We start from the raw sequence: 107,248 nt of genomic DNA, 5'->3' as shown, positions 1-107,248 counted from the left end.
ACACCCAATAATAACTTGGAGCCGTCTCATCCTTCATGATTGCATGACCAATCAGAAAGTTCTGGTTCGTTGGAGTCATCCCCATGATCTCAACCAGTGGGAACTTGTACTTGTTTGTCTTGTACGTTGAGTCGATCAAAATCACAAATGGCCAAGACTTGATCATATCAGCACAATCAGGATGCACAAGGAAAAGATGAGTCACCTCCGCTGTATCTTCATCAGAATCAAACCAGAACAGGTAACCACGTGATTGTGCCTGGTGTAGCAGCTGCTGTATAGGGTTCCTTCCCTCTGACCGTTCAAACCTGAGTTGCTGTCTGACGTTGTAGATGTGTCTTCGGTTTGGATGGTCTTCTGGAAATTTCTCTAACACAGATGCTAATATTTTAGCAGGCTTGACTTGAGCATCACTCATTTCTTTCACAACTACTTTCGCAGCAGGACTTAAGCCGCTCAGCTGTCGATGACCCTCTTCATATACTATCATCTCATGGTTGTGATACCCCCATTTAGAGTAACCAATCACTTCCCAACCGTCACGACTCCGTAGTTGTCGAACCTTTACTCTGAACTCACACCCACAACCTTTCCGCTTTGTATCAAACCGAGTGGCTGTACGAAAATCTCTGTCTTCTCTTTTGCGATAACGGTCACATCTCAAAATGCGATCCATTCTACCATCCCGTTGAGATTTATGAGTTACTACTACCAAGCAAAATCCAGCTGCAATTGCAACCTGTTTTGCCCAATCAATCGCCTGTTGAGCTTCTTCGAATGGACCATCATGTCCAAATATCCCACTGTAATCATTTCCATCTCCACCATAATCCTGCATCAATTATATATTACAATAAATACATTTAACGGATAATACATTTAATTTCTATATTTACACAGAATTAACACAAAAAAAAAGCATAATTATGTATAATCAAACTTAATTTTTATAAAAACCCAATTCGAATTTTCAAACTAAATTTAAAAATATACCATTTCGAATTTTCAAACTTAATTTTTAAAAAACCTATTTCGAATTTTCAAAATTAATTTAAAAAAAACCCATTTCGAATTTTTTTAAAAAATCATTTTCGATTTTTTTTAAAAAAAAAAAAAATAAATAAAAAACAACAACAAAATCAAAAAAGAAAAAAAAAATTAATTTATAAGGGTGGCGTCTGCGAGGGCTGCCACAGCCACTGGACTGGCGCCTGGCGGGGCCGCCTCAGCCAGTAGAGTGGCGCCTGGTTAGGACGCCAGTCTGGTGGTCTGGGCGTCTGGGCTGGACGCCACTCTGGTGGTCTGGGCGTCTGGGCTGGACGCCACTCTGGTGGTTCTGGCGTCTGGCTTGGACGTCCAGGCTACGGTTTGGGCGTCCATCCTAGGCGCCAGAGCCACTCCGACGGTAAACCGTGAATTTTAACGGTGACTTACCTCGTTTTCCGTCGACGACGACGTACCTCCGGCGTCCCCCGCATCTCCGGCCTGCCCTTCGGTCTCCCCCGGCGAGCCAGTACGGCTCCACATTTTTTAAACCGAGATTATTTCAATTTTAGAAAATGGGCATAATGGTCACACCAAGTCATATTTGTGGGCTTTATATGGTAATTTGCGGGCGATGTTTAGAGATTCACCTTATTAAAGGGTTATTTATATAATTCCTCCATTTTTATTTTATTGCAACATTAGGACTTTTACACTATTCACTTATTCTTTTTTGACCATCATCATTTGTGATTTATCCATTAGGATAAACATAGTCATGTGAGATCTAATTAGATTCGTCTCGAAATCTACTTTTCAATTATCAAATTTTTATAATTTTTACAAAAGTATAATTGATGATATTTATAGCTAAAGTAATGCATTGATAAGCGTGAAATCTCTCATGGTGCAATAAAAAAAACGGAGGAAGTATAATACGTTTTTTTTTGGTTTAGTTAATCCTCTTGCTCTTATTAGAAACTTAAGAGAGAACGAAGGGGTAATTAACTACACCATATTGCTTAGAGCAGTCAAAAGTTGATCCGACCCGAAATATCGACTCAAACCCGATTATTAACCAACCCATCTGAATCCGAAACAATGGTGACCCAAACCCAACCTGAAACCAACCCTAGACCCGAGTTGACCCAAGTATGTGAGACTCGAACCCGAAGAGATGGCCCGACCCGAATGTAACCCACAAATTATTGACCTGAACCGAACACGACTTGAACCGAAATTGAACCAAACCCGTTTTAACCCGCCAAAACTCGAATTTAACCCGACTTGTTACTAAGCTGACCTGAATTCAACCCGACCCGTTCCTAACCCCACCCGAATTTAACCCAACATGTTACAAACCCGACCCGACTTGTTTTTGACCCAACTGGAATTTTTCCAGACCTATTACTAACCCGACCCAAAAATTCAACCTAATATGTTACTAACCCGGCTCGAAATCAACACGACTTGTTATTAACCCGACCTAAATTCAACCCAAATTGTTCCTGACTCGATTTCAAGTCACCTTAAATGCAATTTAGACCACCTTATTATTGTAGATCAAAACATTTTGTCTTGGGAGACCAAGTCAGTCAAGGCCAGCAAAAGAAAGGAGCATCATCCTCAAATTTAAGAGTTAAATATAGTATATATTTGTTGTATGGTCAAATGAGATAATTATCTTCCTAAATTATAGACTATAGTTCCCTAGTATATTGCCATATATATTATAGTCAAAGGAAATAATTAGCTTGATAAAAATGATAATTATCTATTAATAGTTAGTTGAACAGTTAAACCCGAATATGACCTGACTTGAAAATGACCCAACCTGATTGTAACCTGCAAATTATTGACTTGAACATAACTCGACTTGAATTCGAGAATGACCCGACTTGGAAATAACCCAACCTGATTATAACATGCAAATTATTGACTTGAACCGAACCCGACTTGAACCCGAGAATGAACCGACTTGAAAATGACCCGACTTGATTATAATTCGCAAATTATTGACTAGAACCGAACCCGACTCAGACCCGATAATGACCCGACCTGATTATAATCCACAAATTATTGACTTGAACCGAACCTGACTAGAACCCGAGAATTACCCTAACCCGTTTTAACCCGAATTAAACCCGACCAATTGTTCACCTGACCCGAATGTAAACCGACATGTTATGAACTCGACCTAAACCCAACCCAAACCCGATAAGAAGTATGACCCGATATGACCCGACTAAAGCATGACCCGACCCGCATAGGTTATGTAATTAATCCAAATCGACCGGACCCATGTTGACCCGACCCATTCTTACCGACTCAAACCCGACCCATTTACTCGAATTGACAAATCTACCCGAGACCTCCAAAATTTCTCAAAAAACGTGGATAAATGCCTTTAATTTTGGAATTTTTGACTTTTTTCACCCAAAAATAAAAATTGTCTAAATGTTTGCCATGGTCCCTAATACCCTCCGAGAGTCCAATTGGCTGGGTGGAACCATCTAATTTGCCTTTAAACGACCAATTTACCAGTTTACTTATTACACCGATTTTATTAACTCAAGCTTACCACGGACATTTATGACAACATATAATAATCATATATGGTTTCAAACGGCATTATATGACCCCGAAATTTATCCTCTAAAATCTAAAGCCTTTTCGACACCGGACCCCCGAAACCTACAAAATTTCTCAAAAAGTGTGGATATTTGTCTTTAATTTTAGAATTTTTTTTACTTTTCTCGCCCGTAAATAAAAATTTCTGAAATAATTACCATGGTCCTTAACATCCTTCGGGAGTCCAATTGGCAAGGATGAACCATCCAATTTGCCTTTAAACGACCAATTTACCAGTTTACAACTTGCACCGATTTCGTTCATTAACTCAATTCTACCATGAACATTTATGACAACAAATAAAGATCATATATGGGACCAAACGACAATATATGACCACGAGATGTATTCCCCTAAATTTCACGACTTTTAGACACCGGTTCCCGAAGACTCCAAAATTTCTCAAAAGACATGGATATTAGTCTTTTATTTTGGAATATTTTTGACTTTTTTTTTCGCCCGCAAATAAAAATTGCCGAAATGTTTACCATGGTTCCCGATAACCTCCCGGAGTCTAATTGGGTAGGTGTTACCAACCAATTTGCCTTTAAACGGCCAATTGCCGATTTACAACTTGCACAAATTTCATTAATTCAAGGCTACCACGAACATTTATGACAACACATATATAATGATTATATATGGTTCTAAAAGGAATTATATGTCCCCGAGATATATCCCCTGAAATCTCAAGACTTTTCGTCAACAGGCCTCGAAACCTTCAAAATTTTTCAAAAAGCGTGGATAATTAGATTTCAATTTTGAAATATTTAACTTTTATGCGCGTGGAAATTAAAATTACCGAAATGTTTAACATGGTCCCTAATACCCTCAGAGAGTCTTAATGGGTGGGTGGAAATATCCAATTTACTTTTAACGGCCAATTTACGGGTTTACAAATTGCACCTAATTCATTAAATGAAGCCTATCACGAACATTTTTGACAAAATATAATGATCATATATGGTTCCAAACGACATTATATGACCCTGAGATTTATTCTCTAGAATTTAAAGACTTTTTGACACCGAGCTCCGAAACCTTAAAACTTTCACAAAATAAGTGGATTAGTATTTAATTTTGGAAAATTTTGACTTTTTTTCACCTAGAAATAAAAATTGCCAAAATTTTTACCATAGACCATAATACCCTTCAGGAGTCCAATTGGGTGGGTAGAAATATCCAATTAGAACTTTAAACGACCAATTTACCGGTTTACAACTTCATCGATTTTATTAACTCAAGCCTACCACGAACTTTATGACAACATATAATGATTATATATGGTTCTAAGCAGAATTATATAACACCGAGATATATTCCCTAAAATATCAAGACTCTTCGACACCACGCCCCGAAACTTTCTTAATTTCTCAAAATCCATTGATATTAGCCTTCAATTTTGTAATTTTTTGACTTTTTTTCGCCCGTATATAATAATCGGCAAAATGTTTACCATCCCTAATACTCTGGGAGTCCAATCGGGTGGGTGGAACCATCCAACTTGTCATCAAACGATCGACCAATTTACCGGTTTACAACTTTCACCGATTTCATTAACTCAAGCCTACCACGAACATTTATGACAACATATAATGAGCATATATGGTTTAAAATGGCATTATATGACCCATAGATTTATCCCAAAAAATTTAAAGGATTTTTTAAACCGGGCCTCAAAACCTACAAATTTCTCAAAAGCTTGGATTTAGCCTTCAATTTTGGAATTTTTGACTTTTTTCGGCCATAAATAAAAATTGCTGTAATGTTTACCATGGTCCCTAATATCCTCCGAGAGTCCAATTGGGTGGGTGAAAACATCCAATTTGCCCATTAAACGGCCAATTTACCGGTTTACATCTTGCACTGATTTCATTAACTCAAATTTACCAAGAACATTTATGACAACATATACTGATCATATATGGTTCCAAACGGAATTATATGACCCCGAGATTTATCCCTTAAAATCTCAAGCCTTTTCGACTCCGGGCTCCGAAACCTACAAAATTTCTCAAAAAGTGTGGATATTAGCCTTCAATTTTTGAAAATTTTCGACTTTTTTAGCCTGTAAATAAAAATTGCCAAAATATTTACCATGGTCCCTAACACCCTCCAGGAGTCCAATTGGGTGGGTGGAACAATCCAATTTGCATTTAAATGGCCAATTTACATGTTTACAACTTGTACCGATTTCATTAACTCAAGCCTTCCACGAACACGTATGATAACATATAATGATCATATATGGTTTCAAACGACATTATATGACCCCAAGAAGCATCCCAAAAAATCTAAAAGATTTTCGACACCGGGCCCCGAAACCTCCAAAAGTTCTCAAAAATCGTGGATATTAGTCTTCAATTTTGGAATTTTTCGACTTTTTTTCGCTTGTAAATAGAAATTGACGAAATGTTTACCATGGTTCCTAATACCCTCCGGGATTCCAATTTGGTGGGTGGAAACATCCAATTTTCCTTTAAACGACTAATTTACTGGTTTACATCTTTGTTAACTCGAATGAACAATACAAGAGGGAGGGTGAATTGTATTGTAGAGGAACTAGGGTAATTTTTGCGGAATTAAAACTTAAACTTAAAGTGCAAAGAGAGATTTTACGTGGAAAACTTCTTGGCCCTAATCAAGAAGAAAAACCACGACCACAAGGGATTTTAAACTCAACTCTTAATAATAATAGGGCAAACAACCTATTACAAATTAAGACTCTAACTTAAGTTCTTCAACGAACTCAAGTTCCCCTTCAACTGATCCCTCAACCAATTGAACTCTCTCAACACTCTCTTTCTCCTTGATTCACTCAAAGCAATAAACTCTATAGAGTTTACCCAAACTCTAACTCAATACAACTCAAGATTAAAATCTAAATATTAAGTACAAAGACACTCAAGGAATTAAGTAGATTATGACTCTTTTTGAAAGCTAAAAGATTGTAATGCTCAAGTGTATTTTTCCCAACATAAAACCTAGTCTTTTTATAGAGGAAGAAGGAAGTTAAAAACTGTCGTTTGCCTTAATCTCCACTAAGCCACAACTTCCATAAAACTAGGAAGTGTAGATAATGATTATATATGGTTCTAAACAGAATTATATAACACCGAGATATATTCCCTAAAATATCAAGGCTTTTCGACACCACGCCCCGAAACTTTCTTAATTTCTCAAAATCCATTGATATTAGCCTTCAATTTTGGAATTTTTTGACTTTTTTTCGCCCGTATATAAAAATTGGCGAAATATATATCATGATCCTTAATACCCTCCGGAAATCCAATTGGGTGGGTGAAACCATCCAACTTGCCATTAAACGATCAATTTACCGGATTACAACTTGCACCGATTTCATTAACTCAAGCCTACCACAAACATTTATGTCAACATATAATGATCATATATAGTTTCAAATGGCATTATATGACCCCGAGATTTATCCCAAAAAATCTAAAGGGTTTTCGACACCAAGCCCCGAAACCTACAAAATTTCTCAAAAAGCGTGGATATTAGCCTTTAATTTTGGAATTTTAACCTTTTTCGCCCGTAAATAAAAATTGCCGAAATGTTTAACATGGTCGCTCATACCCTCCGGGATTCCAATTAGGTGGGTCGAACCATCCAATTTGCATGTAAACGACCAATTTACTAATTTACAACTTGCACTAATTTCATTAATTAACTCAACCCTACCACGAACATTTATGAAAACATATAATGATCATATATGGTTCTAAACGGCATTATATGACCCCAAGATGTATCCCCAAAAATCTTAAGGTTTTTCGACACCGGGCCCCAAAACCTCCAAAATTATTAAAAATGCGTTGATATTAGCCTTCAATTTTGGAATTTTTTGACTTATCACTAGTAGAATAAATGTGATGGGAAGCTATGATTTGCAAGCGGTTTGTGTTATCCGCTTCCCATTACTGATTAAAAAAAAAAAAAACTATGAATTGGCAAGCGGTTTTGGCGCGAACCGCTTGCCTTTTAACTAATGGCAAGCGGTTTAGGGTTGACTGCTTACCATTAGTTAAATTGGAAAGCGGTTCAACCTTAAACCGCTGGCCATTTAAAAAAAAAAAAAAGCGGGCTCACAAACCCTAAGCCCAATAAATCTCACATTCTCACGGCCTTTCTCTCCTCTCTCCCCTTTCGCCCCTATTAACAGGCTAACAACTCTCTCTCTCTCTCTCTCCTCTTTTCACTCCCTCACTTCTCTCTTCTCTCTCCTCTCACCCCTCCATTGTCACGCATCTTCTCTTTCTTCTCAACTCTCCTTTCTCCTTTCTCCATCTCCTTCTCTTATCTTTATATCTCATCTCTTTCTTTCCTTTCTCACGCCAAGACCCTCATTGGTTCTTGTGGGTTTTTGAGCGAATTCCGATGGGTTTTCGAGTGAATTCAGGTGGGTTTTCGAGCCAATTCGAGCCAATTTGTGTGGGTTTAAATGGTGGTAGTCCGGTGGTGGTGCGTGTGGGTTTTTATGGTCGAATTCGACAATAAAAACTTTAAATCTAGAGTTTTTATGGTCGAATTTGACCCATAAAACCCAAATTTAAAGCCAATTTCGATTTTTTGGTTGTATTCAAGGTATTTCCTTTTTTTTTAATCTTTTATTTTGTTTTTTCAGTTTTTATTTTATTTTATTGTGATGGGTGGTTGAATTGGTTTGTTTTAGGTCGATTTATTGTTGGTGGGGGTCGTGGTGGGTGGTGGTGTTGGCCAGTGTGTGTTGGTGGTGTGTTTTTTTTATTTGTTGTTTGGTGTTGGTGGGGGTCGTGTGTGGACGGGTGGCTGGTGTGTGGTCGTGGCTGGTGGGTGGTCGTGTATTGGTGGGGGGTCGATGCTGACGGGTGTTCAGGTATTGGTGGGGGTCGTGGTGGGTGGTCATGGCTGGTGGGTGTACTGGTATTGGTGGGTCGTGGTGGGCCGGTGGTGTTGGTGGTCGTGGCTGGTGGTACGGAGCAACATGAGCATTTTTTTTAATATATTATTTGTATTAATTTTGTTACTTGTATTAATTTTTTTTTGATGTAAATGTAATATTAGAACAAATAATTAATAAAAATATTAATTCTTTTACATATGTTTGATTTGTGTATCAATTTATGTGAAAAATCCAAAACAAAAAAAAAAAAAAATTTATACCCATATTGGGCAGCGGTTTGGCGCCAAAACCGCTGCCCTTTATCTAGTAATGGCAAGCGGTTCTGAACCGCTTTCCATTTAAATGGCAAATGGCAAGCCCCCTAAGCCCATGCGGTTCAAAACCGCTTGCCATTAGGGGGTTTGAACCGCTTGCCATTACATTTATTCTACTAGTGTATTTTTGCTCAGAAATAAAATTTTTTGAAATATTTACCATGGTCCCTAATATACCCCGGGAGTGCAATTAGGTGGGTAGAACCATCAAATTTGCCTTTAAACGACCAATTTACCGGTTTACAACTTGCATCGATTTCACTAACTCAAGCATATCACGAACATTTATAACAACAAATAATGATCTTATATGGTTCCAAATGGTATTATATGACACCGAGATGTATCCCCTAGAATTTCAAAACTTTTTGACACCGTGCCCCGAAACCTCAAAAATTTTGTCAAAAAGCGTGGATATTAGCCTTCTATTTTGAAATTTTTTGAGAAATTTCTCAAAAATTCTCAAATAGTCTTCAATTTTGGACTTTTTTTCTCCCGAAAATAAAATTTGTTGACATGTTTATTGTGGTCCCTAATACCCTCTAGGTGTCCAATTAGGTTGGTGGAACCATCCAATTTGCCTTTATACGGCCAATTACCGGTTTACAACTTGCACGGTTTCATTATTTCAAGCCTACTACGAACATTTATGAAAACATATAATGATTATATATGATTCCAAACGGCATTATATGACCCCAAGATGTATCCCCTAAAATATCAAGACTTTTCAACACCGTACCCCGAAACCTTCGAAATTTTTCAAAAAACGTGGATATTAGCCTTCTATTTTGAAATTTTTTTTATATTTTTTCGCCCGGAAATAAAAATTGCCGAAATGTTTACCATGGTCCCAAATACCTTCCGGGAGTCCTATTAGGTGGTTGGAACCATCCAATTTGCCTTTAAACGACCAATTTACCGGTTTACAACTTGCACCGATTTCATTAACTCAATCTTACCTCGAATATTTATGACAACAAATAATGGTTACATATGTTTCTAAACGACATTATATGACCCCGGGACTTATGCTATAGAATTTCAAGACTTTTAGACACCGGGCGCCGAAGACTCCAAAATTTCTAAAAAATGTGGATATTAGCCTTAAATTTTTGAATTTTTTTGACTTTTTTCGCCTGAAAATAAAAATTGCCGAAATGTTTATCCTGGACCCTAATACCCTCTCGGAGTCCAATATGGTGGATGGAAACATCCAATTTGCCTTTAAACAACCAAATTATCGGTTTACAACTTGCACCAATTTCATTAAATCAAGCCTACCATGAACATTCATGACAACATATAATGATTATAAATGGTTCAAAACGGCATTATATGACCCCGAGATAAATCCCTTAAATTTTCGAGGCTTTTCGACACCGGGCGTCGAAATCTCCAAAATTTCTCAAAAAGCGTGAATATTAGCCTTCAATTTTGGGATTTTTTGACTTTTTCGCTCAGAAATAAAGATTGCCGAAATGTTTACCATGGTCATTAATACCCTCCGAGATCCAATTGGGTGGGTGGAACCATCCAATTTGGCTTAAACCGGCCAATTTACCGATTTACAACTTGCACCGATTTCGTTAACTCAAGCCTACCACAAAAATTTAAGACAATATATAATGATCATATATGGTTCCAAACGTCATTATATGACCCCAAGATGTATTACCTAAAATCTCAAGGCTTTTCAACAGTGTGCCCCTAACCTCCAAAATTTCTCAAAAAGCGTGGATAAGCCTTCAATTTTGGAATTTTTTGTCTTTTTTTCTCCCGCAAATAAAAATTGCCGAAATTTTACCATGCCCTAATACTCTCTGGGCGTCCAATTGGGTGAGTTTAACTATCCAATTAGCCTTTAAACGATCAATTCACTGGCTTAAACCTTGCACCGATTTCCTTAAATCAAGCCTACCACAAACATTTATGACAACATATATATAATGATCATAAATGGTTCAAAATAGCGATATATGACCCCGAGATATATTCCCTAAAATTTTAAGACTTTTCGACACTGGGCCTCGAAACCTCCAAAATTTCATAAAAAGCGTGGATATTAGCCTTCAATTTTGGAATTTTCTAACTTTTTTCGCCTGAAAACAAAAATTGCCGAAATGTTTACCATGGTCCCTAATATCCACCGGAAGTCCAATTGGGTGGGTGGAACAATCCAATTTGCCTTTAAAAGATCAATTTACCAGTTTACAAGTTGCACTAATTTCATTAATTCAGCCTACCATGAACATCTATGACAACATATAATGATCATATATGTTTCCAAACGGCATTAAATTACCCCCAGATGTAATCCCTAAAATCTCAAAAGTTTGCGACATCGGGCTCTTAAACCTCCAAAATTTCTCAAAAAACATGGACATTAGCCTTCAATTTTGGAAATTTTCGACTGTTTTCGCCCATAAATATAAATTGCCGAAATGTTTACTATGGTCCTTAATACCCTCCGGTAGTCCAATTGGGTGGGTGGAACCATCCAATTTGCCTTTAAACGGCCTATTTACCGGTTTATAACTTGCACCGATTTCATATTCAAGCCTACCACGAACATTTATGAAAACAGATAGGGGTGGGACTTCAGTCTGGCAGTTCGGTTTGACCTCAGTTTGAAACGGTTTCGGTTTGAAATGGTTCGGGTTAAAACGGTTTCATTTAGACGGCGGGTCGGTTCAGTTCGGTTTTGATTAGTCACAGGTCGGTTCGGTTTCGGTTTATTTTTGTACGATTTAAATTCGGTACGGGTCATAAACGGTTCGGTTTATAAACAGTTCGGGTCATAATCAGATCGGTTAGAAATGGGTCGCTTCAGGGGCGGATTTACTCGGGTCAATGCCGGTTCGGTTTTTAAACGGTTCGGTTAATAATCGGGTCGGTTTGAAACAGGTCGGTTCAGGGGCGGGTTTACCCGGGTCAATGCCCGTTCGGTTTATAAACGGTTCGGGTCATGATCTGACCGGTTTGAAACGGATCGGTTCAGGGGCGGTTTTACCGGGTCAACGTCGGTCCGGGTTCATATCGGTTCGGGTCATGAACGGATTATTTTGAAATGGGTCGGTTCAGGGGCGGGTTTACCCGGGTTAATGCTAGTTCGATTCATATCGGTTCGGTTTATACTCGGTTTGGTGCTAAAATCGTTCGGGTTAGTTTGGTAATCGGTTAAATTGGATCGGGTTGAAATCGAGTTCTAAAAAGTGGTTTTGACCAGTTAGCGCGTTTTGTTTTATATCAAGTTGGGACTAGTATTTCCATTTCATTAGCGGGTCGGCATAGGTTGGTGAAAAAAATAATGGATCGAGTAGAAATTGGGTTTTAAGAGATTTTTGACCGGTTAGCTATTTTCGTTTTATATAAAGTTGGGACTTCGTCACTTTATTTTCAGACATCGGATTATATACAATTACACAAATCTTCATTTATTCAATTATTCTATATCATGTTAATATGTTATGTTTCAAGTTTGGTTATACTCTTGTTGTTGTTTATTCGATATTATCATATTAGTCTATTACAGATTTATAATGTATTAATGTATTATTGTTTCATTATTAAATATATATTATTAGGTTATCAGCTTCTTGTTGGATTGTTTTAGATATCGTGTCATGACCATGTTTTGATGAGTTGCTACTTTGAATACGATAAATCGATTCAGATATCAGATTATATAGAATTACAGAAATTCTCATTCATTCTATATCATGTTAATGTGTTATGTTTCAAATTTGGTTATAGTCTTGTTGTTGTTTATTAAATATTAGTCTATTACAAATTTATAAGGTATTAATGTATTATTGTTTCATTATCAAATATTATCAGGCTATCAGCTTCTTGTTTTAATTGTTTTAAAGATCGCGTCATAACCATGATTTGATGAATTGGTACTTTGAATACGATAAATCGATAATTGATATTGTAATAAACTAATAATTTAATGTTACGGAACTATATTTGGATGTTTAATTAAAATCACGATTATTCAATTTCCCATTAGTCTAATAAAGTAATAATTGACAATTGTTTGGAACTATTCCATAATTTTGGTGTTAAAGTTATATTGTTGAATTACTTTGTTGTCTTACTCTCTCTAATCACCTTTTAAGATTACGTGCCTACAAGGCTGCAACATATATATGTTGCAACTTGCAAGTTAAAGAAAACGGGTGGGGAAGTAGAAGTATTCAATTAGATCGATCATCAACTGTTTTAAGTTTTAATAATCAGATACATTTATCGATTATCTATACATAGCAATGATAGTATGATACCAATCGTACCATACATTATTATTTATTACATATACTGATATACATATAACTAATATACATTAAATATGTCATATTGAATCAATTCCAATTTCCAAACATTTGTGTTTCTTACAATTTATAAGTTACATAAAGTTAAGAGTACAGTAGTGTTTTTATTAGTACGTAGCTATGAATAAAAAAAAAACATACTATCCAAATCCATTATCCCATGATCCGTGTCACCGTCTTATATTAAATATCAGCCATTGATTTGCATGTCATCTAACGGCCTATCATCGCACACATTCCAATTCACGATCCGTGTGTTTTCTTTTCCACCAATCAGATCACTCTTACCATCGTCTCTTTAGTACTCTTTTTGATTTCTCTCTCGTTTTCTTAATCCTCTTCTGTAATATTATCAATTTTTTGAAGCCATGGCTGCTAATATGCTCACTGCTCTCTCGTTTTCTCTCTCATCTCCTCTTCCATCTTCCTTTCTTCTTCTTCCTTCTTCTCCCTTCTTTCGTCTATGTTCTCCTTTCTTCCATCTCGTTTCTCCGTCTCCGTCCACCGGCACCACGCACGACGGTTTTTATGGTCAAATTCGACCACGAAACTCTAGATCTAGTTGTTTCATGATCGAATTTGGCCTTTTAAAACCAAATTCGAGGCCAAATTCAGGATTAATATATAAGGTGTTTTCGTTCTTCCTTTTTTTATTTTCTGTTTTTCTTTTTAATTTTTTTTCAAGTTGTGGGCAACGGAGGGGGCCGAGTTAGGGTGGGTGCGGCGGCGGTTAGACTGGGTTCGGGTGGGTGGGGAGGGAGGATTTTTCGAGGGAGGGAGGGAGTTTTATGGTGGGTGAGCAATTAGAGTGAGTTGGGGGGTTTCGAGGATGTTGGGTTTCGTGGGGGTGGGTGGGGTGGGGTTACGGTGGGTTTGGTTTTTTTTTTCGATTTTTTTGTATGGGTTGGGGTGGGGTGTGTTACGGTGACGATGGTGGGTGTGGTTGGGGTTGGGTCTGGTTTTTTTTTTTTTTTTTTTTTACAGTGACGGTGGTGGGTGGGGTGGGGTGGGGTTTGTTAAGGGGGTGGGGTGGGGTACGTTACGGTGATGGTGGTAGGTGGGGTGGGGTATGGGTCTGGGTTTTTATTATTTACGGTGACGGTGGTGGATGGGGTGGGGTAAGGTTTGGGTCTGGGTTTTTTTATTTACGGTGGGTGGTGGGGTGGGGTGGGGTGGGTTACGGTAATTATGGTGGGTGCGGGGGTGGTGTTAGGGTGGGTCTGGGTTGACGTTGGTGGGGTGGGGATGGGTTACGGTAACGGTGGTGGGTGGGGGGAAGTGTTAGGGTGGGTCTGGGGTGACGGCGGGGGTGGTGTTAGGGTGGGTTACGGTGGTGGGTGGGTGGAGGGTTGGTGGATTGGGTGGATGGCCAAATTTTTTCATTTTTTTATTTAATTTATAACTCCTAATTTAGTTATACAAGAATATAATTTTAATTTTATAATAGCAAAAAAATTTACAAATTTAAATCAATAATTATATGTAAAAAAAATTGTACTGTTAAATTACATTAAACATCAAATATATTTCGTGGAATTCTAACAAATTGTTAAAGGCTGTAAATAGTTCAATTTGAATGGAACGAGTTGTAAATGGTTCGGTTTAAATAGTTTGTAATCGGATCGGTTTAAACGGGTTGCGGTTTGAAAATAGTTCGGTTTAAACGGTTTAATGGGTTATAACAGTTCGGTTTAAACGGTTAGCGGGTTGTAAATGGTTCAATTTAAACGGTTTTTTCCTACGGTTTAAACGGTTTCGGTTTATAAATGGTTCGGTTTAAACAGTTAGCGGGTTAACATTAATCGGGTCAAACGGTTTTGGTTTATAAACGGTTTGGTTTGTTATTGGTTTACGGTTCGTAACGGGTTAACATTAATTGGTTCGGTTCGGTTTCGGTTTGACATTATACGGTTCAGTTCGGTTTTCGGTTTAAAATTAGCGGGTTATAAACGGTTCGGTCTGTGATGGTTCGGTTCGGTAACGGACGGTTTCACGGTTCGGTTTGAAAAGTCCCACCCATAAAAACAGATAATGATCATAATGGTTCCAAACGACATTTTATGACCCTGATATATATATTCTAGAACCTCAAGGCTTTTCGATACCGGGCCCCAAAACCTCTAAAATTTCTCAAAAAGCGTAGATATTTTTGGAATTTTTTGGAATTTTTTCACCCGGAAAGAATAAATGCCGAAATGTTTACCATGGTCCCTAATTTCCTTCGGGAGTCTAATTGGGTGGGTGGAACCATCCAATTTGCCTTTAAACGGCCAATTTACTGGTTTATAACTTGCACCGATTTCATTAAATCATGCCTACCATGAACATTTATGACAACATATATATTATGATCATTTATGGTTCCAAACGTCATTATATGACCCCGAGATGTATTCCCTAAAATCTCAAGTCTTTTCGACATCGTGCCTCGAAATTAAACTGCCAAAATTTCTCAAAAAGCGTGGATATAAGCCTTCAATTTTGGAATTTTTTGACCTTTTTACGCCCGGAAATAAATTTTGCTAAAATTTATACCATGGTTCCTAATGCCTTCCGGGAGTCAAATTGGGTGGGTAAACCTATCCAATTTTCCTTTAAATAACCAATTTATCGGTTTACAACTTGCACCGATTTCATTATAACAAGCTTACCACGAACATAAATGACAACATATAATGGTCATAAATGGTTCCAAATGGCATTATATGACCACGATATGTATTCCTTATAATTTCAAGACTTTTCTACACCGGGTACCGAATTCCCAAAATTTCTCAAAAAGCGTGGATATTAGCCTTCGTTTTTGTAATTTTTGACTTTTTTTCGCCCGCAAATAAAATTGTCGAATTTTTTTACCATGATCCCTAATACCGTCCGGGAGTTCATTGGGTGGGTGTAATCATCCAATTAGCCTTTAAACGACCAATTTATCAGTTTACAACTTGCACCGATTTCACTAACTCAAGCCTACCACGAATATTTTTATGACAACAGATAATGATCATATATGGTTCTAAACGAAATTATATGATCCCGAGATGTATCCCTGAGAATTTCAACACTTTTTCGACACCGGGCCCCGAAACCTCTAAAATTTCTCAAAAAACGTGGATATTAGTCTTCGATTTTGGAACTTTTTGACTTTTTTACGCTCGGAATTAAAATTTGCCGAAATGTTTACCATGATCCCTAATACCCTCCGGGAGTCCATTTGGGTTGGTGGAACCATCAAATTTGCCTTTAAACGACCAATTTACCCGTTTACAACTTGCACGGATTTCATTAACTCAAGCATACTAAGAACAATTATGACAACATATTATGATCATATATGGTTCCAAACGACATTATATGACCCCGAGATGTATCCCCTAAATTATCAAGACTTTTCTACACTAGGCCCCGAAACCTCCAAAATTCTTCAAAAAACGTGGATAATTAGCCTTCTATTTTAGAATTTTTTTGACTTTTTTCGCCCGGAAATAAAAATTGTCGAAATGTTTACCATGGTCCCTAATACCCTCTAGGAGTCCAATTGGGTGCGTGGAACCATCCAATTTGCCTTCAATCGACCAATTTACCGGTTTACAACTTGCATCCATTTCATTAATCCAAGCCTACCACGAACATTTATGACAACAAATAATGATCATATATGGTTCCAAACAGCATTACATGACCCCGAGATGTGTCTCTTAGAATTTCATGACTTTTCGACACCGGGCCCCAAAACCTCCTAAATTTTAAAAAAAACGTGGATAGCCTTAAATTTTGGAATTTTTTGACTTTTTTTTGCCCGGAAATAAAAATTGCCGAAATTTTTATCATGCATGGTCCTTAGTACCCTACAGGAGTCCATTTGGGTGTGTGGAACCATCCAATTTTCTATTAAACGGCCAATTTACCGGCTTACAACTTGTACCGATTTACCGGTTTACAACGGCCAATTTAATTAACTTGCACCGAACCCGACTTGAACCGAAATTGACCCTAACCCGTTTTAACCCGTTAAAACCCGAATTTAACCTAACTTGTTACCAACCTGACCTGAATTCAACCCAATCCGTTTCTTAACCCGACCCGAATTTAACCCAACCTGTTATAAACTCGACCCGAAATCAACCCGACTTGTTATTGACCTGATCCAAATTCACTTGACTTGTTATTGACCAGACTCGAATTTTACCAGACATATTACTTACCCGACCCAAAAATTCAACCCGATCTGTTACTAACCCGACTCGAAATTAACACGACTTGTTATTGACTCGATTTAGACATTCTTATTATTGTTGATCAATAGTCGGTCAAGGCCAACAAAAGAAAGGAGCATCATCCTCAAATTTAAGAGTTAAATATAGTATATATTTGTTGTATGGTCAAAAGAGATAATTATCTTCCTAAATTATAGACTATAGTTCCCTAGTATATTGTCATATATATTATAGTCAAAGGAAATAATTAGTTTGATAAAAATGATAACTATCTATTTATAGTTAGTTGAACCCGAATGTGACCTGACTTGGAAATGATCCGACCTGATTGTAACCTGCAAACTATTGACTTGAACATAACCCGACTAGAATCCGAGAATGACCCGACTTGGAATTGACCTAACCTGATTATAACCCGCAAATTATTGACTTGAACCTAACCCGACTTGAATCCGAGAATGACCCAACTTGAAAATGACCCGATCTGATTATAATCCGCAAATTATTGACTTGAACCGAACCCGACTCAAACCCGAGAATGACCCAACCTGATTCTAACTCGCAAATTATAGACTTGAACCGAACCCGACTCGAACCCGAGAATTACCCTAACCCGTTTTAACCTGTGAAAACCCGAATTAAACCCGACCTATTGTTCACCCAACCTGAATATAACCCGACCACGATTACATGACCAATTGTCCAATTTTATTGCTACCCACTTAATTATGCGCTGGATTATTTGATATAAGAGTCCAATCTAAATGACCAACATCTTTTTTTTTTTTTTTGCAGATGTCTACTTTGGGTGTATGTAAACATGCTCTGTCCAACAATATGTAAAAGGCCTACTTTTTGGCATTGTTTTGTGCTGCTTCTTTTTGACACAAGTGAGCGGCCCAACCAATACTGTTATACGTAGTACTAAGTACTGTATTAAGATTGTGAATTAGGCTCTATTACTTCTCATCTTAATTTCAGTTATTTCATCCTGTAGTATAAGATAATACGTACAAGGTAAGATATCATAATAGTCGTATAAGATAAGTTTAGATAATGTAAGACACATACTCTAATTTAAATGATATTAAATATGTGATACATAGGTGAAGAAACACTGCCTTAGTGATTGCTTCAAAATTTTATTTGATTAATTTAGTTATTTTTTAGTCATTTGGTCGACTGAAAAGGAAATGAAACGGGATGGATGCGATTAGGAATAGGGTTTAGGGATGGAAATGTATCAACCATTTTACAAAATTACCAAGGAGAATGGTAAGAAGAAAAAAAACAAAATAATTAACCTCCTTGGCTCAACAACCTACACTAGTGTTAGGATAAAACGAGCGGATGAAGGAAAAGTGGGACAAAATTATAAATTGAAAAAAATATATGCGTTTGCCGGGAGTCGAACCCGGGTCTATTGCTTGGAAGGCAATTATCCTAACCGTTGGACTACAAACGCAATTGATGTTGTAAAACTGTGTATAAAGATTAATACTATATACAATAATATAATGATAGATTAACGTCAAATTATTTGGTTGACTGATATGCTCAAGTGTGGTACCTTAAACATTGACGTGGCTTATTATATGTACATGTATGAGTAGCACTGTCAAAACGGTTTGACAGTTCGGTTTTGGTTCGGTTTGAAATCGGTTCGGTTTGAAATCGGGTCGGTTTGAAATCGGTTCAAATGTCTTACGGGTCGGTTTCGGTTCGGTTTAAATAATTATCGGTTCGGTTCGGTTTCGGTTTATTCTTGAACGGTTTAAATTCGGTTCGGGTTCTAAACGGTTCGGTTAGTAAACGGTTCGGTGCAAACGGGTTGCGGTTTGTTAACGGTTCGGTGTAAACGGTTTTTAACCCGGTTTAAATTCGGTTCGGGTTGTAAACGGTCCGGGTTGTAAACGGTCCGGGTAGTAAACGGTTCGGTGCAGACGGGTTGCGGTTTGATAACGGTTCGGTGTAAACGGTTTTTATCCCGGTTTAAATTCGGTTCGGGTTGTAAACGGTCCGGGTTGTAAACAGTCCGGGTAGTAAACGGTTCGGTGCAGACAGGTTGCGGTTTGTTAACGGTTCGGTGTAAACGGTTTTTATCCCGGTTCAAACAGTTTCGGTTTAGAAACGATTCGGTTCTTTTTTGGTTCAGTTTCATTTTAGTTCGGTTTATAACTGGTTCGGTTCGTTAACGGGTTCGGTTCTTCTACGATTTAACATTACTTGGATAGGTTTTATTTCAGCTTTACTAAATTACAGTTCGAGTCTGGTTTTGATTCAAAAAACCGGTTTTTTATCGAGTCGTTTGGATTTGGGCAATCAAACAGTTTTGGTTTGAAATTTTATACTACTTTCTAACTTTTTGCTAGTTAACAAGTTTTATATCAAGTCGAGACTTCATCACTTCATATTGAGGCATCATATTATATGCAAATTCTCATTAATTTTATAAATACATATCATGTTATGTATTTAGTTTAGCCATACTGATCTTACTAGTTTATTAGGAAGTAGATTATAAAAGTTTAGTGCATTAATGTATTATTGTTTTACTATCAGATTATTATCTGCTTCTTATTTGATCATTTAGTTAATTAATAATGTCATAATCATGATTTGATGAGTAATTGTGACATCGAAATTTTCAATTTGGTATTCGATACTTAATTAGTCAACAAGACTGATAATTAAGACTTGTTTATCATTATATATTTGCATAAAGTTATATATTACAAAGTAGTTTGATTTGTATAATCAAAGAACACATTAATGAAGAAGAAGGTAATATTGACTCTTTCAACCGATTATACATATTAACATATAAATAACATATAACCATCTCATATTCTCATAGTTAAATATTATTAGTATAAAGGGATGAGAATCATAAGATTATTATATTTTTCTATATCCTTTATTGGTTTACCCCTAAGGCTTATGTCACTAATTACTAATTAGTAATTAGTAATTACTTAATTAGACTAACAAGTTAATAAGAAAGAGTAGCGTTTAACTTGAGTCTAATAGATCAAATACTGAAATGGTATTAGTATATTACCTAGTAGGATAGTCTAGTACACTGCTAATCTGTTATGCAACTATGCTAAATTGACAATTGCTGATATAGTCATATTAGTCAATCACTCATGTAGTCATAACTCATATCTAAATAAGTAATTTGTATTTATGTACTAATCTACTAGTCAATTATACAATTTATAAGTTTACACGATTACAAGTGTATTTGCTTATAGGTACAACTAAACTGATATAAAATAACCATATAACTAATCCGTAGTACTTCTTACTCTCTAAGATATATGACGTCATTATATTATTAAACAGTGTTCGATTTTTTATTAATCGCAACGCTAGACATTTACACGCTAACCGATTCACATTTTATAATTTAAAGAACTTAATATTTTAATGTGTGTGTTAAAAAAAATTATAAAAGCTGATATTATGAAGGCATATTTCGTTTTATCGGGATTCGAGAAATGTAATTAGTTTTTTTTTGAAGCCATGTAATTAATTAATTGTATAAAATTTCGTTTAATGTTATTAAAATAAAATTAAAAATTTTGATTTTTACAAAGTGGAAAATTGATTTCATTTTTTTGGTTGACAATTTCATCAAAATATGAAAGGTGGGAAATTTCCCTCCAAAACTAAAAGGAAAAACAAATTTTAAATTTAGAATTTAGATATTTTGGTTGTTAAATAATTAAATAATATATTGCAAAAGAGGAAAAAAAAAAAAAAAAAAAAAAAAACAGTGGTGAAACGTGAATTGAATTAGCCTGGTTAGGTCATCTCCTCTTCATTCATCATCTTCAATTCGCCGTTTTGCTCCACATCAAACACTGATTCTTCGGTTCTTCTTCTTCATCCTCAAGCGCTGAATCCTTACTCACTCTGAAGTTCTCCAGTTCTCCATCTTCAATTCTTCCTCTCCTTCAAGCCGTCACAGCTCAAGGTAATTTTCAGTTAATTTTTTTTTTTATTTCGGTTTTTTTTTCGATCTCGAGTTCTCCATTGTCGTTTTTTTTGTTCGATCTCCAGTTCTCCATCTTCAATTCTTCTTCTCCTTCAAGCCGTCACAGCTCCAGGTAATTTTCACTTAATTTTTTTTTGTTTTTATTTCGGTTTTTTGTTCGATCTCAATTTCTCCAAATGTAATTAGTTTTTTTTCGATTTCCAGTTCTCCATCTTCAATTCTTCTTCTCCTTCAAGCCGTCACAGCTCAAGGTAATTTTTCAGTTAATTTTTTTTTTTTTATTTCGGTTTATTTTCGATCTCGAGTTCTCTATTGTCGTTTTTTTTGTTCGATCTCCAGTTCTCCATCTTCAATTCTTCTTCTCCTTCAAGCCGTCACAGCTCCAGGTAATTTTCACTTAATTGTTTTGTTTTTGTTTTTTGTTGTTCATATAATTCCTGAACTATAGACCAGGATGGCATATACTAATCACCCTCTATTATGAATATCTAAGGGACAGTGGGAGACAAATCTTGTGGTTATAAAAGCATTAGAATTTTTGTATGGTAGGGAACCCAATAAATCATTACACTATTTCAGTTTAAAATATCATTCTAATGTTATGATCAGGTATAAACACTAAAGAATTTTTGTGTGCTAATTATAGTTTAATGCAAGTTGGTTTGTTTCCAATAGAAAGAGAATCTTGTCATTTTAATCCATTGTTTTGACTTATTGAAGTAAATTAGATAAAGCAACTACTACTAATTTTAGTAATTTATAAATCTGGTAGTGTATCACTACTAAATAGTATGATTGGTTGGAAATTTTAGTGTGAAATAGTCAACACTAATTTGGTTCAGATTAGCTGGTTTAGTTTTGGTTTGATTTATAAGCGATTCGGTTCATAAACATTTTGGTTTATAAGCGGTTCGGTTTATAAACGGTTCGGTTAATAATCAGTTCGGTTTATAAACGGTTCGGTTTATAAACAGTTCGGTTTATAATCAGTTCGGTTTATAAACGGTTCGGTTTATAAACGGTTCGGTTTATAACGGTTTTTATGGCAGTTCAAACGGTTTCGGGTTAGAAACGGTTCGGTTCATTTTCGGTTCGGTTTCCTTTCAGTTCGGTTTAGATTTTGGTTCGGTTCTTAAACGGTTTAACGTTACTCGAATCGGTTCGGTTTCGGGTTCACTAAAATGCGGTTCGGGTCGGTTTTCGGTTTAAAAAAAGCGGTTTCTAAACGGTTCGGTTCTCATTCGGATCGGTTTGAATCGGTTCGGTTTCCCCGGTTCGGTTCGGTTTTTGACAGTACTATGTATGAGTATTATGTTACTTTGCAACTTGCAAGTAATCTCAGGTTAATTTCTTATATTAGGGTTATTCTGATTTACTGAAATGAGTTGAACTAAACTAAATTGAATTGAACCGAACTAATTGGAGCTAAAATGAAGAACTGAAGTGAACATTTAATGAGAGAAGGAAATTAGGAATTGAAGTGAACTGAACTGAAATTAAGCTGAAGAGAATATACCCTTATTGATTTTAGAATGATAAGAGTGACAAATAAACTCACAATGAACTTTATTATAAGTATGGTTTTTGGTATTACTCCTCTTCCCTATATCTCCAACATTAATCACCAATGACATTGGATACTTTTCTTAATTATATTGTTACTATTATATTACTAATTGGCTTGGTTTTAGAATGATATGATGTTACAATAAACTTTATCATCAATTTATGTAATTCTCTCTCCGTCCCATAATACATAAGACATTGGACTTTTTTCGCTATTCATGCATTAGCTTTGACCATATAATTTTACCAACATAATAAAACCATATTTTATAAAATATGTTGTTAGATGGGTATTAATATAAAGTTTCATAATATAATTTTGAAAATAATTTTTATTAGGAAAAATGAAAATTAAAAATCCAACCTTTGCACTTTTTCCTCCTAAAAATCCAACCTTCGTTTTATTCCTCAAAAATCCAACCTTTATAACCTCCCTTCATCTAAAGGTCCATTACCTATTGATGACCGGTTTTTTTAAGTTAGATGCCACGTGTCAGCTATTAATGGGTCAATTATTTTTTTAATTATTAAAAAACAAAAATAATTAAAAAAATTTAAAAAACAAAAAATATCAGATTTTCCGACCACCGTCCTCACCACCATTCCTCACCACCTACATTAAACCTGGCCACCATTCCTCACCATCTACCTTTCCGACCATCCTCCCCTTACCCTCCCTTTCCGACCATCCTGCTTTTCCGGCCACAACCCAGCTTGCACCAACACCTAATTAACTCCGGTCCCACCCTCCATTTCAGCAACCCCGCTAACCGCAACCACCGACTCCAAACCGCCCAGCCACCAACTCCAAACCGCTATAATTCCTTGCTCAGCCCAAACAACCGCACACACAGTGACAACCCACAATACCATACAACCACCATCACCACCACCCTAAACCTTCAGCCACAACATCGACATGAAACACAATTCAACAACACAATTATAAAATACCCAATTGAAATTCCCAATCAGCCAATAATAACATAAAACAACCCAAATTGAACAAAACCCACAAATTTAACAAACAAATTGATAAAAAAAGACCTTTTTTTTTAGAGATTCAAGGGAGGGTTTTAAGGTATCAATGGTGAAAGGGAGAAAAGGGAGACGATGACGAGAAGTGGGTTCATGAATTTCATTGATAAGTGGGGGTGGTGCGGGTGGAGGGGCTGGTCGGTGGTGTGGAGGGGCTGATCGGTGGTGTTTATTAGGCGGTGCACTGGTGGTACGGGGTTGTGGTGGTGTTGGTGGCGTACCGGTGGTACTAGTGGGTAGTTGGGTTTCCGTTTTTAGGAGAGAGGAGAGAGAAAGAGGAGGAGTGAAAAGAAATTGAGGGAATTAAAATAAATAAATAAATAAAATAAAACTTTTTAACCTGTTTAACAGGTTAAAGGTAAAATGGATCTGTTAGAGAAGGAGGGGTATAAAAGTTGGATTTTTGAGGAATAAAATAAAGGTTGGATTTGTAGGAGGAAAAAGTGTAAAGGTTGGATTTTTCTTTTCCATTTTTCCTTTTTATTAATATTTAATTAAATAAAAATAAAGTCAAACTAGTGTATTGACATGTGTTCAATATTAACTGTGTCATGTATTATGGGACAGAGAGAGTACGTGTTTACATTATTACATTTAATTATGTCAAAAAACCAATTATCATATCACATAATTAATAGGGATTTGTACTATGATGTTATGAGTCAATGAATCAAGGACCAAATCATGATCATAATCTGTAGAGATTTTCACACCTTTTCAAATCAATTCTAGAAGGTAAAATCACCATCAATTGCAAGTATCAAGTGTGATTTTGTATTTTTACAGATTATAGTACTTAATTTATATACTAATATATAAATAGAGTAAATTAACTTGATTTTAGATCACAAATTGTGTATGTCCTTTGGCCACGTGGCACCTCCATCTTAAAATAATTTCTCTATAATTTCATACTACATATGTTTGATTTTCTCTATGTATATATACACAATTGTTTTCTCCTAGGTTGAACCTCTTATATTAGTATAAATACATAAAAATAACCATTATCAATTCCCAAGCAAAAAAAATATTCTTAAGCTAAGAAGAAAAAAAATGAGGTTTTTCAAAAGTGTTCAAATTGAACATAGAAGAAGTTCTTTTAGTAATTCAGATGAAAATAATCAAAGTGAGACTATTGATGAAATAAATTGGGCAGCCCTAGAAAGGCTACCTACATCAGTTAGAGCACATTATAGTTTTTTGCATGGAGTGACAGGTGAATTCAAAGAGGTTGATGTTAATAAACTTAATCTCTTTGAAAAAAGGGCTTTGTTGAATAGAATGGTTAGAAATATGACTCAAAATGAAATCTTCTTGCACAAAATCAAGTCTAGGTTTGAAAGGTAAATTTCTTGCATTGTCCTTATTTTTTCAAGTTTTTGATTTTTTTTTTTCTTTTATTAGTTTATCTTAATTTATTAGGATAAAGTCATATACATCTAAACCTTCTAATATAAAATTTCTATTGATTATGTTTTAATTAAAGGATGTAAATCATCTTATACCTTTCTATGTAAAACTGTGTACATCAGGTTAAGATTTTGTACATCTGATCCTTCTTATCTATAATCTCGTTTGTTTATATTTTAAGGATGTAAAATTGTAAATTACACTATACCTTGTTATGTAAAATTGTGTACATTTATTTGAACATGCATAGTTCATATATTAAATGTGTATTACTATTTTTTATAATGTAAAATTGTGATTACTATGTTAAATTACTAAATAATTTGGTGTGTTGATGAGATAGAGTTTCCATGGAAATGCCATCAATAGAAGTCCGATTTGAGAATCTCAATGTTGAGGCGTATGCTTATGTGGGTAGTAGAGCTTTACCTTCGATCCTCAATTCCTTGGTGAATATGGTTGAGGTATTTGGATAAATTTCTGATTTTTACCATTTTAAAAAATTAAATTTTTGCTGTCCTTTTTTTTGTTTGATGAGATAATGAACACATGCGATTTGATTCATTTTTAATTACCATTTTAGGGTGTGTTAGATTGCCTCCATATACTTCCAAGTCATAAGAGGAAATTGGAAATTCTTCAAGATTTTAATGGAATCATCAAGCCTGGAAGGTAAATCTCATAGTTTTTGTTTCCCTTTTAATGTTTAATTCCTTTGTTGATTTTTATGACAACTAGTTATATATGCACACGATGCGTGTCTCATATCTGATCACCAATTTTAACTTGAAATGCATGTGATGCATGTCTCACTTGTCAATAAACTTGTAAACATGTAAAGTGACTCATGAAGTCATGACATATTATTCACACTTAAAATAAAAGTCATTCATTAAGTAAAAGAGTAATTTAAAAATGAAGGATTTTTAAGTAGAAATCAAAGTACTTATAAATTTAGTGATGTAATTAGATACATAAATAGAATATTTCAAAAAACGTGTTTGTATTAAATTATTAACCCATCTTTTCTCTTCTAGGATGACTTTGCTTATTGGTCCACCAAGCTCAGGAAAGACCACTTTATTATTAGCTCTTTCCGGTCTTCTCGATTCGAAATTAAAGGTATTACCTCTGTCTCTATTTGTTGTATCTACCTAGTTATAAAATACTCTATACTATCACGTGTAACACAATTATTTATCACGCTCAATTTTTAATATTATTCACTTCAAAGTGTTATTATTGTAAAAAGTTACTTTATGGAGTATATTCTCATTAATACACAATTATGAATTTTGGATATTGATCAAGAAAGAACCAAAGCATCATGATTCCCCACAAAAATAATTGAGAGGAGACTGGAACCTAACCACCAAGAATTGATCCCCGAATATAGATTATATAATCATATACACCTAATTGAGAGGAGACTGGAACCCAACCACCTAGAAAAATTGCTCATATGTCCTCATATAATCATATACACCTAATCTGTAGATTATTAACCCATTTTATATCTTATGTTTTTAATTGATTTAATTCAAGTGCACAATAATCAAAACCTATGAATTGCACGCAATTAATGACCACTTCGTATTTATCAATAAATAATTAATGTTACATCTTACATATGCATGCATTGATTTTCTTAAATGATGAAATTAAAATGAATGGCTATGCATAAATGCTGCATCTTTTATTTCCTTTTATTTTTTTGTCATATTTAAATTATAATTATAATTATATAAAAAATATATATAAAAAAAATATGGTTGTAATTTTATCAGGTTTCTGGAAAGGTGACGTACAATGGACATGAGTTACATGAATTTGTTCCTCAAAGATGTTCAGCCTATGTTAGTCAAAATGATGTCCACATTACTGAATTGACTGTAAGAGAAACTTTAGGCTTCTCCGCCACTTGCCAAGGAGTTGGTCATGCTTATGGTACGTACGTCCATACCGAGTTTAGTTTAAATTACGCTATTAATATGACAATTAAGTCTTAACGGATATGGAAGGACTCGAATAAGTATAAGTTATTCATTGGACTGATACTTGTGCCCGTTGTTTCCATTATATAGAGTTGCTATTAGATTTGCTGAGAAAAGAAAAGGAGATAAAGACTAAACCAGACCCCTTACTTGACGCGCTATTAAAGGTTAGTCTAAATAAAAGAAAATACTAGCTTCGTTAAATGTTATGTGCAACTTTGGGGTATCATTTATGAGATATAAAATATTCCAAAGTTACAGGTAACATTTAACGGAGGTCGTATAATTTTTATATTATTCGGAGTTTTGGGATATACAAATTGGTTCATTTGTACTTTTGACTTTTATTATCTGTACACAATTGAAACTTTAACATTTATTTCGTACATGTGTGTACACAGGCGTCAGCTATGGATAAACATAGAAAAGCTTTGTTCACTGAATATATTCTTAAGGTAACAAAAACTACTTGATTTCATAAAGCATAAATAAATTATACTAGTCTCACCCTAGCTATAATTTCTAAATTTTAGTAGCATGCAATAAATTTTGTTCCCAAATTAAATTTGCTATACATACATGGTATATTTTCAATGATCCAATTAATTAAGCATTTTTTTTTTCAGGTTTTGGGGTTGGAACAATGTGCTGATACACTTATAGGTGACCAAATGAAAAGGGGCATTTCTGGAGGTCAAAAAAAGCGAGTTACTATAGGTAAAATATATATATATATATATATTTTATCGGATTCTCTCTAGTTACTAGACCATCGAATTATTGCGTTCAGATAGGGGAGGTTAAGATCCCCCTCTTATTTCCTTAGTTGCTAGACGGTCCAATTACTAGAGAGAATCCAAGTCCATAATTTTACGCGTACATAGTTGTATACTATATACGAGTATATAAATTCGAAAATGTTTTTATATACTCATTGCTCCATAATCTTTGTCACGATTTTAAAACAGGGGAAATGATGGTTGGTCCTGCAAATGTGTACTTCATGGACAGCATTTCAGTTGGTTTAGACAGTTCTACAACGTATCAAATAATTAACACAATCAGGCAATCTGTACATATAATGAACAAAACCGCGTTAATCTCTCTACTTCAGCCTCCTCCAGAAACATTTGAGCTGTTTGATGACATAATTTTCATTTCTAAGGGGCAGCTTGTGTACCAAGGCCCTAGGGTGTATGTTCTTGAATTTTTCGAGTCCATGGGTTTTCGATGCCCTGAACGAAAAGCCGTAGCTGATTACTTACAGGAGGTACTTAATACTTATACACTACTGCACCATCTAGATCATGCAAGTTTTAGGCCAAAGTAATTGCAAAACATCGAGGAACATTTTTCTCTAGGAATGTTTTGCTTAATTTGCTATAAATATTATGACAGGTTGTTTCGAAAAAAGATCAAGCACAATATTGGGCGCGACAAGATGAGGAATATGCTTATGTTTCTACTAACCAGTTTGTTGACAAATTTAAGGAATTTCATGTTGGAAGAACCATCCAAAATGAGCTAGCTGTGCCTTATGATAAGTCCAAGAGTTACCCTTTTGCCTTAACTAAGTCGAAATTTGGAGTTGGGAAGGTGGTATTACTCAAAGCTTGTTTATCTAGAGAACTTATTCTCATGAAACGTAACATGCTTATCTTTGTTTTCAAGGCAGTTCAAGTAAGTTACCTTAATTATATTTCAAATTTCATATTGTTCTGTAACATATATACATGTTACATTATGCTATCGCGATTAAATACTATGAAAAATTTGCATATTTGAGATTAATCACGTACACTTTCATAGCCGGGATCATTATTATTACTGTCTATGGTCCATTTCTAAGACTATCTCGGGGTGGACTCATTGCAGCTCACGGTTCTTGGATTTGTTGTTGCAAGTGCTTTTGCTGAGGATAAGAAACATCATAGTACAATCGAAGATGGGGTAGTTCATATGGGAGCACTCTTCATTGGACTAGTCACTATTATAATTTCAGGATTTGCTGTTCTACCTATGACTATTAGCAAACTTCCAGTCTACTATAAGCAGAGAAATTATAGATTTTTCCCTTCTTGGGCATATTCATTTCCAACATTGATCCCTGGGATGATTTTTTCGAGTTTTGAAGTTATCATTTGGACGATTACAACTTACTTCATCATAGGATTTGATCTTAACTTCTTCAGGCAAGTTCCTAATGATGTTTCTGCTTCATTTCTTCTAATTTCAGAACTTTTTTTGCTAACTTTTTTTTCCCAAAAAACCATAACTTGTGTCAGGTTGTTGAAACATGGTCTTATCTTGATACTATGTGGGCAGATGTCTTACAATCTCTTTAGATGCATTGGTGCCGTGACAAGAGATTTTTCCATTGCAATTGTAGTTGCAAATCTTGCAGTCATGTGGCTGATGATTTTCAGTGGCTTTGTGTTAGCAAGAGGTAACACTAGAAATCATTGGACATATTTGTTTTAAGTTAGAAACTCGACTTCCAATTGACTGTTTTTTTTTAACTTCTTTTATAGAGGCAATGAAGAAATGGTTACTCTGGGGTTATTGGACATCTCCCTTGCTATATGTTTACAATGCCATGGTCACAAACGAGTTCCTCGGACATTCATGGGAAAAACATGTAAGATCACCATTCTGCCTTTGTTCTTTTCACCTATGTTCCACTTATTTGAACTTATTAGCCCTTACAGTATGTATCTGAACTTATTTTAACTGTAAACTGAACTTGGAAGTAGCCCTTATCTGAACTTTTTATGACTAATTAACAATGCACCGCCTTTTAAATTCTTGTTCAGCATCTTCCAGGATCAAATATAGGACTGGGAGTGTCTGTCCTGCAATTTCGTGGAGCAGAAACTGATCCCCAATGGTATTGGATAGGTGTCTCTGCATTGATCGGCTTCATAATCTTATTTGCTTTGCTTGCCAACCTCGCGCTTGCCTATCTCAAACGTAAGCCTAGCTTAGCTTCTACTCTTCTCTCTATTCTACATTTTCCTTCTGCAACCTTGATTATAAACTAATCTTGTAACTGTTATAAAACTAATTGATTTCTACTTCCACAATAGCATACGGGCAGTCATCAGGCTTCATCTCCGAAGAAGCTGAAACATCTACTGAGGCAGAAAGTATAAACCAAAGCAGAACACCGGATAGTGGTAAAACCACTAGCCTACTTTTCACACCTCTCTGCATGACTTTTGAGAACATCGTGTATTCCGTTGACATGCCAAAGGTAAAATAGTAGCTACTAATTGTTAGAGGTGTTCATGATCTAACCATGTACTTGATGATAAAGTTGAACTGTTTTTAAATGTAATGTAGGAGAGGAAACAAAGGGGAGATCCACATGATCGATTGGTGCTACTTGATGGAGTAAGTGGATCTTTTAGGCCCGGTGTCCTGACCGCCTTAATGGGAGTAACGGGAGCAGGAAAAACCACACTATTAGATGTTTTAGCAGGAAGGAAAAACACAGGACATATAGATGGGAGCATCAAGATTTCAGGCTATCCAAAGAAGCAAGAAACGTTTGCTCGAGTTTCAGGATATTGTGAACAGAATGATATCCATGTTGACCTCATGACTGTCTATGAATCAATCATCTTCTCTGCATCTCTTCGATTATCCAAAGATATTAGCTTTGAGGCTAAACAGGTCTTCTCCTTTTCTTTGTCTAGTATGAGAAATTTGTCTTAAACCGCCCTTCCTTTATTGATGGTTAATAATCTGAACATTAGTTCATCTAAGTGACCATTCATTATAATGTCGAATAAGTTATGTTATTTGGAATTTTATTTTCACCTCAACTATCCGTGTTAGATCCTCAAGACTTGACACGAGTATGTAAGATCTACATTTCAAACTAAATGTTGAAAACTTTTGTAAGATAGTCGAGTCTGACACTTGGACATATGTGACTGATATGTGATCAGTCTGTGCCTAATGTGAGTCGGAATGACATTGACATTAGGTGATTGTTTGAAGGATGAAAAATAGCAAGATGCCTTAACAAATAGTTATGCAAAATTTTCAGAACAAATATCAAAAGTTGTTTGTCTATGGTACATTAACATTGCTAAAAGAGAATAGCACTTTGAGTCTCTAATGCTCTAATTTTTGTTTCTTGCCTTAGAATTTTGTTGATGAAATCATCGAATTGATCGAGCTTACAGCAATAAAAGATGCATTAGTAGGAACCCCAAATGTGAATGGCCTTTCAGTAGAGCAGAGAAAAAGGCTAACCATAGCAGTAGAGCTGGTAGCTAACCCTTCCATAATGTTCATGGATGAGCCTACTTCCGGCCTCGATGCAAGGGCAGCTGCAATCATCATGAGAGTTGTCCGAAACACAGTTAACACTGGGAGAACTGTCATCTGCACCATCCATCAACCAAGCATCGACATATTCGAGTCCTTTGATGAGGTACATGGATAAATTATCTTCTGTTATGACTTGAGTCTATTCTAATTTGTTGTTTTAGTATGCATGATTATGAGTTATGACTTGTTTTTGTTGTAAATTTCAGCTTTTCCTCTTGAAGCAAGGAGGCCAAGTGTTGTATGCCGGTCCTATTGGCTATCGATGTCACCAGCTTATTAGATACTTTGAGGTAGGCATTTGCTTAAATGATCTAAAACATACATCCTTAAACTTTACTTAAATTTTCTGAAAACTAAAAAATTCTCCCTAATATTTTTTTTTTGAAGGAAATCAATGGAGTACCTAAGATAAGAGAGGGGTACAATCCTGCAATCTGGGTGTTAGAAGTGACATCGCGAACACAAGAGGAGCAACTAAGACTGGACTTTGCTGCCATTTACATGAATTCTGAGCTATACAGGTAAGTTTGTAGGACTTTGTGATCAACTTTCAACAATGTATGTTTTTTTTTCGTTGTGTTAACAGCATTTCACTTGGTAACATAATTCTGTTTTCCCCTTCTTTTGCTTTTCCTAGGACAAACAAAGCATTGATTTCGGAGCTTAGTATACCTCCACCTAATTCTGAAGACCTCCATTTTCCAACATCATATCCTCAAACATATCTTACTCAATGGAAAATGTGTTTATGGAGGCAATACAAGTCATGCTGGCGTAACATAGCTCATAACGGTGTAAGGTTCTTGATCACATTAGCAGCTGCTTTCATGTTCGGGGTTGTCTTCTGGAAGATTGGTTCTAAAAGGTATACTTGATCAACCCATAATTTAGCTTACCTCAGATTTATAGTAACTCTTTCAAGACTTTATGTTGTTTTAAAGAATACTACAAGAAGGGGGGGTTGAATTGTAGTATGAGAAATTAGCCAAACTTTTTGCGGAATTAAAATTAAGTTAGCTAAAGGAACTGAAAGATTTACCAAAGGAACTAAAGAATGCAAGAGAGATTTTACATGGAAAACTCCTTGGCCCTAACAAGGAGAAAAACCATGACCACTTGAGATTTTGGGAAAAGAATCTTCACTATAATAGGGCAAATGAACCTATTACAAGCTAACGACTCAAACTCAAGTTCCTCTACACACTTGAGACCCTGAGGAACAAGTCACTCAACTTGTTACTCTTCTCTTCTCTTTCTCTCTTCTTACTTCTCTGTTCTCTCTTCTCTTTCTCCTCTCTTTCTCTTATCTTTCTCACTTCTCTTTCTTATACACAAACGTTCACTTGAACTTCCCCATTCCCCAAATTACAACTCGAAAAATAAACAAACTCTAGTATAAGAACATTAAGAACACTCTAATGAACTTGTGTGGAATTTGACTCTTAACTCGATTTAAAGCTTGAAAACTTATGTGAGCAAGGGTGAGTTTTTCCATCTGAAATCAACAACTATTTATAGACCAAAATTCGTTTAAGAAAAACTTCTTTGTGCAGCAAATCCATTACGCCACTACTCCAACCCACTAAGAAGATCATGTTCCTAAAATTAAGGGAACATGAACTCCTCAATGTGCAAGACCATGACTTGAAGAAAATCATGGAGGAGTAGGCCGCAAGTTTTTAGAAAACGTGGGAGATTTTATTTGCAGAAGATATTTTTAGAAAATCAGAAATAAAATCTTTTTGGTTAAGTAAAAGATAATCGTTAAAGACTTAACCACTTTCCTAAAAACTAGCATGCACAATTTTATCTTTTTAGACCAATTCCACACAGATTTTTCGAGTGCAAATTCATATCTTATACTTACATAAATCCTAAAATATAAAAATATATTTAGTCTTCATGTTCTCTGATGAAGCTTCTACTCCGAGGCTTCTGTTCCTTGGGAGGAACTTCTCTTCTCTGATGAGGCTTCTTCTCTGAAGCTTCTATTCCCTGAGGGAACCTTCTCTTCTCCGGTCTTCATTTATGAAGCACCAGTTCCTATGAGGGAACTCTTCTTTATGGCTAGCTCTGCTTCTGGCCTTTTTGTTCCTCATGGTATTTTTACAAGACACTTCATTCTCCTAGTCTTTGTAACTGAGTACACACTTAAACAATCAAGCACTTATTAGTTTGTAAGTAAGTGAGGTTGTGTCATCATCAAAATCATTAAGTCCAACACTTTAGCTTACTAATGATCATTGTTGTTATTTTGAAGGGATACTCAAATTGATGTTGTTGGTGGAATTGGTGCAATTTATATTTCCACGATGTTTATTGGAGCACAGACTAGTGGTGGTGTAATACCAGTAATGAACAGCAATAAACCGGCGTTTTATAGAGAGAAATCATCTGGCTTGTATGCTGCCATACCTTATGCTCTAGCACAGGTAGTTTCGATGGACTTACAAGTTTTTACAAGAAACTGATTTATGAAGTATAGCGGTGTTTGTAGGTTTTTCATTTTTGTTCTTACTTTATGTTACTTAATTTTCAGGTTGTGATTGAGATTCCATATGTTATAGCACAAGTGACCATTTACGAGGTCATAGCCTATGGAATGATAGGGTTCGAATGGACAACTTTGAAGTTCTTTCGAGAGTACCTCTTCATGTTACTCTCACTATTGTGTTTCACATACTTTGGCATGATGATCTCTTCCGTGACTCCTAACCAAGAAACATGTAACATATTAACTAGTCTTGTGAACTCGATGTGGAATCTCTTTGCCGGGTTTGCTATTCCTCGAAATGTAAGTAGAGTCACATTTTGTTACACATGACAAGGTTTTATGATATGATGGTTACAATTGCCAATGATTATGATGTTGTACTTGTTTGTGTTGGTTTCTATGTGTAGAGGGTTCCGCCGTGGTGGAGATGGTTCACGTTTGTGTGCCCGGTGTCTTGGAGCATGTATGGGATGGTAGCTTCTCAATATGGAGATATAGAGTCTGAGATTAGCACCGGGGAGACGGTGACCCAATTCATAAGGGACTTCTATGGGTACAAATATGACTTCTTAGGAAGTGTGGTTGTTATCATGGTTGGTTTCAACCTACTCTTCATTTTCCTACACTGCTTTGCCACCAAGATGTTCAACTTCCAGAAAAGATGAGAAATTTCAGGCTCTCATATTTAAACTAGGCATAAATCAATGTATTGATTAGTAGATTGTCCAGCAATTTACAAGTAGTTAATTATGCTGTCAAGATTAGGTTTTTATGTTAGCTCTTTCCTCACCTATTATGAACAGTGTTGTATTGTAGCAATAATCTAGTAAAGTAGAATATATGTACTTGTATTAGAGATAGACATTATATTATCATGAGTTCATGAAGCTATGTTTGGCCTTGGATATTTTGTCACTTAATTATGAAAATGCCGCCAAATGCACCTATTTCTAACTACACTAGTGTAAGTAAAAAATTGCAAATGCATAATGTACCAGTAAAAAAATTGACCTATAAATATACATTAAGGTGTCATCCTTTATCAACGGTGAACAGTTATAAATTTCGACATACAAAATAAGTTCGAATAAGATCGGATAAATTAAAATACGCCGAGTGAACTTATTAACAATGAGAGACCCAAACCACCTTATCCTCCAAATCCCAACCTCTGTTCTTATCAATTGCATGGCCTCTCTATCAATCAGCCCAATATTAAACCTCTTTAATCATAAACCCAGAAATTCCTCAATTTCTCTCAAATTAAACACAACCCAAATTCCAGAAAATCATACAAGTAAAAGGTCTTGTTTCACAGATTTCTCTTCTCTTTCCAGAAATGGGCGAATTACAGAAGCTGTACATCTTTTCTCTCAATTTCCCAACAATGACGTCCAAATTGGCCCTGAATTTTACGTTGAATTATTACAACAATGTACAAATTTGCCAGATTTTTTTCTGGGTCAGCAAATTCATGCGCTAATCATTAAAAAAGGTGATGTTTTTGCAAGAAATGAGTATATTCAGTCTAAATTAGTCATATTTTATGGAAAATGTGATGAATTAGAGCTTACTAATCGTTTGTTTAGCAGATTATTTGTTAAGAATTTATATTCATGGACTGCTATAATTGGGTTATATTCTAGGATGAAATTAAATGAGCAGGCTTTAATTTGTTACTGTGAATTTCTTGAAAATGGGTTTTTTCCTGATAATTTTGTGATTCCTAGTGCATTAAAAGCATGTGCTGCTGATCAATTTCTAGGGTTTGGGAAGGGAATTCATGGGTATTTAATTAAAGTGGGTTTTGATGATAGTGTGTATGTTGCAAGTAGTTTGGTTGATATGTATGGAAAATGTGGTGTTCTTGAAGATGCAAAGAAGGTGTTTGATGAAATGTCTGAGAGAAATGTTGTGGTTTGGAATTCAATGATTGTGGGTTATGTTCAAAATGGAATGAATGAGGAAGCAATTCAATTGTTTTATGAGATGAGAACTGAAGGGGTTGAACTGACTAGGGTCACTATGTCGAGTTTGCTCTCAGCATCGGCGAATTTAGGAGTTGTTGAAGAAGGTAGGCAAGGGCATGCTCTTGCCGTTATATATGGCTTGGAAATGGGTAATATTTTGGGAAGTTCATTGATTAACTTTTACTCTAAAATTGGTTGGGTAGAGGATGCTGAACTTGAATTCTCAAGGATGGTGGAGAAGGATGCAGTTACTTGGAATTTGCTGATTTCTTGCTATGTTCAGAATGGTTTGGCAGAAAATGCTGTTAATATGTGTCGGTATATGAGATTACACGGTTTAAGATTTGATTGTGTGACTATGGCTTCTTTGATCTCCGCTTGTGCTGATACTGGTGACATTAAATTTGGTAGGGAGGGGCATTGCTATTGTATTCGAAATAACCTTGATACTGATGTTGTTGCAGCTAGCATGGTCAATATGTATGCGAAAAGTAAGGAAATAGATAATGCTAGGAGAGTGTTTGAATATTCAGTGGAGAAAGATCTTGTATTATGGAATGCACTCTTAGCTGCTTATGCAGAACTAGGCTTAAGTGGCAGAGCTCTGGAGTTGTTTTACCAGATGCAGCTGCAGGGTTATCACCCAAACGTGATAACTTGGAACTCCATACTTCTTGCACTCTTGAGGAATCATTTGGTAGATGAGGCGAAAAATATGTTCTTACAAATGCGTTCCGCTGGTATTGAACCTAATGTCATAACTTGGACTACTCTTATTACGGGTTTAGCTCAAAATGGGCTTGCCTTGGAGGCAATATTATTCTTTCAGCAAATGCAAGAATCTGGAGTTCAACCTAATACCGTGAGTCTAACTGGCGTGCTTTTAGCTTGTATAGATATGACATCCTTGCTGCTCGGAAAATCAATTCATGGATATGTCATGAGACGATGCTATGAATCTTCTATAGAAATTTCAACTTCTTTGGTGGACATGTATGCTAAATGTGGATGCATATCTCATGCAAGGAAAGTATCTAATATGAGTTCAGACAGAAGATTTGCATTATACAATGCTACATGACCGAGCTTTAGATGCTCTGGCATTATACAAGCATTTGCAAAAGCAGGGCATAGAACCTAATTATGTAATCTTCACCATCATCCCTTCAGCTTGCAGTCATGGAGGACTGGTTGACAAGGGGTTGGAAATTTTTGTTGATATGGTAAAAATGTGTAATAGAAGGCCAAAAAAGGAGCATTATGGCTGTTTGGTTACTCTTCTCTCTCGATGTGATAGTCTGGATGAAGCTATTACGATCATTTGAATATGCCATTTGAGCCAGATGCAGAAATGATAGGATCACTACCCTGCATGCAAGGAACATGGTCTGATTGAACTTGGGGAATATGTTTCGACATACTTACTCCAACTTGAACCCGATAATACTGCAAATTGTGTAGTACTTTCGAGTGTATATGCATCTGCTGGAAGATGGACTAAAGCATTGGAATGGAGAGATTTGATGAATAGAAGGGATCTGGACAAGAGTCCTGGGTGCAGTTGAGTTCAAATAGGGACTGAAGCTCATGTATGTATTTGCTGCCAGTAATAGATCTCATCCGCAAAAGGATGAAATCGCCATGATCCTTGCATTAATAGAAGCAGAGATGAGACAGAAATATACGGATTTTAATCTGGGAATCCATTCCTCTTAACAGTGGTGTTTCAGTTATGATTTCTCTAAGGCGGCATAAACAGGAGCAATCATACGTTCATACTGAAGAACTTGAAAATTAAAGATGCTAGGCAGGAAAAGCTAAGGCGTTGCTCGTCAAAAATGGTTGTTTTAATAGTTGTTCTGCTTATTGATACTCTGTATAGATTAATTGTCAATATAGGCGCTCAACAAGCTGTTAATATTGTAGATTTTAGTAGAATTACAGTCTAATCTAATGAAATGATACTCCAGAAACTACTTCCAAATTCACTCTAAACTATTGAAATTGAAACTTCAACTTCAACAATTACTTGCATCATGACAGATGCGTCTTCATGGCACATTTTATTGGTTTGTTCAGTGAACCATTAATGAATACTCCAAAAACTATTGTCGAACATTCCCTAAATTAATAAAACCTAATTATTGGAAAAACAAACAATATTGTAACGAGTACATGCAACTTCACTACACGTGTCACTCTCGTCTTATTTTAGTCTATTGATAATAATTTATTTAAAAAGTGATTTTCTGTTATATGCATTGTTGATGACACATTTCATTGATTTGCTGTATTAATCATACATATAAATTAGGTGTGAGCAAGTGATAAAATGGACCATAGCTTCTTTTTACAGGAATAATCCTTATCAATATATAAGTCTTATAGCACATGGAAGGAACCCTCTTTTGTTAAAATCAAATTATATTCTTAATTTTCTTTGCAAGTAAGAATGATGAAAAAGGTTGGATAAAATTTTCTTTTGTTTTGTTTTGGCAAAAAGAGAACAATCTTATCTCATATTATTATTCAGTTTCCTAATGCTTCTATTCTCTGTCAATGTCATGCAGTTGGTACTACTTATTGTTGCTGCTGATTTTTGGTGTGTTGAAAAGCATTGCTAGCTTGGCTCCGTTACGAATTCCCCGTAACACCGTGGTTATTATGCAAAATGACACCTATCATGACTACAGTATTTACAAATCTTAGAGATTAACCTATCAAGCTATTAGTCTTGGAACGTTGAACAACCCTAGTTTGTCACTGAATCTTCAATTTCTAATCACGTAATAAATGTTTGGTTGAATAGTTAGCTAAATTAGCTTATTACATCATGTAGAATTGAAGATTGTATTGCCTAACACTCACGTCATAGTTTTTAATTTTCCCTCTAATAATCATAGCTATTATTGAACCATGCAACTTTAGGAAACACCAAAACTTGTCACTAAAAAAATAGACTTATAATAAGGTGACTTTGTTTAGAAGTTTTGCATATTTGCCACTTAATTAGGTGAACGGTTAGGAAATTAAATGATGATCATGATCATGATTACAGAAATAGTATTTGTCAAAAGGAAGTCATAATATTGGATGAGTTGTAGGTGAATTGAGTTGTTAGTGAGAAGTATAAGCCTTTAAGGCTGTAATATATGGTCGAGCATATGGAGGCATGCTGGCTTATTCAGAGTTAAACTTGGGCCGCACACAATATTTATAATTAGCGCATTAGTCTCTGACTCGACCAGATAGATTAATTCATCTCTAAATAATTTGTCACATTAAGGATCTGTACACATTTACTGAAATGAACTGAACTGAACTGAACTGAACTAAACTGATTGGAGTTGAACTGAACTAAATTGATTGGAGTTGAACTGAACTGAGCTGAAATGAATATTTTATGAGAGAGGGAAATTAGGAACTGAACTGAACTATACTGAACTGAGTGGAGCTGAACTAAACTGAACTGAACTGATTAGAGCTGAACTGAAATGAGCTGAAATAAAATTAATTAAATGCAAACATGCCCTAAATTAAAGTTTACTTTTATATAATGTTAAATAAATTATGAACTACGAGTATAATTTAAACACTTTTGTGTCGGGGCCTGCTAAAATGCAAGTATATAAAGCAAAAAATTTCCTCAAGTACGCTCCAATGAACTAACTGTCCAATTCAACCATATATATTTTTTGGTTTGCTAATTGCTATGTAACATTATTTAGCAATTTATTTAACTATATGATCAATGGTAACATTAAAGATGGACCATGGAATAATCATGAATACAAATGACGGTATCATATGTTAATATCCATTGAGAAAGACATATCCTGCAAACCTAATAAAAATCTATGATTGATGTTCATGGTTCAATTTCTTTATAGGGATATTCCCATTGATATACTCCAGGTTTTGACTTTTCTCAATGGTACCACATTTTTTTTTTGACTTCCTGCTGATACACCCAAGGTTTTGACTTTATAATTCACGTACCTAAGTCTGTTAATCAGGCGCTAATAACTTGATAAATTAACATCTTAGGCTTAGTAAAAGATGAAATGACTAATATACCCCTTTTTTAATCCATTCCCTCCAAAATTTTCCACTTAAATTGTCTGTTATTTCCCTCCAACTTCTCAAACCCTATTCCCTCCCTAAAAAAAAACCACTTTCCCCTCTTCTATTCTCCATTAAAGTTCTCTTCCATTGTTGCAAACTTATCTCATCTCCATTAAAGCTCCCTTGCTGCAAACTTATCTTCTCTTCTGACATTGCTGCAAACTTATCATTGATTGCTTATGTTTAATATTGAGATCAACTAAAATAGACAAAATAACTAAAATGTGGGACAAATTGAAATAGACAAAATGGCATCAGTTGCTAACATTCATTAATATATATAGGTTATTTGGGAACATTGCAATCCAACTTTCAATAGTAAAGTTGTCTACTAAATTACCAAATAACAAGAGCAAAAATCATCCCAAATGACCAAATAAAAAACAAAGTTAACTACAAGTTTTGACTTTCTAACAAATTATCAAAATGCATATGCCACTATACTGCAGAACAAAAGACTTAAGAGCTTGGAGAATTTGATTTTCATTGAGACATAGGCACTGGTTGGCTAGGCAACTGTGAAGCTGTCAGTACTATTGCTTGCTCAGCTGAGGGTCTGCCCTTCTGTCCCTTTGCTTGTTTAGCTGAAGCTGCTGACTGATATCCAACTTCTTCAGATTTCTTTGCTGCCTTAGCTGCCTTTGCTGCATTACTTTGGTCTCTGACCCTAGGATTTTTTATGACAACAGGCTCATTTGACTTCAGTTCTTTCCCAGTTAACCCTCCCATACAAGTTGTCTTATTATGGCCAAAGCAACCACATTTGCTACATTTGACTGTTTTGGACCTTTTTCCAGGTTGCTCTTCACCTTCCTCCCTCTTTCTATTCCTACTTGGTCTTCCAATTCCCCTCTTCATCTTAGGAGGCATGATGATTGTATCTGACTCATCTGCAGGCCATTGCTGTGTGTTAGGAATTGGGTTAATGCAAACACTATAAGCTTGCTTGTAAGTCTTCAGAGAATACCAGGAACTGCCAAAGTCATGTGGGTCAAGCTTTGCATCAATGCAGGCCCTAATGGCATGCCTACATGGCACACCTGTCAGTTGCCATGCCCCACAGGAACAAATCTTCTTGTTTAAGCTCAGAGGAAACTGTGATCTTCCTTCATGAATTTCATATTCTCCTGGACTGGACTTGAAAGCTCTACATTTTGAGGTAGCTTTACCTATTTCTTTCACTAGATTCACAATTTTAGGAGTAATGTCTTCATCTTTCCAAGACCTTGCATTCTCCATCCTTGTTGCAATTCTCACCATACAAACCCTTCTTATTCCTGCATTCAGTATCATAATTAGATGTCTTACTAAACCAGTTTGAAATAACAATGATATCATATCAATTGAACAATTAATACCTTCTAGCAAAGTCAAAATAGGCCTACACCTATTCACCCCAAGTGTAGAGTTGAAGCTCTCTACAAAATTAGAGGTATTGGAGTCATTCAAACATTTGGGTCAAATGCATGCTTACTCCATTTAGATTGCTCTCCCAAGTCTGCAAACCAACACGTGACATAATCACCTCCTACTTTCTGCAACTTCTCCATAGCTTTCCTAAATGTGAAAGCTGAAGATGCATTGCAAGCTCTCCAAAAGAGAACATACATCATAGGGCCTGGAAAAAGTTTCTTGAAGTTTCTACTAAGATGCCTACAACAAAACCTCCTATCAGCTTTAGGCCAGACTTGTTCTAATGCACGTTCAACTCCCTGATACAATGAGTACACAATAAGCATGTTTAGGGATAGACTCATATCATAGAAAAACAATGATAAAATTGAAACACAAAGAGGAAAGTACTTGCCTTTTGCCTATCAGAAATAATGGTCCAATGCTCCCTTTATGAGTCTTTCACAATGTTCAACAAATGCCAAAAGAAGTATGTCCATGATTGCTTGTCTTCTTGGCCAACTACAGTATATGCAATGGGGAAGATCTTATTATTTCCATCTATTCCCACAGCAGAGAGCAATACCCCCCATAGTTACCTTTGAGATGGGTCCCATCTACACCAATTAAAGGTCTAACACCTTTTAATAGACCTTTCCATTGTCCAGTGAAGGAGATAAAGATGCTTGTAAATTGCAGCTGTTTAGGGATAGACTCAGTTTCATTCCATGCACAAAAAGCTTTTGACTCTGGGTTTGTTTCTATGCACATCTTAGCATATTGTGGCAGCATTCCATATGACTCATCATGTCCTCCAAAGAACTGCTCAATCACATAGCTCTTTAACATGTACAAGGTTGACTGCCTCATGTTGATGCCATATCTCTGAAAAAGAAGTTCATTGAGTGCTTTCCCAGGAATGTCTGGGTTAGCCCTGATGTCTTCCATGACTTTTTGTGATGCCCATTTTACATTGCATATGGGGTTGTAAGTCTCTAAGCCCCTACAAGTGTGTACATTAGGCCATATTTTCTTGATTGCCCAAGTTCTGCCATCTGACAGTCTACTGGCACGCAATCTCCAATCACAGCATTCAGATTGGCAAACTGCACTGTACCTTTTGTTGTCAGCATACTCTACATTGATGGAAAATCTTTCTTGAACAGCAAAATCCTTCAAAGTGTCCTTAAAGTGAGCTTTGTCAGTAAAAATCATCCAAGGCCTAAGTGTTATTTTACCAAAATCAGCATCCTCATACATTTCTCCATTTTTGTACAATCTCTGAAAATAATCTTCATCATCTTCATCATCAAAGAAGTCAAACCATTTTGTTGGTTTCCAAGTGTCCTTCACTTTTGGAATCCTATTAAGCTGCTCTTGCTCATCTTCTAGAATATCACCTGTTGGTGCAACTTCTCCATCAGAGTCTTCTTCAGCTTCATTATAACCACCTGATCTCTCAGTCTTTATAGACTCAGAGCTTTGGACAACAAATTGCATCCTTCTTCTCACCCTAGAACCAGAAGAACTGCCTGCACCTGACTCAAATTCACCCCTGAAGAACTGCCCTGCACCTGACTCAAATTCACCCCTGAAGAACTGCCCTCAGTCACAGTCACATTCACCCTAGAAGCTGATCCATGAATCTGACTCACAGTGTCACCAACACCTAGCATCCTTCTCTCACTCACAATGTCACCAACACCTAGCATCCTTCTCTCACTCACAGTTGAACCTATCCTTAACCCCTTTCTTATAGTTGTGGACCTAGGAATCTTTCTTCTAAATACAGAGGTCTGAGTTAATGGTTCAGCATCAGAAGTTTAGGTGTCTTAGTGACTGCCAAAGGTGAGAATCTAGGACTCCTTCTTAGTGTTAAACCCTTGAAAACAGTAGTTGGTGACCTAGGAGATGGTGGTTGCATTGGGGTTGTTTTGGTGGTACTACTCTTTTTATTCTTTGTAGCCTTAACCTTCTTAGACTTTTGTATCCTGCCCATAGATTTCTCAAACTCTATTCTACCCTTGGTATACTCAGAAGCAGATTAAGGATTATTTGTTTCTTCTTGGGGTGAATCATAACCCTCATTATACCTAGGTGGAGAGGACTCATTATTTGGGATTATCTCATTAATAGAAGGCTGTTTATCAATTTGGGAAGGGTAAAATTGGAATGGTTCTGTTTGGGTTGTTTCATTTGAGTGGGTTGATCTGTTTGGAGTGTTTCATTCTGAGGGGGTGGATCAGTTGGTGGTACAGTTTGGGAAGGTTCATCATTATGGGGTGGTACAGTTTGGGAAGGTGCAGCAATTGGTTGTTCAGATTTGGATTTGTTCCTTAACCTGTTGATCATTCTATTCAAGGCACTTGGTTTCTTGGCAAACCCAACCCAAATGTGATACATCTCACAGTCACCTAGGGTATGAATCATCTTAAAAAAATCAGCATCATCTAGTAAAGGGTGATTCTTTTCATTGTGACCATAACCAAAGGTAGGGTTGATTAAGGGATACTCAGTGTCTAATGCAGCAGTGTCCTCAAAATCCATAATCAAGTCCATCAAATTACATCTATCTAAGTCAACATCAATATCAACATGTTTATCCCATTAATGAAACCTTATCACAACATCACCCATTCTGCAAAATAAGGTAAACAATGCACACACTTACAACATGCAAATTAATTCCAATTCAATTATCCAACAATCAATCAAACATGATCATGGCATTTCATTCAATTTAATTCCATATTCTAAACCAATAATTGAACAAACATAAGCCCCCACCTAATATACATGAAAGAATCCTAAAATCGCACAAATATACATCATTAAAATCATGAATTAAACCTAAAATCGCATATAAAAACAGAACATCAAACAAATGCACCAAATCATGGATAAATGAACAGTAGTAGTGCTAAAGTACCTGAATTATGCAAGATTTCCCTCTAATGGCTTTGTAGACCAACAAAATTAGCAAATTTTCCCTTGCAAACCCTTCGTGAATTTAACAGAGAGCAGAGGAGAGAGAGATGAAATTTGAAAGTGAATTTGGTTTATGTCAAATCGACATAAATGGAAGGGGAAAGGGTTTTGATCGTTGGAGGGAAGGGTTTAAAAGGGGGTAAATTAGTCTTTTTCTTTTTTTTTTTACAAAATTATATTTTAACCTAAATTTACTAACTTATTAATGTCTGATTAACAGACTTAATCACGTGAGTTAGTAAGTCATAAACTTGGGTGTATCATTAGGAAGTCAAAAAAAAAAATGTGGTACCGCTGGGAAAAGTCAAAACCTGAAGTGTATCAATAGGAATTTCCCTTCTTTATATCTAGAACTTTCTTTTCTTGTTTTATATTCTTTTATTATCATTAGTTTATTGCCATGAATTTAAGTTCATGGTTTATTAATGGAGGATATATCTTTAGTCTTGGTCTAAGAGATTTCTGTTATGTTGCTTTCTTCGTCTTTAAACTACTAAATTATACATAAAGTTAAAATAATTGGGTTCCAAATCTTCTTCACTTTTTATTATACACGACAATATGTTCCGTTATATAATGTAGGATTAAAAGCCCTACCATTATGTAAAGTACTTAAATTATTAAGCCTGTAATTATTTATATATTTACATTAGCTTATGATTTGGGGAGTTAGAGTTCTTATATTTAAATCATGGTTTATTTAATTAAATGATAAAAAAAAATTAACAATATTAAAATTTCAAATAAACGGCTAGTTGAAAGAAAATGTTTGCTCATTACTTCATGAGTACCACGGGATAACGAACCATTTCATGACGAGTTAATTTTTTTTTTTTTTTTTTTTTTTTTTTTTTTTTTTTTTTGGGAAACAACCGGTTATTTAAGGTGGGATCACTTTTTACGTCCCTTACGTGTTCCATTCATTTTGATCCTTCAATGTCGGCTTTTCCTATTATTGTGAAACAAAATTCACAAGTGTTGGATTGTTCACTCACCATTAGGGAACGTGAGTTGGGTTTAGACCATTGTGAGATAAGTTAGTTTTACCCTACTAATGACAGTATTGTTATGATAATTCAACCTAGTACGAGAGGAACCATTGATTCACACAATTGGTCATTGCACTTGGTTGAAAAGCCAGTGGCGCGAAACTACCATGTGCTGGCTTATGACTGAACGCCTCTAAGTCAGAATCCAGGCCAGAAGTGACGCATGTGTCCGGCGCCCAATTACCGTCCTACAGTAGGGAGTTCAACCCCCAAGGACAAGTGTCGTAGGATAAACTCGCGCGGTGGATGCGCCGTGAGAGCCGCCTTGAAGTACAATTCCTATCAAGCGGCAAGTTTAATCCTTTGCAGACGACTTAAATACACAATTGGGCATTGTAAATGGTAGAGTGGTCTTAATGCCACGATCCACTGAGATTCAGCCTCATATATGTCGCTTCAATTTGTCCCTCCCCCACCGTACCCTATTCCCTAAAAACACCATATTTTGGAAAATGAGGTTAGCGGTTCTTCTTATATGTTAAAAAATGCCAATTACTAGATTGAAACAAGTCACAAAGCCTAATTGTTGGGGTGTTGGATGGTGCAAGGGGGCATGTGGCATGTGGCATGTGCACAAGACATGTGCATCTAAGGACAAGACATACAAAGAGTTAGTCTTGTCATTTGAGGGTATGCCGTCTTTGCCTTAAGAAATGATATTTAAGGATGAATGAGATGGTTCCGAGAATAATCCATGACTCCCAAGGCCCTTTGGGAACCCATGGAACTACCTAGATACATAATCTTACCGAGTGAAAAAATGATGTATGGAAGCCAAATTTGAAGGCTATAATACACGAAATCGGAGCAATTTAGGAGGTGTCGGGACTCGGTGTCAGGATTTCACGGAATTGTTTATGATGCATCCCGGGTGATATAATATTGTTTGGACCCATATACCATCATTAGTCGACTACATAAAATCTTCCATGAAGCTTTTAGCCAACATAAGAGGCGTGTACAAAAACAGGTAAATTGGATGCTTAAAGGGAAATTGGATGGTTCCACCCACCCAATTGGACTCCCGGAGGGTATTAGGGTCTATAGGTAGCTTCTCATCAATTTTTGTTTCCGAGTAAAAAAAAAGTCAAAAAATTGGCAAAATTGAAGATAATACACGCTTTTTGGCCAATTTCAAAGGTTTCGGGACTCGGTGTCGAAAAGTCTCAAGTTATTAGGGGATACATCCTGGGGTCATATAATATCGTTTGGAACCATATATTATCATTATATGTTGTCATAAATGTCCGTGGTAGCCTCGAGTTTATGAAATCCGTGCAAATTGTAAGCGGAAAAATTGACAGTTTAAAGGCATATTGGATGATTTTACCCACCCAAATAGACTCTCCGGGTGTATTAGGGTCCATGAGAAGCATCTCGGCAATTTTTGTTCAAAAAAGTGAAAATTGTCCAAAATTGAAGGCTATATATAATACACAATTTCGGATCAATTTTTGACATTTTTTCAAAAAATGAACCAAATGCGTGGGGTGACTCATAAGGTGGTTTGAAATCATAGGACACCTATAAAGATGACTATAAAGTACCAAAAATGAGTTTTGTTTTGATTTTGAATTTCATGAAATTTTGAAATATAATGATGTCATATAATTATAATAATAATGTGATGTGACTTGATTATAATAATGTCATAAAAACATGAGAAATCTTACAAGCATAATGATTAACCTGCACTTATTCATGACCAAAAGGAATAATTTGATTTTAGTTAATTGATGATCAACAAAATTTCATCTCTTTTTACATGAGACCAAAAATATAATAAAAGCTATGGGAGAGACAAAATATCGTCAAGGATCGTATCAAGATTAGTCAAGTGTATAGATAGAGAGCTTCGAGACAACGGAGGAGGTATGAAAGTTATGCATAACATAATCTGTTAGGTTTTAGCTCGATTTTCTTATATTTTATACGGAGTTGACAAGTATTCCTTTTTTTCGGAATTTTTTTTTAGTTGACACGTTTCCTTTTAGGGTAATTTTTTACCTTGCATTTACAAGTTGTCTCACTTGCTTTTTCATTCCCTCTCACTCTCTCTCATCTCCTTAATATATGTGCCTAAATCAAACGTGTCAACTAAATATAAATGGAGGAAGTATTAAATAAGCCAAACTAACAGATAGAGAACAGGTGGTCAATTGAATTAAATTGATTTGAAAAGATTAAGGTCCTTTTCTCTTTAATTTAATTAACTATTAAGCTTATATTTATTCTTCACTATAAAAAAGATATACTTCCTCTGTTTCTATTCAGTTGACACGTTCAATTTAGGCACACATATTAAAGAGAGGAGAGAATGTGAGAGAGAATGATACATCAAGCAATGCATTTCTGGTGCGGCTGGCCGCACCATGCGGCAGGGAACCAAATCAGCAAATGACAAAGTAACCCCAAGACAAAAGTAATCCCTGACTGACTTAGTAACCCTTAACCAAGTAACCTCTGACTGACCTAGTAACCCCTAACTGACCTAGTAACCCCTACTAACCCCAAGTAACCCCCGACCTAGTAACCCCAAGTAACCCCCGACCTAGTAACCCCAAGTAACCCCTGACCTAGTAACCCCTAACTGACCTAGTAACCCCTACTAACCCCTAACTGACCTAGTAACCCCCGACCTAGTAACCCCTGACCGCCGACCTAGTAACCCCTGACCTAATAACCCAATTAACCCCTAACCGACCTAGTAACCCCAAGTAACCCCTGACCGCGGACCTTGTAACCCCTGATCGGACTAGTAACCCCTGAATGGACCACCTAGTAACCCGTGACCGGATCTAGTAACCCCTTACCCACCACCAACAAAAAAACTACCACCAACGAATCACTACCAACCTAAACCACCAATGAAACCATATCTAGAACCCAGAACCACGAAACCACCACTACCCACCCACGAAACCACCACTCGTTCTTCAATTAAAGAAAAAATTAAGTAATAATATTTAACAACTTACAAGTTATATAATCAAAATCTTCAGCAAATAAGCTTGAATTCAACATAAAATTCGTAGAACATAAATTTCCAAAAGTAAACCATTAATGAAGTTTGAAGAAATTTGGGCTAAGAAGATGACACCATTAATGAAGTTTAAAGAAAAAAAGAGGAGAAAGGAATAAAATTGGGAAAAAAAGGAAAATATTGTAGAAGATGGAAGAAGAGAAGAGGAGAGAGAAATAAAATTGGGGGAAAAAGAAAAATGTTGTAGAAGATGAAAGAAGAAAAGAGGAGAGAGAAAGAAGTGAGAGAAGAAGAATTAAAAAAATATATATATATGGGCAATATGGTTGGCCGCACTGTACGGCCAGCCGTATATGAAACTTTGTGTACATCAAGTGGGGTACACTTAAAAAGTAAGGTATAAAGCTTACCCAAAAAGAATACGTGTCAACTAAATTAAACTTCCTAAAAAGAAATACGTGTCAACTAATTAAAAACGGAGATAAGTATAATATAATGATGATTCTGAAATTAAATTTTACTAATTCAAAGGAGCATTTTGTACTGCGTTGCTTCTACTTTATGTCCGTATTATGTAACTGTGTTGCTTTTACTATACGTACTTTATGTTTATTTCTAAGGGATAAAAATTAAGAGAAAATGTAATAAAAATGAATAAGTGTAGTTCAATCTGTTTTCTCTCATATATTTAATCTCCTTTTTAAATGGTTTTTCTTCTTTGGCTCCTTCAATCCTTTTCTTCTTCCCTCTGATATCCCATTTGTTCCAAACAATCGATACAGTTTACGCAACACTCTTATCATATCATAAAACTAGTTGCATAAGTTATTTAGTTGCAATAATATGTCTATTTTATACCACCTTTGCCATAAATATAATCCATCAATCTCTATCTAACTATCAAATCGTCTTATTAGTTACTGTAGTACTTTTATTAAAAGTAAACAACTTATATTACTATTATACGTCTATACATGCCATTATCCGACCTAAGCTACCTAACTATATATTTGTGCTAGCTAAATGCTGGTATGAAAATAACAAAAACAAAATACAATTATCTCTTTGGGTCAACACCAAAAAAAAACATTACCTAGAGTCCTAGATAATAAACAAGATAGTTACAAGACTAAGAACCTGTTTTATTCAGTTTAATTCAGCTCCAATCAGTTCAGTTCAGTTCAACTACTAATTTTCTTCTCACATAAACAATTCATTTCAACTCAGTTCAGTTTAGTTAAGTTAAGTTAGGTTCAGTTCAGCTCCAATCAATTCAATTCACCTCAACTTAGCTTAGTAAATCAGAACAAAAGTTGCATACTTACAAAGTTACAAGTACAAAGTTACTTCTTCTTTTATTTTAGGAAGTTACCTTTTTTTTTTTTTTTTTTTTTTTTTGAAACAGTATTTTAGGAAGTTACTCCGTACTTAGCAAACAAGAAGATAAAATCAATTGATTTTAACGAAGGTCAAAAAAAAGAAGGTATGTTTGGTCAATTTATCATAAACTTTTTTGTAGTAAATTAAATCACTTTCGGTGCAACAAGTGGCATCTTATTATGCTCTCTCTCAGTCTAATCCCCTCTCATCTCCCATGCACGTGATTTCTCATCTCATTTTCTCTTGTACATTCTTCGCCCACGCTTCTTTGGTGGCGCGTGTGTTTAATAAATAACTGGAAAAAAGGGTAAAGTAATAAGGAACATTTTCAATTTTTAGGTATAAAAAAATAACTTAATATTTTTTGTATGTAGTCTTGTGGTGGTAGTTAAAACATCAAAATATTATTTATTTATTTATTTATTTTAACATAGAATATATTCCCTTCAAAAAAAATATACTCCGTAGAATATAGCTTATTTGTGCATGTAAATAAGTTGGTATGCAATAAGGTATGTAATACATCTTTTGGGCCGTGGAAAGAATACTTTGAATTAGTTGTATGAACTTTTTTCCTCCATGTATCACAACTTTGCTCGACTATAAGTGACAACTTACAAGTAATTAACCTATTTATTACGGAGTACTTCCCAAAAGAATAAACAAATGTGCCTTTTAAAAACATAGATTCAACTAATTATTCTTCAACATGCTACTCTAAAAAAAAAAAAAAAGCTTCTTAATTTAAAGTTGATCTTAGGATTAACTTTAGCAAAACCATCGATCTCTAAGGGTCTGTTCACATTTACTTAATTTCAGTTCAGCTCATAACTTCCCTCTCTCATAAAATATTCAGTTCAATTTAGTTCAGCTCCAATCAGTTCATTTCAGTTCAGTATATGTGAACAAACCCTATATTCAAATATAATTGATTATATATACTTCAAAGTATATAGGAATATAAGTACACTTATTGGACAATAAATGGGGACATTATTGGAATTAAATTTTGAATAAAATGTAATGTTTTAGTTTATAGTTATAACCAATAACACATATGTGGCTGGTCAATCAAGCTGTACAATAGTCATAGAAAAACTACTTGTACTTTTTTTTTTGACACAAAACTACTTGTACTTTTTTGCTATATTAGATATATACAATTAATTATATGTGTCGGAAAAAATGGTAAATTTAAAATAATTGTTATTCCAAAAGATTAACAATGATTGGAAGTTGAGCATGCTAGGGTGAAAAAGAAACTCAATTATCAAGCAGGAAGGTTCGAGATACAACCAATGGAGTCAAACTTGGGTGGATCCACGGTTGATAAATCACTCGTTCAAATCAAATTTTATAAACTAGAAAATTAATTTTAAAAAATTTTAAAAATATTTTTGTAGGAAAAAAAAGTCAATAAATAAAAAGAATGGGATTTCAATGGGGACTGTTTTGTCAGTAATGTGAATGGAGTAGAGTTAAGCAGGCCAGCCTGGTTCCCTCAACTCCCACATGCATACAAATTTCCCATAGTGCTTCTTTTTTTTTTTTCCTCCTTGTTTTTTGAATTGTTTTAATTAAAATTACTTAATTAAATAATTCATGTGATTTTAAACATTCAAAAATACAAAAATCTAAATAAATAAAGTTATCAAATTTCTCCAATTTATTTCTTATTTAACTTTAGTTCATTAGAAATCATTGATTTCTTTTTAATATCTTAATTAAGAAGAGCTTATGAGTGAGTTATGATCAATGGCTATCTTCCAAGCAATCACTGACAAAATGATTTATTTTTCATAAAATGGATTAGTTTAAATAGTTTAAAGACACTTTAAGTTGGATTAAACATGGTTGTAGGCCTTACCTACCAAAAGGACATGTTTCCTAATTGATTTTTAGCATTTCTCCATTTCTTAATACAGTTATGTGAGGCCTTACCAAAATTAAAGGATCATGTTTCCTAATTAATTTTTTTACTATTGCAATTTATGAGTGTAAAAAAAAAAGGTTTCCTAAGAGACAATTTCAATTTATGTCACGAATCAAAAAATATCTCACTACGGGTCTGTTCACTTCAGCTTAATTTTAGTTTAGTTTAGTTCAATTCAATTCAGCTTCTAATTTTTTTTTGCTCATAAAATATTCATTTCACTCTATTCAGTTCAGTTTAGTTCATTTCAGCTCAACTCAATTCAGTAAATGTGAACGGACCCGGAGTATTTTACATAGTTGTTATTTATAAAAGTCATCTTGTGTTTTGTACTCTATATCTACGACTCTACAAGTAATATATAAGTTCTCGTACATTATTAGTTCATATTAAATTTTTAATTTTTACTCGTATCTTTTATAATTTATGCTGTAGGAATATTATACCCAACACATGTCCACTCTGACTATTGACAAGATCAGGTATTTAAGTATCTTCAATTAACTGTGCTTGGGTTTTACTCCATATAAAGTTTGATAAAAAAAAAATGCGCAATTAAAATGCTGCTAGTCCTGTTACCAATTCATAGAAAGAGTGACTATATCAGAGAGTTGTTATATTTAATACAAATAACACCGTAAATTTAGTTATATACTTATATTTATATGGTGCAACCAAGAGTATTTTGAGTACGACAAACACCCTACATTACAACATGTAAAAAGGATGCTTGTTCTTGATGGGGTATGAAATAAATTGCGACGAAAATTAGATATAAAATTTATTCTCCACAAAAGAGTTCGTTGGACAATAGCAAAACAGGAAATTGTTAGAGTGATGATTGCAATCCTTGGGTCTTAAGTAGCAAAGGTGGAAGACAAGGAAAGCAAAAGTGATGCAGGCAAACACTTTAAAACAAACATAACTACACAAGCATAAAAGTTATGGAGCAAAAATACTTGATTACAAAGCATTAATATTAAATTAAGACCATTATTATATAACACTACTAAGTACTAACTGGCAGATCATAACACAGTACTGAAAAACTTTATAATATAAGATTGTAGCAGTTTATATAATTAATACAGCATGAACTGTAAAGAACATAGGTATATATAGATCAAAGACAAATATTCTGAGGATAATAGTGCTATTTAATTGAAAAAAGAATTAAATAAACAAAGTTGAAAAATTAACCAAAAAAAAAAAAGAGAAAATGATATCCCTCCCAATCAGAGTACATCCACCAACTTATAATAAAATGGTCAAAAGCCAAATTCCAATAAGTTTATGGAATCCCAAACCCCTTTTACCCTTTACATAAAAACAAACCATAAAATCCCACCATTTTCTTGTCTCTCTCAAAAACCATTTCACACATGTAATAGTGACCCCAATCTCTTAGGAGAATTAAAAAAAAAAAACCTCTCAAAAATATATTTAATAAAAAAAATTTAAAAAAAAAAAAAAAAAAAAAAAACCTAAATGGTCTGTTTCCCTCAATCTAGCCTCATCTCCACAATTTTCTGCGTGATTTATACACTTAATTACGCGTTGTGCGCAATTTTTGTTGGAATTTCTGTAAAATAATTGATCAATGAGATGAAATTTTGTGCCTTTTATTTGCTCAAGGAGTAACAGAAGAAGGGGGTGTCCGAGACTCCATAGGAGGGGTATGCCCATCAGATCCTTTAGAAGGGTCATCTGAGGACTGTCGGATACCATCATCAGTGTTACTTTCACTCCGGTTCATATCTTCAATCATCCGGAGAGCCTCGGGCATTGAGGGTCGTTGATCAGGCACGGTTGACACACATGCCATTGCTATTTGCAAGAGTTGTACCATTTCCTCTTCAATATTGTGATATCTCATAAGCTCAACATCAAAGACCTCGGCTGTCCATTCTTCACGGACAACTGACTGTACCCACCTAGGAAGATCAATCCCATCGTCTCCTAATGAAGCTTGGTTTGGGGATTTCCCTGTAAGAAGTTCCAAAAGGAGGACACCATAGCTGTACACATCGGATTTGTATGTTGGTTTTCGAGTTTCTACAACTTCTGGAGCTCGGTATCCAGCAATGCGATTATTGGTGGAGGAAGTATTGGTGGAGAAGATATTAGAGAGGCCATAATCCGATACAGCAGGGTCATTGTTGGGGTGCAATAGGACGTTGGATGATTTAATATTACCATGAACGAGGTTGTTTGTTACGTGAAGGTAAGCAAGACCTCGAGCAGTGCCAAGGGCTATCTTCATTCGGTTATCCCAGTCTAGTGATGTGCGGCCTGCACCTCTGCTACCTGCATTTTCACAAAACATCATATAAATAGTCGCTCAAGTTAAGCAAAAAAACACATGTACAGTTGTACACAAAACAGTTGCCAATTTGTATAATATATGCAAGCAGAACATGTCGTGGAAAACTCCTAGTTAACTCTGATGATTGGAATAAAAGGGCTAAGTTGCAAGATTTTATTTCAAAATTGCTTGGACAGAACCTTCTGTCTAATTCAAAATTCTACTTATGGCCGGTTATCTTAATCAGGCGACTAATGACTAGTAGTAGCAAACTGTTAAGCTAAAGTGGAAGTACATTATGAAACCTTTTTAATCCACCTTTTTCAAACCCTAATATTCTCCAAGTACAATCATGTCCAACTCTTCTAAATCTCATCCAACACCTCCAAGAAAAGGCAAAAAGGACCTTAGGTTGATGCGAGAGATGGGTTTAGTGGAGTGTAAACCTTTGTAAGTTGCGATATTCTCATTTCTAGCATATGTAAGTTGCACATTAGATTAGTGAGCCCTTTTGATAGATGACAAGCATGTTTGTGACAGGATGAAGTGGGAGATGAGCGCACAAAGATACTAGAAAAGAACATATAGAATGACATGAAAAGAACATATAGATGAGCCCACCCCTTTCTGCCCTAAACCAGCAATATCCATACCCTTTAAAGTTCGAGGTATAAATGCTCACATAATCGCATATTGACAAACCAATCTTTCGAATGTGTTATTATAGTTGGTGTGTTGAACACAGAATGTAGCAAATAGGCACTAGCTACTTTCCTTTCGATCTTGTAGAATTCCCAAAAAAGCAATGCTTCCCTTGGTCCCTCATCAAAATATTAGCTTGGACCAATTCTGCTCGAGAAACATTTGATGGATGTCCTTGCAACATATTACCTTTAAAACTAGTTTTCCCAGAAGAATGTTCGATATATATAAATAAATTTACAGTATGAAATAACCATAAGCAGAATCCAAATCTTCAGTCCTGCTTATGTTCTACATTGGTGTTGATCATATCTATCGATTCATTCTACTATTCAGGTCTCATCACTCATTCCAATCAAAACAAGCGGCATACAAGTGATACATGAAACGTAGGACACGAAGATTTGTTCGGCCATGGCACCAACTAGACTAGGGATTCCTTGCATTCAATTGTAGTGCCACTCCCTCCCTAGGTACTTTAATCTCCATTCTCCAACCAAAAGTGAGACTACCAATAAAACTTTGAGGATTATTAAAATGACAAAACTAATCTTTCGGTTCTCATTAACCAAAAGAAGTACAGCAGCCCCACGTTTCATATCATCAAAAGTGTCACATTATTTACCAAAAAACAGTTGGCTAAAGTTGGAAATTTTGCCTTGGGAAACTCCCTAATTTTCTCACCTATTTATACCAAAATCTCACTAATCAGCTTTCTCAACAGAAAAAGAGAGCACCCTAGGTTTTTTTTCAGGCTTTATGGTCCAAAAAAAAAAATCAGTGAAAAGTCCATATTGCCCTCATACAATGGGATTCACAGAATGTCAGAATCATACAATGGGCAATCATGCTGAACACCTTCACAAAGTGTTTTTTGGGTTTTGATGAAATTTTGTAACATGCAACTTTTTTTTTTTTTTTTTCTTTTTCCTTTTTCTTTTTAATCTTTTTAGGTGAAAAATGTGAGACATTGTTAAAACAGAGTGGCTTAACTCAAATCATTAGAAGTAAAAAAAGAAACCTAAGTCACAAGGACCTTTGTCGGTGCCTAAAATCATGAAAGGGTATGTTACAATCTTGGTCCCAACTTCATATAATGAAATAAAGATTAAATTTTTATCTATATAAATTTTTAATTATTTGTTCTTAAAAAAAAATTCCTCCTCCCATTGTTGTCCAGCTCAATTCTCTCAAGTACAAGTGTGCTAGAAGCAACCAAAATAAGCAACAAATCTATCACCTTTCATCTATATAATTCAATATCCACCCACCACCAATAATATTCAATTTATCAAATAATCCAAAAAATAAAAAGAATTTCATTCTATATTATGATGGCCAAGCAAGTAACTGTACCTAATCATTAAAGAAATGGGTAATTTTATCAACTTTTAGTGATTAATTTTCCCTCAAATAATTAATTTAACAATACTTTACTAATTTTCAAACTAGAAATGGGAGCCCCAGTTTATATAAACAAAATTCGTTATCAAGTGGCAGAATCGTAAATAAAAAAGTAAAAATGTAGTTAACTTCTAAGTGCATTACCCGCAAGTTATATATTAATAATCTACTCACAGAGACGAATCAAACTAGATCCCACGTGACTATATTTGCTCTTATAGATTAAGAGAAATTTAGAAGATTCTCTCTTCCTTAAAAAAAAGTCAAAGATTGAAAACAGGAACATCATTATGGAACGGAGAGAGTATTTTCTAGTGTATAGTAGTTCTTAAATTCAATTATCCAAAAATAAGAAATTTAACCAAATTAGCAATGTAATTATAATTTGTAATGCAATGTAATAATCTTAATTAAGGTAGACTTAATAATAAAAGAATTAGAATTCATACCGTGCAACAGAGCAGACAAGCTACCGGCGGCCATGTAATCATACACTAGCAACTTCTCATCTTTAGAGAAGTAGAATGCTCTTAGTGGCACCACATTTTCATGCTTACACTTTCCTAATGCCTCCATTTGTGTCTCGAATTCCTTCTTTCCGGCCACCACATCCTTCAGCCTCTTTACGACAACCGTCGTCCCTTCTTCCAGCACCGCCTTGTAGCTCGTCCCGACACTGCCTTTTCCGAGAACCTCGGCAGACGCCCGCAGCAGATCCTCGAGATCGAAGCTGTAGGCGCCGCCGTTGACGAACACTAGCCTGTTTCTCTCCCCGCCCTCGGGGCCGGTGCCGCTGGTGAGGTCGTCCTTGGAGGACGACGTCCCAGCCTCCCCGGCCCCGCCTCCTCCTCCTCCAATCCCCACCGCCCTGGCCCCCGCGACTCCCGCGGCGGGCCCTTTTAGTGCAGCAGCCTTGGAGGACCCACTCTTCCTCCTCCTCAAACAACAGAAAACAAGACACAACAATAGTAACAGAAAAGCTACTGCAGCTGCCACTGCAATACCAATTATTGCTCCCTTTGATAACTTCTTCTTACCACCAACTTCCGCAGGAGTTGACGGCACCACCGCTTCCGGCGACGGTGACGGCGACGGGAAGAACGACGAGTTACACGGCTGAAGTGGGCCACCACAAAGCTGTAAATTCCCGGAAAACGAAGCTTCTGGAAACTTCGAGAGACTCTTTGGAATAGACCCATTTAAATTATTGTTCGAAACATTGAAATCGATCAATTTAGCATTAATACTCGGAATTTGACCAGAAAAATTGTTATTCTCCAAAAACAACCCATTTAAGGAAGTAAGATTGTTGATAGAAAACGGGATTGAACCGGAGAAATTATTGCTAGACAAGTCAAGACGAGTCAACCGATTCAACTGAGTCAAACTCGCCGGAAACTCGCCGGAAAATTGATTTCTTCCGACATAAAGCGCGCGAAGAAAAGTAAGGTTAGAGAAATCGGAGGGAAGATTTCCGGTAAGACGATTGTTGTGAATGCTGAGAACACGAAGCTCAGACAACCGTCCGATGGTGTTCTCGGGAATTGGACCCACTAATCCGGCGGCCGGAAGACGGAGCGAGTGAACATGGGTTTTAGCCGGATTACACTGAACACCAACCCAGTTACAGACCGAGTCAGATGAGTTCCAATCAACCCGCGAAGCGTGAGGTACCTTAGAGAAGAATGCTTGGAGAGCTTGCTTGTCCTGGGTTGGCTCGGAATCGGATCGTTCAATCGAGAAGATTAACAGTAATACTGGTAGTATCAGCATTGGTGACAAGCTCAGCCTCATTTTGGTGGGATTTGAGGAGAGGAGAGAGAGAAATGGTTGTTAATGGTTGGTTTCAGGTGATTGGTTGTTTGGGTTTGCTCCGATGAAGAACAAAACACAAACCCATGTGAGAGAAAATGAGTGAAAAGTGAGGTGAGAGAAAGTAAAAGAAGAGTGTATCACGAGAAGAATAAAGGATTAAGGTCCATCTTTCTGCTTTGCTGGTTATCAACTGAGGTTATAGTGGTGTTCTCAAATGTGTTTTTGGTTTATTAAATTAGGTTTCTAAATTTTCAAAATAAGAAACTTCACACAATTATTGGATACTAGTATTACCTACTTGTATAGTTGTATGTATATTTTATTGTACTTTTTCATCTTGCCTAGTGGTGGCGCGTTTAGTTTAGACTTTGGAGAGGGTGGAGTTTTACACTTTCGATACATGACGCCATATTTACTTAATTTCAGTTCAGTTCACTTCAGCTCCAATCAGTTCAGTTCAGCTCCATTAAGTTTAATTCGGCTCAATTCAGTTTAGCTCTTAATTTCCCTCTCTCATAAAATATTTATTTCAATTCAGTTCAGTTCAGTAAATGTGAACAGACCCTAAGTCAAATAATATTCTCCCTTCGTCTTTTTTTATAGTTTTGTTTTAACTAGTTGTTTACCTATGCATACCTTAAACAAAGGCATAATTATCAAGTTACTCGTATATTATATGGACTAACATAATCCATTGTTGCAATTAAAAGAGAACGGGATAAGGTGCAATCCCCATTATCTTGATCAAAATTTGAACCACATATACTAGCTTAATACTCCCTCTGTCTCTAATTGTTTGTCCCAAACCATAAATTTACTTTATTAAGGCTTTGGGTTAAAAATGATGCACATGGGTTGACACAAATATCAATGAGGAGAGAGAGAGAGAGAGCAAGTGGGAAAAAAATGTCAAATGTAGTATGGAGCAATCTTTTAAGGACACCTTAAAAAGAAAAGTGGAGCAAACAATTAGAAACAAAGGGAGTAGTATACTAAAACAAAGTGAATTTCTTAGTCAAAAATTTGAATAAGTTGTACTACTATAATATTAAAAAGAGTATGTTTGGTGGAAAATAATTGTGGCGCGTGGAAAGAGAAGGCTGACAGAAGTGAGAGCTTTAGAGAGACGCAAAAGTACTGGCAAGACAGTAGGCAGTGGTCGGGTTAACGGGTTAACGGGTCAAAGGTTTTGTAATTTGTAAGGAACCCATTAATATAATCCGTATTGTTGTTACTAATCATCATTATAATATGCGTGTTTTGTGTGTATTCTCAAAGGAAGGTTAGAAAATTAGCAATTTGGTGAGAATTTTCATGTTATGTTCTTTGTTAAAATTAAGTATTTACTTTTCTTTCACTTCACATGACTATTTGGTGATGAGAATTATGAATTTCGTCTCTATTATTGGCTGACTAATCTATTTTGTCCAATCATTAATTATTTTTACTACATGATTTATTTACATATATATAATTGGTTAGTTGATACATATTTATACTTTCGGTATAATATTCTTTTCACTTGCATAGTTGCATTATAAAGAGTAATAATCTTATAGCATACGCTTTAAGCATACAATTAAAATAGGTAAATGAGCTAATTTATCAAAAGAAATGTTACACAACTACTTACATTATGGCCATGTTTGTTAATTGGCTTTTTAATGTCTTTTTGATTAGCTTTTGGCTTTTGGCTTTTTTAGGTGGTAAAACAGCCAAAAAATGTGTTTGGTAATTGGTTTTTTAGTCAGCGAAAAAGCTGGCTTTTAAGCCAAAATAAAAAAGCTGCTTTGAGTAGTTTTTTTGTTGGCTTGTTGGCTCACAAATTATCTAATAAACAGCCAACAACTAACAATTAATTTACCAAACACTTTTATAAAAGCCAGCTTAAATAGCCAAACATTCCAGCTAGTCAAACAAGCCAAGTGAACCAGCCAACAGTCATTGCCAAACAAGGCGGTGTAAGCTCAATCTTCTCTATCCACTTCCGATCCTCAAATTACATGTCATGGGGCGGCTGTGTAAGCTCAATCTTTTTATCTGTGTGATGCATGAATTTTACAGCTCATCATAGTTGTTTTGATTTGGTGTAATCAACTATACATGTAAGAAATATTAAAACACCAAGATTGGAGCATAACATAATTATTTTATAGAGTGATATAAACTAGATTTAATATCAAGTAATAGTTATAGCATTCTAGGTTTATTACTAATGGATACCACTTTATTTGTTTACTACATAAAATTTGTTAATTTTGTGTTTTTTTCCATGGCTACATTGTAATAATATCAATGATACGTTGGGCATCAAGACTAGAATAGACCCGGTCTACAATAATTTATTGTAGACCCAACCTTCTTGTATACCATACGAATATGATTATATCATACGAGATGTGATTATATTATTACAAAAGTGATTATATCATTTTGAAACTGTCATGTAAATGTATAACTCAAAAAGTGAATTTATAAGTATAAAAAGTATCAAATAGTATATTACATCATTCAAAACATCATTTTAAAATTTTATCATTCTAAAGATAATTATATAATCTCATTAAATGGTTTAATATGAGATCAAATAATTCAAAATATGACTCACAAAAAGATAATTATATCATCTAAAAAAGTGATTATATTATCCAGAATGTGATTATATTATTTGAAAGTGTCCAATTTTAGGTCTACAATAATTTATTGTAGACCGGGTCCATACACAACCAATAGATATTTCAATTATATTTACAATAATTTGGCCATAGTAACTTTTTTTTTTTTTGACAGAAACAGGGGAGGGCTAATGTTATTTTGAGGTAGTAACATATTTTTTTTTTTTTTTTTTTTTGGGGTGGGGGGGGGGGAGCTAATTATTTGGAAAGTATCCCAAAATATGAGAAGAAAAAAAAAAGTTTATAGTTGTATACGTATATTTCAAAGTATCTCAAATATATACTTTATATTTTGTATATCTTAAATAATGTAGATATGATATACAAGTATATTTAAATTTGGAAATTATCATACTGAGTATTTGGGATAACTTCTACGGAGTAGTAATAATTGTGATCGATATCGATCTATATATGTATTCAAAAATGTACTTGTAATTATGATCTATAAAAAATGAACCATAAGTTTTGTATAAGACGGAATAACGTTAATTTTATTGTAAGACGGTTAATATGAGGGTAATTTTTATAATTTTTATGGTAACTTTAATCTTCTTACCTTAAGGGAAACTTTTGATTTGTAATGAGTTTGATTGTATTTTAATATGTAAATTTCTAATGAATACATGTTATATGAAGGCGCGCTAATATGATTAATCTAAAAACATATTTTAAGGGTAAAATTTATGTATGTTAGAAAAATGATAACTATAATAGTATGTAATTAGGATAACTTTAAATAATTTCAAGTAACTTTTACCTCATCTTGCAATAAGTTAATAAAAGTCCGTCTTAAAAATCAAGAATTTGTGGTAAACAAAAGTTATATAATGTATTATTTCTATCTACTCTACTGAAGTTGTTCATTAAAGTCTCCAACAAGTATATAATTGAACATGCATTACTTGATAGTTGATACTTTACAGTCTCACAAATTACAGTATAATTAAATTAATGGATTATAGTTATGTTGAATTAAAATAATATCAGTGTTGATCAACCCCATGTGTTTGTTATATTTTTCCCGCCTTTTCTCCCTTATTATCTATCTGTTTCTCTTCTTTGAAGATCCATGTGCTGCTTTTGTCAAATGACTCACTTATTTAAGATCCCTTAGGGTCTGTTCTCATACGTTTATTTTCAGTTCACTCCAGTTCAGCTCAGTTCAGTTCAGCTCCTAATTTCCTTCTCTTATAGAATATTCATTTTAGTTCAGTTCAATTCAATTCAGCTGAGTTCAGTGAATGAGAACTAGCCCTTAGTAATGAATTTTCTATATAATAATGTTTTAATTATCTATCATTGATTGAGCAATATGGTCAATGTATTACTCCCTTGATATAACAAGTTTTTTTAATTGACTTGTCCCTTTTCATTTTCATTAAAATTGGCATTTATTAAAAAAAAAAAAAAAAAAAAAAACACCTTGGTGAGTAGGTATAATAATATTGAAATTAATAAGAGACGTATCTCGCATTTTCTCTATTAAAACACCCCCTTCAATTCCCCCTTATTTTTGAAAGTGAAGTTGTATTTTCTTCCTCTAACGTCTACCTTTCAATTATAATTCTCCATATAAAACTAGAAAGTGATTGACATCAACATCATTTAACTTAAACCTTACGGTTATTGATACATAGATATTTATTTTGTCATCTATATTTTTAATAAGTAGAAATATATTTTTATCAACTCAAAATCATAGTCCTACATACATATATCATTTGAATTTGTTAGTTGTGTACTGTGAATTGAACTTGTATTTGAATGGTTCAACTTTGAGGTGATGTGTAATGTGGATGGATTGTGACATAACCGCTTTTACATTTTGGGTTAATATTCAAACAACTTCCTCAAAACCGTGTTTAATTTTGGATTTGTTTTCTTCACCTAAAAGTACAAATACTGTCGTATTTGCTCTAATATTATTAAGGTTTGATCAGATATGGGTCTAAATCTTTTTAATTTGATTGGTGTTCGTTATTATTTTTGTAAAACAATCATTGTCCAAATATTAAAACTATCTTAGTGTGCTTATGGTATGTCATAGGAGTAAAGATGAATGATACATGTCCAAAAAGTGACACATAATTATTCAATAAACCTAATTATTTATCTTATGTGATTAGATGGTTAGGTGGGTTGAAATGATAGAAATATGTCCATTTGGTGTCACATATCATCCATAATTATAATTCGAGTTTATGTTGTGGTTAATTAATCATGTCATAACTGAGGTTAGAGCCATCGAACTGAGGGCTCGGTATATGTGATACCGGGGCTTTTGGACCAAGTATTCAAGACCCGAAGAGGAAACCCAGATTGGCCCGAAGAATTGGAACCCAATCGTAGTCCAAACAGTGGCCCAAGAGAGCCGCTCGGCCAAAGAAGCTGGCACCCGAAGGCACGCCCGGCCGGGCGAGGGAAGCAAAGGCTGGCGCCCGAAGACGCGCCCGGCCGGGCGCGAGAAACGTACCTGATAGAGAAAAGGCGCGCCCGATCGGGCGATGCCTTGCCTGATCAGGCGCGTGTTATTATTAGATGTTAATTATTCGACGTTTAAGTTTGCTTTAATTTACGATTTTTACGGAGTATAAATACTTCTCCGTAAAACGAGTTTAGTACTTTTCTTTACCCTTTTCTTTACCTTCTTTTTACTCTCTTAATTATTTCTTAGATTTTCTCTCTCTACTTAGCTTTTAAATTAGTTTCTCTCTCTTATACTTTGTTCTTAATTTGATTCTTAATTCCATATTTATTTTGGTAACAATTTCTCTTCTCTTAATCTTAGCTGTTTATTTTATTCCTTTGATCATGTCTTATTTTATTGTTTTGATTAGTTTAGTTTTTACTATGTGTGAGTAGTTCTATTTCTAGGATTTATGGAGATCCATAAATAATATGAAGGGGTAATTTATTGTTGTTGATTGTCAATGCTAGATTAATTTCCTATTGATTGGTTTAATGCTCTGTGACTAAATTTGCGCAGATCTTTTATGCATGAGTTTAACAATATTGATTCGAGATTCAACAGATGAAAATTAATGTTTAGGTCTAGTTTCAATAGGCAGGTTAATTTATAAATGGTTAAGTCGAGATTCGAAAGATGAGATTTAATACCGATAAATTAATTGTGTGATTGTAATACGTAGCGAAGGCCCTTTATGATCTGATTAATGTAAGCATTGATGACTGATTATTATGTTCTATCCTGGAATATTATTTATTGGTGAGCATATGCCCTAGATCCTTTTATATATTATTTTCTTCTTATTCTTAATCTTCGTAGTTTAGTTTCATATTCAAATTCACATATTGGTTACTTTATAATTTAGAATACTTTAATTGATTAGGAATAGAAAGACTCGTTTCTCTGTGGATTCGACCCTACTTCCCTATCTACATTAGTTAGAGGATTTAGGAATTACTTTTGATTAGGGGATACGACTTTACCCTGTCATAGTGCTCCAATTAATTTAATTTGTGTTCGAGTTTACATAAAATATGTTCGAATTTGAGTCAATTTCGTGTGTGTTTAAATCAATTATAAGCACAAGACAAATAAAAACTCAAGGGCTCAAGGTACGTTCATCATTTAGTATGGTGCTCTTGTCGACAAGTGCAAGACACACGAGGTAAATGTAAATTTATAAGAAAGCATGAATTGGACTTTTTTTTTTTATTATTTATTTTTATTTTTTATATTGGAGGTGATTTAAATGGGCATATTTGGGTAAGCCGAGATGGCTAATCTCCTATTTAATTTCCTATATAATCCACCCCTTCATATTACGGAAAGAAATTAGACTAATTCAAAACATGTACAGTACTTGTATGCTTGGTACAACTTAATGTAGCACACACAAGGTTTATATAATTTGGCCAATCAAATCAATTGACATCTAACGTTAGAATAACATTATAGATTTTGGGGAATAAAATTGCAAAGAGAAAATGTCAATTGGACAAGAAGAATAACTTAGCATACATGAATTCTGTAGCCTAAACCTACCAAATAGACCTAGCTAGTACTGATCTACAAAAGACCCTCCCCATGCTTCATGTTTCTCCCCTAAAATTCAGTTGCTAGATTATTGCTTGTGTTATCTTTAAATAGTAAATTAATTGGTGTATGATTAGTAAATACATCTATGGATTGGATAGCTCTTTTCTTTTAGCAAAAGTGATCAAGAACTCGTTTAAGGGCATGTTTTGTTCATCTTATTTTCACTTATTTTAGGTCTAATAAGTTGAGATAACTTCAGTTTAGAAAAAATAAGTTCAGATAGGTTCAGCTCGGGAAAAATAAGTTTTAATAAGAATTACTCAAATTCAAATTACAACTAAAATAAGTTTAATAAGTGTAATAACTTATTAGTTATTATTAAATTCTTATATTTCATTGTAATTTCACCGATATAGGAAGGAAACAAGGAATGAAGGATATGTGTAATACGAAATAACTTATTAGTTATTATTGAATAAGTATTTAGTTAATTAAAAAAGAACATGTAAGCAGTAAAGTCTTTCAAATTGATATTAAGTTGAGATTTTATAATAGAATGAATGACATGTTCAAATTTTTTTTAGCATTTCTTTTTTTAGTCTTTTGTTTATACATTGATATTAAGTTGAGATATTATAAGAGGATGAATGACGTGCTCATTTTTTTTGTTAGCATTTCTTTTTTAATCTTTTGTTTATACATAGCTTTAGCATTTTTTTTGGTGGGGGGGGGGGGGGTTTGGGGGGGGGGAAGCTTTAGCATAAAATGACTTGGTTTACATATATGTTACGAAGTAATACATTTATATGAGTATTGCGTTTACATATACATTTTTTTTTTAATTAGAAAAACCGATTATAAAACTCAAAGCAAGTTTATCCATCACATATACGTGTTAATGTCCTATCAAACTTTGAAAAATCAAGTACGGAATAGTAATCTAAATTATTGACTAAAAGAAAATGACCTTATTTAATTTTGAGTTTTGACTATGAAGATTGAAGAAGACATCACACGATCAATTTAAGACACTTTCTTAGTCCGGGAGTTGGGAAATCAATCAATCTAGATGTAGGTTGACTACTAAAAATAGCTAGCTTACCTCACTTCCAAGCAATTAAGCAAGCTTACCTCACCCAAATGCTGTTTACTTTCCTACAAGAAATTGACTATATCCTTGCCTTAATTTTTTTTGTTTTTTGTCTACTTCGGGTTTTCTGATTAAACTAGATATTTTTCATAGCGGTAGCTGTTGACAATTTATTAAGGCATTGATACTACAAAGTATATATCCAAAAATATAACACCCCGTAAATTTAATTGTTTTTCATTCACTAAAGACGATAAATGTATTTAATGTTTAATGCATACGGAGTATATGAGTACAGAGTATATCATAACCGTTATCAATAAGTAGCCGTGATATTAGATTGGGTGTACCATTTAGACAGTATTTATGGGCTTTTGCTTAATAAAGTACCTATCAAATTCCTCAATTAGGAGACCAAAATTCTTAACTAACGTTGAAAAGAGGGAAACATGAAACAAAGTGAACGGGACTTCACTTTTATCCAGCTTGCTTTTCCATGCAACAAAGACTATCAAGTAAAAACTTGTCAAGGAAAGACGAAAAGAAAAAGGAAAAAGAAGAGGTAGAGAGAAAAAGAATAATTTTACCTATAGCAAATTATTGTTTCTTTTTCCCTTTATGACTTTGTTCACTATTAACATATCTCACTCTAATCTTATTATTATCCTAATGTATAAAACAAAATATCCTTTAATGATTTTATTTAAAAAATAATTATGGTATAGAAGTTTACAAATACTTCGTGTAATCAAAATATTCATGATTAAAATTGTGTTAGCCAACCTAAGAAGTCTTAAGGCTTGTTCTCTTCAACTTAATTTTAGTTCAGTTTAATTCAGCTCCAATCAGTTCACTTCCTAATTTCCTTATCTCATAAACAGTTCAGTTCAGTTCAACTCAGTAAATCAGAACAAACCCTTAGTCAAAAGATTAAATATAAAGGGGAAGTAAGAGTCATAAAATAGATATAAATCATATACTACAGTCTAAAAATCTTGGTTTAATGTAACTTATGTCGATTGAACTTTAGTACAGAATATTCAAAGCAAGAAAAGATAACTCAGTGGACTCTGCAAAACTAAAGAACTACGTAGTATGAAAAAATATTGTTGCTGTTACAAACTTACAATCTCACAGTAATTTTGTTCAATATTGCCTTGGTTAATAATTTTGTCCTAATTACTTGCTCTGGTCCTCATTTTACTAGTTAAAATATTCACCCCTATCCATTTTGTGGAAACATTCTCCGTCTACTTTTCCCTATAATATCGCCCCATGCGGCTCTTGAATCACCTCAAGGCTCCATCAGACCAACCTTCTCCATATGCGAAACAAACATCAACAGTGCGGCTCTTGAATCTCCTCAAGGCTCTATCAGACCAACCTTCTCCATATGCGAATCAAACATCAATAATAGAGGGAACATCACGCAACGTCACTACCTTGCACCAAAGACACATGCATCAGAAAAACACATGGGCATAGGAAAGTTCAAAATGCTTCATATGGGACTGGTTGTGTCAGGGCAATAGGGCAACTACCAACTCGTGACAAACTGCTCCCACCTAAGCCACAAACGCCCTCATTTTGGCACTGCTAGGTTAGTTCCACAGCGCTTCCCTGCGCACAACATATCACCCAAGCCACTCTCGTATAAAATAAGTGAGATGCTCTACTCTCTCCTTAGCCTCTAACGGGTCTTCGAGTGAAAGTGAGAAAATAAAACCGGCAGTAATATCGGAAAGTAATCTCTCAGGTAAAGAAAATGAAAAACCCTTATACATAGAAGTTAATTAAATTTTGTCAAATGGGTTTCAGGTTCCAACATCCCTAATATCCTAGCTAATGAAAGAACACAAAATTGCCAGTTTCTCTTAAAACTCTACTTGCTAGGGCATACTACGAGTCCTCTCAACAGCGGAAAACTACAACTAATTGTAATTGATAGGATCAGCAAATGCTTCCTTACATCAAATCAGCATCATCACAGTTTTATATATAAAATTATCGAGGTGCAGTGTACACCTGCTGGGATGCATCATACTGTGGATAACCAGGCTGAGGCTGGGGTGACAGGGTTTTTCCATAGGCAACAGGAGCGCCAGCAGGAGCAGTAGCATAACCACCAGATTGAGGGGCCACTGCCGACTGGTCATAACCAGTTTGAGTTGGAGCTGGTTGAGCATAGCCTTGAGCCACTGCAGGTGTGGCACTGTAGGCTTGTTGTCCCGCCGTTGCAGCATAGGCTGATGGGTCTACTTGGCCCTGATACCCATAGGTTGCGGCACTAGCAGCTGCAGCTGCAGCTTGATCACTGTAGCTCGCTTGTGCAGTTTGTGGATATTGACCATAACCGGAGGTTGATCCAGCAGTTTGAGCATAACCAGTGGCTTGCTGCCCATAAGCAGGAACAGGCTGGGCCGCTTGCTGAGGGTAGCCTGCTGCAGCAGGTTGGGGTTGACTATAGCCATCGTTTGCTACAGGAGCAGAACCATAAGGTGCTTGTGGATATTGCTGCTGTGGAGGCATGTTTTGAGCATAAGGCTGAGCTGCAGAAACAGGAACTTGGTAAGGTGTATCTACTCCAGGCTGACTTGCTGCTTGAGGGGCATAACCCTGAGGGGGGGCACCCTGCGATGGCATGCCGTAGGGTGGTGGCCTATTGTATTGCTGTTGAGGTGCATAGCTTTGTGGTGCATACCCTTGTCCAGCATAAGGCTGCTGCTGCTGCATTGGTGCCTGTGCATCATACTTCGGCTCCCCATACCCATGACCATAACTTTGAGCAGGTGGTGCAGTTTGAGAGTAAGGAGTAGGGTGAGCATATTCTGCGCCTCGAGGCTGGGGGTAATTGTAATTTGCTTGAGAATGAGGTGGTGCCATCGATGGTGGGCCGGATGCATGATGACCTGGCATGTGTGTAGAGTGTGGAGCAGATGCCGGAGCATTTGCTCCATGTCCTCCTTGTCCGTAATAATCATATCCACCGCTATGAGAAGGTGGTCCTTGAGCTGGTGGTCTTTGCTCCCAAGAACCAAAGCCGCTTCTTGGAGGGCCCTGTGGAGGATAATTTCCATAAGGCTGAGGTGGGTATTGCTGATTTTGAGAAGGATAAGGACCTCGCAGGTGATAATCGTATGGCATGGACTGACCACCATGAGGGCCACGGCCACCCCATTGAGGACCACCGCCAGGTACACGAGGACGATAACCCTGCTGGTTATAGCTATTGCTAGAGAATTGTGATGGCCTCCCAGGCATCTAGGAAAATTGAGAAGAAAGAATTAATAGTTTATATATATTCATAAAACCAAGGTCTTAATACATAGACATTGAAAATTGCTTATAAACCATAATAATAGCAAATTACCAAGTGATATATCAGAACTGAAAATAAATAAGCACAATAAAATAGGCCACATCCCAGAATCAGAAACTAAAGAGCATGAAGCAACAGCAATGGCAGAATTCAAGAAACTAAACAGGAATGAAAATCACCTGGACAGGAAAAGGTAAAACCTACAACAATTATTTATATTTTATAGCATGAAAAGTAAACACAAGATACAAAAAAAAAAAAAGCGTGCAATGGCATGCCTTCATAACTGAATTTCTCAAAAGAACCCTCCATGTACAAGAATACGCAAATAATTGATACATAAACAACTCAGTTGTAGCATAATGACAAGCTCTGACATCCGTGAGACAAAACCATGAAAATATCAACACAACAAGAGTTGAAACAAGTAGACGTATTCTCCGCTGCTTTTCACCTTGAGTAACTTACTATGATGAAGGCATGAACACTACTAGCAGAAAATCAAAGATTCATTCAGAGCAGTGATAGCAGCAAGCTGGGCCCAAACATAGAGGAAATAATTAAAAAGAAAATACATTTCTATACACTAAAATCTGCATGCCTTGCATTCTTCAAGTATTTGTCTGATACATATGATAAATTACATGCATCCACAATCTGAGAAAAGGAAAAGTGAAAAGATAACAGGTGAAACATTCAGATCTTTCATATAAAATGGAACTTGTATTTCAAAACTCTCATCCATACAAACAGGAAGATCATCAGTCAGAATTGCTTTCTATTAATACATGTTTTAGCACATGTGGCACCATAGAACACTGAGGTCTACATAACATTCTCTTGGTAAAAATCATTGTTTCCAGTTTCCAAGTCTCAAAGCAATCTTACCAACTAGTAAAATCCAGCAATGGGGAGACTTAACGCCTGATACCTCTCTTCGGTGGATGACACTGAAATTTGGTTGCCTACTGATACACCAAGAAACGAATGCTGACCGCATTTGGAAGGCAATAGCCATATCTGCATTTTTAAAGCCAACCAGTTCGCAGTCGGAACTTTTTAACATATGAATGGAATACAAGATTTTTCCAGTTGCATCAAGTGATCTTGGCATGGATTATGTATCATTTTTGCAGAACTCTCATAAATCTCACTCATATAGATCTCTCTCTGTAGTCAGTATAAACTACTGCATAGTGAACCACCCCCTCCTCCCAATGAAGGATCAACAAGTCAGCTATCCAAGTGCCAACTAAGATATGTATGCTACCCATCACAAACCAATGCAACCTCTTCATAGCAAAGTTAACATTCTCCCACATAACAAAAAATAAAAACGAAGAAGCTTCAAAAGCAACAACTCATGAAATCTCATAGTCTCATACAAGAATTAGAAGCTTCTAAGAAAGCAACATACTGGATTAAGAGTACTACAGCACTACAGCAACCATAATAAAATTCATAAGAGAAGGTTTTTTTTTTACTTGTATGGTAGTTTTCAAACTGAGTATAATACTAGATGTAGCAATTAGGCTCTTGCAGAGACAAATCTTCTTGATTAATTCAAATTTAAACCCCAAAAAAGAATTTTTGGAAACTATACGTGAATGTAGATGAGAGACTACAGATAGATCATTAGGTCAAACACAATGGATTATACATACAGTGAACAAATACGATGCCAAAAGGATTGTTTATACCATTAAGATGTACCTTCAGATATTTTATATTTTGATTGATAAGAACAGGTATATCTCTTGATGAAAACTGGATCGACCAGCAAGATGTATTATAATAGTTGGCAAAAGGTAAAAAGTCAGCATGTCAAGCAAGCTTACATCAGAGGCAAATTGATGTCAAGTTGTCAGCTTATATAGGCTACATAGTATGACATCCTTTAGGTGTAAAAAGCAAAAAGAAAATTAAAGCCCAGCTTCTCTCAAATGAACAAACACGAGCCTAAGGGTGCATCAGTACCAAAGCATATGTTCCAATAACTACTAAAACAGATATTTCAACTGAACGTTAAAATTAGACTCCAAAATCAATAAAACTTTGTGACATTGACAACATTAAAGGAAGCTGCCACAACAATTCATTGTGTAAATAGAAAACTATTGTTTTGGGCCAACAAGAATAACAGGTTCAAGAGTGACATGCTATCCTAAATTAATATGAAACACTAGTATCAGAAGCGCCAGCCATACATAATCTTAGCTCATAAAATCATAATGATGTAGATATGTGACAGAACAGAAACCACACTTGAACCTAGGTTATTGAACCAAAAACACCCAAAACAAAGATAGAAGCTCCTAAATAATTATGTAAACAATATATTTAGATCATGGCCATAAATACCTGATTCATAACTTCCTTTATGAGTTCCCGGGCCACTTCCAACTGTTTCTTGTCACCAGTAACTTTCACCTTTTTCTCTTTAGATTGATCCCCAGGAAGATTTTGTGGTATCAACTACAAGCAACAATTAGAGGTACAGTTAAGAAAACTGCTATTTTATTGGAGATACAAATTATCAGAATAAGATATGCTTAGTCAGTACATTCATCCATTATGTATATGTGAGGTACCTGGATGCGTGCACCAGATCTTGTCTGCAGATTCCTAATAGTCTCTCCGCCCCTGCCTATTATTAAACCAACCTGCATGACAAAAATGAAGATTCAATTAGAAAGCAAGAATCCCAGGCTCCCAGCAAATTTGAGACAGTTTGATACGAGAAAATTCAAAGATTTTTTAAGAGTTCAATTACAATATGCTAGCTTTTAAGTTTAATTTCAGGTAGGCTTATTAAACTAGAGTTATCACATTTTAGCTTTTTAGATTTCACAGGCTATTATTTCCCAATCTTAGCTTTCGACAACTCAAAATTGAAATCTTTTATATAGATTATTCATCTTAAAGTAGTTACAAAGTGAGAAAAAAAAAAAAAAAAAAAAAAAAAAAAGTGTAAAGCTTTATTTACTTTGTCAGCGGGAACAGGTATCTCAATTTCTAATGATCCAGAAGTAATAGCAGCAGTAAAACCTCTAGCCACAAGGGATGGTGAGCCCCCAGCATCAGCCTGCAAACAAAAATACATAAAGAATTAAAGAGTTCAAATAATAATTTAAAAAAAAAACCACAAATATGAGAGGGAGCGCATAAAGAAGACCCATAGCAACTAGACACATGGACAAACTACAATTAGTCTTAAACTTTCATTTATTGTCAATTTCCAACAGGTGAGACCAACCATTCTCTGGCTTAAGACGGACTGAATTTAAACAGCCTTGCGAAATTGTCTCAGCTACTAATCTACTGGACAGCATTCAGTGGTCATCACATATCATATTAAAGCCAACACAACATCCTTATCCAGCCTAAAGATGGGGCTTCTTTGAATATAGTAATGCCAGAGTAGGTGCATTATCACGACTAAATGCAACTTTCTACAGTTCCAATTTTGAGCTAAATTGATCAATACAACCTCTAAAAACAAATATAAGGCCTTGTTATTTTCATCATCAAATACCAAGAAAAAATTGCATCAGTTCAGGTAACTTCAATGAAGTACAAGGGCTTCCAAGTTCAACTATGCTATTCCTTAACCGCAAAGCAAGGAAATTCTAAGTGATCACATGTCATCCCTCTCTAAAGATGACAAGGCTCTGCATCCTTGATGATGTAACTTCAGCAATCACTTCCTATAATAAAAATGAGACTACAAAAACTTGAACCCACAACTTTTTTTATTTGTCATGTAAAGAACTTAAACGCTAATCTATACTCAATTTTAATGCTATGTGGTATCTATCTAATCGAACACGCCTATAATATAAATATATTGTATCTAAATTCTACAAGATACAAATAAATAAATAATCCATTAATTACATTCACAACTGATCATCAATAATAATTTTATTTATAATCAAATAATTCACCTTGTACATATTCAACAATATTTCTGAGTTCAGAAAAATTAATAATACATTGCATACTATCACCGAGGGCAGCACTTGATTAGAGGACATGGAGGGAGAAGATCTTAGTTGGCAACACAACTAGAAAAAACATGGTAGAAATAAAAATAAAATAAAAAAAAACTCAAACAAAGGAAAACATAATAATCTTTGCAACAACCATACCTCTGCTATAACATCTTTTATCAGACTTTCGGCCTTGTTTAAACTTTGAAGTGTCCCTTCAAGTTCAACCGGCCTAGTTGCAGATCGCGGATCAGCTTCTGCATCTCTTGTGATCTGAATTTTGGCCCCTGAATTCAGCTGTAGATACTTTATCGTATCTCCAGACTTTCCAATAAGAACTCCAACCTGAAACATTGCAGAATCATAATTGAAATTCATCACCAAATTAACTGCTCTCAATCACTCCTACCAAAGTTGAATACTCTTTTAGGTAAAATTAAGAAATAATGACCAATTTCATTCCAGTAATACTAAAACATGATCACTCATTCCAGTCAAATAATACGGAGAAAGCAATAAACGGTACGCTACAAAGAAAAGCTACTCAAAGTCACCTTATTATTCGGAATCTCAATCCTCCGAGTCATGCTCTTACTGCCAGAATCAGTATATTTTTGCTCAGCCGCAACATCACCCTGTTCTCCACCTTCAGTGGCAGTCGTTTCCACACCTTCATTCGGAACATTCTCAGAGGAAGGTATTTCAGCATCCTTCTCTTCCGAATCACCATCTTTGGCATCAACTTGTTCCTCACCCTCAGCAACCGCGGTTTCCGTTTCAGGAACCACCTCTTTAGTGCCTTCCTCGCCACCTTCCCGATCATCATTAGCCGCTTCGGTACTCTCACCAGCTACCTCGGTTTCGGCGTCCACCACAGCATTCCCATTCTCCTCCTCCGGCTTGTGTCCGTTCTCACTTGCTGTATTTCCCAAACAACGTATAAGACACCAATGTCAAAAACATCAATTCCAAAATAAATGAGCATATTAAATACTATAAATTCTAATAACATCATCAAATTCAGAACAAAATAACATTGATTAAATTAATTTCCTATGAAAACAGCAATCAAAAGAAAAATCCAGCAAATTTTCAGACAAAACCCTTTGCAAAAATCAAACCTAAACAATCTGCTATTGATCATCATCAATGTAAAAATTACATATCAAAAAAAATTCCTCAACACGAAAAAAAAGCAATGAAGAGAAAAAAAAAAAAAAAAAAAAAAAAAAAAAAAAAAAAAAAAACAAACCTAAAGAATCAGGTTGTTCATCCAAACGAAGACGTTTAGAAGGTTCTTCGCCGCCATTTTCAGCGTCAACAGTCTCCTTGTGTTCGCCGTCAAGCTCGGCAGTAGAATCAGGCGCCGCTTCGTCAAGAGAAGGTTCCTCCATATCTTCGAGCTTACGTTTGTGGTGGTGATCGATAGGAGCTTCAGAGAGCACAGCAACAACCTCTTCTTCCGCCATTGACGGATCTTGAAGAACAAAAATGGAGGAAGATTTTAGGGAGGAGAGAGAATTAGGGTTTACAGAGGTTAGGAAGAAGATAGAGAGAGAAGAAGAGGATTGCGTCAGTAGGTAGAGTGGAGTTATTTATGCTTTTATATTTATGAAAAACTTAAAAATAAAAATATAAAATGAGATATTTTCAGTGACATGTAAGAGAAATGGGCTATTGTTGGTCTTGGGTATTACGAAGTCCGAAGTATATATTTATATGGGCTCATTGTGGTGGTGTTGTGATTTTGAAATTTGAGGTGCCTAAATTGTGAGCACATTTTGACCCGACATGTTAATTAATTGGCTAGATCTTGTGTGTGGCTATATTTCATTCGTAAGAATAAGTGTGTGAAGTAAGGGTCTGTTCTCTTCAGCTTATTTTCAGTTTAGTTCAGGTCAGTTTAGTTCAGTTTAGTTCAGCTTCAATTAGTTCAGTTCTTATCTTAATTTCCTTCTCTCATTAAGAACCTGTTCACATTTACTTAATTTCAGTTCAGTTCAGCTATAATCAGTTCAGTTCAGTTCAGCTCTTAATTTCCCTCTCTCATAAAATATTAATTTCAGTTCAGTTCAGTAAATATGAACAGGAATTCAGTTCAGTCAATCAGGCCCTTAAGATTAAATCGGTTGAAGCTTAAGATAGGAGTACTGAATTTTTATTGATCACCTTTTTTAACTCGAGTAAAATCACGTCCAAATACATGGAATTTTTATTGGTGTGGAATGATTAACACAAATTGACCTAGGCACAACTCATCGAGTTGCCCTTTCCTACAAACAATCACACAATATGTCTTTTTGTAGTGTATTCTTCTCGTGAATCACAAAACTCTATAATAATCAACAACATTTACAAATTGATGTGTTAAATTTCGAAACAATATGAAATGAGCTTGGGCAACCCGAACAAGGAGGAGAAGAGTTTGGTCCACAAACTAGGTGTAAGAGCTTCTATACTAAAACAATTTATCAATAATAGGATTTACGCCTCTACCTTATAAAGTGAAAACACCTCTCCTCTTCACTCACAAGTGGACTATGGGTTTCAACATGATGTTTATGATGTTGAAAGTTATGTTACATTGACAAATGTGATAAATATAAAGAGAGACCACACATGTCAGGTAACGTCAAGGGCTTGTTCCGATATACCGAAAACAACTAAACTAAACTGAATAAAGCTTACATAAATAGTTTATGAGAGAAGGAAATTAGGAACTGAAGTGAACAAATTAAAGCTGAACTAAAGTGAAATTAAGCTGCAAACAATATGCCCCAATTTTGTGCCATTAGCCGAAAAGTTCAAGTACAAGAATTTGCCTCTTTTGTTGCTAGACCTTAGGTAGATCTATCAAAGATAGTGATTTTAGCAAATCAAGGACCAGTTTCACAAGTTTCATTAAAATCATAACTCTCCGATTTTGATAGTCCAAGTTGTAATCTTCAGATGACTCTTAGCCTCCTTATTTGTGGTTCTCCAGTGTCCTCGTTATCTCAAAATCTCCCATTTTAACGCTTTGCAACACTCTTTACTCCTGTTTACCCCACCAATAATTTCCCAACTTGGCAAAAATAGCATGATACCCTAAACCTCCCTCTAAAACCCATCATCTTGCTTGTTTTTATTTGGGTTTTTTCTTATCTCTGAGAAAATTTGAATTATTTCAATGGCGTCTATGTCAAGATGCGTGTTAAAAGACTGTAAATTTCAGCTTAATGATGCTGTTTATTACAGACCCAATTCTTATTTTTCTTCAAGAAATGTCCAATCTCATTTGGGTATGTTTGATTTCTGGAAAATGTCTTGCTTCATTTTATTAATTTTGGGTTGTTCTTATTTGCTTTGGAATTTGCAAGTTATGATTTATTATGTTGTAGTATAATGTAATTTGAGTTGTTTTGATCAACAGATTTTAGACATGGATTATCTTCACCTGAAACTCAAATGACTTGTCTTGCTACTTCCCAAAAGAAGTCATTGAATCCTATTGTTGTTCACCCTTCAAGGTATTCTTCTATGCTGTGAAAATTATGTAAGCTTTGATGAAAAGAAAATACAAGGGTCCTATAATTTGAGGATTGTAAATTATTGAGTATTTGAGGATTGTAAATTGTAGTATATTGATTATTTGTTGTGCAACCAACTAACCTTATGCTAATGTAAGATGTGGTCCTGTTTTTGGAGGTTGTTGTTTGGAACCTTAGTTTTTTGAGCTTGCAATGTACTTTGTTTTTGGAATGTGAATCTTATTGGGATGACATGATGTCATTTGAGGGTGAAGATATGGAGAAAATGGTGTTTGTATATGAGATTGATCATGGATTGCATATTACTACCCTATTGGAGACCGGATTTTGCTTGAGATTATATATTGAAGGAGTAAAATGTTGTTGTTGTGGGCATTGATTTGCTTCATGTTCCAATATTAGAAATTTAATGCACGTTTTATTTTATTTTTTTTAAAAAAAATCAATCAACATCTACTTTTTTTTTTTTTTTTTTTTTTTTTTTGCTTTTTTATCTGTCTTGAAATTATGCATTGACTTTATCAGGCAAATAACTTGCATCTGTAAAAGTTTTTCTTTTTTGGACGGTGATCGTCTCACAAAAAGATTCAAAACAGTAAGAGCTTTTACAAACAGAGGGGAAGTATCTCATTTTCGTAGCATTATCTATCTTTGTCTTGGTTGAATTTTGTTATCCATAGTGTTTACATCAATGCTTTAGTTAAATATCATTAGCGTTTTTTTTTTTTTTGAATAGCAAGTATCATTAGCTTGATAAAGGTTGAAATTTGTAAAATAGCAGGCTGCCATTTGATTTACATTAAGGACTGGTCTTGAATTTGAGTGTTCTGTTCTTGCACCTGTTACCGTTATGACACTTGATTGGCTGCAGGTGTAGGAGTTCCTTATTTCTGTGCAAGGCAGCAACAGACTACTCTGGAGATGTTCCCAGCAGTGTCGTAAAGGAAATGAGTCAGTATGAGAAGATTATTGAGGGTTTGACAACTTTGTTTCCTGTCTGGGTATGTCTTATTGGGTGTATATATAGCTATATGTTTGTGACATTTATTTAATTTCTTTCAAAAAAATGATGTTAAATTGATCGAACACTTGACTGTGGTTGTGCAATCTATTACACAGGTCATACTGGGAACACTTATTGGCATCTATAAACCTGCTGCGGTAAACTTGCTAAATTCACTGTCTTGTGCTACTTTAGTACTGTTAAGGCATAAATGTAATTATTAATGTAGTACAAGTATAATTTTGTATAGTGACTGTTATGGGGTTTCTCTATATTTTTAATAGTGACCTTTATTGGGGTTTCTCCTGCAGGTAACTTGGTTAGAAACAGATCTTTTTACTCTTGGTTTGGGTTTCCTCATGCTTTCAATGGGATTGACTTTAACATTTGATGATTTTAAACGGTGTTTGCGGAATCCATGGACTGTAAGAATAATTTTCATTTCATTCAAGCATCTATAATTACTTTTAGGATGTAAATGGTGGTAACCAATCTAATCCCCCCCCCCTTCTCTCAATTTGCAGGTCGGAGTTGGTTTCTTAGCACAATATATGATCAAGCCTATGCTGGGGTTCTTAATTGCATTGGTACGTCTAGATCCACATTCCAAGTATCTGATGCCCTTCTATAGGTTTTATAAAACTCACTTTCTAAGGATGGTGTATTATGATGATAAATGAATCTGCTTTTAGATGAAACAAAATTGAAATATGATAGCAATTTTACTAGGTGTATACATGTTATTGATTGTTGAATGAGTTCTGTAATATGTATTTGCAAACCGCTTCTTGCAATGAGTTATTTCACATGGCAGGTGTGCCTTATTGCGTTGTTTATATTAAGCTACTGTGGTATCTATCAATTATGTCGATTTTTAGATACCTTATACTCGATGTTTGTGAGACCTTATTTATGAAGTGATTTTGGTTTATATAAATTTTTGTAACCTCAGGGTTTTATAATACTGTTGTCTATTCTTCCTAATAGTGAGTCTGTGCTATTAGATTGAGGGAGTGTATTCCCATAAGATATTGGTTTAATAAACACAATATAAGCTACTTTCACTGATTGTCATTGATCTCTTGTACAGACTTTGAAATTGTCCGCACCTCTTGCGACTGGTCTGATTCTTGTTTCATGCTGCCCTGGAGGCCAGGCATCAAATGTTGCAACCTATATATCAAAAGGAAATGTTGCACTCTCAGTTCTTATGACAACGTAAGTTCAGTTTGTTTATGTACCTGGGGAGCGTTTTGAGCTTGAGAAAGATCTGTGGGATAAACCTGTATTATGAATAAGCTTTAGGACATAAGTTGAGTCTGCATTTGGTTAAGTATTACTTAATAATACTTGTAAATTATGTTGACACCCAATGACATTTTTGGTTTACGATATCACACTTACACACCATGAACTTGCAGCGAGATTCTTATTTATATATATACATTAAACGTTATCCTTTTAATTTCTCATTCTGTATTTAATCATTTTAATATTTTGTGATATCATTTGGGACTATTGGATATATGCAGCTGTAACATTTTTGTGATATATGCAGGTGTTCAACCATTGGAGCTATTATTATGACTCCACTTCTCACTAAGCTTCTAGCTGGCCAACTGGTCCCTGTTGATGCAGCTGTGAGTCCACTCATGCTTAAATCATAAAATGGTTGTTTGTCTATCACAATTATTCGATTTAAAAAAAAAAAAAAAAAACAAAACAAAATAAAAAAAAATTGGTATTGTTATGGGTGTGAGGATGCTGTACTAAATGGAAGGGCCTAAGTTAACCTTGAAAGAGTAAGAAAACGAAGACAAAAATGATATATGAGGCCATAAGTCAATTAAATATTATAACTCTGTGTCTATAAAGAGAAAATTACAGGGAATAGACAAACAGGAGTCATAGGACAGAAAGAAAGTAAGGATATACAAATTACTGCCTTCGTTTTTATAGCTCTACCATTCCCTTTTATTTATATTGATAATGTAGTTATTATCACTGAGAGAAAATTAATCAATTGTTAATGTTGTTGTATTACTGAAAGAGAGAGGAGATCTAGCAATTCTTTTTTTTTTTTTTTTTTTGAATAAAGATCTAGTAATTCTTTTTTTTTTTTGAATAAAGATCTAGCAATTCTTGAGCACTGGTAACTCTCATATATGAGGAGCCTAGGTTTATGAATGTTGTAAGTATGTGTGCATGCTAAGTGTCGGTGTTGGTCATCACTGAGAAATTTTTTCAATTGTTTTCCTCTTTCCAGGGTCTGGCTCTGAGCACTTTCCAGGTTGTCTTGGTACCGACAATTATTGGAGGTAATTTGAAGATGGTGTTTGACCTTCTTTATCTTTTATGATAGATTTTTATTTGCAATTCATAGTATGATAGCCAATGGGCTGAAGTTCTATTGCCGAGTATGGCTAATTGGGTATCCATGATGACATTAGCAGGGGTTTAGTGGTTCAGAAACAGCCTCTTTGCTAGTTTTGGCAGGTCAAGGCTAAGTTTGCGTGCATATTTGGCCACCCTAGATCACACCTATGGCAGTAGTCATACTGCATTGTGTTGTACTTTTTATATACTAAGTCCCATCAGCATACTCATCTCAGGCATGACCTTCCCAGCCCTGCATAAAACGCTGCTATATGGTTGAGGGCCATCCCCTAAACTAATTCCCAAGTGAAAAGACCTTCAGAATGACGATTGGTGTAATAACTTTCATATTAAGTAGATTAATCATTGATTTATCAAGGACCTAGAAATGAAGATTATATGGTGGCTGTTGTGACTTGTTTTGGTCCCTTTATGTATGAAAAATACACAAATCAGTTAATTGCTTTCCACTTTAATGCAGTCCTGGCGAATGAATTTTTCCCCAAGTTTACTGCAAAGATCATCACAATAACACCTCTGATTGGAGTGATCCTCACTACCTTGCTTTGTGCTAGTCCTGTAAGTTTTTCCAACATGTAATTTTATTTTTTCTTTATCTGTACCTTGATGACATCATATAAGCCAACTCTCGTTCTATCCCTATGTGTTAGATTGGACAAGTTGCAGGTGTCCTGAAAGCACAAGGACCGCAGCTGATTCTGCCAGTTGCACTCTTGCATGCTGCTGCCTTTGCAATTGGTTACTTTGTCTCCAAATTATCATTCGGTGAATCCACTTCTCGTACTATATCTATAGAATGTGGGATGCAGGCAAGTTGCTTCTCCCTTTTTTCCTTGAAACTCTTGAAACTCAATCGTGGACAGTGATATTCTTTTGCCATCATGTTTTATGCTTAATATTTCAATTTGAATGCAACATACTTTATTCTTGATCTGCTGATTGACATATGGTACATAACATAAAAATTGAATTTTGCTCTGAACTTGCTTAATACCTGAAACATACTTTATATACATCATATAAATTGACTAGGGGTAGAGGTAAGGCTTCATTCTACTCACCTGAACTCCTATATGAACTTACCCGAAATTGATTAGCCCAATACCTTGGCTATTTTTGGCCTTTATTTGAACTGTTGACCCTTGTCTGAACTCATCTGTACCCAGTATAATACAACTAGGGCTCTTTTGTTTGGAAGAGATACTTAGGTATTTGTGAAAACTCAAATCTATTCGTAAGGTGAAAAGAACTATTCTAATTAAGTTGATCTTTCTACATGCATGTTTCAGAGTTCTGCACTCGGGTTTCTGCTGGCTCAAAAACATTTCACAAACCCACTTGTTGCTGTCCCTTCTGCTGTGAGCGTGGTTTTCATGGCGGTATGAGTTTCTGTGCCAAGTCTCTATATTTTAAGTCATTGTCTATTTGTATATAGCAAACTGAGCCATTGTTCCCCTCTTTTGGCCTTTACAGGTCGGTGGTAGTGCTCTCGCTGTTTACTGGAGAAACATGCCCATTCCTGCTGATGACAAGGATGATTTCAAGGAATAGAGAAATCTATCTCATTATAAATCAGAGGAGTCTTTTTCTTTGTCGAAAATGGCCAAATCTAGGAGCCATTTTTTTCCACATTCCATTAATTATTCCGTCGAGAATAATGAATTTTGTTTAGGTAAAATTATTTAATTAATATTAGGTACTCGAAATCGAAATGGTGATGTTGTTCCTTTGCTTCTTCCTCCCATTCCCCTCATTGCGTTTTGAGATTTCAAAGTAGGGGGTGAAGAACAAGTTCACAACTTTCACCTCGAGATTGAAATTAAATGATATTGGAGTACTTCTCTTGTATTTTTGACCCATTGCTTACAAAGTTTTGTCAAATTCTAATTACGATTTTTTTAACATGTTGGTATTTTTTTTTTCAAGTAAATACCTCCAATAAAAAAAAAAAAAAACAAAACCTACATATACAATAACAAAGCTTTAGTCCCAATGACTTGGGGTCGGTTAACATGAATCTTCACAAGGAATCATATGGTATAAAGAAAGGACATAGCAAAATAATCACTTGAAAGAGCTTGAAAAAGGTGAGTAAAGTTATATTAGCAAATGAAAGTATATGGAAAAGAGTTCAAGAAAAATCAAGGGAGTTTTAAAAGGAACCTAGAATAAAGTTCAAGAAAGTTTTAAAGGTGATTTAAACGTTGGAGTAAAAAAACATAAAGGGTTGTGAAAATTTTAGGAAAGAAAAGCAATGCAATTCATAAAATATTAGTGGACTAAAATAGTAAAATAAAAAAACAAAAATAAATATAGAAAGTATATAAAAAACAACACATCATTGACATAAATTTTCTCCCTTCATACCGCCCTATCCAACACCATAGTTTTCCCAATACCGAAAGTACTCATGTCACTCTCAATCACCTTATTCCAAGTTTTCTTAAGTCTTTCGGTACCTCTACTTTGTAATTCTTTAAGTCTCCTCACTAGAGTGGTACTTGGTCTCCTTTTTACATGGTTAAACCATCTTAAGCGATTCCCCCTCATCTTGTACTCAATCGATCTAACCCCTATGTACTTTCTTCCTTATTATCTTATTCATCAACCAATCCTTTATTCTATGGTTACACATCCATCGCAACATACGCACCTCTGCCACATTCATCTTATGCACGTGACAATGCTTTAAGGGCCCAACATTTTGTACCATATAAAAAAGCAGGCCTTATTGTCATTTGGTAGAATTTTCCCTTTAATCTATAGGATATATCGGGATCAAATAAAAAACTCATTGCACTCTTCCAATTCACCTAACCTGCTTCAATCCTATGAGTTACATCTTAATTCTCCATCCTTTAGAAAAATAGATTGCACGCAGACAATATTCCCATCCAAGGAGATCACCCTTGCCTCATCGTTTCCCGCACCGCTAAACTTACATTCCAAATACTCTATCTTACTTCTACTCACCTTCTAGCCGCATGACTCCAATGTCTGTCTCCACAAGCTAAGTCTAACTTACTTTCCGCACCTTCTTTCGTCTCATCAATCAATACGATATCGTTAGCAAACATCATGCACCATGGTATATCATCTTGAATCAAATTCGTCAATTTTGTCCATGACTTTAGCAAAAAGAAAAGGACTAAGTGTAGAACCTTAATGAACTCCAATTGTAATTGAGAACTCTTTAGTCTCCCCAATGGTGGTCCGCACACTTGTGCTAGCTCCCTCATAAAAGTCCATTTTTCTAAAAATATCATCATTTTTTTATACGGTAAGATACGAGGGTGCCCCTCCTATCATCACAGGAGGGGTGGGGGTGAGGATCAAACTCTAGTCACATCGGGGGAATTGGAGGCACTAACCATCCCTCCACTCCTTGATCCTAAAAAAAGGGTCATCATATATTTTAACTAATGTTGGATATCATGGTGCCACATGTTTACCCACTTTAGTATTGTCATAAATTCATAGCGATATTTTAAAATAGAATATCCATATACACGTATTTATCCACTCGTATTATTGTTATAATATTTACGCGTTTCTATCCGATCCTATTATTATAATTTCCTTAAAATTAATATTTTAAAATAGGAAATTTTAGATATCATACTATCTTGATGTTAAAAGGTGCTGTATTGGATCAGGACGTCATTAACTCAAGTTAGGGCTGATTCTCTTCAGCTTATTTTCAGTTTAGTTCAGTTCAGTTCAGCTCTAATCAGTTTAGTTCAATTCAATTTAGTTCAGTTCAATTCTTAATTTTCTTCTCTTATAAAATATTCAGTTCAGCTCAGTTCAAATGAATTCTGTAAATCAGAACAAGCCCTTAGTGGGCAATAATCCCCTAGGCTTTGGGGGGGGGGCTAGTGAAGATTAATACTACTTGGTCCTTACTATTACAATTAGACCAATCACAATCCTTATCACTAAATCAAGTACTGTTTGATCCAATCGGATGTTAGTTGACTACTTTAATATTTCTTACCTTTATGCATTGCATAGGATTGAAAAAAGATTTAAATCGTACATAAAAACCCAAAAATCTTCATGACATTATTTAATTAGTCGATTACCAAGCAAAACCGCAAATCCCAAAGGTTAAGGTTTGATACAATTTGATAGCGGATTAAAAAAACCCGTGAGCATTGAGACCTAATTAGGGTTAGGCTAACCGATTATTAAGTAAAATTACATAAATAACCTTCTAAAACAAGATCATAGTGACGATCAAAGTATTATAAGAACCAAATTCAGAGCAAGTCAACTCGATTTCAGTCCAAGAAAAAAGGGGAGAAAATACGAAAAGAAATAAGATTGTTAATCCCTATAAATAAGGTGTAATCAAATAGGAAGAACTTTCCGTGTTAAGAAGCAGAACAATACTGCCTTTGCTATAAAACCTTTTTCTAGTATTCAACTAAACAACAATACTACTCTTTAATTTCATTGCAAAAAACAAAAAAGAAAAAAAAAATTGAAGCTTGGTGATTCTCAGCTTTTCAACTATGTCTCAGTCATCGCAGACTAACTGGGAAGCCGATAAAATGTAAGTTTTTTATGCTGAAATTCAATTTTCTTTCTCATCAATTTATTGGGTTCTTGCTTCCAACCAGTATTAATTGGTAAAGATTGAATCTTTTATTGGGTATTTTTTGTCAATTAAGCTCATGATTTTTCATTAATTTTGAGTTGGGGTTAATGGGTATGGTCAAAATTAAGTTTTTTGATTGAATTTCTTGTTAGGTTTTGTGTTTTTTTGCTGATATTCAATCTGAATTTGTTGTGAATTTTTTAATGGTTGTTTATTTGTGATTGTAAAGTAAATTTAGGGCTTGTATTTTGTGGGGATTATTTTAAGGGCTGGTATAATATGGAGTATTATTTCAGAATTTGACAACCCAATTAAATGAAACCAAATTTGGATTGTACTATTGATTTTAAAATAAAATTTAGGGCTTCTAAGAATTTGTTGCTTATTTTTTACAGATTTTTGATTTGTTTTTTGTTTCCATTGTTGGTTGTATGATGAGTCTTATTACTTGGTAGTTGCTTGGGTGACAGGTTGGATGTATATATACATGATTACTTTGTAAAGAGGAAGTTACATGCTTCTGCTAAAGCTTTTCAGCAAGAGGGAAAAGTATCTACAGACCCTGTTGGTAAGTGTAGCTTCAAGAAAGTTATATATGCTGAATATTGAAATACGCCTCTTTTAATTGTTGTTCTTGGCTTGGTGTTCCCTTCTTTTGATTTTGTAGCAATTGATGCTCCTGGCGGGTTTCTCTTCGAGTGGTGGTCGGTATTTTGGGATATATTCATTGCAAGGACTAATGAAAAACACTCAGATGCTGCTGCTTCTTATATTGAGGTGTGATTTTTAGCTCGTCTAGTGTTGAAGGGTTTTTTTTATCCTCTTTTACAAACTGTATGGGGGTAATATAGAAATATTAGATTTCATGGATTTAGGTTAGAAAGGGGTTAGGTAGTTTATCGTTATCTTTGTTTCTAGTGAAAATTCATTTGTCGGAACTTCAATCTGGGATTCAGGGGCTATGTTGTGTACAGTATAATAATTGATCTGAAAGTTTAAATTTGTATTTCACTGATTTGAATTCTGCTTTTGTAAAAGTGTACTCAGTGTTTCAGTAAGTGATTTTTTTTTTTTTGGATTTTGACCAAATGGAAAACCTAAACGTCCAAAAGTACTGCAGTTCAACGGTTGTCACTGATATTAACAGATTAGCTCCTTAGAAGAAAGTTTTGCGGTGAACTTAGAGTCTCTTAAGTTCTGTTCCAGGGCCCTCGATAACTAGAAGAAGAGTCAGAAAAACTCTTGCTAGAGGGAGGGGTTATAACTAGCCCCCTAGTGACTCCTTTTCAATTTTGTTGAAGATGGATGAAATATGCTTAGAGTCTCACTCATTCTAACTATAAGATTGAAGCTAACTGTGGCAGGTGCCCCTGTTTTACTATAATGCTCCCTTCTACCATTCATTGTCAATAAAGAATCAATATCTTTGAATTATATGGAAATTGCCTGGCCCTAGAATAGAATCATAGATCTCTTGCTGGTCTTTTGTTGGGGCGGGTTCAATAAGGTTTCAATTTTATAAGCACTGAAAGACAATACCCCCCAATGATGTTATTTTCCTCCCTGGAAGAGATTAAGACGCAGTCTAGGCCTAGGCTTGTTTCTCTTAGAGTGGTGGTGGGAGGGTAAATGTACTTGAAAGGACAACTTTGCACACACTGCTCTACTAATTTTGGGCCACATAAGAAGCTGAGAACTGAAACATTGATCTCATGGACTATGGCTAGAATGTGTTTGCATGTTCTTGTAAGCTTGAAGGTTCTTATATAAATCTATGGTTTCTTCATTTTCCTTGTAGATTTTTACAACAACTACAGTACCAAAGCATTTTATTTTGTAGTACAAATATTGGGTGTTAGATAATCACCAATAATGTATCACAATAAACAAGTTTCTACTAGGAGATTTTCCCTGTCCATAGAGGCAACTAAGCGGCAAAGGCTGGATTACAGGATTCTCACACCTCGTAGTAATGGATAATGTATGCTTTTTTTCATCCATTTTGAAGGTTGATTAATGTTTTATCTTTGCTTCTAAATGACAGACTCAAATGTCCAAAGCAAGGGAACAGCAACAACTGCAAAAATCACAACAGCAGATGCATGTGCAGATGATGTTACAAAGGCAGGCACAACAACAGCAGCAGCAGCAACAACAACAACAACAGCAACAACAGCATCATCAACAGCAGCAGCAACAGCATCAGCAGCAGCAACCGCGGAGAGATGGAGGCCAACTTATGAATGGCAATGCCAATGGAATTACAAATTCTGATCCTCATATGAGACAACCTGGAAGTGCTAGTGCTATGGCTGCAAAGATGTATGAGGATAAATTAAAGCTGCCAATTCAAAGAGAAGCATCAGATGACATGAAGGTAATTGTATAGTGAACTTTGTGATATCCTTTGCTGTCTCTGAAATTCTTGAAGGTCTCTCTTTTTCCCAACTTCAGTCAGTAAGTGAGACCCTTATTTTTTTCAGCAAAGGTTTGGGGATAATGTAGGCCAGCTCCTGGATCCAAATCATGCGTCAATGCTGAAATCAGTTTCAATTGGTGGCCAGCATCAAGGGTAAATTATGTTCAATTTTGTTGTTGCTCATCTCATTGGTTTCTTGGTACTCCTATATTAGCTATTGAATCGAGTGTCTACTTCTTAAGGCAAATGCATGGGACTCCTGGAAGTATGTCAGGGAATCTTCCTCAGTATCATAGTCGGAGCCCACAACTTCCCCATTCTATACAAGTATGTATGGGTTCTCATAATCATCAAGGCTTCTTGAGTTCTGACGTTCCTTTTTATATATATATTTTTTTATTTTGCGGAGACTGAGTGGCCTTGCCAAACTGTCTTCTCGATTTAATAGTGCTCATACACATCTCTTTTTGGTACAGGACATAAAACCTGAGATGAATCCCATGATTAGTGCTAGAGCGGGTGGTCCTCCTGGTCCAGAAGGGTCGTTGATGGGTGTTCCTGGTAAGTTATTTAGTTTTTTTACAGGACACTATGCAACCTGGTATGTTTTTTAAATTTAGAAAGCTTGAAGCATAAGAGTCTAGAGGTTGGTGTCTCAGTATGTTCTTAATATTCATGTTACTTTTTTATGGGAAATTTGAATGAAGATATTCCAATTAATTACATGAATATGTGAGTTGATATGCACCTGCTGTTTCAAGGACTTTATCCCTCTACTAACGTACTATGTGACATGTGTAGTACATGTATGATGATTTAGACTAATTTAATCCTTCTGTATTGAACATTTTCAGCCTGAGATTACTAAATGTCATGTGCTTGGTTGTTGTCTTGTTGATGACAAGAAAAATTAAAGCTTCATATCTGTGATTCGATTCGTAATTGTTTTCTTAGGAGATAGAAATTTTTATTTGTGATCTTTGAGCGTTTTGGTATATCTAAGTGGAAGTTTATGTTTGGTTGGAGGGACTTGGGGAATATTATTTTTTCTTATTTCTCTAGCTTTGATTTTGGTGATTTATTTTTGTTACTTGTGTGGTTTATCATGATAATTAGATGCATATGTTGCAGGATCAAATCAAGGTGGTAACAATTTGACATTAAAAGGGTGGCCACTACCAATGGGTGTAAGTCATCTTAATGTTCTTCACTCTTTTTAAAATAATCAATCGATCTGTTACATGTTCTCGTTTGTATTCTTAAAGTTAGAAATGTGATTCTGTATAATCTTTAAATTCAAATAATACATGTGTCATTGGCTCTTCTCGTGTTTCATTTCAAGCTGACTGTATGCTCACATCCACTGGAAGCCACTGTGCTTGTTTTACATAGCCTTTCATGATTATTGAAAGGATATCACTCCAAACAGAGGGGGGGGGGGGGGGAAGCAGTCATTGATAGCTGAACTTAGCTAGGACGATTTGATGTGCACTTTCTTGTTTCATAAACAGTGGCACTCTTTTCTGCTACTTTTCCTCTCTTCCATGTCTCCACAGGATTTTAACTTGGTGCTCCAAGAATGAAACTGTTTATGCACTGGTCAATGTGGTCATTATTAATATGCTATATTTCATATTATTTTGTAAAAGGTCCCTCTCATGATTTATAGGTTTCAGTCTTACCGTAAATAGTTGAAATATTATGCTTCATGTTGTAGGCTGCTGTTGTTGACTTGTTTATGCCATGTGGTTATGATTTTTAGAATTTTGATCCGCTGCGACCTGGGGTTCTTCCTCAGCAAAAATCTGTGAATCAGTCACCTCAGCCTATGCAGCATATTCAGCTGCAGCAACACCTTCTCATGCAAGCACAACAGAACCTGGCTTCCCCATCATCCATGGATCTCGAGACGAGAAGGAGAATGATTCTTAATAACAACAGAAATGTGAGTCTTGGGAAAGATGGACAGCTAAATAGCGTTGGCGAAGTTGTCCCAAACGTTGGTTCACCAGCACAAGCTGGTTGTCCAGTTTTGCCTCGAGGGGACTCTGATATGCTAATGAAGGTTTATACTTGAAGTTATGCATTATTGCATTGGGTTCCTGGTGTGTTATATTAACATATGAATTTTTTGCAGCAACAGCAATCAAACAACCAACCTAAACAACAAAATCCTCAAAATGCACTCTCTAGTCAGTCACCTCAGATTTCTAACCAGCCTGATAAAATGGGCTCTGCCAGCATGACAATGGATGCCAGTATGCCTAATTCATTTCGGGGAAACGATCAGGTTTGTTATTTTGTGGTTCAAAGTTGGGATTTCTACACAATATTTCATTGCTGTGTATGAATGATGCTCAGAGGCTATGCAGAATCTATATTATAAAAATTCTTCATGAAGTTGTCTTGTTGACGTTGTTGTTGAACATTAGATGACTGTGCTGCATCACATATTAGGGTGCATTCTCTTCATTTATCTGAGCAATCACTTAAATTCTACCTTAACTTATTTAGACCTTATATGAACTTATCTTAACTTGTTAGAAAAGTTGGTAATTATTAGTTGAACAGTTGAAATTGGATAGCCCTTGTTGGTTTTGAGCTCAGATAAACATGTTTTCCAAGCATGATCTTGAGTTTTTTTAATGGCAACTACAATTTTATTTAATTTTATTCTATTCTCAGACCTACCTTATTGATGCTTTCAAAGGGCATTGTTACCTCCACTCTCTTCCATTATCTAATTGTTTTTTTAGCAGGCACCAAAAGGTCAAATAGGGAGGAAGAGAAAGCAGCAGCCAAATTCTTCAGGTCCTGCTAATAGCTCAGGTACTGCAAATACTGCAGGCCCTTCCCCCGGTTCAGCACCTTCTACACCATCAGCGCACACACCAGGGGATGTCATGTCCATGCCAAATTTACCTCACAATGGTTGTTCCTCGAAGCCCTCTCTTGTGTTTGGCTCTGATAGTGTGGGTACACTCACATCAGCCCCAAATCAAATGGTAAGCAGCTTCTATTTCTTGTCAAAATTACAAGAATTAGATTGGAGGAAGGAGCTGTTGAGGTCATTGGTAGGCAATTGAAAATGGTTTAGATATGGCAACTTGACCTTGTTAGTTGAATCTTGAAAGTTTTGCTTGGTCAACAAGTTTAACTAGGATTTTATTAGATATTTAAATTGAACTTTTGATGGAAGTAGTGGAGGACTGGAGGTTTGCGTTTTCTTTGGTGAGAATATAGAGCTTATGCTGTGGATGTCTTTTGGATGTGATATATGAAATGTTGTGGTGGAATTGCAGGCTGAAATGAACCGCTTTGGTGATGAAGCAACTTTGGATGATAATGTCGAGTCATTCTTGTCCCATGAAGAGGTAGATCCAAGGGATATGGGTCGTGGTATGGAAGTCAGCAAAGGTACTTGTTTTTCACAAGCATTGTTCCATGCATTTAAGGTGCATCCAGTGAGTGGAAGTAACATGTTTTCCACTATTCTAGGTTATGTATTCAAGGAACTGGCCCTTATTCAAGCCAGTACGAGCAAAGTCAATTGTTGTCACTTCTCCCCAGATGGAAAGCTGCTTGCTACTGGTGGCCATGATAAAAAGGTTATTGCTTGAGAATCTCTCCCCCCCCCCCCCCTCTTTTTCTTATTATTATTTTTTGTTTTTTTTTAAATGTTAGGTCCATTAGAGACTTAGAGTGTTGAACATTGTAAATTGAAATCTTTTGACAGGCTGTGTTGTGGTTTGCTGATACTCAAAAACCAAAGTCCACTCTTGAGGAACATACTCATATGATAACAGATGTTCGATTTAGTCCAACAAAGTCACGGCTGGCAACATCATCTTTTGACAGAACTGTCAGGGTCTGGGATATTGATAATGTTAGTATACACATGCTCTACTTCTTATGGCCTCTCTTGATGCTTAGTAGTTGTAATATTTTCAACTACATCTAGGACAGTAAATCTCCTGTCATCATCTTTATTTTTGCAGTTTGCATTGATGCATTTTAATTTAAAGTTCTTGTTTCTGCAAAAATGCAAATTATGCATGGATTTAATGCAGATAGGTGGAATATGCGCGTGCAAGCTTAATTCTGCTTCTGTACTAGGACACTAAATAAATTCTGTTTGGCTAATTTCCCACCCACTTTACCAATAGTTACAAGGAAGTTTGGCAGCAAGCCTTAAAGATCTCTATTTTCTTCTCTTCTAAAATTTAATATTTTAATATTGATTAAATTAGAGGGCAAATGTTCTCCTTATTTCTTGTCATTTTATCTCTATCACATTTTAGGAAAGTGTTGCTACTATTTGAATCATATAAAGGAAATTTTTTATAGTGGGTTTGTTAGATTGCTGGCACTATTAAAGTTTGATTTTTTAAGTTTCTCATGTGATTTTTAAACATCTCTTCTTTCAGACTGGCTACTCGCTACGGAATTTCACAGGTCACTCTACCTCTGTTATGTCGTTAGACTTCCATCCTACCAAAGAAGATCTAATGATCTCTAATGATTCAAATGGGGAGATACGAGTTTGGAGTATCAACAATGGTAGTTGTCCTAAGGTTATAGAGGTATGAAGTGTGACATAACTCCATATTCTATACTTTTGTGTCACATGAAATGGCTTATTGAATTATGAAATTGCTTTCAATTTTTCAGGGTGGAACAGTTCAGGTCAGATATCAGCCTCGTACTGGCAAGTTGCTTGCTGCTGTGTCAGAGCTGGTTGTCAACATAATTGATATGGACTCATACAGAGTCGTAGAGCAACTACAGGTGATGATTCTTCTCACTATTATTTGGTTGTATTGGTTCGACTTGTATTCTGAGCATAATTTGCTGATGCTACTGTGGCTCATTTGACCTTACTACAATATTACTTCGTAGTATGTAAGATTTTAATGTAACAATTTTAATATGGAACTTAAGATTATACAAGCAACAATATGCGTAATCTGATTGCCTGAATTTATTCGGTATTCGGTATCAGGGTCACTCTCAAAAATTTCATTCAGCCTGCTGGGATCCTTCTGGTGAACTTCTTGCATGTGTAAGTGAGGACATGATTAGAGTTTGGAGTGTTGGTTCTGGCAGCAGCAAATGGCGATGTGTGCACGAGCTTACCGGCACTGGCAACAAATTCAACACTTGTGTTTTTCACCCTGTTTATTCTTCTCTTTTGATAATAGGGTGTTACCAGGCAAGTTTCTATCTCTTCTCTACTTTTAACATTTCTATACTTTCCATGGAGTAATTATTTATTAGAAGTGTCAACATTTCAGCCTTTGTTATGGTAACATAAAACAATCACCTCGTAATATTACCACTTTATTCTATGCCATAGCGTTGCACGGGCATTAAGAACCACAAATTTAGGCATTTTATACAGCAAGATTTGACAGTAGAATTTTGCAATTATATCAGCTGGAGGGAGAAAAGGAAGAGAAAAAGGGGGGGGGGGGGGGGGTGGAGTCTATATTGGCCTTGTGGCATCTTAGCATAAAATTCCAGCTAAAACTTTCATTCTGCGCTTGGCAAGTACCCTTTGTAATCTTTAGTAACAATCTTTCCTTAGAATATCAGATATACCTTCAATGTAGTTAAGAGGCTTCAACTTTTTATCTGTATTAAAATTCACAAATTGTATTTTTGCCAGAACTTGGAACTTTGGAATATGGCGGAGAACAAGACGATGACATTGGTAGCACACGAAGGACAGGTTACTTCATTGGCTACATCCGTCTCAGGGTTGGTTGCTTCTGCTAGTCATGACAAGTGTGTAAAGCTCTGGAAGTGATTGGGCTCACATGTTTTTTTGGAAGACCCGATATTTTATAGAGACTAGACCGACTTTGTTTCTAGAAACTTGTTCCTGGAACGTGTTTGAAATTAACGATAGAAATCATGTTTATATTCCTATACTTAGAATCGAATTGTCTTTTGCTTAGTGAATAGGATTGGATAGAACATGCTTGTATTTGTTTTTTCTTCTAGTGCTAACTCAGCAGTTGTATGATGATACTAAACAAGCTGTCCCTTTTCATTTCTATAAAACGCATAACTTGTTATACTGAGTTGCAGGATATGATCTAATTTTCCTAAATTGTAAATTGCTGCAGATTTGTTTAAAAGAATTGCTTCCTCTTTTGTGGTTTATACGTTAACAAAAAAAATAGTCACGTGAGATTTTGTTATATTTATCTTGATGCACTCTTTTATATTTTCAACTTGCATAATATTTACTCGTATAATTAAAGAAATACAATGTCAAAAATGTGCATTAGGACACGTAAATCCCCCTATGGTACAATAGTTGGGGAATAGTGAAGCTGTGAAGTATGAGTAACATGAGCCAGCGCTGTGGGATCAGAATTGGTAACCTGTCTACAGCCACTAATCTTTCTGTCATCCCTAATTTGATGCCGAATTGATTGATTCAATAAGCTTATTCAGTGACGAATTTGATAGGTACTGATAATGGAGAAAATTAGGTTGAAGTTTAAATTTATGCTTGATGAAATCACTTTTCTTGCTTGTACAATTCCACTCCATTGCACCCTTCCCCCCAACTCTCGAAGTGTCTAGTCTGCAAACTCGGTCGAATTGACTTGTTAAAGGTTTCAGTCTAATAGAGCAGTTCATCTTACCAACTAAATACGATTTACACGTACAATATTTACCAAGCTAGTCTACGGCAAGGGGTTGAACTTGTGGTTTAATACCATTCATATTACAAGTTCAAGTGCAATATTCTTGCCTTTCGGATTTTCCCATTCTCGAAGCATAGGATTTCTGGAAGAGTTGAAAGCATGTATGGAAGGGTATTGGCAATGTTCATCAACTATTTAAGAAAAATTTTATTATTACTGATATTGGAGGGGTCTGAAATGCATATTCATTTCCTTCCAACATTGCAAAACAAATTGTAATATATCCCAAAGTATAAAATCAATGGCCTATATGTATGTAGATTTGCTATACAGATAACTCATTACATGTCTCTTTTAAGAGCTGATTGTAGAGTGTTCTATCACCTTTTCTGAAAGTTGAATGATTTTATAGCGTAAGCGAAAATGACAGCAAATAACAAGCAGAAACTGGCTACCAAGATACCGGCAATGCCCACAAAATCATTCCTGAACCCTAAACCATCTTTCAGCAGTTGGCTTATAGGTACTGAGCGAACCCCGTCTGATAACTTCACCAGCGTGTTATCATCACCATACTGTGAGGTAAGAAGACCATAAAGACTCCAGGCCACCGGGTTGATCCAATAATACCACCTCCACCATACAGGAATTCTCTGATGTTGTAAGGAATTTAAGTTAGTCACCCTTGAAAATAAATATATACAAATAATAGTATCCTAAAAAAAACTATGAAACATTGGTGCGTGGTGCGTAGTTTTAGTATTGTAGCAAAGCTCCAACACTACGAAATAAGGGTAATGCTACACATCTTATCGCACCAAGAAAAGAGTCTTATTTACTAAACAATACATAGAAATTTTCACCCCATGCAGAGTTAATGTAAAATATAAATAGGGGCACGAGTCAACCTTGAATTGAGTGTAAAAGGCCTTTTTAATTTTATTCTAATACCATAATAAATAACTTTAGCCTTTTTTTTAAACTAAAATATTGTTTATGCCTTAGACCTTTAGAAGACAGAATTTTCATTTCCATAAGCTGATTTTAGTACTGCATTACCTTGTAAGGGATCATGAGGCCACTGAAGAGGTTCCATAGCATATAGAAAGGAGCAGCTATGATGGCGGCGACATTGTGATTGGGTGTTATAGCAGTAGTCATCATTCCGAAAAAGGTGAAGTATAGTACTGTGAAGAACGCGAAGAACATATACCAAATAAACTTCAAAGCTGTCCATTCAAATGCAGCCATGGCGTAGAAAACTGCTGCATAAATGATTGTCTGCACAAAAACATAAGGAAACTCTATTGCTACCTGCACAATCGACATAGGAGGCAACAATTCAGAATTAGTAAATATTTCCATGAAAAAAAAAGATACAATCAGAGATAGTATGAAGAAATACCTGTGCAAATGCAAACGGTAAAGCTGAATACAGCCCTGCAGCTCTTTCTCTGTAGGAAACAAATCTTTCAATGGAAACAACAGGCTGAACTGCTGTTCCATTTGTAATTCCGAGGAAGAGTACTGCTGCATATAGCGATCCCATTGCATTAATAATGTCCTGCTGAGTTTCCCTTCAAAATTTCAACAAGTAGTGTTAGCAGAATTACTTAAATATCTTTTGCCTTAAAGCATTTAGATATGGCTGATAAACAAAGGCAAAAGTCCAACTAGTTTACTTTTTAGAGCCAAATTTCCAACATATCGATCCAAGCATCAGGGAGATGATAATGGTGTAGAAGAAACGAACTGCTGTGTACTGAGGATTCCGCCAATAAGATAGATTTTGCTTCCAGAGACACGTCAGGAACTGATCAAAGAATGATCGAGAATATTTGGTTGGAAAAGATATATCTTTAGAGTTACTAGGTGGTTTACTGAGACGATCAACCAACTCTTTGTTATACCTGAACCAAAAGAAGGGGCAAGTTAGGCTATAGTATCATGAACAATGTTGCATAATCAGGTAAAATTAAATACTAAGTATAAAATTGCACATACTGAAATAGCCGAGAGCTTTTGTAGATTTCTGCAAAATCTACATCAAGGCGTGCTTCTTCTGCCATTGAAGTAACATCAAGCATCCATGCTGCGGGGTTATAACCAGGCTTGATCTTCTGCACCCCTTCCACTGACTATAAATTTATCGAAACAATAAGGATTAGATAACATTTTAACAAAAGTAACTGATTTATAACTATATTTGAAACTTCACTAACCTCAAAATAATCAACAAGTTTGCAAGATCTTGGTCCGAGTGGGCCAGCATAAATGACTTGCCCCCCACGCTTCATAAATAAAAGCTGCCATGGATACAAATATAGGTGTAAACACACATCACCATCATATATGCTTCAGAAACGAGGGCAGTTATAAGAGAGAAAAGGTACCTCATCAAATGATTCAAAAATGTCTATGCTTGGCTGATGGATTGTGCAGACAATTGTTCGACCAGTGTTTACGATGTTCCTCACAGTTCTCATCACAATGGCTGCAGACCTTGCATCCAATCCGGTTGTTGGCTCATCCATGAAAATAATTGACGGGTTAGCAACCAATTCAACAGCAATTGTTAACCTCTTTCTTTGTTCTGTTGACAAACCATCAACTGCAGGTAGACCAATCAACGCTCCACTCAGCGATGTGAGTTCCACAAGTTCCATTACTTCATTTACAAAAGCCTGGAAAAGAATGCCAGAAATATTTATCAATAACAACAAGAAAAAATGGCCAATACAGATCTTTCTAAGGAATTTAATTCATTAAGACCGACAAGAACAAGTTTTATACAATGGAAGCAAGACAGCAGCCTAGCTCACTAATTAGTAATCTGGAAAATTCAAATGGGAGAAAACTCAGGTGACACACATACCCTTTGAGTCTGCAAGTCAACTTCTGATGATAAGCGTAGCCAAGCAGAAAACAGAAGTGATTCCAAAACAGTTAAGCACGGGGAATGAATATCATTCTGTTCACAGTAACCAGATACTCTTGCAAATGTTTCTTGCTTTTTGGGATGACCCGATATGAATATACTTCCTTCTATGTATCCGCCAGTTTTCCTACCAGCTAAAACATCCATGAGAGTTGTTTTACCAGCACCACTCACACCCACCAATGCTGTGAGAACACCAGGCCTGAAAGATCCGGTGACATCAACCAGCAACTGTAATCTATCCTCTGATACGCCTTGTTGTTTCATCTCCTGTTTTACAAGATAGGATTACAGAAAATTATTGCTGAACCAAGTACATTCTAAAACCTTATTGATAATTGAAGAGAAAATTGGACCTTATGTACTTACCAAAGGAACATCCACGTAATAATTGACATTACTGAATGACATTGACAGTGGTTGAAATGGTAGAACCATCCCCCTTTGTGTACATGGTTTTCCTTTTTTGAGTAAGGTCACAAACAGAATAGAACATAAGTTTCTTATACACATAATATTAAGAAAGAATGGAACATATATATAAAGTTACAAACCATTCAATGAGCCTGAATGCTGCAAGAATTCTCTCAACTGGATGACCACAGTTTCACCCCTCTTCTTCCTTTCCCTCTCTATGAATTCGGTATTAGAAATTACAGCTTGTCTCTTTCCAAGGGCTGATTGATTAATAAAACATAATGTGATTAGTATAATTTGCCTTAATGCATGGCCCATCATTTACAGCTTTAAAATTTGAACTGAAGACTGAAGACAAGGCAATACTCTAACTAGGATAGACTTCTACAAAAAATACAGCAGATATGTTGCTTACGATGAAGGTAATTAAGGTTGAATGTGAACATGACATTGAACAAGACTGTATATGCAACCATTACGCCTACTCCAATCCAGTACCAGTAGCTTTCTGTGAACAAGCTCCTTGATCTCAGTACTGCTTCACCGAGTCTTGAATTCCCAACAGGCTTGAACAAACAAACAAAAAAAAAAAAACAGTTAGAACGTTTGAAATATATCTTGAACTACAACGAATAATAAAAGAGATAATTACCTTATCCCAGGAATGACCACTGAACTCATTCACAGAAACTGCATTTTGACAATACATGAGGGGAGAAACCCAGAAACCCCAGACCCACCAACGAGGGATGCTATCTGTACAAATCAACAAACTACGTCAAGGTTGGATCTTGGATGTCTATACATAAAGGTACCTGCAAAGTACTTATTTTACCTCTTGAAATGATGTATCCACCTAGACCCATCACAACCAACATGGCAAAGGATCCGAATGTGTTGGCCACAATCATACTTCGACCTAAGGATCCCATCACACGGAAAAGTCCCAAAGACATTTGATGCAAGAGAAAGTAAATCAAGAACTGCTTAAAGAATCTGTACAGAAAAATAATAGTTAGCCAATAAGAGTTCATGCAGGAGACTCTACAAATCCAGACAGAATAGAAGAATCTGCTTTTAAGCAAAGATTACCTTATAATGTTGGGATCATAGCCAATCACAAAATATGTGACGATCACCCAAACACCGGATTCAATTAGTGAAGTTGGAATGCTCAAGAGCCAAGAAGGGATAGAATAAACCCAACAAGGGTAGAAGTGCAAGTCCCTATGCTTGTAGATAACTGGAAGTTTCATCACTAACATGGAGACCTCGGTAAATCCATTGAAAAGAATTATAACCATGGAGAAGTAGAGTGCACCAAGGTAGAGGCCTCCATCATCAACTGTATTATGGTGCATCTTTGTTCGGAAAAATACCGTCATTGTAATGGTAGCAACAAAAAGCAGCTGCAAAAGTGCATTGACAAAAAAATCAGGATTGAGTAATCCACTATGATGTTAGAGACAATAAATGACAGAAACATTGTTGGCCTCTGCAAGAGTATAATGGAGTCTTGTTCTCAACAAAGATTCAAGATATTATGTTGTTCTAAACCCACAATTTTGACCTCTTTATACCAGGAAATTCATAGCTATCTTACCTGTATAAACTTAAAGACATAGATAAAAGAGTTTCTATTCATTAGGAGCTTCTGCCATGAATATCCGATCTTAAGAAGCTCCCATTTCTTGACACCATATGCAGAAGCTGATAAAGCTGCAGGATGACTATTCCACTTATTAAAAGGTATAAATAGATCCCGACACAGATTACTCCCCACAGAGAAAAAACGGAATGCTTGTGAAAATTTTTCTACAGGAACATATTGATATGCGCGAGAAAGATCAGACCAATACTGCTGTTGGTCCTTCTTTGATGTGACCTGTGAACAAAGTTTGTAATGAGTAACACATTCAGGTAGGAGCCTAGATTAATTTAAGCCAAGGAACTCTACCTCTTGCAAGAAATCTGCAACATTTTTCCTCTCAGGACAAATAAACCCCATGGATGCAAAGAAATCAAGAACAGAATCGCGTGGTCCTTGATAAACAATCTGACCTTCACTTAACAGTATAACATCATCAAACAGCTCAAAGGTTTCTGGAGCAGGCTGAAGGAGAGAGACCACTGTGGTCCCATCAAGTGCACTGGTTGAATGTTTGAGATACTTAATAATCTGGTAAGTAGTTGAGCTATCAAGTCCATTTGATATTTCGTCCATAAACAACACTCGAGATTGTCCTGCTAATAATTCACCTATTAAAACAAAAAGAACTCTACATCAGCAAAAAGGATACAATATCCAGCAGGCAATTGTCATCAATGAGAAGATACAATATCATAGTTAAAACCTGTTGTGAGCCGCTTCTTTTGGCCACCAGAAATCCCTTTGATCATCTCATCACCAACAAGAGTGTCCGCACATATATCTAAACCTAAAATCTTTGTATAAATAGTTTTAGTGCTTTATCAAAAGAAGAAAGAAATATCTTGTTGGTGTTACAAGGAAAGCATCAAAGTTAAGCTTAAGGCCACTTTTAGAAAACAAGGGAAACATTTTGGAAAACAGATTGGTTATCAATGTAATCAATTTGATTATCTGCCAAAGACATAAAATATCTGTATTGTCTTTAATACTGATGCAATGTATAACGCAAAATTAGTACAATACCTTTAGTATATAATCCACAAGAAGGCTTGTATCTTTTCCATCCAAAGACATAGCCTGCACCAGTTATACTACATTATTGAAGGTAATGACTTCACAAAACCAAACTATTAAGCAAGGACTACAATACATATTAAAAGACTGCTTTAACCTTGATAAATATGTCAAGGTCTTCTTCAGGTTTTAGTCTAGATTGCTTCTCTCTTCTCGCAAGCTCAAGAAGCATATCTGTCATAATGGTATACAATGTAATACATCATCAGGAAGCAATATCCAAGTATCGTGTCAAAATAATAAGAAAGCAAGATAGAACTAGCTTACCGTACTTGCTTCCAACACCTTGACAACGTGCAGCAAATGCTAGAGTTTCCCTAACAGTCATCTCTGCTATATGGCAATCCTGTTGACTTACATATGCTGATGTCCTCTGAGGAACGAACTCTCGGAGATCATGCCCATTATATGTGATTCTCCCTGACATCTTTCAATTACTAAAGAGATATTAGGAGGTCATACTACCACAACTATTTTGCATGCATATCATCCAAATTGCACAGTAAATAAAATAGTGTCCCCTCTTCCAATTTATTTTTGATGTTTCTACTTCATTTCATATTCTTACAAAAAAAGAGATCTTGCTTATCATGGATGTCTTGTTTATCATTTTTCTTTTGGAAGGGTGTCTCTGAGTTACTACTCCTCCATACAAAAACAAGTACAACTCAGCTGAATATCAGCAAAAACTTAACAGTAAAACCAATTTGATAACTAACACCTTTATATATCACAAATTCATAATAATATTAAAAGTTACTTGTCAATATAGAAAGAGTTTAATACAAACATGATTACCAACAAAAAGCCTTGAGATGATTAGCTTAAAAAAAGACTAGACTAGCAATAATTACTTGGTGAAAGGAAGAGAAAGCGAGATACTATCAATAATTAGACCCTTTTTAAACACCATTTGGTCACTTTAGGATATTGACAGCCCTAATTAGCTTGGTCATGATCTTGATTACAAGAATAACAGTCAAGATGTTGACTTTGCGGTTTAACAAATTACATAAATCCAAAAGTAGACACTACGTTTGACAAAGGAAGTAAATAATACTCCGTAAAAGTTAACCAATTTGACACAGAGGAAGTAATCCGTAGTTAGAAAGCTTAAACAATAATGAGTGGTCAAAGTTAAAGTCCTTAACTATCAAAAAACAATATTGGACCTTTAATTCGTGATTAAGACACAGCTTATATTATATAATGATATCAAAATCATCCTTAGACTAAACGAATTAGAATCTTTGGTACCTGCAATCCAGGTGGAAGGCGTCCTGCAAGAGCTAACAGCAAAGAGGTCTTCCCAGAACTAGGAGGGCCTAATAGCAAGGTCAACCTACAATGTTTATATGTTATAATCAGTCAACTATATGTAAATACATTAAACAAAAAATAAAAAAACAAAAATAAAAACTTAAGAAACATTGATGTTATAGTTTAAGCACCTGGAAGGTCTGATTATACCACTGATATCATCCAATATGGTAATTTTTTTCCTCTTGCCAGGAAACAAATGCAACTTCCTCAAGAGAGCCTTCGACAATGTGACAAATAATTCCGTGATTAAGACATTGGTTGATAGATAATTAGAAACATAATTAATATAAGGAATGTTAATCATAGTTTGGTTTCACCTCAGACATGTTGAAAATGAAATTTGGAATTGTTGGCAACGCCCTGCTTCCTAGATGAACATATGACTCTACTGTCAAGTTCAGAAAGCGAACTTCTACCTTTGGAAATTCCAACTCTACCCTGTAACACGAATAAAAGAAAAGATTTAAACACTTAAAATCACTTGCTATTAAAGCTTTTCATTATTATGGCATCAAGTAATAAAACTTTACTATACATTCATGTTATAACAAATCGTTATTTTCAAATTAAATCGTTATGTATAATCATTAGACATATAGCATTACTAGTACTACTACTTTCATTTTAACACAAATCGCGAATCCTCCATTAACAATAATTGATATATATTGATCAATAATTTTTTTTGTAAAGTTATTTACTTATCAACTAATTACGCGGTGAGTTAATTATTGTTATTGTTAGTATTTACCCAAAAAAAAAAAAAAAAAACCTTCCAATTTCTCCTCTTTCTCTATTTTCTATTATTATTTGTTTGTCCAAAAAATTTCTAACCACTAGCTAGATTGCAGTATTCATTTCAGCAGTAAATACAAAAAGCTAACCACCTTCCTAGCTAAAGTAGCTTACAACCTCTTTCCTCAAGCAATTCGTGCTCCAAAATATAAAACAAACAAAAATCACGCTTACATTTCTCTTCAATTATTCAATTTCATTTTCTACAATTTTTCACAAACTCATACTGTAAAATAAAAAAAAATAAAAAAAATAAAAAAAAAAATCAGAAATTAACAAGATCACATGCAATGGTACTAAATATATATCTCCAAAATCAAAACCAATCTAATACATTAATTTGTACAAAGTATTAAAAACATTTTCACATAATATCGTGTTAGATTTGTTTTAATAGGTAATTAAAAATACTCCCCTGTTTATTTATTTTATTGTCACATTTTCACTACTACATATGAATTGACACAACATTATCACGGGACATCGTATTAGATTAATTTCAATATCTATATTCAAAACATCAACATTTTATAATTTTTATCGCTCTAATACGAGTACCTAATTAAAAACAATCATAGTGACAAGTACAACATTTAAAAAAGACCGTGAAAAATCAAATGAAGCAACTTACGCTTGAAAACGGCGGCGCATTCGATCAAAGAACAACTTAGGATCATTCTCAACAGAGCTAAAAAGACGATCCAAAACAACCTTACGTTCATCAGCTTCAAGCTTACCAACATGGATCTCCTTAGTATCACCAAGAACATTCCGGAATATTCCACGACGTACTCTTGTGTACGTCGGAAGTCTCTGAAGTGCCGCCCATCTTAACGCCTCTTCATCCTCTCCTTCTTCTCTAAACGACTCCGATCTCGCAAACACATTCTCGGCCCCCGAATTCCACATTACTATCAAATAATCACGTCTTCTCTCAAGACTGTACCCTGTCGTATGTTATTACAAAAATAAAAAGAGAGAGAAAATGTGAATATGAATGTGAATGTGGGTTAGTTTGAGGTGAAAGGAGGATGAATAAATGGAAGGAGTTGAGCAGCTGCCATTGTAATGAGGAGTATTTATTTCAGTGTTTTTTTTTTTTTTAAAAAAAAATTAAAGATTTTTGCGTGTTAGTAGTATTTGTGTAAGAGTAGTAGTGGTGTAGTGTAGTAGTACTGTCTTGGTAGTTGGATTTTTTGGGCATGCAATAAATTTCATCCTTCCAACTTTGTTTGTTTTTCCATCTCTTTCAATATTTTTCTCTCTCTTGTTATTATTATGACTTTACTATTGTGTGTGATTTAATTTGTGTCAATTTGTACACCCGTTGTTTATACCATGCCCATGTTATCCTTCTGGCTGGTGTAATAATTGATACAGTTTGTGATATTGTAGATAATATTGAAGCTCGGAAATAAATAAATAAATAAAGGCTATGTTGATATACTACATCCGTTAATTGTTATCTGTAATTTTGAAATATATTCTACTCCGTATCTTACAAATGATAATTTGAAATTGCTGATAACAATTAACGGATGTTGTATGTAATTTTAAAGGTTAAATATGAGTGTTGTAATGGTGTGATGATAATTGTAAAATTACATTGATTAGTGTTAAATTGTTTGCTCATTTGATTATAGAAATAAGTTACTGCTCTTCTAGTAAAATAACAATTGGAATAATTTTCCATCTTAAGAGGGGAATTTTAGTCTAAAATCCTTCCTAGGATGAGTTTGATGATGTTCGATACAACTCTTGCGCCTTAAAGTCAAAGAACTAGCCAACTGCTCTAGCCTTCTTACTGATAGAGTATATAACATATTCCTGGGCCTCAACCATCAGGTTAAGCTTTTGGTTGAGATGATCCTTCAACATGTGGTATCAGAGCCAACATGACATAGAGCTCACGGGTTCGAATCTCATCTACCCCTCCTTTAAAGTGGAATTAATTCGCGCCGGATATGAGAGGGTCTGTGCTGCATCCACATTTCAAGCCCAATCCACATTTCAAGCCCAAAGGGCCTTTCATGTGAGGGGGAGTGATAGAGTATATAACATATTCCTGGACCTCAACCATCAGCTTAAGCTTTTGGTTGAGATGGTCCTTCAACACTTATGGTATGATATATTGTTAGAAATGAATAGTTAGGAAACTAATTTAATCATTGTTTAATTTTACCAAGCGCTTTTTACGTGTTTGATTAGATGCAAGGATCATCACCCTATAAACAGTTTGAATGTGATCCAGATGTTACTTAACGTCCTTAATTAATAAATACTCGTCTTCTCATAGTTGCTTTGTTAGTTCTGTTTCGATAATTTGGTGATATTTCCCCTCAGTCTTCCCTACACATTCTCCACGAAGTCTAGTGGTAAAGAAATTAAAGGGGAGCACAATAAATACCTATTGTGACTTGTGAGTTCACAAATAGTTAAGGATGGTGAAGGTAGGTCCATTATTTTGCTCTAATTTTACAAATTTTCCACTAGATCATGTTCGTAAAAAATCAAGTAGACAAATCTTTCAGTAACAAAGAGAGTACATATGTACCAATATTCCTCTTTAGGCGCGTGAATAATAATAGATGCTATGTGACGTGTGCGCTCATTACGGGACCAAAGCTAAAACAGTTAAACGCAACCAAAGGAACGTACAAAAAAGGAGTAAGATAAAAGACTTAAATGCAATGGTTGAAGTATGAGTCATGAGTCGTGACGGTTGGGAAGATGGTGAAAATGAGAAATGAAAATCATGATGATTCTGCAACCGTTATTTGCTGGTTTTTAGGTTAAAAAGAGTAAAGGAGTATAACAGCAAACAGCCTTGCTGAGGTCAGATGATATAGCTATTTGTCAGTTTCCTTCTTTGGCTTTGTTAATAAACATGGAATAATGGTGCTTTCAACTAAAATCTCACGGTGTTTTTCAACCGAAATCTCATTTTGTACTCTTGTTCTTCAAAGATTTTATTTGTATTTTGCACGGACTTTAGCAAATAATTTTGACTATTAATATCTTAAATTTAGTATTATTTGAATTCCTAATATGAAAAAACAAATTACAACAAGTCTAACACTATTGCACTTGATAATACTGGTATATTTTTACTTATGCTAGTACAGTACATAAATCACAATATAAGGTCAATATTTTTAAAATTGATTATATAAATAGTAAACGAAAAGATTTAAAAATAAAAATTTTATAGAGCATCTCTCTATATTGATTAATATAATTGCCGCTATTGTATTAATTCTACTGAATTTAATCTCAAAATTGAATTCTGAACTTGAATGCAATCTGATTAAAAGAAGTTCCTATATAATCTTAATCTATATCTATATCTATACTTAGTATTTAAAAACTATAACCAAGAAACTAAGAAAGACACATGTCCCCATCCATTCTATTACACTTCTCTAACCATAGTGTCACATGTCATCTTACAATATTAATTTTTTTATTACACTTATAATTAAGCTATCATACACACTTCATCTCTTCATCTTCATCTCTCCCCTTTAATTCAACATTTTCCTATCCTCTCTTTAATTTTAGCCCTTCCACCTTCTATTTAAGCCTCTTTTTCGATTAAAGTTCTAAAATTTTAATTTCTTTAATCATGTTTCCGATTACATATTATACCCCTATAATGACTTACTGATATTTCTTCACTTATCTATCAATACAATTTTATATGAATAACCCGTGCGTGCATTGCACGGGCCAGAAGGCTAGTTAGAGTTTGAAATACAAAACTTAATAACCTGTGCATTGCACAGGCTAGGACGGTTCATTTAATTTTTTTTTGCCCATCTTAAAATATTACAATAATGAACAAAAAAATATCAAATGAGTAAAAAAAAAAACTTTGAATGACTTATCATTATGTGCACCTAAGTGTATATAAAAAGGTTAAAATAAGTTGGACCAAAATAAATCTAACCCCAATTCCTGCTACTAAAATGCAAAGTAGCTAGTAAATTGCTCAAGTTTAGAAGATCATCAATATTCAATACATCATGCTTTAATTCTAAAAGAACCGAAATAGTAGCACTATTGGCATTATATTGCAGCATGATTATTTTGGTCACATACATCCGTCAATCATCATTCTGAGACCAGAGAAGGAAGCTTTGCTTGCCAAGCTCTAAATAGTAATAAAATTATAATGATAATATTTATGACAATCTTCTCTATGTATTTGTATATCTCAAGAGTCAAGACTCAGTTATTCCAATCAACGTACATATACTATCTATTGAGTCTTGAGATATACAAATATGTTCGTGTTCTTGTTGATTGGAATAACCGAGTACATAGTTACATACTCGAGATATTGATTGGAATAACTAAGTCTTGAGATATTGATTGTAATAGTAGTATATACAAATAATACAATCAAGGGACAATTCATGTGAAAAAAATTAATCCTTACGAATGGCGTATAATATTGGTCATATTGCATACAATAATAATAATAATGGTGTCGAAAATAATGGGGTTAAATATAGAAAAAGCCTTAACAGTGCTACACCTGGACAGTGGACATGTACACATTATACTCACCGCCATTGATCGATCGATCTCCTACTAATAATAAGTGTTTCGGGCGGAAACAATAGGACCTTGCTGAAGGTCCAGAGAAGTGGTGAAGACTGGGCTCGGTCCAAGTGATGTTGGGCCGAGGATTTCCTCCTTTCCATTTCATCACTTCAAAAACCTACCTTTCAAACTTTTATAGGCACAGCAGACACACGTAAACTAGCCTCGGGGGTGTTGCCGAGGAAGGCCCCTCCGATGCTAAAGTCAGTACAATGTGTAGAGAGAGAAAGCTATGCAAGAGAATTAATTGCTTGAGGCTTTGTGTGAATGAATGTACAAATGTGATATTGATGGCTTTTATACCTTTGCGTATATGGGAGAAGTGGGCCTTGGCCCAATTGACTTGCTTTGTGGACTGATCTTGACTTTAGCACAATTGGAGAGTTGAACCTTGACCTTGGGCTTTTAATTGGATCATTTAATGACTAAGCCCTATTGGACTAAATTGGACCCAAACAACTTGCCCCC

General features: G+C 35.3%; 8 protein-coding genes and 1 non-coding gene across 13 annotated transcripts; 4 read left to right on the top strand and 5 right to left on the bottom strand.

Moving 5' to 3' along the window:
* Nucleotides 1–18,776: 18,776 nt before the first annotated feature.
* TRNAG-UCC lies at nt 18,777–18,848 on the bottom strand. Its single transcript has one exon. It is a non-coding gene; the product is annotated as a tRNA-Gly (tRNA).
* A 6,198-nt stretch (nt 18,849–25,046) lies between these two features.
* On the top strand, nt 25,047–35,092 carry LOC110729170 (ABC transporter G family member 38-like). Its single transcript, XM_021908893.1, has 23 exons — nt 25,047–25,336; nt 25,747–25,867; nt 25,987–26,075; nt 26,441–26,525; nt 27,191–27,350; nt 27,488–27,564; nt 27,799–27,852; nt 28,024–28,114; nt 28,366–28,667; nt 28,796–29,077; nt 29,273–29,589; nt 29,683–29,843; nt 29,929–30,104; nt 30,211–30,367; nt 30,484–30,650; nt 30,740–31,072; nt 31,551–31,841; nt 31,945–32,028; nt 32,126–32,259; nt 32,376–32,603; nt 33,999–34,170; nt 34,278–34,532; nt 34,640–35,092. Exons 1-23 carry the CDS (start codon nt 25,047–25,049, stop codon nt 34,895–34,897), a joined length of 4,284 nt encoding a protein of 1,427 aa, XP_021764585.1. The 3' UTR covers nt 34,898–35,092.
* Nucleotides 35,093–35,363: 271 nt separating this feature from the next.
* On the top strand, nt 35,364–37,767 carry LOC110729169 (pentatricopeptide repeat-containing protein At5g55740, chloroplastic-like). The gene is made up of 3 exons (XM_021908892.1): nt 35,364–37,232; nt 37,330–37,425; nt 37,561–37,767. The coding sequence occupies exons 1-3, from the start codon at nt 35,364–35,366 to the stop codon at nt 37,765–37,767; spliced, it is 2,172 nt and encodes a 723-aa protein (XP_021764584.1).
* A 3,043-nt stretch (nt 37,768–40,810) lies between these two features.
* Nucleotides 40,811–42,066, bottom strand: LOC110729168. The gene is made up of 2 exons (XM_021908891.1): nt 41,802–42,066; nt 40,811–41,604 (listed from the first exon to the last, which is right to left on the bottom strand). Exons 1-2 carry the CDS (start codon nt 42,064–42,066, stop codon nt 40,811–40,813), a joined length of 1,059 nt encoding a protein of 352 aa, XP_021764583.1.
* Nucleotides 42,067–53,169: 11,103 nt separating this feature from the next.
* On the bottom strand, nt 53,170–58,601 carry LOC110729105 (probable inactive receptor kinase At2g26730). Its single transcript, XM_021908813.1, has 2 exons — nt 56,913–58,601; nt 53,170–54,359 (listed from the first exon to the last, which is right to left on the bottom strand). The coding sequence occupies exons 1-2, from the start codon at nt 58,255–58,257 to the stop codon at nt 53,683–53,685; spliced, it is 2,022 nt and encodes a 673-aa protein (XP_021764505.1). The 5' UTR covers nt 58,258–58,601; the 3' UTR covers nt 53,170–53,682.
* A 9,180-nt stretch (nt 58,602–67,781) lies between these two features.
* On the bottom strand, nt 67,782–74,951 carry LOC110729104 (far upstream element-binding protein 1-like). The gene is made up of 7 exons (XM_021908812.1): nt 74,613–74,951; nt 73,915–74,279; nt 73,520–73,705; nt 72,355–72,453; nt 71,960–72,031; nt 71,730–71,843; nt 67,782–69,310 (listed from the first exon to the last, which is right to left on the bottom strand). Exons 1-7 carry the CDS (start codon nt 74,827–74,829, stop codon nt 68,054–68,056), a joined length of 2,310 nt encoding a protein of 769 aa, XP_021764504.1. The 5' UTR covers nt 74,830–74,951; the 3' UTR covers nt 67,782–68,053.
* A 1,273-nt stretch (nt 74,952–76,224) lies between these two features.
* LOC110729103 (sodium/pyruvate cotransporter BASS2, chloroplastic-like) lies at nt 76,225–82,177 on the top strand. Its single transcript, XM_021908810.1, has 13 exons — nt 76,225–76,641; nt 76,773–76,869; nt 77,762–77,891; nt 78,010–78,051; nt 78,205–78,318; nt 78,418–78,480; nt 78,984–79,111; nt 79,452–79,533; nt 80,160–80,211; nt 80,751–80,848; nt 80,941–81,099; nt 81,580–81,669; nt 81,764–82,177. Exons 1-13 carry the CDS (start codon nt 76,530–76,532, stop codon nt 81,839–81,841), a joined length of 1,245 nt encoding a protein of 414 aa, XP_021764502.1. The 5' UTR covers nt 76,225–76,529; the 3' UTR covers nt 81,842–82,177.
* Nucleotides 82,178–84,579: 2,402 nt separating this feature from the next.
* LOC110729102 (transcriptional corepressor LEUNIG-like) lies at nt 84,580–93,404 on the top strand. Of its 3 annotated transcripts, none has more exons than XM_021908808.1 (18): nt 84,580–84,848; nt 85,349–85,461; nt 85,561–85,670; nt 86,938–87,270; nt 87,377–87,465; nt 87,555–87,639; nt 87,789–87,873; nt 88,444–88,499; nt 89,075–89,377; nt 89,456–89,602; nt 90,069–90,317; nt 90,615–90,729; nt 90,811–90,920; nt 91,049–91,198; nt 91,740–91,895; nt 91,984–92,100; nt 92,315–92,524; nt 92,981–93,404. In XM_021908808.1, the coding sequence occupies exons 1-18, from the start codon at nt 84,808–84,810 to the stop codon at nt 93,119–93,121; spliced, it is 2,610 nt and encodes an 869-aa protein (XP_021764500.1). In that variant the 5' UTR covers nt 84,580–84,807; the 3' UTR covers nt 93,122–93,404. The 3 variants fall into 3 exon arrangements, with proteins under 3 accessions (XP_021764500.1, XP_021764499.1, XP_021764501.1); XM_021908807.1 differs by having other exon boundaries at nt 89,450–89,602; XM_021908809.1 differs by having other exon boundaries at nt 84,582–84,848; nt 85,364–85,461; nt 89,450–89,602; nt 90,072–90,317; nt 92,981–93,121.
* Nucleotides 93,405–94,157: 753 nt separating this feature from the next.
* LOC110729100 (ABC transporter G family member 32-like) lies at nt 94,158–103,081 on the bottom strand. 3 transcript variants are annotated; one of them, XM_021908804.1, is made up of 24 exons: nt 102,804–103,081; nt 101,695–101,815; nt 101,506–101,594; nt 101,312–101,396; nt 100,322–100,481; nt 100,152–100,228; nt 100,004–100,057; nt 99,684–99,774; nt 99,287–99,588; nt 98,933–99,214; nt 98,422–98,738; nt 98,165–98,325; nt 97,982–98,085; nt 97,745–97,895; nt 97,467–97,589; nt 97,282–97,373; nt 96,850–97,182; nt 96,368–96,658; nt 96,197–96,280; nt 95,979–96,112; nt 95,657–95,884; nt 95,380–95,551; nt 95,034–95,288; nt 94,158–94,627 (listed from the first exon to the last, which is right to left on the bottom strand). In XM_021908804.1, exons 1-24 carry the CDS (start codon nt 103,079–103,081, stop codon nt 94,355–94,357), a joined length of 4,257 nt encoding a protein of 1,418 aa, XP_021764496.1. In that variant the 3' UTR covers nt 94,158–94,354. The 3 variants fall into 3 exon arrangements, with proteins under 3 accessions (XP_021764496.1, XP_021764497.1, XP_021764498.1); XM_021908805.1 differs by lacking the exons at nt 101,506–101,594; nt 101,695–101,815; nt 102,804–103,081 and having other exon boundaries at nt 94,291–94,627; nt 100,322–100,491; XM_021908806.1 differs by lacking the exons at nt 101,312–101,396; nt 101,506–101,594; nt 101,695–101,815; nt 102,804–103,081 and having other exon boundaries at nt 94,291–94,627; nt 100,327–100,405.
* Between the last annotated feature and the right edge of the window lie 4,167 nt (nt 103,082–107,248).

The sequence above is a fragment of the Chenopodium quinoa genome, unplaced genomic scaffold (assembly GCF_001683475.1).
Source record: "Chenopodium quinoa cultivar QQ74 unplaced genomic scaffold, ASM168347v1, whole genome shotgun sequence".
Taxonomy (NCBI): domain Eukaryota; kingdom Viridiplantae; phylum Streptophyta; class Magnoliopsida; order Caryophyllales; family Amaranthaceae; genus Chenopodium; species Chenopodium quinoa.
The sequence above is the reverse complement of the archived record's forward strand: the minus strand, read 5'-3'. Positions and strand labels throughout refer to the sequence as shown.

What these genes read in the sequence shown, in the direction of transcription:
- LOC110729170 (XM_021908893.1), top strand. Translation starts at nt 25,047, where the DNA reads ATGAGGTTTTTCAAAAGTGTTCAAATTGAACATAGAAGAAGTTCTTTT. An exon ending in ATCAAGTCTAGGTTTGAAAG is followed by an intron (nt 25,337 to 25,746) that starts GTAAATTTCTTG and finishes TTGATGAGATAG; the next exon opens with AGTTTCCATGGAAATGCCAT. An exon ending in TGAACTTATTAGCCCTTACA is followed by an intron (nt 30,105 to 30,210) that starts GTATGTATCTGA and finishes ATTCTTGTTCAG; the next exon opens with CATCTTCCAGGATCAAATAT.
- LOC110729169 (XM_021908892.1), top strand. Translation starts at nt 35,364, where the DNA reads ATGAGAGACCCAAACCACCTTATCCTCCAAATCCCAACCTCTGTTCTT. An exon ending in GCATATCTCATGCAAGGAAA is followed by an intron (nt 37,233 to 37,329) that starts GTATCTAATATG and finishes TTGCAAAAGCAG; the next exon opens with GGCATAGAACCTAATTATGT. An exon ending in TGGAAATTTTTGTTGATATG is followed by an intron (nt 37,426 to 37,560) that starts GTAAAAATGTGT and finishes CAGAAATGATAG; the next exon opens with GATCACTACCCTGCATGCAA.
- LOC110729168 (XM_021908891.1), bottom strand. Translation starts at nt 42,066, where the DNA reads ATGCTTATTGTGTACTCATTGTATCAGGGAGTTGAACGTGCATTAGAA. An exon ending in GGGAGAGCAATCTAAATGGA is followed by an intron (nt 41,605 to 41,801) that starts GTAAGCATGCAT and finishes TACTGAATGCAG; the next exon opens with GAATAAGAAGGGTTTGTATG.
- LOC110729105 (XM_021908813.1), bottom strand. Translation starts at nt 58,257, where the DNA reads ATGAGGCTGAGCTTGTCACCAATGCTGATACTACCAGTATTACTGTTA. An exon ending in CTTGTCTGCTCTGTTGCACG is followed by an intron (nt 54,360 to 56,912) that starts GTATGAATTCTA and finishes GTGAAAATGCAG; the next exon opens with GTAGCAGAGGTGCAGGCCGC.
- LOC110729104 (XM_021908812.1), bottom strand. Translation starts at nt 74,829, where the DNA reads ATGGCGGAAGAAGAGGTTGTTGCTGTGCTCTCTGAAGCTCCTATCGAT. An exon ending in TACCTGTTCCCGCTGACAAA is followed by an intron (nt 72,032 to 72,354) that starts GTAAATAAAGCT and finishes TTTGTCATGCAG; the next exon opens with GTTGGTTTAATAATAGGCAG. An exon ending in TAAAGGAAGTTATGAATCAG is followed by an intron (nt 69,311 to 71,729) that starts GTATTTATGGCC and finishes CAATTTTCCTAG; the next exon opens with ATGCCTGGGAGGCCATCACA.
- LOC110729103 (XM_021908810.1), top strand. Translation starts at nt 76,530, where the DNA reads ATGGCGTCTATGTCAAGATGCGTGTTAAAAGACTGTAAATTTCAGCTT. An exon ending in ATTGTTGTTCACCCTTCAAG is followed by an intron (nt 76,870 to 77,761) that starts GTATTCTTCTAT and finishes GATTGGCTGCAG; the next exon opens with GTGTAGGAGTTCCTTATTTC. An exon ending in TGGTCCCTGTTGATGCAGCT is followed by an intron (nt 79,534 to 80,159) that starts GTGAGTCCACTC and finishes TCCTCTTTCCAG; the next exon opens with GGTCTGGCTCTGAGCACTTT.
- LOC110729102 (XM_021908807.1), top strand. Translation starts at nt 84,808, where the DNA reads ATGTCTCAGTCATCGCAGACTAACTGGGAAGCCGATAAAAT. An exon ending in GTCGTTGATGGGTGTTCCTG is followed by an intron (nt 87,874 to 88,443) that starts GTAAGTTATTTA and finishes CATATGTTGCAG; the next exon opens with GATCAAATCAAGGTGGTAAC. An exon ending in CATTTCGGGGAAACGATCAG is followed by an intron (nt 89,603 to 90,068) that starts GTTTGTTATTTT and finishes TTGTTTTTTTAG; the next exon opens with CAGGCACCAAAAGGTCAAAT.
- LOC110729100 (XM_021908804.1), bottom strand. Translation starts at nt 103,081, where the DNA reads ATGTGGAATTCGGGGGCCGAGAATGTGTTTGCGAGATCGGAGTCGTTT. An exon ending in TTGTGGATTATATACTAAAG is followed by an intron (nt 99,775 to 100,003) that starts GTATTGTACTAA and finishes ATTTATACAAAG; the next exon opens with ATTTTAGGTTTAGATATATG. An exon ending in ATGTCTTTAAGTTTATACAG is followed by an intron (nt 98,739 to 98,932) that starts GTAAGATAGCTA and finishes GCACTTTTGCAG; the next exon opens with CTGCTTTTTGTTGCTACCAT.